Raw genomic sequence first — 143,615 nt, forward strand, 5'->3', positions numbered from 1 at the left:
GTTCCCCTGGTTCAAATCACGGACAAACAGTATCCCACAGCTGTTTATGTTTTTAAACCCATTTTGCACAGAGAGGCATTTTTTGAAAAATGTATTGCTAGCAATGTTGAATTTTATTACACAGGGAAAAAAAACTACACGTAAAATAATCACACCGTGACGCCTCTGCCTTTGTAAATAGAGGGACAGTAACTGCGTGTAAAAACTGCAGATAGTCAGATTAACAGTATTTTGTCTCTATCTGCCATTCTGCAATTCATCTCATGTAAACAATAACGTGGCGCACAGCGTGACATGAAAAAAGGCACATACCTTTGATGTTGTGTGACGAACTCTGTATTCCTCGTCCACATGTAAACGCAAAACAGGAGTTTTTAAAAAATCTCAGTTTTGCTGATTCCAAACGCTGTTTACGTGTGGACGAAACAGCTGCGTTTTCAAAGATACCCGTGTAGGTGCTGACGTAGCGTAAAAGAGTTAGTAGTTTATTTTATTATTACCTGTAATTTATTGCAGATTACTTGTATTTGCTTAATTGTTTACTAAATGTTTGAGGTGTGAAATAAACTGCAATGAAGCAAAATATGGGGGTGTGTGGTTGGAGGATGTGTGAACCACTGAAGTTTATGATAAGAAAAACTATATTCCTCTCCTTAGACGAGGCTGAAGAGTCAGGAGAATAGAAGAGTGCAGAGGTCCTTCCTTGTTACACTGTGAGGCAGAGCCATAGGTGTGAGGTCAGTGAGACTCTGTAGCTGAGAGACAGAAGTGACAGAGTGACTCATGCATCCAAGCACTGTTTTCCAACTACCCTGATGCATGTAGTAGGCCTGTGTATTATTCCAATAGTACACTTGTTTGGCACAGATAACCTACACCTTCCATGTAGTTCCTTTTTTCCCTTCTGGTATTGTAATACATGTGACCAGTGCTAGCTAGCTAGCTAGCTAGCTAGCTATCTATCTATCTATCTATCTATCTATCTATCTATCTATCTATCTATCTATCTATCTATCTATCTATCTAGATGAGAAAAATTCCATCCATGTTAAACATGGAGCTGGTAGATATTTTTAACCTATACTGCAACCAGCCACCAGGGGACGACTGAACAGGACGTGGTCATGTTATCCATCTTTATATACAGTCTATGGTTTCAGCTTTCAAATTCACTTGAATGAAGCGAGGCGATATTTCGAGCTTAAGAGCTGGGTTCTTGCCAAGACAACAACAGCGATGAACTGTCCTGCTTTATGTGAGCTGATATTTTTAGACTTTTAATGTTACACAGCAAGTGGAACTGTATTACATGCAAATTGGTGGACTCTCTTCGCAGTTCGTGCAGAATACGCATGTTGTTACGCAGGACACAATCAAGCTTGAAAACTCTGTCATCATAACTCATACGAAAGCCGACTGCTGCTGTCAGCACGAGGTTTATGTTTCCCCAGTGATTCTACAGTGTTGTCTGTGTGGACTTTATTTCTTGCATGCCTGTCATTTATATTGTCATTCAAGTACAAATAAATTTAAATATAGAGGCTTTGGTGTTCAGTGTAATTTAATTTAACCCTGAACTATTCAAAACCATTAGATTAAATTACACCTAGACCTATTTAATTGTATTTTAAAAAGTTTTCTTTTCTCAGATGTCTGACTTGAATTAAACAAAAAGTTCTCGGGAGCAGGTCCAGATATGTCTGACAACTACAGAGGCGTGACAAACATGAATAACTTGAATAAATGATTTGTGAAGCATAACAAATGCTTCCCTAAAGGGCAAAGAAGCTCACTGAATGGTTTGATGAGTATGAAAGTGATGTGAGTCATGCCTTCGCTGTATATACATTGGTTAGTTCAGACCGAATTATAGGCAGCAAGTGTTCACTTTTCATCTCAGCCTCGAGTCTGTGGAACAAATGAGATGTGCTGGATTCCTGACTACGGTATGAGAGATGATGTCTCCAACTTGGCATGTCAACAAGCTGCATGAAGCACAGCTGCAAAGATCAGAAACGCATAAACCCTACAGTCATTGATCCTTCATCTCAGTAAAGATACAGTATGTGATACCAAAACAAACCAACGCAGTTAAATCATCCAAAGTCAGTTTAACAGAATTAAACAGATCTGCAGCTCTAAAGGGGGACTTTTGCATCCAAATTAGGCTTTTGGATAACTGAGTCAGAAAATTTATAATTAAACTTTTCCAACTTGTCACAAACTAAATGTTTTGCTACTTTCAACTGAAAAGAAAAGCAACATAAAATAATTTGCATTATACAGCGTTCACTTGTATCTAATGCTGTACGGTGTCAAACATAAGGCCTGGTGGCCGTAATCGGCCTGGCAAAGACTCCAAACTGGCCCACTGGACGTCTTTGGAAAATGGTTGGGCCCATGGTAAAGAAACAAAAAAAAGAAAGAAAGAAAAAGAAAACTAATGTTCGTTACTGTTGATTAACAGAAACTATCTGTTACAGCACAGTCTGACAGCACTTTTTCTGCAGTTCTACTCATTTATTTCTTACAGCATAAGCCAAAAGAGTCATGCTGACACATTTCTTTCATTTAGTGCGGCAGAATTTCTTTATCATGTAGAGAAACTAAGAAATACAGCTGAAATAACATCTCCGCTAAATGTGCCGTTAAACTTCTTTTCACTGACAGAAAGGACAGTTTCGCTGGTGTGGCCTACTTAAGATCAAAATGAACTGCATGTGGCCCACGATGTAAAATGAGTTTATAGAGAATATGATCAAAGATCACTGGCATATTCTTGAAGTGGACCATTATCTGTAGATAAAACACGGGCATACCTCTGGAGCACAAAACTGAAGCCAACAGCTGAATATATTTAGTAATGGCAGCAGGGGGCGACCTCTGTGGGTGAAAAATAGTCACAAGTTGATCTATAACAATGGAATATGCCCTTTAAATTTCCTGATCAATAATTGTGCTTAATCACTGGCTTCACATCTTGTTGAAGACAACATGATGCTAATTTTGTAAATTGTATCGCTCATAACTGTTTTGAAGAAGGATAAAGAAACATTTGTTTTACCCCATATGGTGAAACTATATTCCTGGTTTCTTTGCTGAATTTTCTTAATACTTCCAAAAGCAAATGAAACATTTACATGAACAAAGATTTATGTAATGTAAAATTATTATAAAATCAGTTTTTCTTCAGGCTTTGTTGATATATTTCAGCAGAGCATCATTGCTGTTGCCTTATTTATGCAGTTTGGTGTAAACGATCATCCTGTAACCTCAACATCATATAATATTCAGTCATTCCTACAACTCTAATATTAACTATGAATTCAAACCTGGGATTGTGGGATTCTTCTGATTTCTCAAAAACAAAGTAGGTAAATTCTCATGTTGTTGCGGCCTATAACAAGGTGGTGGCTTACATCCTGATCCCGAGGAGCTGAACCTTGGCTGCACCTTGCTTCTTATACTTTTGATATATAATATGCAAAGCTGGAGCGTCTCTGCCTGGATCAATGAAGATATATTTCATGCCCATCTTAGTTGCAGTAGTAGTAGCATTTATTATTTAGCAGCATTTCTTATAGTGACACAAGTGACTGCAGACAACACGCCTCCATGTGTCACAATTTGGCAGCTTCTTCTTAGGTTGCAGTTTTGTGAATGAAACTTCCCCCCACTTTTCCTGGAGAGCAAACACACACCTCCTTATGAACGAATTGTTGTAAACAGACCGAAACAATTCGGAAAGCAACGTCCTTGTGTGCGAACCAAGGACATGATTGTGTGATTGGCAGACAGCCTTGTCTGCCTATCAAAAATAATTGCCTTTTTTCATTAGGCTCTCCTCATTGAAAACCTATACGGTTTGAAGTGTAATCTCCAAACACCATTCAGCATCTAGTGTTTACTGGCTAACGGATATAAATAAAGACATTTTTAGACTAATTGAAAATGAGATGTTGCATTTCAAGGGGATGATCTAGATAAAATAAATTTCCTAGTCTATTGCCTCTGTATAGTAATTATGCTTACACAAAACAAATTCATAGCTTGTGTATCAATTGCTGCAACTCCTAATTTAGATCACCATTACTTTCAAAATTCCCCAAAACCAGCACAGCATCACATAATCAGACCTGTGAATTTCAACCATTTCTTGTGATGTTCCTTCTCACAACACAACCAACCAAACATCGGTGAGGGGACATCATTAGTGTTCTTGGTGGAAAGCTTCCCACGGAGGTCCCTGAAGAGAAGATCCAGGTGACAATAAGTGACAAAGACAACGCAGCTGACATCTCTATGAATGTTCGAGAGAGAGACTGAGTAAGGGGTTTACCGCTGGTACTGGAGCTTGATTCTAATTGGCTGGATTTCCCTCCCCAATGTGCAAGGGCTTCTATTAATAGAACAGCAGACGAGCCCGGGTGGAACCTTATGCCTCTCTTTTCTCTCTCAGACCCCAGCATCCTCTTCATTGCTCATTTACACCCAAGCAGGAAAACTTCCCTGACCTCTTCCTCCCACCAGCCCATGCTTTCCTCTCAGGCTAGTCTTTCAGCCTGTGTCCTTGTTAAATAGGCTGATCTCTCCATTATTAATTAAACATGATCATGTCTCTCTGTGTGCTTTGCTTTGCATCGGTGTGCCCCACTATCTCCCAAATCGGGATTGCGTTTCTCTTCCAAAGGTCTCTCTTTTTGTCTTTCCTTCCTCACTTTAACTCTCCTTATTCTGTTTCCTTCTCTCCCCCTTCTGTTCCCCTCAGGTGGTCTCTTTTTAACAGCACTAAATTATTCAACAGGCTGATTTCCGCCCAGGAGACAAAAAGCCAGGGGATACTTGGACAGATAGAGATGAATAAATAAAAAGATAAAAATGATATATCCACCTGTCTATTCCTTGCGGAGCAGCATTTTGTCCAAGTCGTGATTGTGTGTCTAAATGAACAGTGTGTGTGTGTGTGTGGGCGTGTGAGACTGCATCGCTGTGTGGAATTCGGGCAGGTCTTCCGGAGAGGTGCTTCCACTATGCAGAAAATCTGAGCCAATGATGGTGATAGATGGGGAGAAGGGAACCTTGCAGCAGGGACCATGCCAGACTGACTGGGGCCCTGCCAAAGACAGCAGGGAGGTGGCCAAACAAAGGAGCAAGAGATAGATGGTAAAAGTGAGACATAAAGGTGGAGGTGCACAAAGCAACTGGAGTAAATTTTCCAGGAGTCTGTCTGCCTGCAGTCTATCACTGAGATGTGCATTCAACAATATGTTCACTTGTCTCAGAAAGCGGAATAAAAATGTGTGCCAAGCTGTTATGTAACGTGTCTGCAAGGATAACATCACAACCTGCAATACCAGACAACGACCGTGGTTTACTGCATGCAATAGGCAGCAGTGACACAATACTGACACAAGAATCCACACATATATATGTGTGTGTCTGTGTGTGTGTGTGTGTGTGTGTGTGTGTGTGTGTGTGTGTGTGTGTGTGTGTGTGTGTTTGAAAAACCTCCTGCTACCTGTGTTTTTAAAAAGTGCAACCATTATTGGATGTGAAGATGACACTAAATTATGGGTTGGTAATTTCCTGTGTGGCTGCCAGGAAAGAGCTGCGCAATTTGGTACTAATTATAGGGGAAATAAAAGCAGTGTCCATTAGGTACAGTTACTTGCTAATCTAATTTTACTGGATAGATAAAAGCCTGATATTTCCCTGTTATTAGTGCCAAATTAGTTTTACATGGAAATTCTTGAAAATTAGAACCTTAACCAGCTTTTCTTTGGAGGGTAACATAGGAGCACACAAACATTTTCTGTTAAACTATTTGAGATAATAGCGTCTGCAAAGAAGATGACTCACACCTCACTTATGCTGTTCCCTCTTATTTTCTTAGAAACTTGAATGTAAATGATAAATATAAGAAGGATTCTGACCTTCAGGTCTGAGAAAGGTCTGAAGCCTGGTTGTACATAAATCTGTGGAAAAATAACTATAGGACTCACTTTTTGTAAATAGAAACCTTTTTTCGTGAGTTTAGTGTAATATTCACTAAATGCAACTTAATGTTTGCTTTGTTGGTTAAATTTAAGATCAAATAAATGTTTTAGAGTATACTTAATTTGTGCTTGACAAACATCTGAGAGTCCAGTGTTCTTGGTTCCTCACTCAGATTCATCTCTCACTTGCTATGTCCAGTTTCAAAAAACAAGATAGTAATGGGCAAAAAGGTCAACTCAAGATTTCAGAACTGGTTTGAGGCTATTTTTGCACAAATCATGGTGGTGGCATTCATCTTTAGAAAAAAAGGCTAATTTTAATTCAAATATTCTTAATTCTCAGTTTAAAATGCGGCGTTCCTCAAGACTCTATCCTTGGCCCACTCTTGTTTTTTAATATATATGTTTCCTGATCAGATCAGTCATAATCATGACATTGCCGTTACAGCTATGCAGATGACACATGTCCCTCTCCAATCCCAGTAGCCTTGACAATTTATTTACCTGCACTTTTCCCTGACAGTAAATCCAATGTATTAGTTACCTTTCTAAAAGTTCTACTGCCTGAGCCTACAGGAAAATTAACTCACTGACCAAAATGTCAAGCCTTGCACTCATGACAGGGGAGTGATTTTTGATACTGCGCTCACTTCCGATGCACATGTAAAAAAAAAGAAAAAGTTGTCCAGTCATGCAGCTGTTGGCTTAACCAAATTTCCAAAATTAGATCATTCTTGTCTGTCACAATTTCCAAACCTTATGCATGCTGTTATATATTTTTTCCTTTTATTGACTTGGATATTGCAATGCTCGACAAACAGTGTCAGTCAGACGCCATGTGTAGAAATGTGCTATATACATTTATTACAACTATTATTGTTATTGTTGTTGTTCTATGTGAAAACATAAGATTTAATGCTGCATCAACAGACTGAATGATTGTTCTTCTGATTGCTTATATGATAAATCCACACATCAACCTACAGCTTTATACCGGCTTCCAGGATTGTTTGTGTGTGTGCGCGCGTGTGTGTGTGTGTGTGTGTGTGTGTGTGTGTGTGTGTGTGTGTGTGTGCGTGCGTGCGTGCGTGCGTGTGTGTGTGTGTGTGTGTGATTTTGTTTTTTGTTCTTTTTTAGCCACAAATGACCCTTTGGTTCGCTTATTTCAGAGCCAGCTTTTAAAAAGCAAAAACACTCTAAACTACATGCCCATATCCAAGCACCAGACAAAGCTAATTGGCATTCACATCATGACTCAGTAAAAGCAAACAGGACTTAGTTTGGATATGATGGGAATTTGAAAATCCCCCCCCCCCTCAAACAAAAAAAAGAAAAAAAGAAAAAACAGGACTGGAAAGGCTACCACATTGAATATACATCATTCAAAACAATTAAAAGAACCCTGCCTCTTTTGCTTATCCACATCGTTTGATGGAAATGGAAATGATCGGTGTACAGAGGATTGAATTTAAAGACAACCTGGAAAGTCAAATTAAAAAAATGATGATCCAGGCTAGTTTATTTCATTTCAGTCAGCTAAGTCAAAACAGTACTCTATTCCTTAAGTGACCAGATCAGTATTACAAAGTGTAATTGACTTGATACTGTACTCTGTTTGAAAAGTAGGGAGTAAAACTGCTGAATGGCTCAGTATGGAGTGGGAAGCAGGTGAGCAGGCAGGTGTGGAAGGTCAGGTGACTGAGCTAGAAAGCATAAAGCCTACCGCTGCATAGCAGGTTATCTGTACAGACCTTTTTTATTTATTTATTTTTTCAAAACTGGCCAACAGTAAAATAACAGCATGGTGTGAAGACTGCATACAAAGTATGCAGGTTTATTAAGCACAATCTTCACCAGCACACCACCTGCCTTGTTTTCCAGATGGATGGCGTGCCACACACCTACAAATAGAAGTTCCCTATAGTTATTTCAGAGGCAGTTCCTTACTAATAAATAACATGAAATGACTTTGTTGGAAATATAAAAAAAAGGATATTGGCAGTGCTTCGTGTTTGAAGGCAGAATCTGTGGAATAATACATCCATCTGATAGCAGTATAAATCACCACAGATGCTCGAAGCTTCTGTTTCCATCTGAAAAAGGTGAAGGTTTCTTACAGCCTGCCAGTGGCTCATTTCCAATCTCCACCCTAAGGGCCCAATCAGTAAACCCTCACAGACTTAACTGAAGTCACCTGGTAAATGATTGAGTGCCACAGGCTGCACGAGCTTGAGAAAGTGTAAACAGAGATCAGGCAGTATTTGTTGACATGTACAGTTTTAAGAAAAATCCCGTTGGCTCATATCTGATTAAACAATATATGACTTTCATCATCTTGCCATCACAAGAAAAGCAACTGCACACAATTAAAGCTATAACATTGCTTCATAGTTCCATCTTCCTTTTCCTTGTAATGCAGTGGAGTGGCTGATTATGCCCTTGTTTGTTTACTGTTTAATTCTCCCAGGCTTTCCCTGGTAAACGTTTAAAGTCACAGCGCTATGAACTGTGGGTAATTCCCTCAGGCAAAGTCTGTAGAAACGCAGACTTGTTGAACAGGAAAGTGTGCATAAAGGGCTTAAAACGTCTGCAATAGAGAGTGCTCATGCATTGCCGATTTAACAGTGGGATAGCCCTGAGCTCTCAAGGACTGAAGGGGAATGTGTCTCAAAGTCTGTGAGTGTGGGCATTGAGATTGAGCCAGCATGCTTGCTCCAAAAGACTTAATTAAGAGACACTTTGCATTTGCAAGTGGAAAGTGAATTGGAATTGAGTCACTATATTAAGTCATAAGAGAAAAGTGCAGCAGTAAAATCATATTCTCAGACAACAGGACTTGTCTGCACGTGGCCGGAATTATCGTGATGCTGAATATTTCTGATAGTGTCAATAAAAATGAATTTAACTAAGAAATCACAACTGTTAAATGTGATCAAATATATCATGGTCACATTCCCATGTGTAATGTAAGTAAATCTGTTAATGCAGTTAAACCTCTGTGCGCCATCCTGTCCCTAGAGTAGTTCTAGGAGAACTCCTGTTAGAGTTAAATTGTTAAATGTTTGTCATTTTTATGTTTACCATTTGTACAGTGTTTTAACTCTGATGAAAGGAATTCCACTGTCCTTCCCCCCAGATTCTCGAGGTTCTGGTGGGGGGCTGTAATGTCTTATTGCAGATACATCCTATCTGGAAGATCTGCTTCTTTTGATGTAAGCTTCCTGCGTTTACGACCCTTTGGACAGCAGGAGGTCTGACACACACACACACACACACACACACACACACACACACACACACACACACACACACATTCTCACAGAAGTTCACAAATGTACATAAAATGCTTTGTCTTAGAACCAAGGGGGCGTGGCTTTGTTCTGACGTGTTTTGTGTGAACTGTGTCTCAATAAAAAGGGCAGCAAGGGAGGTCGTCGTCGAGGTCATTTTCGTGGTGGACACAGGCCTCCCTTGCGCAAGTGTTTGATCGATCGACTGTCTTGTTTTCTTCATGATGAATAAGTCTCTAGAATTAGCGGGGCTTGTGGAAACACAGACCCAACAACTCCCACTTAGAGAAAGTCAAACCCCAAACTGCCATGATCCACCAGTGGATGTCCTGGGGTGTGGTGCCTGTTTACCAGTGGTCACCTGATCTTCACACCCACGCACACGCACCTGTGGCTCCTCACGGCTGACAAACACCAACCAAACTTAAGGCCTGGCTGGCGTTCCTCACTGAAGTGTTGTACTTACTAGTGTTAGTGTAGCCCGGTTTAGTCTCTTGTTGTTCTCCCTGTGCTCCTGAGTGTTTCTCTGACGTCTGTCTCCATCTCCCTTGTGTAGACTTTCTGGGATCTGAACCTGTCTTTTCTGGACCCTTCCCAGTTGACCGTGAGTGAGAGTCCACTGTCTGGATTTGGACTGTACATAGTGGAGTGTGAGCGTGTGTTCCCCTTTTCCCAGGTCTGGACCTGCACTTGGAATCCTCTTTTCCCCGCCTCACTTTATATATGTACAAACCCACTTGTTTGATTGCATAGTTCAGAGTTCTGCCTTTTGAGTTCAGCGCCGGAAAACGTGACAAAAACTACAAAGCTTACAATCTGATTGGTCTCCTTTGGGTTTCCTGTATTAGCTGAAAAGAAACCATGATGTCAGAACATCTGGTGAAGCTGATTCATAAAATGTACGCTGCCAACCGTTAACATTTTGGCTGTTTTGCATCTTGGGATCTTTTTCTTATAGTGCAAACATTTGGTATGAAGGGAGAAATTAACAGTTTTTTTTCCAGGCTGTGAACCCCTCTTTTTACCCTCTAAAGAGGAGAATGTTAACATGCGAGTCTGCAAGAATTGACTCACTTCGGTAGCCAGCCTCAAGTGGCCAGCCGAGGAACTGCAGTTTTTCAGCACTCACAGCAGCTTGTTTCTTTTAGTCCTGCTGTTTGCAAATCGAAAGATGGAGCAGTTTTGCTCAACCAAAGACTAATATGATCACATTTTGTTACACATGCTTGTTCAGTTGTTTCAGTTTTGTCACTTGAATTATGCTTCTTGCCATTACAACCTGAATGTAAAAACCTCATTTAGCCCTGTGTATAATTGTTGTAATTAAAAAGCATTGCCTTGGTGATTATAATCAGCTAATTATTGCTGTTGGAAAGGCAGTGAAGGGAGGTGGTAGGATCACACCTGTTCTCTCCAGAGAATGGAAAAAAGCTCAGCCTGTGTAAAAGAAGCCAGTTATGCAGACTCAGTAATGCTGAGTGTTGTCAGCACGGTCTGTAGAATGAATCCACAAATTTTAGATTAGTGTCCATACACAAGAAATTTCATTTGCTTTAATGTCTCTTCATTTTTGTGCTAAAATAAGTGGATGTTTCTGAGCAGTGACCTGAACTCAAAGCAGTTAGACACAATATAATCACAGTCACCATGGCAACAGAATGGCCATTTGTGATGTTTCCACTGTCTTTATTATCCTCCATCGCTTTCTATCAATCCAATATTTTGTTCATCTTGTTATCCATGAGCACGCATGTGACTCATGGATAACATGACTCCTGCCTCGTCTGTACATCTGCTGTGTTACAGTATGCATTTCGTGTACGTGAGCTCATCTGTGCGAATGCGAGTGTGTGTTTCTGTGAGACTGCCGGTTTTAAGAAGCAGCACTGACTAATTTCTGGCTGTGTAATCTCTTCATTTTCAGCCCATAATAGCCACTTAAATTATAATGAGCAGGTTAACCTTTGCAGCTGTGCTTGTCCCAAGCTCGTTCAACTCAAATCCCGTGTAACACGGCTGGGCTCTTTTTGATTTCAAGCTGAGGTCCAACATCGGAAAACAAGTTATCATCAAATCTTTTTTAATTTTTTTTTTTTAATTTGGGGGGGGGGGGGGGGGGGGGTGTGCTTTATACAGCACACAGTGCTATTATTTTCTTCAATCTTTGACTCTACTTTGTATTGTGAAGTTTTCTATTATTATTATTATTATTTTTTAACTGAGCCATCCTGTCATTTCAGATCCTGACATCCTGCCCTTGTGTGTTTTCCTTCTCTGTGATTACCTGCGATACACTAATTTGTATCACATGGATCTTAGTTACAGGTGTACCATCCTATTCCGAGTTGTCCCAGCTGCCTAATTTTTTTTTGGGATAATAAAAAGCGTGATATTTTTTTGTGTGTTTTTGAGTCGTATTTGAATCTGCCTTCCGCATTAACTTGTTATACTCCCTAAAATAATTTTAAAACTAAGAACATTTGCTAAAAATTAGTAAAATGTGCATCAAGTTTTATCTTATCGTACAGCACCAATGTATCATCTGGGAGACCTCATGATGACAGAAACATTAGTATTTAAAGAGACATCCACATACAGTAAGAAGGAAACTGATGCTTGGTAGCTACCAGCTGAAATTTCAAGGCCCAGCTCCTTACAGTACTGTGAAAAAAGTTTTCTCATGACTCTTTGCAGCAATAATTGAAGTAGTCATTTTCTCTATGACTTTATCAGTACCTTGTGTTGTCATGGAAGAAATTTGACCAACTCTTTTGTATATCATTGCCTTCTTTTATTGAGGTTAGCAGGGATTTGTTTATACACATCCACAGTATTTCGATCAGGTTGAGGTCTGAACTTTCACTAGGCAACTGAAACTCTCTGATTCTTTCCTTTTTCAGCCATTCTGTTCGAGATTGTTGATATGTTTGGGATCGATGTTGAGGCGTTCGCAACTGGCTCAGCAGCTACAAAACAAGCCCAAATCATCACCCCTCCACCTCCATGCTTGACAGTTAGTTGGGGTCTTTGTGCCAATATGCTGTGCTTGTTTATTCCTAAACGTGGCGTTACGGCAGACTACACTTACATTCTTTTCAGAATTTGCTAGCTAGTTATCCTTTTAAATTTCAATGCACAGCATAAGAATAAACGTGTAGTTTGACCCATCAAATGAAAAAATAAACTGATTTTTATCACCATCATGAGAGAAATAAAGTGCAGACAAACTGTCCCCTGATATGCTCACCTGGTTACTTACAAAGCTAAACCTCAAAATCAGATGTATAATTGCTGTGAGAGAAGATTACCATCAGCTCGATATTCAAATTTGCCCAAATTAAGAAATATGTGTGTCCAACACATAATCACTCTAGTAAGTGTAGAAACTGAGAAGGAAAAATGGAGACACAGTTTACACTAACCACAATTTACCAAGTTTCCTTTGGTACATGGTGGAAATCATTACTAACATGTCGATCACATAATTTTCCCTTAGAAATGCTCATTTGGGGTTTTTTCTTGCAGAAAAATTCAATTTTTTGACCCTCATTGGGAATGCTAGCACATAAACATAAGAGGCATTTTCCATATATTGTTATTAAGATTGGAGGAACCAGTTGTTTATATGTGGAGTTATGGCTTTTTCAGGTGTTTTTGTAAGCAGCATTTGTATTTTCTGTCACAGCAACATGTGGGAGATGGTCTACTGACTCATGGAAGCCAGCTGCCCAACCACACTGCTGCATGCCTGAGGATAGAGCTGGGCGATATGAGATTTTTTCATATCACGATATGTTTTTTTCATTTCAGGCGATAACGATATCTATCACGATATAAGCCAAATAACTATATTTGTAAGATTTAAATGTGCCGTTGCTCACAAGTAAAATGTGAAATAATCAGCAGCTTGTTTTTATTTAAATATTTATTTCCCATAATAAGTTCAACAGGGTAGATGTACTTAAGGAACATGAGACTTTTTCAGATAAATAAAGGCAAATATTGCAAACTACACAAAAGGCAGCCGCTAAAGCGTTTAAGTTTCAAAATAGAACAAACGAAACAGACTAAATTGTCAATTCCACTTAGAAACAAAATATTAATTCTAAAAATAAATCTTAGTTTGTTTTACAGAAGAACAGACAAAACTGACTAACTTTTGTCAATATCAAAGAAACTGAGAACTAAAAGGAAATTCTCAATCTCTCCTTGTTGTATAGCTTAGCTTTTCAAACAGTTTTAACAGTTACTTTAGTCTGACAAAAGCCGAATGACGAATTAGCGCTTCCAGTCAGAGACTGAGGCTACGTCCACACGTACACGGGTATTTTTGAAAACGGAGATTTTCCGTTTTCGTTTTAAAAAATAATCCCGTCCACACATAAAGGCAGAAATGAAGGAAAACGCTGCTATGAACATGCCAAAGCAGCAGGTGGCGCTAGATTCCTAACCGTGCAGAAATGTTGGCCAATCAGAAGTCTAGAAGCCTCGGTGGGAAAAAGTAAACAAAGCTGGGGCATAGAAGCAGAACAGAGTCGTATGTGTGGACGGACAGTAACTGTGTGTATATGTAAGCATTTAAACACTGCAGAGAGTAGAATTAACAGTATTGTAGAAATTCATTTCACTGAAACAATAACGTGGCGCACAGTGTGACGCATGCACCAGTTTATTGTATTTCCAGACTTGCTTTCGGCACATTTACAGTGCATGCTACTCTGTTTTTTTGTCAGACTTGAAATAGCCGAAATACCTTCACACTACGGAACTTCTATGGCTCTTCCGTTCGACAATCTCTCCGGCGTTGGAACCATCATCTGTTTTCTCTTCGGTCACGCTCGGTTGATTTTTCTAGTCGGCACACTCATTTCCTCCATTACGCGCTGGCTCCATTACCCGCTGGCTGCTTCCCAAACAAACACACGTGCGGCTTGGCACTTGTGCTGTACGTAACAAGTCACGCGACGTGACGCTGCGGCTGTGATTGGTTCGGCTCTGCGCTACTTAATTTGGATTGGCTGACCTTTTTTTTTTTTTTTTAAGAGGACAAGAGCGGCGAGGTCTATCGCGATAGCTTAATTTCTCTATCGAGTAAAAGTTATATCGCGATACATATCGTTATCGTTCTATCGCCCAGCTCTACTTGAGGAGCTAATTGCAATCAGTGCACTGGTTATAGGAATGGCATTCCAGACACTGTGCGATCGTCACTGCCCTTTAGTATCCATTACACTCTTTATTTTTCACTCTGTATTGAGCTCTTCCAAAGCCATGTTAAAAAGTACCTCACACAACATAGCAAGCAGATCCTGAAAAGCTAACGTTAAGAAGGAAAAATTTAGCAGACTGTCACATGATTGGATGCTGCTTTGTTCTGGAAGATGTGCACTGAAGAGCATCTGTGGCTATTTGAATATACTGCTTACACCTGCCATCCCATGAGGACATCTTTGGTTCCCTGTTTGTGTTTTTTAATCCTCTAAATTCATGAGGCTCCATCCAACCAGATGCCCAAGTGGAGAAAGGTAGAAGGAGAGAAAGCACAAAGCCTTTTTTGTTTTGGTGTATTTGTGTATACTATGTTGTGTAGAGATCAGGACAAAGAAGTCTTGGCAAAGTTTGACAGTAAACTTTATTGAATGAACAACCATGCTGACTGAACACGTCCACGATCACATCACAAACCCGGAATATCTCAGTCAGGGCCATCGTCATAGCTCGAGGTTTGAAGCGAGGTGAAATTCAGTTCATGAGCTGTGTGTATATATATATAATTTTTTTTTTCCAACAATGCGACCTCTACTTCCAAAGTCACTTCTTGATATACGAGTGGAATGAAACGTAACAGAATATGGATGAGCTCAAAATGTCTGACTTCCTTCTTTTCTATCAGCGTCCCTGCTGCAGAGGCAGTTAAGCCCATCGTCGCGGTGATGAACACTTCTTGTCTGTGACCTTTAGACTGGTATTTGACAACCATGTACTGTGTCTAGTTATTAGCTCAGCGAGCTCACATCATCTAGAAGTCATTCAAATTCAAACACAGACAGTACTTATTACCTTGTTGAGATGTCAGTCGCTGTTGTGTGCGTGTGTGTGTGCATGCGTGTGTATTTTTGCAAGTTTTGAAGTGTCCTTTAAAAACCTTTCTCCTTCATCTCTACTTTGTTTTTTTCATTTTCATTTTTATTTATATCTTTTAGGTGTAAATCTATCCATCGCTCCTGATAACGTGAAACAGTGTGACATTATAGAGGACCTGGTGACCGTTGTTCCAGGTGTACAGTGCTCTCTCTCTGGGGTTGTAGTCCATCATGCTGATGTGGGAGTACTGGTTGTGGAAGGGGATGTCGGTGTATTCGTACGTGGAGGTGTTGGTGTGGTAGGCAAAGTGGACCTTTGCTCCGGCCAGATGGGAGTTGGTGACGTACAGGGTGCCGCAAATCATGAAAGCCTCCCCAGCACTCCGCTTAGGAAACCCCGTGTCCCAGCTGTGGAGGACTTCAAGCGAATGAGGGTCGAGGCGACTCACCTGGAGGCAGAGAGGACAGGGTTGGCAATGATGCCGTCTCACACGGTTGTGAATAAGCTGAGGTAAATCTGTAGCTGCAGAAATGGTGAAATTTGTTGAAAGCAGCGTGTTTGTCGTAGATTGTACATGAGAGAGGACTTTTATTTTTTGTTTTCTAAAGGGCCTCACAGTATCACAGACCGTCTGCATAAAAGATGGATGCAAACTGTGGGCTTGAAAAGAGAAGCCAAGGAGCCATAAACCGGTCTTCTATCTGATGGAGGTGGATGAGAGAATGACCCTACATTTCAACTGATTCAGAAAACACTCAATCACTAGTTTCTGTCTTCACTGAAAACAGCACAATGTTCATTGGTGCATTATAAAGTAGATGATGGCGAGGATATGATTTAGGGCACAGCTAATTACTAACTGTCTCCCCAAAACACAACTGTTGTGTCTTGTGAAGGGTGTTTTTTGTGAGCGTGTGGCTTTTTTGTCCATCTCTGTCGTTTGTTTTCATTGTATTTGCATTTCATTGTATTTGTATTTGCTTTATTCAAATTCCACTGCATATCGTGTGCTTTTGCTGGATGTTTCTATTTGCTGGTGTTTTCTTAAGATCCAGTACCATACATAAGATCCTGGCTGTCACATGAATTTGATGTACAGCACAGCAGCTTCTTCTCTCTGTTTCAGTGTGCTAGTCATAACACTTAAATCAGTCAAAATTTGCTGTGTGGCAATGTGTCTCATGTGTCTCTGTGAAGGAAAGTTAGAGAAAACGGAGACAGACCATAATGTTTCCAGCGTTTGGGATGGAGGTGTAGACAGCCCAGAGTCCTGTCTCATCTGCCATGAGGTCGATGTCAGAGGATCCTCCCCAGCTGTAGGGGAAGGTGTTGTTGTATCCTGCACCGCTTAGGCTACGCTGGAGTAACACACTGCGAGAGCGGAAATGGTACTGAACCTAGAAAGACACACACACACGCATATGCACGTACATACACGTACAGCATCTCATTTTACTCGACCGTCAATCATCAGCATCAGCTGTTACTGATCGTGACCCAGTCTCGTACCAGGATGTTGCTCTGGTGCTTGTTGTAATAGAGAGACCCGTTGTAGACCACGTGGCCGGTTCCCGCCCAGGGGTGGGGTAAGAGATGCTGCACGAAGTTTTGGCCTTTTGTGAAGTCCCCCATGGTCCTGTACTCTAGCACACGTCTGCCCTTATAGTAGCCATCCATCGACCACACCTGTTGGAGAGAAGGGAAAGGAGCGCAGATGGCTCATCTATAGCCAGCTCGTAAAATGAACTCCTGCTGAGCAATAAATTCTGTTACGCTTTGAGAGTGATCCATCATGCCCCCCCCCTCCTGCTGTCCAAAAAACTGATTAGATCACGACATAATGTACTCAGACTGTCGCAGTTGGATGCTGCAAACCTTGAGTTGGTCAAATAAAATAAAAGCAAAGGCAACAGTTTGGTATCACCCAGACCTTCAGGTGGGGAAGATAACAAACGCAGGTTCAGCAGGCCTGCCAAAGCTCTGGATTTGTCAGCATGCTGAAGTTGTGCGCGTGAGGCCGCAGCAAGAGAGATGCTCAATATACAAAAGGTTATAGGGCTTTTCTTCAGCTGCTTTTCCTGCATCACAAATAGCAAAAAGTGTATGCAAGTCGGTGTTCGGCGAAGGTTGCTCACCAGAAATAACAAAACTGCTTTTTGTCTGCCTCCATCTAGGGAACGCCTGCTCCCCCCTATCATATTCCTATTTCAGGACTAGACAGTGGAAGCAGTTTTGGCTATGCATTTCCACAGTTTATAACATTCCCGGAGATAATTAGCAGCAATAAATTCTGATCTATCCCAGGTATGGATGTTTGATGTCCACCTTTTTCCCACCTCCTCAATCAAGCTGACCTGAATTTAAATCACCGCCCGATGAGAAGTAAAAACCCAATAATCTTAGTGTAATGAGAAGAGCTGTAAATATAGGACAGTGGAAGAAGTTGTGGGGAGGGAGCAGAAGATGAAAAAGATCAGTGGTGAAACAAACGACCAGAGAAGAAATGGGATGGGTGGAAAATTGCGCGTCGGCAGCGTGGAGGATTAATTACCCGGGGAGGGGACGAGAGGTGAAGCAGATGAAAGAAAAGAGCAGAGAGCACTGGGAAGAGAGAGCATTGTTGGTGAAAAAGATGCTCGTTATCCCCCCCCCCGCAAAGACTGAAAAGTACTGAGGCCAGATAAAAAAAAAGGGGGGTGGGGAGGGGGCAGATGAAAAGGAACCTTTTTGTTAAGGGGAAAAAACCCTCTCCTGCAGTAGAACAGCAATTTTTTAAATTACAGTTCATTTGTAGCAGCAATATTTAAAATTCACATTGAATTAGAGACTTTCAGACAAAGGTAACTGATTGCGGTTATTTTGAGGGCCTTCAATAACAGAGTTTAATTGAGACTCGGCTAGTGGTTTGAAAAGACAATGAAGCAGACTGATTGGCCTTTCCCGCTCCTTCCAGTGCGCTCTCTTCTCTCCTCCAAACACTGATGAAGCTTTCTCAGTTTTAATTCGCTTTTAAATAGGTTTCAAAGGAAGACGAGTCCCTTTGTTTATTGGCAGCTGTAATCTTCTCGTGTCTGAATGCACCATTTACCGTAATTGTCGGGCTATAAGCCGCTACTTTTTGCACAAGCTTTGAACCCTGCGGCTTTTAGTCAGGTGCGGCTTTTCTATGGATTGTCCATGAGCGGATTTGTTTTGTTTGTTCCGCTGTTGTACGGCACTACGTTGCCTGGCGGAAGGATCGGAGTTCAAGAGTGGTATGTTAGTCACATGTCCATCCGCCAGGCAACGTAGTGCCGTACGAAGTAGCGCGAAAAACAAACTTCAAAGTAGCACTACGCGTTCAGCTGGAGGCGTGGATGATGAGCGGCGATAAACTTGCAAAAAGCAAGTTATGCCCAACTCCACCACTGGATTCTGACAGCGTGGAAAAGTGTGAAAACATCCACGATCACCAACGGATTTCGAAGGGCTGGACTGCTGCCTGATGGAGAGGAGGCTCTTCAGAGGGTGTTCGACTCTGACACTGACAATGAGGATTTCTTTGGTTTTGAAAGTGACAACGAAAGAAAGGAGCTGAGAGTGGATGATGAAGCCACCCTGAGCCTGTTCGTTTCCGACACTGGAGAAGAGGACTTTGGTGGTTTTAGTGCGCAGGAAGAAGAGAAAGATGGTGGTGAATGACTGACTTTTCTTCTTGTTAAAGCCGTGTCACTGCACCTGAGCCTAAAAGGTAGTCCGAATCTATTTTTCTGGTGTGCTGTAGGTTATTGTTATGTACTACATTTGTTACTCATTTATGAAGCACAGTACATGTTTTGTACTTGTAATTACCGCTACTTGTACATATACCCTAAAAGGTTATGCAAATATGTACCCATAACTTGTTTTTCAAAATATTAATAAAAGTGGTGTGTCTCCAAACAGCCATCTCTTTCCTGACAATTCGATTTGTGCATATTCTCTTACATATGATAAGTCAACATTGAAACACCTGCGGCTTTTAGTCAGGTGCGGCTAATGTATGTACAAAACAGGATTTTCCCCTGATTTTAGCTTGTGCGGCTAATATTCAGGTGCGCTCTGTAGTCCGGGAAATACGGTACTTTAAATAAACAAGCTCCAGATACTGATTATATAGCAAACGGTGCGCACGGAAAGTGACTTGGGATTTTGTTTTCTTCTTCTGCTTCTAGAGCTTACGTCTAAGTTTTACAAATTAGTGAGCTATTTTCTTTCTGCTCCCCTCCCGGCTGGCCTACTCACATACGCCCTTAAAGGATCAGTTGTATCCTATTACAGTATCCACATGCTATGAAGTGATCCCTCCCCATTGTGACTACACTAAGGGGAAAGAATATCCACAGGTCCTGCAAATATTCATTCGGGAGCACGTCTGACATTTCAAGTGGGTCTCTTCATACTGGCAGTCACATGTTGGTTTACATTAGTGGGTTGGACTGCATTTACAGGGCATTTTTAGCATGTAACTGATGTACTGATACACTATTGCCAGTAAAGGCACCGATCTCAGCATCAGGTGCAATTTAGGGATCAGCATCTCTCACAAGGATACTCAAACATGAGGAGCCAGAGGCCGAATAAACACTGCTGTGATCAGTGGACTGATCCTACTCTGAAACTACTGCCAGTTAGCTTAGCTTAGCGGTTTGTAGCTTCATATAGAGTAGGCTCTTGTATTTATATTTTCTTAAGAGGGAAACATACAGTACTGTGCAAAAGTCACTCTCTTTTTAAAAATATTTTTCTAGAGAAATGGGAAATAGATACAGGGATTTATTGAATCACCTGAAAATATACATGGAAATATATATTTTCCATGTAAATTTGCTAGAGCCACTGCCTGAACTTTCATAGACAAAGTCTCTTCTTTAAGTAGTCTTAAAATATTTCTCCAGGCTTGTTAAAGGACATTCAAAGCTCTTTGGTTTTTTGCTGCCTTTTGTTTTGTTCTGTATCAAGATGATCCCACACTGCTTCAATAATGTTGAGGTCTGAGCTCTGGGGAGGCCAATCCATGACTGATAGTGTTATTGCATGATTTGGCATACCTCAACCTTTTCTCCTGTTCCTTTCTTTAAAAACGGCTTCTTGATACTAAACCTTTCACTGAGACCATTTCTGATGAGGCTTCAGTGAACAGTAGATGGATCAACTGAAGCCCCAGATGCATCTCTCAGGTCCTGTGTCAGGTCACTGCTGGATTATTTCCTGTTTCTTAAGGATGTGAGTTCATCTCAATGGTTTTTAAGCCTGCTGATTATTCATTTGTTGCCTGTTATGTTTGGACAGAACTTCACCCCTTGGGTGAAAAAGCATCCAGTGTCCAAAGGCAACCTTTGAAAGACCTTCAGAAAACCTGGAGAACTATTGCTCAAGACCACTTTAAAAAATTACAAGAATGTTTGGCTCCTTGGAGGGAAAATACAAGGAAACGAGGGGTGGCTTGAGACTTTAGCACAGTACTGGAAATACCAATACATTAGTTACACTACTAATACTGATGCATTACTTAAAGTACTTACGCTATTTAAGTGAAAGGTCATTGATGCATTGTATTTATAGGACAACTAGACACAGGTAATTTGCAGAACTTGCCCATTGTTAGGCTCTTTACATCTTACCCTAACAACAATGAGCATATTTGCCAAAATGTCAGACTACTGCTTCACATTCAGCCCTAACTGTCTGACAAAAACGCAGCTCCTATTTAACCTGATCAACCCTGACAAATCAAAGGCCTGCAAGCAGAGGGCTACAGTAAATACCAGAGGGCTGTGAACCTGGCTCATCTTTAACCATATCTCAGTGTAATGTCATGTTAAGCACGCTTGAGCTTTGATGCAAACATAGTATTATATTCTAACCCTGTAATTTAATTCTGGCTTTAACAGGGAGGCAATGAAGAGAAGATAATCCAGGAGAAATGTGATCTCCTACTCTTGTTCCCTGTTAGCTCTCCTGCCGCTGCATTTTCGATCACCAGGAGGCTTTTCGGGGAGCTTTAAAGATAACTGTATAGCATAGAAATACAAAAACGAAGCCTAGAAGTAACAAATGCATTGAATTTCACCATCGCTTACAGAGCATCTTCCTAAAAACCCTCACCAAAAGAGGATCTACTGCAGCATTCACAGTGTAGTTTTCAGCAGGGTGAACCAGATCAACAACTACAATTCGAAGCTAATCGAAGAATTAACCCTGATTTAACCCACTGCAACTGGGGAATTATGCACTAAAATGCTTGACCTTTTCTTTTTCGCTTCTTCTTCTTCTGCTTTCTTTGGTTTCACATTTTTCACCTTCACCATCAGACGGCTCCCCTATTAGTCTCCCTCTACAGTTGCTCTTTTGATCAGCCTTCACTGCCTCTTCTTCTTCTTCTCTTTGTCTCGTCCCCTCCTTCTGTTCGCCCCTTGTTTCACTTCTTCTTTCCCTGCCTAACACCTCTTCAGCAACCGTCCTCATGCCCCCCTCCCACCCCCAGCCCCCTCCATTTGCTATGTCTCTCTCGCCCTTTCGCTCGTTCTCACACTATCAGCTGAGGCATCTTGACAGATCAGGGGATATCCACACCTCAGCAGCTGTTCTCAAATACAGCGACAGGTGTGTCCATGCGTGCGTGCGCGCACGTGTGAGTGTGTGCCGCGTGCATATGCACACACACATACACATGCACATTTGTGCACTGATGAGCTAATGAAGAATTCATAAATGCCAAAGTGGCACCCTGTAGTCATGGATACCAAAGGATGTATGAGAATGACTTTACTCATTTTGACTCACAGTGTGTGTGTGTGTCTTTTTGTTAAAGAGAACAAACTTTTACAAACAAACTAATTTGGTCTGTGATGTTTGTGATGATTCAATATGTGCACTACTACAAACAAAGCCTGAGAAAATATTATCAACATCATTGTTTGGAATTTTTTGTCTGTTTTTGATGAGATGAGAATAAAAAGACGCCGTTTTGGGGGGAAATCGATTCAATAAGATGATTGTCCGTTAGTTGGCTGGTCTAATCATGAAGAATAACAGCTTTAACAACAAGAACACAATGGCTGTCAAAGTCACATCATCTTCTCCGCTACACCCACACCACTCTTTTGTGCCTCGCTTAGGTTTGATTCTTTTTCTCAGAACACAGCAGATGAAATTAATGCCAAAACTGCTGTGTGCTTGGAAAAACGTTTGGAAGGAAAGTAAAGAAAACAGAATTTGCATCATTAGGGTGTTGAATTTGCATTTAAGAATATTAATAAATCACAAATTTGTCAGAGCGTGATTTTTCCTCCTCTGGAGCTTTGTGTTTCACACCTTGTTTTCACTCCCTGATTAGTTTCATTTTCACTCCTTCATAATTTTGCAGTTAGTTTTAGAAGCCAAAAACTACAGAACCTGGTCACATTTACTAAAATTAAGTGGATAAAATTGTTTCTTAAAGAGTAACCAGACAACTTAACAACACACAATATCTTGTTTGTAACTTTTGTTTAACCGAAGGTCTTTTTTATTACTACTTTAAAATCCAGGTTATTGCACAGAGCTTTTTTTTTTCCTTTTTATAAATAGCTACAAAGTTAACTTTTAACTCTGAGGGGGCCTCACCCACCGCTGTCTATCCAGGGCCTTGAAGTGGAGAGGGTGAGCAGCTGTAGGTACCTGGGCGTCTACATCTCTGAGGACCTCACCTGGTCACTGAACACCACACAGCTGGTCAAGAAGGCTCAGCAGCGGCTGTATTTCCTGAGGAGGCTGAGGAAATTTGGTATGCCGGCCAAGATCCTCAGCAGGTTCTACAGCTGCATTGTGGAGAGCACCCTGACCAGCCGCATCACTGCATGGTACGGCAGCACTACTGCTATGGACCGCAAACCCCTGCAGAGAGTGATAACAACCGCGGAGAAGATCACTAGGACCCCGCTGCCCTCTCTGCAGAGCATCTACCATCGCAGAGTCCAGAGGAGAGCTGCCTCCATCCTCAAAGACCCCTCACACCCCAACACGGACTGTTCACACTTCTGCCCTCGAGATGAAGGTTTAGAAGTGTGAAATCCAGAACATCCAGACTCACTAACTTCTTCTTCCCCACTGCCATCAGACTCACTGACACATTTTGAACAGTAATAATATTTTTTTGACCGTCTGGTCATCTTACATATTAAGCTATTGCTCTTTTGCACACATCTGTTTCAAATCTCCATATTTTGTCTCCTTTTCTGTCTTCAGCTATTTATTTATATATTAATCTGTGGGTGGTCAGCAAAGAAAAAATTCCATTGCACAAAGAAATGCCTTTTCTCTTGTGACACATGACAATAAACACTTTGAATCTTGAATTTTTAATCTTTTAACTTTCAATTACCGCAACACAAAAAGAGAGAAGATTAGATCGAGTGGCAGACGAATGGAAACAAGGAAATGGCAGCTGTTCTACTGGCAGATTAATGGCTTCCTTATAAATTACAGTCAGTTATTATGCTAATGTTATTTATCATTACAAGTAAACTAGATTCAGTCACAGCCCATTACGTATTATTATTCTGTTTCATGTGAGAAATGTTTGCCCAAATCAGTATGCTATGTTTACATATTAACCCACTTCCCACTTTATTTGGCACTGCTGTTCAGCTGTTCAGCTTGTTAATTAATCAGCCAATCACATGGCATTCCTTAAGGAATGTCAAAATGGTCAAGACGACCTGCTGAAGTTCAAAGCGAGCTTTAAAATGGACAACAAAGGTGATTTAAGTGGACTGAATGTGGCAAGGCTGGTTTGAATATTTCAAAAGCCGATGAATCGGCTGGGATTTTCACATGTTGGAGGTAGAGTCAGAATTTGTAGTAAACAGCATGAAAGCAGAGAAGGCATGCTTCTAAAGCTGCTTAACATGCACCCATATGTAAAAAGCATCAGTTGGCGTGTCATATAATCAAACTCAGAGGACACTCTGAGGTGCCAGAGACTTCTACAGTACATCAGTATTTGCTGTAGTGGAAATGAGAACAGGCTGAACTTACTCAACAGTTTGAAAGCTCCACTTTTTTGTTCACAACATGGGAGCAAATACTGAAGCTTTTTTGTGCCTGTGAACCAAGTGTGCAATTTTAATCCAAGTGAGTCATCTTGACTCTGGTTTTTAGTTCTCTTTAATGCATCCAAAGGGTGCATATGCAGCGTCACTCAGTAAAATGTATTCACCGTTTTATAGCTGCGCCCTTTCCAGCTGTGTACGGAGCAACTGTTTTGTTTTGTTGTGCCAGTGCAGGAGTGGTTGTAAAATTTTAAATGCATTTTTTAGAGCCTGGCAGACACATGCAGAAATAATTACTTCTGTAAAAGGAAACAGCCCTGCAATAGTCTTGTGAGGGAGGAAATGTAAAGGACTTAATGATAAACATTACTGTCTTTGTTCTACAGGGCTCCATAAGGCTGAGAGGGGGGAATAAGATAAAAGTGATTGAAGCACTTTACAGCATATAATAGCTTTGCTGGCTTATTTAAAAACAATACAAATACAGAAAAAAAACCCCAGTGCATTTATAAAAGTGCACTTCTTGTGCTTTCTCCACGCTCCGATTCAGGAACATCACCTACTGTGCAGCATGAAAAGACCAGAAAAAGCTTCCAATTGTTGGGACAAAGGTGCAAATAGACAGAGAGACTGAGAAAGAGCCGCCACCCATAACTACACCAGTCACACCTGGAACTGGAAAACAGAAAGCAATAAATGGGATACTGCTGCTGTGTATAGCGCCTTCTCATCACCAGGGAGACATTCTAATAGAGAACAGGCAAGGGTCACCATGGCGATATAAATCACACCTGGCAACTGGGAGACAGTCGCCTTGACAACTAGCTTAATATGCACTCCCTGAACAGAATGTGTGTGTGTGTGTGTGTGTGTGTGTGTGTGTGTGTGTGTGTGTGTGTGTGGAGACAGAGTGCACACAGGAGTCATGTTAGAAATGAGGCTGAAAGAAACTGAAAAATACATCAGCGAAAATATAGAAGCGGGCAACTTTATGACCACTTTCACCTGCCGTACTTGTCATGTGCCCACAAGAGCACACAGTCTTATTTTGATGATTACATCAGTTCCCTTTACTCCATCTAAATCCAAACTTACAGTACATCTAAGCTCACACATGACTTCACACTAAAAATTAATTTCTTATGGGTGCATGTGTATTGAAACTTTAATATGACATTCATGTATCCCCTCACAACACGAATACTAACAAGTACATACACATATATTTGCATGGCTATCTTTGTGGGGACCCTTATGAATGGAACACCTAGCAGAGAAAATTTTTGATTTAAAAAAAAAAACTGACCTGCTAAGAACTTAACCTAACATGATTTAACATCTAAATATATCTCCAGAACATTAGCGGGTGACCCGATGCCGCTGCGACAGCTGCATCGAGCGGATCATGTGTGAGTTGGAGCAAATAAACACCAAAATGCAGGTGGTGTGAAAATGTCTCCTTTTTTGAGGTGCAGTAATTTAAGTTAAATCAATGAAGCTCGTAAATTGTTCAGCGGGGCAGTGAAAAGAAGAAACTGCAAATAGTTACATTTGGGAAATACTAGCCACTATGCTTGCATTGGCAATATGAAGGAGGCGAGATAGAGCCAGAGACTATTACATAAATAAACAAGAAGCACTCCAAGAGCACAAACCTCCATCAAGGCAGCTCGTTCTCTGGGCTGTATTTGCTCTTAAAGAAATAGTATTTTATTTTGTATATATTCATTATAAAAACAAAATGTGTGGGAGTAGGCGATGGATAACGAGTGTTGATTTGTCAATAACTTGAGCCTATTATATAATATGATACTACACCATATTTCTAACTAGCAGCTTGTCTCTTTCACTTGATAATACTTTTGTTAGAGATATAACACATCTCAGATCTACCAACTGGCATGATATTTGGATGCAAACTATATGACAGAAGAAACCCCAAATAGCCGTATCATTTCCTAACTGTTGCCAATACAAACAAAAGCAAAAGCATTTTACACACAATTTAAAAATAAAAAAAACAATTTTGTGAAAGTTTGACCGTTTGACCTTAAAAAAGAGGTCAGAGGTCCAAAGTAACATGATATCTAGAATCCAGATATATCATTCCCTATATGTCTATATGCTGTCAATACAAACAACAGCAGTAAGGAATATAGTTTTAATAAACACAGCTCTATATAGCATTATTATCACTTTGACCTTCAGATCAATCTTTTGACCTTGAAGAAGAGGTCAGAGGTCAAATTTGAGATGATATTTTATAATGTATATGTTGACAATACATGCTACACTTTGTTTCTAAGTTTCTAAGAATCATAGTTTCTACAGTATTGAGCTTTTTGTCAGTTTTTGACCAATAAATCATTAAGTTGACCTTGCCGACCTTGGTGGATGTAAGTATGTGTGACCTCACTCTGCATTCCTGCAAAGTTTTATGAGAATTCATTCAAAACTTTTCGAGCTATCATGTTTACAGAAAGAACGGCTCAACACGCACACGCACAGGAGAAGGTAACCAGTCACCAGTCTGAACCTCAGCCAGGAAATTGATTGGTGCATTTCCAACTAAAGAAGAAAGCAGAGGAAGTTTGTACTACCAGAAAAGGTGCTTATATAAACCAGGAAACTATTAGCCAGTCATGTTGCCCACATGTGACAGCAGAGTTTCACTGGTCTTAGTTTGTTCAGCTGCTCTGGTGGGCCGTCAAAGACATCACTCTGGATTGAGTAATAATGACTCTGTAACATCATGAAATTTGCAGAGATTTAAATACCCAGCAGCAAACAAACAAACATTCCTCCAGCTACAACCATAAATAAATAAATGTAATTAATTAAATAATCTCAGAAATAGTGATAAACACTCAATACAAACAGGATACAACAAGATAAATGACAGAAAGAAGTGAAATGCATGAGATAGAGATGATAATTTAAGGGTTGAGGGCAGTCTGCATGGTGGTCAGAGCAAAACCAAGTTATCAGACTTTTTAAAGCTGCACTTTTTATGTTTCAGTGAAATTAAAGCAACATCTCTGTCCACTTACATGTAAGTACGGGGTTCTGTAAGAGTTACAAATAATTACAAATATATGGCTACTGAGTGGCGAGACTTGCTTCTAGAAGGACTTTCCCCGAGCCAGACCACCAAATGCCTCAATCCCAACCTAAACCTTGTTCTAACCCCGACTGTAAACCTTTTTTTTTTTTAAATATATAAATGGAACAAACTGAAGAAGAAGAAAAAACAGAAAAAAGACAAATCACACTGTACACCTACCCTGCTGTCAGAGCTGGGAATCATGGCATCAGTCATCCAAGAGCCAAAGCGGGATCCCGAGGCCCTCACAGTGATGGGGTTGCTAACGGCAGTCAGACGACCACATCCTGTTAACAAATGATAAACGGACCATGTAAACGCTGAGGCGGAGATCCTCCATCCTAGATCTGTTGTTTATGCATAGAGCAGCCACATGGAGAAGATAATGCAGATGGAGCACCAGTTTGTGCTCATGTTATCCGGATTGGTCTGAGTAATGCTCGTCGTCAAGGTGACTTGGCCAGCTGGTTTATGAGCAGCCATCACCTGCCACCAGTCTTAACTCACTTCAGCAATGCTTCATAAAAACTGGAAAATGTGTTGACGCCACAGGCGTGAGCTGTGAAAAAGCAGCTTCTATTTCTCGAAAAGATAACACAGAGGAATACATTTGGGAGTTTTAGTCATTTAGATAATAACTTTAAGACATTTTGTTTTTCAGGTAAATGAAACTGCCCACTCACAGTGATACCGCATTTACATTATTCCAACTATAAAACACCGTTTTTAGGTTTGAAAAGTGTAGTTGGTTATTTCACTGAGAGTTTTAATAGAGCCTTTTCAGCCACCTGAATTAACATCAGTTATAATGGCTCTCAACAGAGACAGCTATTTAGATCAAACCCAATGTCAAAATGCATTTCTACATCAACATCCACTTGTATGCTTTCCACAAACAGGCTTATTGTGTCCCGGCTTTTCAATTTTCCTCAAAATGGGCCTAAATAGGTGCACTTCTGTTTCTGTCCCCATGTTAGACTTTGTTGTTAGAGCACTCTCTGCTGCTCTTAAAGCAATACTTTGACATTTTGTGGAAAATATTTATTCACTGCCCGTTGGAGTGTTAGATGAGAAAATCAATACCACTCTTATGTCTGTCCAGTAAAAATGAAGCGACTGCCAGCAGCCTAGCTTAGCACAAAGAGGAAACTGGGAATGTCCATCTGTTTCCCCATAGCTGTCTCCGCATGTTACTACCCGATGGCTATCCGTCTTTTTTTCTTTTTACTGAAGAAACACCCTCAACTCTTACCAAGTAAATAAAATAAGAATCCTTCCTAAAAATCTCTTTAATCCTAAACCATAGTCGTACTTCACTACAGCTATTCCATGTGCTCCTCTGCAAAAGCTGCACATATTCCAACCCGATATCATGACAAAGCTTGCAACAGACACATCGAGCTTTGCCTCTCTAAAACGTGAATTGTACATGCATGCAGAAGTTGCAGTAACAGCAGAGGAAAATATTTTATTTCAAGCCAACATAAAAATTATCACGGGAAAGTGCTTAAACAGACTTTATTAACACCTTTGCATGTATATACACATTAGCCGCCTAGCTTAATCTGTTCTGCCAATTAAGGACCCTGGAATGTACTTAATACATTTGTTGCTCACTACTGACTTCGTGGCTTAAATATCATCTCCCCCTGTTGGTAATGCAACTTCTGCACGCAGTGAAGTCGATTTCATGTTTTGGAGAGACAAATTGTGGAATGGACACAGTGGACCGGCATGTCTATTATACGTTTTGCGACGATACTGGGTTGTATGTCCACTTTGTACTCCTCTGCTTCCCTTTGTTCCTTTGCCAGTTGGTCCTGTTTGCTTCTAAGTCAGCTAGGCCAACTTCTTAATTTGTATTCCCAATGTCATCTTTTTCAAGCTCAGATTTTCCTTATGTATGTATGCATCTTTCCCTAAATATCCTGTTTAGTGAAGTCTTGACCCACTATTGAGCATCATCGCATGAGCCAAGGTGTTAAAAATGACATCACCAGGGGCTTTGGGTGAAACCACTGTGAGACCTTGACCCACCCTATCATGTGAACTACTGAGGTCACCGGATGCAAAGAAACCCTGCTAGAAGTTAAATTCCTCAGAGTCGCTTCATTTTGGTTTTAGAACTGAGGAAGTCTCTTGGATGAGAGGTGAAACATTTTCAACAAATATAAAGAAGTCCAGTCGCTTTCACAGTCGACTGAGAACCTACACAGATTCATTTAGTGTAAGTGAACTAGTTGGGTATATCCTAGTTTGGTAGGCCTGACTTTGCAAATTGTGTACCAACTTGATGAAACTTGGTCCTATTTTCTGTTACACTCCTTCCTCACTCCCTGTGGTAAATTTGCATGTTTTTAAACTTCACTCCCCTCCTTTATTCTTCCTGAACGTTCTTCTTCTCAGTTTGTTATAGAACTATTTTTGCAGACTGATGAATCGTTGTATAAATAAATCTTTGAGTGTGTAAACCTGCGGAGTGCTCCTTTGCGTGCTTCCACCCCCCGCGCGCTCACGTTCTTCGCTTTCATGTTCAAATTGCAAACGCGTGAGTTACTTTCAAAAGCAGCACAAGTCATATTTTGTTATTGCTTTCTTTCCAGCACGTACCCAGTTTATTCATGCAGCTGTGCAGCCTGGTCTCCAGCAACAGGACCCTCTGCTGAAGCTCCTCGTAGTCGTATGCTCCAATCTCTTCCTGGATGGCTGTCAGGACGATCGACAGGTTAAGCAGCTCCATCCGCAAGGTGGCCAGCGTCTGTAGATCCAGTCTGTACTGCTCCACCACTGACAACAGGGGCCGTAGCTGAGACATCTGACCCTTTAACTCCTGCGAATGAGTTAAAGAAAGTGAGAGAGGCCATTTGCAGTCATTATTTTTCTCTTTCAGTTGCTGTAGTTCGGCGTAGTGCCACCCTTTGAGGCACACTTGAGGCAGTTTATGTGTCCGGACTGGTCAGGGTGCCCCGTAAGGGTGACCTCATCCCAGCATGTGTAACAGGGTTGGTGGTTTGTTTCTCATTCGGCTGATTACTCTCCTTGTCATCCTTAATCTCCCGTTGTGCTGCCTTCCACCTGTGAATGTTTCAAATGAATCTGTTCACCTGTCCCTTTTGTTCACTCGTCGATGCTAAAAACTGAGCACATGTTTGAGACAATCCTTGTGTCACAAGGCAGCCCCCCCGGTCTACCTGTTGCTGATAAACTTGTTGGTAGGAGACAAATGAAATGAACTGAGACACATAAAGCTCTCATTTCCTTTGGGTTTGGTTCAGAAGAATATTTACTTTGCGTCCTTAATTCTTTCTGTGCATTTGGCAGCTGAGATGCTGCACATCATATTTCATTTCTGCCTCTGTCGCCGCATCTCTTTGCTCACCCCGAGGAACAGACGTGAGCGAGGGAAGCGGAGAATCACGTTAACCGAATGGAAAGCGCCCCCAGAACATGCTAGAGGGACTGCGCAATCCATCTGGCCTGAGAACGCTTCACAGTCCCACAGGAGGTGATGGAAGATGTGCTGGAAGAGAGTACGTCTGGGCAAGTCTTTTCTGGCAACGTGACCCAAATAAGCAGCATAAAATGGATGGAGGAAAACTCTCATTTTAAAAAAATGCACTCTGGATCATATCGGGCCAGAAAGGCCCCCTTTCCCCCCTCTAATCAGCTTAAATGGAGATCAATAAAAATATGGATAGCATATGAAACAATTGTGCTTGCAGCAAGAGGGACAATAAATTTTTATTTGCTACTTTTATATCTCTACTTTTAGCCTTGATACTTAGATGTATCTTCTCTTTCAGCTTGCTGAACAAAGAGCTGGATTTGATATGGAAAAGAGAGAAGGATAAAGAGAAGTGTCAAAAGCGAAGACAAAAATGTTATCATCTTCTTATAACATCTCTGCACCCCCGCACACAAACACAACAACATATCCAGGAAACAGTCAGCAGTTGGCAGTCAGTCAAACACTTTATGTATCTAATCCCTCCCCTGCTGTCTTGAAATCACGACCTGAATACTTTTCCAACATCGCTACGACGCATTTTTCCAATTTCTACATGTCACAAGAGCACAGCGTGAAAACTCTGTAATTCCAAGCAGCTTCAGCTCACTACATCATCACCGCTCATTGATATTGGCAGTGTTCTTTGCATATAATTGCAAGTTGATTAAATATTCATTAAAACCCCAATTTTGACAAAATGCCAAAGGTGCCACGGTTTGTTAGATAGCGAACCACTTTACCTGGCTAATCCCTCCCCTGCCACGTCTCCGCCTTCATCTCGATTTCTCTAATCTCTCCCTTCCTGATTCACACTTTTATCTCTCCTCCAGTCTCTGCTTAACCTTTACTTTCCCTCTTACTTCTCCTTGCACAGTCCTCTCATGTCCTCCCTCCCACCAAGAAATATTTAGGTGCAATAAGGCTTACTTTCCTGTCTCTTTCCTCCTCTTTCCTCCACCATCTCTCTCTGTTTATGACTCCCATTTGACATCCCATTCTCCACTCCCGCCCTCCACCCTTGTTTCCTTCCTCCATGGGTTAAAAATACTGTTTAGTTATTGATAAACTTACTGAAGTTCCACATAAATATTCAGGAGTCTTTCCTCTCAGTGCAAAGGCAAATGCTTATGACTGTGAAAACCCCCAGGAGCAACAATCATATGCACACACACACACACACACACACACACACACACACACACACACACACACGCGTATGCATAAACCAACTATATAAAAACTTAAAAACAGACCCCCCCCAGCTGTTAAGATATGCTCGGCAAGAGATGAAAGGCAGAATGGATTTATGGGGAGGCGGTAATATGCCCTATTGGGGTAAGTAAGGGTTAGTGTGTGTGTGTGTGTGTGTGTACTTCTACTGCTTTTTATGAGCAGGCAAAAAAAAATCTGTGTGTACAGTCACAGTGTGGAGCTTGCGTCCCTTTTGTAGACAAAGTCCGCATGAATTAAATATTTTTAATTCTTAATTATTAATGAATTCTAATATGAAGACTTGGTTTGGGGTTATGGTGAGGATTACAGTCGGACAAGATGGTTTGTGGAGGGTTATTTCTTGTACACACTAAAAACAAAACTATTCGTCCTGGGACCACAGAATATTAAATGTATATTTCATAAATCCATGATAAGACAAACTAACCAATGAAGGACTGTGAAGTACTGGATCTTTTGTCCTATTTCCTCCAATCACCCCCAACCAGTCACGACAGACGGATCCCAAAGCCTATTAAAAGGGAGTTTTTCCTTCCCCCTGTCGCCAAGCACTTGTTCATTGAGGGTCGCCTTAATGTTGAGGTTTGTCTGTACTTTACAATATTAAATGCTTTGAGGCAACTGTTGTTGTGATTTGGCATTATAAAAATAAAATTGAACTGAATTTATTGAAAAGATTCACCTGTAAATTTGGAATTACTGACATTGACAAGATGAGCAAGCAAATATTTCACAAATATAACCCGAGATATCAAGCTTCTGAATGAACTGGGATGGCAGTCTTTCGATCAGCTATCACCTACTGAATTTAGGTTATACTTCCTGAGGCTACACATACACACATGTGTGTGAATATTTGTCTAAGTTCACCTCTCAGTTGGAGAGCACGGTGGAAAAGCAATTACCTTTCCAATAGTAGATTATCAGTTTTAATCCGAATTAGCACAGGCCTTACCTCATTAGCCATTCAAACAGGACAATAGAAGTGTTTTCATTTGAATTAGTCACTGAACACACAATTAGATCAGTGATCCTAAACTTGACTGAATCAAGTTGATACAACAGTTCACCGCTTAGTTGAGTCAAAAAGGCTTCCTTCAAATTTACACAGCTTTTCTTTCCTTTTCCAGTGTAAATATGCTGTATTAAAAAAGTTTTCTTTAAATAAACACGAATAAAAATGGATAATAACGTTAAATTCTGCAAACTTAAGCTGAGTGCACATAAATGCCCTTGCAGCTGCTTGCCTCATTGTTCGTTGTTCTTTATTTACATTTTGTTATAAAATCTAAATTTAATAAAATCCAAAAGGTCTCCAAGATTAGAATGTAGGTTAATGCCATTCCCTGTGTTTATTCTGCATTTATTCATCTATTAAGTATACCTTTAAGGTACTATGACTGTGAAAGGCTGTATTTCAGTAGAGTAAAAGTAGATGGTCTAAAGATGGCAACAACTGAGGCCACGAGGTGTGCTCAGTTTTCTGGAACTCCGTCCATAACAAAACAAAAAAACCTGATTTATATTTGGCTGCTATCCTCCATCGGGTTGTCTTTTTTTGTCAACAGCTGTGAGCCTCAGAGCGCTCCCGGGAAGTCCTGCTCTGACTATTTGCGATGGATTCTTTGTCTCCCCCACTGTGTCAAAAAGGTGACATTTTGTTTCATTTTCAGGAAGAGGATGCAGAAGCAAGCCGAATTTGTGCTGCGTGCCAAAGTCAAGGTGTTTGCACGAATGTTGTTTTGCAGACGTTACAGCAGAGCTTGACAGTTTGGCCCCGTGATCTAATTTACTGTGCATAATGTGTGCTGTGTGTGACCCCTCAAAATGACTGTCGAATTACAATGTTTACTTTGGATCTGTATCGTTTTTAACTGAGGTTTAAACATTTTCTATTTGACATTTATGTCACCTTTCTTTTAAGCATTTTTTTCCTCCCATGTTGCCTTTTCAAAGCTGGAAGTGAGGTAATTTGATAGAAAGAGCAAATAATTCAAATGTTTGGCTGTAAAAATACTCATTATTTTTAAGTAGAAATCTACTTCTGTGAATAGTAGCACTGACCAACAATTTTTAAGATTGATTGCTATTATATCAGTTTATTACATTTATATACATGGTCCAATTAACTGAAATAGTAATAACTTCCTGTTGAACTTGTTCTCATTGTGTTTTAAGATAAACCTTTAATGTTATTAACTTATGTACATTTGTTAGTTATTGTTGTTTTCATGCTTGTTGTATTAGTTTATCTCTGTTCACTGTAATATAGGGCTGTTATTTGTGTGTGTGAATATGGGGTTGTGCAGTTTTATGACAGCTTTTTCATTATTTTACACTGCATTTGAGAACTGTGTGAATTGAAATTAGCACTGGATCATGTCAGAGCATGGCCGTGTTTGCAAAGCTGCATCTAGACAAGACTTATGGAACAATGTCTATTGGACAGACAAGAACAAAGTCGAGATGTTTGGCCGTATTGCAGTGTGGTATATGAAGAAAACCACAAAAATAATAAATGACAAATGACAATAAATGACACTTGAGGCATCGAGGTGAAAGTTATCTTCAGTTGCAAGTATCTTGGTGTGACCAATAATAAGCTGGACTGGAAGAACCATATGGAGGCGGGGTACAGTAAGAGACAAAGGCTGAGGCCTTTCCACTCCTGCTGTGCAGTGTGGACAATACGATGGTGGCCAGTGCTTTGTTTATGCTTTGGCCTGCTGGGAGGAAGGAGACCGCACAGCAGACAGGAACAGAGAAAACTTATTAAGAAGGCTCTGTGGTCACGTCTGAATTTGAAACAGTTCAGCACTGTTGTGGCAGAGAGAAGAATGCTCTTAAAGCTAACATGACCACGCCATGCCCAGGAGGTTATCACCAGTAGCACCTTCAGTCAGAGCGCTCCAGGAGGTCCTTTAAACCGACCACTTTACAGCAGCTGTTTAATGCACAATAATATGATTTTTGACCACATTTCCATATTTCAAATGTGTTGGCTGTTTTATTTATTACTTTTATCTGTCTATCTAAAGTCACACAAGAAAATAATTACTTTTTCACATCACTTTCCATTCATAAAATCCATTTACATCCGTTTCTGATCAACTTAATATAGATTAAAAAACCTGTAAAAGCAGCAGATTAACAAACCTTAAATGTGGAAAAATGTCAACCATACTTTACCATATAGTTTTTGCCTATCTTTTCCGTGAGATGAAAGTCCCTAAATCACTGCTTAAAGTTACATCCATGTGTAAACAGTGAGCTGGGTTATGCTAGGCTTCCACTTCAGTGTCATTAAGCTGCCAAATGAAGCTGTTTCACAGCTGATTTAACTGTTTAGATCATTCAACTCTCCCTCCTGAGATCCACGGCCTGTCATTCTCTGTAGCTCTTGAAATAATCTTTCACTACCCCTCCCCATGTTTTGTTGTTGGCACAGACGCCTGCCAGTGGCATCATGGCAGAAAGCACCAAGCCTAATGAGATTAGTACTCCTAATTTAGAAAGTGAAATACATTCAGATTTCCCTCAGTAAAACACAATACTTATCCAGGAAGGCAATCTTATCTTCTCTCCTGCAAATTTAAAGTACCAAGGAACAAACTATAAAAGACAAATGCAGAAAAAATGTTCTGTGCTTTTGTGTTTCAATATTATTCTAATCTGGTCATTAATATTAAAATTCAGACTCTTTCCATACAGATTTTTTTTTTTATGACAGCTTGAAGCCTTAATGTGTGCAGTGATGCTGCAGTTTTACTGGCACCTTCAGAAAAAAGGCTGTGCGACACTTTAACACAGCAGACATGAAGCCAGCAAATTGACAGCTTCAAGACAAGTTTTGTCCTCTTGATGAAAGATGCTCGCGTGTCTGAGAGCAGGCAAGAAACTTCAGCTTGGCATGCGTGAAATCAATGTTTTCACACCAAAGGTTATATGTTCCCTGCAGCGACTGTCTGCATTGTATGCGACTTGATGTGTATGTGTGTGTGTGTCTGTTTGTGTGTGTGTTTCTGTGTGTGTGTTTACCTGCAGGCTCCTAGCTGTCAGACTGCGGGGACTGGCCACATAAGTGTGTAACCGTCCATCCACTCCTCTCAGCAGTGGCTCAGAGTCTCGAACATATTGCAGGTCTCTGGATGTCCGCAGGTCAACCACCTCCATGGACTGACTCACGTTCTGGACCTGATGTACACACACACACACACACACACACACACACACACACACACACACGCATATGCATAATGCTGCTGATACCATCAGTGATTACTGTTTGTCCCTTCCATTAATATTTATGATTGGCTTTGGATGCTGTCTGATTACTGGCACCTGTTATTTGTTTCCAAACACCTGTTGTTTGCCTACAAATATGGCTGTGTGGTGATATGATGACAAACAAAGGGCTAGTTCACTGAATTTTTAACCCCCCATGGTAACTAGTATAGCAAAGACAAAAAAAAGTTGTTGCACGCTGGTTTGAGTGTTAATGTTAAACTAACAAAACAAATGCTGTATTTCAATAATCATTTACTTATTATTTTATGTTATTTTTTATATTTTATAATGTATATGTATATAGGGACTTTTATTGTGAAATGAAAGAGCAGGAAGAACCACGTAGTTGCTGTCTGTAGCACAGACAGCAGAAAAGATTCCAGGTCTGAAAAGTGAAACCAATGTGGAATTCGTCTTTTTAATGGCCAACAGAGGGGACACAAAATCCTATGGAAGTCTATGGAAAACATAATGTATAAAAAATTAGATCAATTTTTAAATGTTGATAATTCTATGTTTCAGAAAGAAGTATTATCTGGAGTATGCTCATTAGCTATCGACTTGTAAATGACAATCAATGAGCGTTTGACCCTTCTACCACACAAAATGATCCCTATGAGCAACGCCTGCTTCAGTCAGAGGAGTTATCAGATGATGATGATAAATTGGTCTCTTTAGAGACCCTAAAAACAACAGCAAATAGAATAACAGATCTTTTCTATAGAAGATCATTAACTTGGTTATTTATGTATTTAGCTAATCATTTAAAATAAACATTTTAATGTGCGTTCATAATTTTACAGCTGAGTGTGCTCTCAGTGCTGCTAGTTATCTCTAAAGTGGTTGCTGCATATTAGAGTTCTGAGACTAGCTTACTGTCCCACAGCCTAATACACTGAGTGGAAAGATGTGATAAAGATGTGGAAATTGCTTCAGTTTACTGGCTGATCAAAGTAAAATTATTTTTATTGATTGAATAGATATACTTAAAGTATGCGCTGTGTTCTCATTGCTGCAATTCTACCCGTGTAAAACTAAGTGAATTTAAATCAAGTATAAAACCATTTATACACTTTTTGCATCACAAAATCAATACATGCCCATTTTAATGACAATGCAGCACACAGTCTGAGCTGCTTTAACCTACACCTTGGCTTCTTTCCTGACATTAGTAAGGTTTACAACTACTTATACAAATACTCCATTTTCTACGCAGATAATATATATTGCTCTGAAAACATGCCGTAAGTGAAAGAACCTGCTCCTGACCAGGTTATGTGTTCAATGTAAGTTACCATGGTGAATTAGCTCGGTAAAAAGTGAGCCACTTTCTTGACAGAGTACACTCTGATGTTAAGCCTGCTAGCCCAGTAATCTTACTTTGTAGTACCCACCCCTGGTGATGCAATGCCATCTAGGTCTACACCTTTATGGATCTAGTAGTGACACGGGCCACCAACCAAGACGGAGGAGGCAGCAGGAGGAAGACAAGCTGTCAGAACTGATAGTGATGCCAGTGTTAGCTAACAGCTGCAGATGTTTTCAGACACTGATGTTACAGGTGTTCAGGGATTCATTGGTGATTGTTTTAAATTTTCATTTTCACTGAAGACGAATATCGTAGCTGCTATTAAGTACTTCACAGCTTGCTGTTTTCAACTTGAGACAACACTACCCTGGCAGAATTCACGCACTATGCTAGAGGTTTCTCGTGTGATGTCATGTGCATATTCCTCAAGAGCCATCCACCATGCTGGACATGATACAACTGCCTGTTGTGAAGTGAAAAAATGTGCATTCACCAACTGGTTGCCAAGTGGTTTCTGGACGTTGCTGACAATCTCTAAGAGAAATCAGTTATAAATAGAGGGTTGCAACACAAACCTCTTTCCGATTGCTCTGGTCGTTAGCAGGCTGCCACAGTCACGTGTTGTTTGCATGGAAGATTGAAATTACTTTCAAGCAGTAGTGAAACTGTGAAAAGTGCAATACAAACTGTAAATGGTCGCTTTAATCTAAAAGTTGTGCCACAGTGCTGTTTCCAACACATTTCAAGGGCAGACTTTTTACTCTGAAGACAACTAGTCTCCATTTACAGTTTGTGTCGCACTTTTCACAGTTTTACTACCTCTCAGAAAGTAGCTAGCAAATGTTTGCTAACATGCCAGCAAGGTCCATACAAACTATTGGTGACCACAGCAATCTGCTGGTGATAAAGGCAATCATTAGAAGGTTTTCACCAACAGACCAGAGTATAAACATTTTGCTAGCAACCGGTGGTTCAAAAAGGGTCACTAACCAGTCTCTGGCACTGTGTGAATGGGGCTTTAGTCACCTGACCCTACCTTTGATATATAAGTGGTTAATAGTGATGGGACTCCAAAACCCCAAAGTATACATAATATACTACATAATGTTTATATGCAACAAAGGGACAGAGTTACAATTAAGCTAGCAACTCTGGATGTAAACTTTGCAGCACTGTACAGTGACACAGTGATCCTTGGAGTTAAATTCTACCAACAAAATTAACAGGCTGGGTTTTTTTTGGCAGATTTAACAGATCTCGAATGTTAAAAGATGAAAACAAAAGGATCACCAAAGTTATCCGAGATAACCTCTGGGGTCCGTGAATATCTGCAGCAAGGGTTACAGCAATTCTTCCAAACTGGTCGAGATATTTGAGTCTAAAGCAGTGACCAACAGGCTGGCAGTGCTAAATACAGTCATTCTGTTCATGTGGTTCAAAATTTAAACTGCAAACAGTATGGTGGGCAGTTTTATTGTTCTGTGGTTTTATGTGTTTATTTTATTTAATTGTTCATTTAAATAATTGATTAATTTTATTTACTAATTTAACTGTGTATATGTTTTTAATTTTCTGTATTAAAGGAAGGTGGTGAGAGTTTTTAAAGTTGTAGTAGTAGTAGAATATATTATTATTAGTAGTATTATTAGTATTATTATTATCATCGTCATCATCATTATCATTATTATTATTATTATTATTGTTGTTTCATAAAAGTTGTAGGCACCACATTAAAAAACATTTTTTACACGTAACACGTAACATTTTTAGCTCCTAACTGAAAATAGAAATAGGTAAATAAATAAAAATGGATAAATAAAAGAGTGTGAGGAAAATATGCTTTGTAAATTAAAAGCAGTTCATGCTTCAGGTTTAACATCCCCCATTCACTGCTCAACAATATGATACAAAGACACAGTTTGCAGACCCCCTGTTCCCCTCTCTTAGATCTCATTAGGTCCATTTAAACAGAAGTCCCTCTCCTTTCGTGTCCTGCTCTAAAAAACAACCCCCACTCACGCCCCGTCTCATTAACCAGGCAGAGGGTGTACCACACACTTGAAATCTCTTTTAATGTTGAATGAAAAACAAGTGTTTAAAAAAATCTACTATAAAAATGACCCAGATATTTCCAGATATTCAGGAGTGATATGCAAACAAACAAACAAACAAACCCGCCCACACATCTCCTGTACAACACGTTCTGTGGAGGCCAGACAAGCAAAAAAAATAGAAAAATAAAAAATAAGCGCTCATACCACCGCACACAAACTCACAGCGGGATCTAGGTGTCACTTCCACAGACATGCTGAGCTGATTAAGATTCATAAATACAAAAGACTCTCAACAAGAGCAGAGCGAGGAGAGAAGAGGGAGTTATTTCTGATAGTGTTCATCTACCTTTTTCTCATTTCTCTCTCGTTTTGTGTGAAGCGAGAACAGGATGTAACAGCACCAGTGTAGGACAAAAAGAGTAGTAATCTTTGTGATATTGCCATTGGTGTGCTCCGGTTTACTACAGCGTTGGTGAGAAAACGTGCCGTCGTGTGCGAGGCTGAGAATAGCGAATGCATTCAGAAATGTTTGCTTACTTGATGCCGTTCAATAATTCATCAATTTCTGTCACAAATCACTTTTATTACCCTCTCTTAGGACACAGGCATGAACTGAATAGCCCCGTACACATGTACACACACACAAGCAGTTACACGCTTGTATGGTCGTATGCTGAGCTGCACCCACAACACAGAACAAAGTGTTTCTTTCCCACCCATCTGTCAGCGTTTCTTTGAGTTTAAACTCTTTTGGCATGCTGAATGACTGGCAGTCTACAGAGGATTTGGCTACTGATGTATCAGGAATACATCTGTCAGCGAAGCCCGTGTGTGTCTGTTCATGTGTGTTTCTGCAAGTGTCAAAACAAAGAGACAGTCCAGTGAATATTTTCATTCCAGTACACCGCCTCTGCCCCGTGCCGCATGTCAATGCTGACCACTGAAACGTCAAGGCGCGAGACGAACACTCACAAATGCACACGCACCTGCTCGGTCAGCGAGCGTAGCTGTCGACTCCGAGGGTCTCGTTTACAGAGGTTCCGTGCCGGGGCGACCACCGTGCACATGCACCTGCCGTCGGGATCCGAGGCCGTGCTGTAAACCTGCCAGCCTTCCTCTGAGCCCGGGTACAGCCCCTGCACACAAACACGCCCGGTGTTAATGAAGTCACTGCGGGATAACACATTACCAGACGAGAGGGTGAGCAGAGGAAAGCACAGAAAGCAAAACAGAACAACAAACAAATTCATCACCTATTAGCAGAGCAGATGATGTACACAACAAGCTGGAGTACAACTATTTCCATTACCAAATAAACACCTCACCATTGCTCCTTGGCTTAACTACTTTATGCTTCTGTGACACGCAGGCCATGGGACTGTTTTTGTCAGTAAAAAGACTCTAAAACGTCTGGCTCAGATTAGATTAACCACAATGGAAACCAAGTTAAAATGTGTAAAACTGACATTTAACAATGCACAGGTTTGACATTTGAAACCATCAAATCAAACTGGGAGGGATTAAATGATTTATGGTTAAAATGCCTTTTTGGTCTGCATGCTACAGCCAGGTAGCAGGAAACAAATGTGTAAATGCACTAATGCAGGAAACTTATTGGTAAAACAATGAACATCCAGAGATGGATGGAGCAACATTGACATTCATTTGAAGTTGTTGATGAATGTAGGGTGATGATGTTCAACATTCACGGTCTTGTGAATGTCGAATATCTTTGAGAGACACATTTTGTTCTTCAACTGTGAAAACAGCAAGAAACGAAGAAGAAAAAGAAAGAAAAAAAGCAGAGGTTCAGGTATTGGTGGTTATTTATTTCTGCTTTGTCAGTTTGATTTAAATTTAGCTTAAAAAGGGTTTTTAGAGGAATCTGAAAACCGGATGCTACATTTAGAGATTAAAGCGAAAAGCTTCAGTGCTATGAACTCACTCGTATGCTTTGACATTGCATAATAATAATACAACAAAACAGAAAGCAAATATCAGTGATTAAAATTTAAGTTGATGATTGAAGTTTTTAGAGATTAAGTGGTTGCTCATAGATGTTTGGTTGTGCACTGGTGTGGACTGTTTGCAGGGTAGAAATCATCTTTTGTGCAGATTTGTGGGAGCTCTGGGGAGTCGGTGACTTTCTGCCAGAGAGAACAGCAGTTCCGTCCGTGGAGGCAGAGTGGAAACTCTCCAGTAATGCTGCTAGCTTTCCTGGACACAGACATGTGGGAGGCGTCACAGCTGATTTTAGCAACAAATGAGAAATTCAGAATTGGACATGGATGTCTCTGGTGAAGTCGAGCCCAATGAAAACACAGAAAGCGCACAATCTCCGTTTGACAAACATAAAAAGACGCTGAAATCACGAGATGCATCATGGTGAGATCACGCAGAGATTTACGTGCTGGCTACGACGATAATGACATAAAAGGAAAATATCTGTTCAGCCCTGATGACTGCAGTCTGACCTGAATAAGACTGAGACGCTGAAAAGAAGTGTGTTGGCTGAAAATAAAAAATACATGAAAAACCCTACAAAGGCTACGAAACGGAGATTTAATAGAGACTACATTCTCCTAAAAAATAGAAAAAGAAAAAAGCACAGAGCGGTAACTCCTCTTATCTTTATTTCTACCTTTACACCAAAATATGAGGGGTTTTTTTTCCAAATGATGAATGCACATCTCCCATGATCTGTTTATATGTATGCCTACTTTTATCTTTCAGCACATACTGTAAATGGGAGGTAGGAAATGTATTCATTCTTAAGCGAAGCCGTTATTGAAGCATGTGATTCAAGGTAAAATCATTCATAACACCCTCAACAGTGATCACAGTGACTGAGGGAAAATGTTTTTGATAGATTTGATAAATCCAATTAAGCCTGACTTTCTTTTAGATAATATTCTGGACACCTTGGAAACAGTAGCTAGTACAAATGATTTTGATAACACAAATCAGAGCCTGATCAATATATTGGTTGGGAGTCGGGACTGATAATGAAAATTTAAAAGGTAAGAAATTGAGGTGGAAAAAATATTTTAACCATGTTACGAGTGTTGAGGCTGCATAGTGTGTCCACCAGAGGGCACTCTGCAACTTCCTTGTTGGCAACACGTAATTGGAAGGTAACAAACACAAGGAGCTTTGTCTTATTATCTCAGTGAGGACTCATAAACAGCTGAACACGTCTAAGATTAAATACACAATTACTGATTTTAGGAAAAGCCCTCCTAAACACAAAGCTACTTTTATTAAAGGTCAGATTGTGGAGTGTGTTTAATGTTAATGCCTTTGAATAGTTGTTGATCCGAAGCTTGATTTTAAAGCAAACTGTGAAGCTGTGTGCAAGAAGGGGCCCCAGCGACTCCCATGTTTGAGAAGGCTTTCTTGTTTCCGCACTGATAAAACCACGATGATTTCATTTTATCCTGCTTTTATTGAATCTGTTTTATCCTTTTCTTTGTTGTCGTGGTTTGGATTCTTATCTGTAAATAACACAAACTCACTCAATCAAACTGTTAAGTGGTCTAACAGGCTGACTGGTTAACCACAGCATCCCTGCACACCAGACAGTTCCAGTTTCTTCCTTCTGGTCGAACGCTTCTGTTCCCAAAATGTAAAACAACAAAAGTTAAAAATAGCTTTGCTGTAGCAGCCATTACTCAAATGAACAAATGAGAGTTTTTGCAGTTTTTTCCCTTAGCGGGGGCGACATGAAGCCCAAGGTATTTTTAGTCATTGTTTTATAGTAGTATGTACAATTGTTGTCTGTTCTGCCTGTATTGAGAGCGTGAATATGACGATGGATGACCCACTGCTGCAGAGCAACGCAGCAGGAAACGTGGTGTTCCAAGTTATTAAGAATGAATCTCATCATAAAAATGGCTGAACCGCTAAATGACATTAGCTCATCCAAGGAAAAGCACCTGTGTGTTCATTCACATGGACAACAAAATGCTCATTTTTTCATCTAAAGTGGTTATCGGCTTTCATTACGTTCACAATTCTTATAAAACTATCAGCTGCAAAAATACGTCGACTCCAGTACTGTCCTTAAGTGCCTATTATAGGTCCTCCTGCTGCAATGGAGTGGGCGTTTTTCACTGAGGTTTCAATTTCTACTTAACAGTCAAACGAAAATATTGCTTTTATAGTGCTTTTTTTTTTTTACCCCACTACATTTATCTAACTATAGTTACAAGTTATTTCTCCTGTTACAATTTTTCATAACCGTCCTGGTGAGTAAAGACTATGTCAGGTTTGTGATAAACTGCAGGATTGAACTTTCTTTTGTGTATGAGGAAAATTCTCTTTTTTACATTAAGAAAACATAAAAATTGAATTAGCTAAACAACGCTGTCACAAAGCTAACAGCAGGGAAACAGGAAACACTGTAGTAGTGTGTGGTTTGGCTGTTGTAGAGGTGGGGGAGAGATCAATGCCATTTTGTTGATTCAGTAGTTTCAGGTAAGCTGATAAAAAAGGAGAAAAGCTGTGTTAGCAGATTTTCTTCCCTATGGATATGAACAAGTACTTTTATCTGCTCTGTGGATCACTTAATAAAGCAAATCTGACTGAAATCAAGACTGGCTTCAACAACAGTTAGTAGTACGAGTTGGCTATTAATAGATAGCACCTCAGTAAGCTAATGTGTGAAACAAGCCTGGTACAAACACACACAGATATAAGGTCATGTTCAGCTCTTGTTTAGCCAGTAAGTATAAACGTATTATTTAACCGTACCACGAGATTCCAGCAAGAAATTATAATATGACAGGATTTGTCCTGTTCTTTAATGTTATTAGGACAGGGGTGTCAAACATGAGGCCTGAGGCCTGCTGAAGACTCCAGTCTGGCCCATGGGACAGCACTGTAAAGTGTAAAGGAAAGCATACATTTGGGGATTTTAACGATATTTTTGTAGATTTTAGAGCTTTTCCTACTAATAAAAATGTCCCTCGTGGCCACTGATACACACCAAAGTAAATAAATGACAGAAAGTTATTGGGTTTTTTTTTTAATCTTTGATAGAAAGACATTCTGTCATTTAACAAAAATGTTCAGTTTTATAATTACAGGAGCTAACAGGACTTTTTCTTTCATTTTACACATGTATGTCTTAAAATCTAAGGCCAAAGATTAGTGACGACAGACTTCAGCATCATTTCTTCATCATGAAGAAAAACTGAGACGCATTGTTTCAACTGCACTTCATTTCCTTATATTAAAGTGTTTCAGGGACTAAATGTGTAATAAAATGTCTTTGCACTGACAGAGAGGAGAGCTTCACGAGTTTGGTCCACTCAAAGTGGGCTGCATGTGGTCCACAGTGTAAAATGAGTTTGACATCTCAGCTTTTAGGATCTGATTTTCATTGATTCCTGAGCTTTCTGAGCATTAAGTACTTGTCATGTTTTACTTCTGGTTAATGTTTCATATTTGCTTCTGTCAAGCTTATACATATCCAGTGTGTTCTTTTGTCTATTCTTCATTTCCTGCTTTACTTTGGTAATCCTTTGCCTCTTGTGTTTTACAGTTGCTTTTACTTCCCATCTGTCCTCATCTAGCTGATTGTACAGCTGATATTACTCCCTGCCTTTATTAGCCTTCTGTGTATAACTTGTCCCGCATCCCCTTGGTCTTTTGTTGAGCTGCCTGTAGTCGTACCTTCTCTCTGTGTTCCCATGTTGTTGCCTTGTTTTTGGAATTCTGCTATTTAGTTTCTTGGCTCTCGCTACAGCCTAAATGAACAGCTCGCCTTTTGTTATTGGAACTCTGCCTCCCTGCATCTTGCATTTGGGTCCTCTCACTACACATCTCACAGTTCTAAACAGTCTATGTTTAACCAGGCCCAAGTTCAATAACTAATCAAATCACTGTGGGTCAGTCTGCATGTTCAACATGAAAGGATTCTGGAGCCTGCATTTATGACATCCTTTAAAAAATCACTTCAAAATCAATATTTATTTTAACATGCACCACTTGAATCTACCCATGAGGATCTAAAATCCAGTTATTAATTGAATATTTGATTAAAGTGAAAAAGAAAAAAAGCACAGGCTCAGAAGATTAGTGTTGATAATCCACAATCAGGTGCTCTTCAAAGACGAGGCCAGCGGTCGAATAGAGATTTTAATGTTCAAAAAGAAAAACAACGTTTGTGCTTATTATTAATGGCAGTCCTTGGTATTGATTTGGGGAGTGGGGGACGAAATCAGAGGGGCTTTGGTTTAAGACAAAAAAGTATTAATTCATGAATCAAACAATGGGTTTCAGATCAGAGAGTCTCCATCGTGATACGAAGAACAAACAAAACAGAGATTTAATTGAAAGGGCTTAAGAGGCACACCGTGTGCGAATTCTAGCATTTAACCCTAGAACACTATCGCTGGGTGATTTACACCCGAGAAAATACATTTACATGATTTCTCCCTCCTGCAGCTGTTTGCGTGTCGAGGAGCCTGTGCCTTCACCAGGGAAGTCTCAAATGTCCCAGGAATGGGTGGACCAAAGACCAGCTTTCCAGAGTCATTATTTTGTTTTAGGAGTTCTATTTTTCATTTTGTTAGACATGGCACAATTAAAAGTAAAAGAAGACCACTCTAATTTGTCATGTGTTGTCATATTTTGATATATTTGATTACTTTTCATTGGTTATATTATATCGGGTAAAAATTACCCGGCATTAGTGATCGTGTTACTATTTATAGCGATAGTGTTCTAGGGTTAAGAGGCATTTCAAGTGGCTCCTTTACAACTCTGTTTGTACGCTGTACATTTGCAGCTATTTAAATGTCAGCACTCCTGCTGGTGTAATAGTATGTACGTTTTGCTTTTTGTTATTCAGACAGTAGGAAAATAAAAAAAAAAGTTATTATTTGCCTCACCACAGGGGAATCCTATTTTTAACCTTTTGTAGCCTAAAGAATGGCACAAATCCAACCTGCTGAGGTGATTTTAAAAACTGCAGCACAGAGGAGTGGACAGGCAATTATTAGCACTTGAAAAATACAGTCTAAGCTGTTATATAATCAGACCCTTTTTTTATGTTTTGGGTTATTTGGGACTCATTAGGTTGAGGCGACACCGATTGTTCCCAGAGGGCTGACCATTTGGAAGCAAGTAACAGCAGAGGAAGTTAAAAACCATAAAGACAAAAACACAGAAGACGCTAAATCACGAGCTCATTACTGTGAGGTTTATCCAGGTCTGCAGCTTGACCTACTTAGTGATAACACTTTAGAACAATGTAAAGGAACGGCTGAGTTTGATCTGACACTCACAGCCTGTCGCACTGAGCTGCCCTAAAAACCCTGAAAAAGAATAATGGCAGAGGGGGAGGATGAGAGAAGGAGGCTGCCGAGAGGATGAAGGCACGAGAGGGAAATATGGAGGGGGGACCGTGGTGGCCTGGAGGGAAACATCTGATAAATCTATCAGCTGGGTTCAGAGGGGTAACCTTCACAATGTTCACAATGGAGCTGATGACGCGAGCGTTGAGGTTTAAAAAGAGGAAGATGTGAATGAGCTGAATGTATGAGCATCGGCTGTGCCTCCTGCTCGATGTAATTAAACAGAGGACATATGGCACCTCGGGGCTCATTTCACACGAGGGAAAAATGATAAAAATCTACACAGGCAGCTCGACTGATTGTGATCAGAGCAAATACAGAGAGCGCAGAGCAAACAGAGCCGCATTTCTGCAGTTGACAAATTGTTGATAAGAGGCTGAGGAGACAGGAGGACGTACGCAACTCAGAAAAATGTGTGTAACATCCTATATAAGAGAAAAATCGGAAAGTCTTACTGACACCATGTAGCTTAGAGTGTGTTTACCCAGACTAGCACTGCAATGAATAGACTGTATAGAAGCCTTCTTTTTTAAAAGTCATATGCTCTTATGACATAAGAAAAATATGCATAGTGAGTCAGCAGTAACACATAAACACTGAATGCTCTGACTGAGCATGGCAAAACAGGTTAGCAACAGAAACGCTGCAACATTAATCTCAATATAATAATATTATGTAGCAAAAAGTAAAAGGCCAACAACTGAAATGTGTTGTGGCAACAGGCTAAATGGGTAAATAAATGAATAGAACAGTTTAAAAATGACCAATAAAAACTCAATCAAGCTTAAACTAAATGCTAAAGAGTCAGAGGATAGTGAATAGTTACAACAGCTGCTTAAAACAATAAAGAATCCATTGAAATGCTTCTGTTACTCAGTATGTAAGCTGAACAAAGCACCAATTCATTAGCAGCCCTTATCTTAAGAAACAAAAAGAAAAACCTTTTAATACAATTTATGTTTTAATTACCATGCAGTTTAAAATTAATTCAGCAAAGTTGAAGCACATTTGGAACCTGACAAGTAGTGCTGATTAAAGAGCATTTGAGTTCATTTGATAAGACTCCAGGGAAGCACAATTGGCAAAAAATAAATAAATAAACACTTTGGCGAAAGTGATGTAGCTAACAATTAAATTTATGTGCAATTAAGCTGGATTACAGAGACACAACAGCCAGATTTCAGACATTTCCCATTTAGAAACTGTCTGTCAACTATTGCAGTAGCAACACTGCCCATCTAACATCTCCATCTGCTTCAGCCACGGTCTCTGTGTGTGTGTGTGTGTGTGTGTGTGTGTGTGTGTGGGCACCTGCTTGCATGAGACTACATGCACTTTGCTGAACTTGCAAAGTGCCACCACGCAGCAGATGCGAGGTGCCAGAAAGGTAAATCATGCAAACCCTGAGTGTGCGCACAAACGCACACAAACTGCAATGCACGGACAGGATACGCATACGGGGTGAAGAAACCAGGGTGCGTGCAGTGATCCCCCATGTCTCGGGTTGCCAGGGGGGTTGCTAGGGCAACAAATCACCGGCTGTCCCATTGGGTGAGTCAGCCTTCCCTAGGAGAAATATCACCCCAGTAAGTCTGAGAAAGAGCAATCCTATTACCGGTCTGTGGGTGTAGCAGTGTGTGTGTGTGCAGCAGTGTGTGCATACTGTACATGTGTTCTTTATGACTCATAAAAGCTTATTTATTTATTCATTAGTGCTATTTATTCTTCAGTTGTGCCACCTGCTGTAGTGTATTTTCTAATTGTGCTCTGACTCTGATCTTGTGAGCGCTTTTTTTTCCTCCTCTACCTTCTTTCATGTCTTTTCTGCACCAGTGAACAGATCAAATATCTGCTGCATGCAGGCTAAAATATCCCCGAAGATCTTGATAATTGAATCTGACTTACTTCCCCCGTCATCGTAGATATCTTAGAAGCTGGGGCTTTTTTTCTTCTACAGTGAATAAGCAGACATTTATCTTGGAATAATTACAGATCATGTCACAAAGGAGAGCTTATGTCATTATATTTACTGAAAGTGGATGTTGCTGTGTAGAAAAGAGAAGTATGTAAAGGTGCTGCTGAAAATCACAACTCAAGTGACAACAAAAATGCGTCTCTATCGTTTGATGAAGACGAAGTTCTGGAAGTGCACAGATGCAGCGTGTATGCGTGCGTGTTTAGTCATATGAATATGAATACGTACGCTGACGATCCGTTCATGCGTGCCCTCTGAGGAGATGATGGTTCCATTGAGTCCAACCAGCGACGGTAAGGTCTGGGACATCCAGTTAGTTACCATAGCCATGGTGCTGAGCACCGCTCCAATTTTCAACATGGGAACACTCATCCTGATGCATACACATTCACACACCGCACACACACACACACACTAACAGAAACTCTGGCCGGCTCTCACACACAGTCCAAACTGTTCACAGCAGTCATTCTAACAAGAGCAGCTGCACAGCATGGTGTTACAGGTTGTGCAGTTGCTCTGTAGTGTTTGTTTAAAAAGAAAAGAAGAGAAAAAATCACGAATGTTCCCTCTGAAGTCTAAGACACTGCCACAGGTTAGTAGATAAATCCAGATGCATCCATGCAAAGACGCATCAAGTCCAAACATCCAGCTCAGGCTGCAGGAGGTGCTCCTGGAAACAGCTGGTCTGAACTGTGCGCGTATGTGTGTGTGCGTGTGTGTATGTGTGTGTTTCCTGGACTCCTTCCTTCGTCTGGCAGTGAGGCGTTGTGGCTGAGCCAGCGCTGCTCTCTCATTTATCCGCTAACTCTCTGCCTCTCCCTCCCTCCCGCCTTTCCTCCACCCTCTCTCGCAGACACACTCCTCCATCTCTCTCCCAGACTCTCACCTATTCCTTCCACTTCTTTATCCAAGCGCCACAGTCTCCTCTCAAACCATATTTCATTCAATGAAAAAAAGCACGCCGCAAAAAAAGTGCTAACGAGAAAAAAAAGAATATTCATCTGACACTTATCCCATTCTCTTGCTTTTTTCACCCTTTTATCATTTCCATACCCATTTTCTTCTTCTTTTACCTGACCTTTAATTTTCCCTTTTCATCCTGACTGCAGTCAACACCTTTCTTTTTCCTTTCTGTCCAATGTTGATATTGATTAAATGCAGACGCCTACAGGAATGCACAATGATCTGGACTGACCTCTCCCTTAAGTGTGTGCGTGCGTGTGTGCATTTGTGCTTCATGTAAATCACACACTGATGCAACACTGCCACCACGTGGCCCTCGGTGCCTGCCGACAACCAAACTGTGTAAGAGATTTTACACTGGATTTGATCAAAACTTCAGAGAAAGTACAAGATGTACAGATGCTTTATTTGATCTGGCTCTGCAGCATTTCCATGGCAGCAACAAACTCCAAAAATAAAGTTCAGCCTGTGTGCCACTTCTGTCACTGTGTTTACAACGTTTGCATCCACCTGCTGGGGACTGCAGATTAAAAGGAGTTGGTACAGCACTTATGCACAAAGCCTAACTGTGTCCCAGTTAAATAATATACTTACTGTATACACGATACACTATACTACCTAAGTCTAAGTCTCTATGTGCATTTTGAAGGCTTTTATTCCTGGTACCCACTCTGTCTATCAGCAGCATTTGCAACACTGCTACTCTTCAGACTATTGTTCTGTTATTGATTGTTTTTGCAATGAAGATGAGTTTTTCTAGCTTGATATGTTTTATTTTCCCAGTGGTTTAACTTACAACCACAGTTTGTCTTAATTTTTGTGAAGCGGTGAGCTGTGTTTCTTTAAAAAAATGTTTTCTGGCACTTTTTTAAACCAAATGACTAACTGCCCTAATCACTGGCTTATTTATTTATATGAATGAATAAATGAAAGCCTTGCAGGCCGTAAAAAAATTAAGTGCCATTATTATGCTAACTAGCACAATTAGTAGTTCAAAACAATCCCATTTGTTAGTCTTACGCTGAGCCATGACATTTTGTTTCCCTTCTCTTCCCTGTGATTGGCTGTGCTTCACAAACACAAGGTTTGCACAACAGATTGGGGGAGGGGGGTACATTACATATTAGACCATGTCATGTATCATCTATTTAATAACATCTAAGCCAGGATGCAGAAGCACTGTAAGATTTAGTAGCTTGTAGAAAAACCTTAAACCTAACCTTAAAAAAAGCTGTGTGACTTTGTCATAGAAAAAATATTGAAGGAATTTTCAGCCCACTCTTCTTGACAGAGTTAATTCAGTTCACTGGTTTTATGCACATCTCTTTTAAAGTCCACAAAAGTATTTCAGTCAGGTTGAGCTCTGGACTTTGACTGGACCATTGCAATGCCTTGATTCTTTTCTTTTTCAGCCATTAATTTGTAGATTGGGATCATTGTCCTGTTGAATTTCCCAATTTGGGCCAAGCTTGAGCTGTCAGACAGACAGCTGACTCCAGAATACTTTGTTAACAGAGGAGTTCATGTTTGAACGAGTGACTTGTCCCGTGGCTTCAAAATAAGCTCAAATAATCAGCCCTCCACCAACAAAGCTGACAGCTGGTATGATGGGCTTGTGCTGATAATCTGTGTTTGGTTTTCTCCAAACAGCTTCTTCTCAGAAAGAAGAGGCTTTCTTCTGGTAACCCGTCCAGCCAGGCAATACTTGTTCAGTCATTTTTAAACTGTATACTGTTGTGAACTTTAATATTTAACATGCCAACTGAGGCCTGGAAATCTCTTGAATTTTTTGCAGTTTCTCTGAGTACTGACCTTGAGGTAAATTTCCTAGAAGCGTCCACTCTTGGGAAAACTGGCAACTGCCTTGAATGTTTTCCACTTATGAATATTCTTTGTCAGTGTTGAACGATGGACTTCAAATTGCTTGGAAATGTCCCTATAACCCTTCTCAGATCGATAGGCAGCAACATTTGCGTCTTTGTGTTTCCTCACTGGCAGTGTGTTAACACACACCTGAATGCTCCAGACCAGCAAACTGACGAAACATCTGTTTTTATAGAGGCGCTCGCACCCGCTCATGATCAGTTAATCACGTGTATTTGATCAGCAGCGCCTGGCTACTCTTAATTGTTATGGAAGCAGTAAGTGTTCTGCATTTTGGCTGATGTTTATAATAACCCATATAAAGTCTTTTTTCTTTTATTTAATATAACCTGACATATAAAACCTTAAATGTGAAAGACGCTGTACTTTTTTTTTTTTAAAGCCTGCATATACATCTTTTTTTTTCTTGCAACAGTGGCTTGAGTTGAGTGTTGTTGTGAGCTGCTGCTAAATGAATCCTTTACCCATGAGACACATTTCACTGTATTTTTTTCTGACCGTATTTAGGACAGCACTTAAGTGGCAATTTTTGATGAAGTCTACAAAATACGGTAATGAATGTAAAGCTTAAAAAAAGAACTAAACACAAACTAAGTATACTGTACTGTAAATTCATCGTGTGTATGAAAATGTAATGCAAGGATCAAACACAATATTGGAATAGTGTCAAATAGGCCTCACGCTAATCACCAGTCAAGAGGAGGATCAAAATCATTGAATGATATACATTTTTAGCAATGGACATTTGCAGTTTGTAATTAGTTGAGTCTAATGAAAATAGGATAATACTGACACATCAGGCTGGTGTTTTTGAGCTGTAAAAGGCCACCCGTGATGCTAAACAGACTGCAGTGCACAACTAGCAGCCCTGTAACAACTTCAAGAGCTATAGAAGGACATGGCTCTTCCCCGTCTCCTGCCTCGAGCAATTATGTGTCAACAATTTAACTAACCAACACTAAATATTTTATAGCGCCTTTGTTCTCATCAGGAGTAACATACTCGTTGTTTTTTTCTAGATAAAGAGTCTGCAGAATACACATGGATTATACATAAAATCTCCTTCAGCAAATATTCTAAACATGAATATTTCAATCAGCTGCACTTAAGGTTACACAGTCATGAGGAGGAGGAGGGCAACAACAGAGCCAACATGACAAGTGAGTGGTGTAAAACACCTTCAGGGTGTTTCTGGTCACTGACTCAGGTGGCTGCCTCTCTGCATTTTTACAAACTAATCATCGCCATCTTTTCAGTAGAGTGGAACGACAAAGTTTCTCAGAACAATACAGTACAACAGATCAAAACAAGAAGAAAACTCAAAACTATAATATAATAAAAAAATAACTCAAACAATGAATATAGATGATCATGATTTCTCTGAGCATAAAACTTGGCAAAACAAATCTATAAAAATATAATTTTTGGGAGGTCGATTTTGATCTAAACTCCTTTGTCAGCAATATTTACTTTATCTAATATGTTTTAAGATGTGGATCTATATAAAGCATTTTATTTCTTTCAGTCAATTTATTTCATTTTATTTTAGTCCTGTTTTTGTGACTTATAAATATGTTTCCCTTAAAAAAAAATGCATGCTCTAACTGTTAGCATGTAGGCAATATGGCTAAACTATTTTGGGGATGTCCAGCAAATACCAGGAGATATAAAAGACACAAGGTTGGTTAACAAAATGATAAATCAGAGTACATCAATTCTTTCCAAGAACCACTTTAAAGTTTAGAAACTTTTAAATTTTGACTCATTTGACACAAAGGTTGAATGGATAAGTTGGGGACACGGTGTCTCCTTACCTTACATGAGCTGACAGTGACCAGCAGCAGCAGCAGCAACCACAGGGCTTCAGGTGGACTCATGGCTGTCCTTTTCTCTCCCTCTGGTAATTCCTGGTCTTGACCCAGCTTTGACACGCACCAGACATGAAAGAAAACTTGGTACTGTACACCTTCCTTGCTTAGCCTTGAGGTTATGACTAATTTGACTAGTCTGGAGTGACTGAATGCCCTCAGGCTGTGGAAGAAGAGCACAGTGCTAGTGTTCTTGCTGTGGAGAGCCACTCAGGAGCTGACTGGAGACAGCAACTGTCTTTGAGGAAGCTTAGAGAGGAGGCGTAGGGAAGGAGGAGTTGGTGAAAAGGATGATTATTTGGTGCTTAACACAGCCAGTGAATATACAGTTAATTAGTGAGTGGGTGCACTTGTTAGTAACAGATTGCATGTGAGATTGTACTGCTGATTCTGGTATCATAAACTTACTCCCTGGAACTCAGGAAAACTTTTTCTATTAATTTGGAAAAAGGGGCGTAATTGTACGGAATCTTAGTTTTTAAAAACTCTCAAATTCTCCCAAATTTGGGAGTTTTTAAAAACTCCTAAATGTAATAATAAAAACTGTTCACTGGTAAGGTTGTCAAAATAAAAAAAATCATTACTCAGATAATTTAATAATCGATACTAAAAATTGGTATAATACCAACAGTGCTGTCTTGGCTCCTGCAGTTGATACACGACTTCAGCCCCTCATGACACAGGAATAGTGATTCATCTCATATCGCATGACTATATAAGAGTGATATATAAAAGAGTTTTTTACACTCATAGTTCACAACACTGAACATTTTCTAAAGTTAAGCAAAGCCCTCACTTTCACAAAACTGGAACATTAAACAGTTGCTAATGCTAATCTAGCTGCCGCGCACATTAACGTTAGCCTTTTAACTGCTAGCAGTTTAGCCCTGTGTTAAGCTATGATTAAGGTAGCAGCATGTTAACCCTAGAACACTATCGCTGGGTGATTTACACCCGAGAAAATACATTTACATGATTTCTCCCTCCTGCAGCTGTTTGCGTGTCGAGGAGCCTGTGCCATCACCAGGGAAGTCTCAAATGTCCCAGGAATGGGTGGACCAAAGACCAGCTTTCCAGAGTCATTATTTTGTTTTAGGAGTTTTATTTTTCATTTTGTTAGACATGGCACAGTTAAAAGTAAAAGAAGACCACTCTAATTTGTCATGTGTTGTCATATTTTGATATATTTGATTACTTTTCATTGGTTATATTATATCGGGTAAAAATCACCCGGCATTAGTGATCGTGTTACTATTTATAGCGATAGTGTTCTAGGGTTAAATCAATATTAGATGTGACTGAACAGCATTTTACAGCATAGTATAAAAGATGGACGTTGTACTGTAACTGTCACGTATGCTGGTGTGGTACAGTAACGTCACCCATTGTTTTCTAATAATAAGTCTAATGACTTGTGATTGACAAGTGTTTACCCAATTAGGGTTTGGGTACATACCACAATTTTAAGAAAACAGACTCAATGTTTTATTCAATAAGAACAAAACGGAGTGACTAAACATATAAACCTAGCAGGAAAGTGTTTACAGAGGCCATGACAGAAAGCCTTTTTCCCATAAACATCTATGGGACCCCAGGTCTTTTTCAACCACAGCTATCGCCATCTGGTGGCCTTTAGGCAGAATGCAGCCTTTTAGGCACTGATGTATTGGGTTAATTTTTTCCACCTATAAGTTATGTCCATGTGTTATAATGTCTATGGTTTTGAGCATTAGGTTAAAGGCTAGGCTAGCCCCAGTTAACGAACATGATACAAGTCAAGGCAAGCTTTGTCATGTTGGTAAGTAAAATGTTAGCATATATTCTGGTAATTATTCCCAGTACACACCTCAGATGGCTTAAAACAAATAAGATAAAGAGAAAAAAACTTCCTTTCCTCTGCATTGTTCTCTCTCTGGACACTGACATCTATCTTCAGTACACAAACCGAACAGGAATAAATTACTAACTTGTGCTGGCTGTCTTCCATGTGAACCTGCCACTCTGGCTTTAAACACAATGTAGGTGACTTTCATGTCACACAATCCATATTTCATTGCTGGAAATTAGCTGTTAAATACTCTTGGATGAGCTCGCTGTGTTCACTCGCTTCCCCTCATTAAAGTTTCAGCGTGATTGTAATGCAGATTTCAAGACGGCACAGCAGGCAGAGAGAGAGAGTAACAGGAAAGGCCAACTGAAGAAGACATGGGTGGCGAGAGAGAAATATAGTGCACGCATGCTCGGCCTGTAGTATAAACCCAATAACAAATAGTCATACACCTTACGCACAACCTCATTACTCCAGCTGTGTGTGAAATTAAAGACAAACTTGACTTCATGCCAACCAAACAACAGGGCCCAGCCAGAAATTCATGAATCACTTTTCACTCAAATGTTCTGGTTAAAGAAATTATTATTATTATTACTTATTTTTGTATTTTTATTATTTTCAGTGAAAGCTTTTGAATGCTGCTGATGTAAACCCAGCAGTGGCTTTATTTTCACCTTCGATATTCTGCACTTTGGAAATGATTCAAAATTTAATTGGGTTTTAAATTCATGTTTAGAGATGACATTTCAAGCATGTTAAGGTCACTGCAATCCAGTTAACGATAGGTTTAACATTTTACACATCAGCCTACACAGTGACCTTTCAAAATAAGGGAGTTCAAACATGTGCTCGTTACACTCACAAAATGTAGTTTTACTATACGTCATGAAGAGCTCCATAAGTATCTCAAGTATTTGGAAAATCGGCTCATTTTTCAGGTCTTTTTTTTCCTGCACTTGTGTTACAATCTTCACTCCTCAGAAGCTGTGTGCAGTGAAGATATGAGCAATGTTGTTTTTGTTTTGTTTTATGAAAGAACAAGAACGTGATGAAAATGCAAACAGCCACAAATGCAGCAGCTAACAGGACATCAACTCTTTGTAAAGACAGCATGCTTATATAAAGCAAATTGTGAGAAACTGACCCATGTGAAAGAGCAAAAGCTTGCTTTTAAACAGGTAACAAAAGCAGTGATGAGCAGTCAGGCTTGTAGGATTAATCTCCATTTCTAGCACTACTTTTTTCTCCAGCAGAGTCAGCCTGGCCACATTTTCCTTCCCAGCTTTGCTCTTGGCTTCGTGGTAGTAATTAATCACTATAAGAAAGTGTGTCTTCTGTGGAGCTGTAGCCTTTGGTTTATGTTAATTCGATGCATTGCTTATTCAGTACATCTCAGGCCATGTTGAAGATTAACTAGAAAGTAATATAACGAATACTGTAACAAATAATTATCTGCTGAGAGAAAGTAACTTAATGTATTTTGTAATTTATTATGTGATTCATTCAATTTTCAGAACAAGTACCCCCACACTACCCCAAAATATGGACACTTCCAGAGACATAACTACCTCAGTGTGATCCTCTGTTTCTTCAAATCCCATTTCAAAGTCTTGAGATGATCGTAATTTACTTTTGCCGTCTTGGCCTCTTGGCAGAGCAAAGGGACTGATCTGAAATGGTAATGATCGGATCACAGATAATCCTCCTTTATGAAACTTGGAATAACCCAAATTTTAAAAATGGAAATAGTATGAACAGAAATGGTAAATGGGCTGATTCCTCTATAGCGCTTTTCTACTTTTCCGCTCTATACAACATGCCACATTCACATTCACCAGACACATGCACTGTCTTCTATGCTTTTAAGTGCTTACTTACCATTCACACTCCAATGGATGCATCAGAGAGCATCCATTGGAGTTGGTTAATATTTTGCCCAAGGATATTTGGCATACAGACTAGGGGAGCCAGGGATTGAACCACCAAACTTCCAATCAGCAGATCACCTGCTCTACCTCCTGAGCTACCCCATGAATGAATGGCTGAGCCCATAAACTCACCAGGAAAATGTCAAGTCCAATGGCTGTCTATGATAATAATAATAATAATGGATTGCATTTATATAGCGCTTTTCTGGGCCCTCAAAGTGCTTTACAGTTCTGCTATTCATTCACTCTCACATTCACACACTGGTGGAGGCAAGCTATAGTTGTAGCCACAGCTGCCCTGGGGCAGACTGACAGATGATGACTTCTATCAGACCACACATCTTTTTGTGACAACTGTAGCCTCACCGGTGGCCATTAAAAAGAATGCTCGTTTAAGACACTTCTGCTTTCACCTGAAACAAGGTTCCCCCTTTTTATACTTTTACTTAGAACATGAAGAGCGAATGTTGCAGAAGCAGGTTTCTGTGCAGCTGTGTATGAATGGCATTTTAGTGCATAAATCAATTTTTGTAACATTTTATACTTTCTACCCTTATGGTCAAGATACTTTATTATAGGTGGATTTCATACCAAGAAACTAAGAATGCGCACAACTAGACGTTTAAAGATTGCTGCTCTTGCTAGTCATCACGAGAAATACTAGCCAATTAAGAATTATTCTCATTTTAGTATCACGCAGCAGTTACCTGTTGTGTCAAAGATAGATTATGACGTCCCACCGACCACCAACTGGAGCTCCAGCCCTGACAGCGGCAGCACCTCTCTTTGTGACAGGAAATTGGAAACAATGAAGTGACTGTAAACAATTGTCAGATATGCTAACTACCATAGCTCTGCAGTACTTGAAGATACAAAATAAATAAATAAATAAATAAGATTTTAAAAACTAAAAATAAAGGTTGAATGTTGGTAAAAGAAGGAATTGGTAATCACTTGTAACGTAACACAACCTAGCAGACCACACACAACTAATCTGATATAGTGTGTTCAACATTGTACATGACAGTGTGCATAATTCAGCTAAATTTCAAATGCAATTTGATTATTAAGGAATGTGATTAGCAATTTTATGCAGCTTTTATGTAGCTAATCTTGTTCATTAGTTTTTATTTATTTATTTATTTTCATGTTCTATCTTTTAAATGTGTCCACGAGTGCGATTTAGTTTAAAGGAAATAAAAAATAAGTTACCAATAAGAAACCATCAACATTTGCTGAGACCGACACACCTGCAGGCTCTAAGAACAGTTTCAAACTGACATGTATTATGAAATTGCAGAACTAAAGCTGCTCCTGGAGTTGTCTTTGTTAAGCAAATGTATTCACTAAAAAAAAAAAACAAATTTCATCATATTAACTTAAATGTACATTGTGTACTTTTATTAAAATATGTTAATCAGTCACTTCCCCACACATATATGCATAGAAAGATCTCGAGGCAATCACACACCACAGTTTGTTAAGCAGAAAAAAATATTAAACATGGCTTCGCAATGTTGAAAAAAAGAAAAAAAATGCACTGCCCCAGTACCCATTTTTTAAAAATATTTACTCCAGAAGGAGCTCCATTATAGCACCATGATGAATTAAACTCCAATATACATGACATAACAGATTGGCATAATTGAAAAATTACAACAACAACAGATAAAAACAACACAACAAATTGAGGTTTGATGACAATGCTGAAGAACGTGGAGAATGAATGTTGCAGAAACATGCTTCTGTGTGACTACATATGGATGAGATTTGAGTGCACAGCTCATTATTTGTAAGAACAGAAGGACACGAATGAAACTGTGAGAGCACCACTTACTCCTTCAAAAAGAAAAGAGGACAAAATGAGTGTCGCTGAGGGGTTTTTAACAATCATTACATGTATGCAGTTCTCTTAATCACAGCATGTAAGCCCACAGTGAGAATGCATGACAGGGCTGTGTGAATGAAGGACAGAGTATGCAAACGAGTGTGTGTACAGAAGAAGGAACACTGTTGTAGGTATATCAACTTATAAATATGTGGTTTTGAATCATTTTTTTTTTCTTTTTATCCCTGCATGTAAAAAATGTCCATGGCTCGTTTTCCCTGTAAATTACTCCCTGACTCTGTTAACCGTTGAAACAAACCGGGCCAACTTCGAAACCAAATTTCTGGTTCTTATTTCCAAAATCGGACACAGCTACATCGATGATGGGAAGCGTGTTGGACAGCGGAGAGTCAAATTCCAAAACTGTCCTCTCCTGCCCTGAGCGTGTCTAGAGCAGACAAAGACAATTGAATAAAGTAAATAAATAATAAAATCATTAATTAATAAGTTATCCTCAAAAGCGTGTCTGAGTTCCTCACCCGACACCCGTCGTATAGTGCAGTGATGTAATGTGTGTTCTCGTATGTCAGCTCCTCGCCGTCGCTGCTTCTAAAGCGCAGTGCGTATTCGTGGTTGTACGTGGCGGTGTGCAGCCAAGCAGCAGAGTTAAGGCAGTGGTAGGTGAATATCTGCTTGGCTGTGGCACTTAGCAGCTTCAGGAAGGTCATCTGGACAATGTGGACTGAAACGCCATCTGACCCGGAGTAGGAAAACTGGAGCACCAAGATCACACTGACTCATTAACAACACCATACAAAGTCAAAACAGTGCAGACAAAGCAAATATAACTGCAAACAGTTTTGGGTGTAACACATTACAAAGTAACACATTACTGCAATCACATTACATTTTTCAGTAGCACGGTATGTAAAGCATTGCTATGTTAAATTCGGTAATCACCTTACGGTTGCAAGTATCTTGTTACTTGCGTTACAAAGGTTCTTCGCTTATCTGAATGCTGGGCAAATAGAGAGAAAAAAAATCAAACAAACATGTTGTTTTCCCTAAGGGAGAGACCAGCAAAGACAAAGCTCAATTCCACCCCTAGTATTTGCGATCTTATTCTTTCGGTCACTATCCAAAGCTCATGACCATAGATGAGAGTAGGGTGGCTTCATAAGGCCACCACCTGATGAAGCCAACAGAACCACATCATGTATGAAAAGCAGACAAGATTCTCAGACCACCCGAATAAATGCCTTCTCCCACTTGGCTACACCTAGAAATTCTGTCCATAAAAATTATGAACAGGATCGATGACAAAGGCAAAGAGCAGCCTTGCCGGGACCAAGTCCGATTTACTGCCACCGGCCCTCTCATCCCCAGACTGCTTCCTCTACGGAAGACATGTCAGAGGGATTAAGGAGGTCCTCGAAGTATTCCTTCCACCGCCCGACTATATCCTCAGTCGAAGTCAACAGCGCTCCACCAACGATACACAGTGCAGGTAAAGCACATCTTTCCCCTCCCAAGTTGCCTCACAGTTTGCCAGAATCTCTCCGAGGCAGTCCAAAAGCCTTTTTCCATGGTCTTGCAGAACTCCTCCCAGTTTTTGCTTCAGCCGCTGCCCACTGGCCTGTCAGTAGCTATCGGCTGCCTCCAAAGTCCCCCAGGCTAACCAAGCCTGATAGGACTCCTTCAGCCTGATTATTCCCTTTACCTCCAGTGTCCACCATCTAGTTTGGGAGTCACCACCACAACGGGCACCAAACACCCTGAAGCCGCAGCTCAGAGTAGCAGCTTCACCAGTGGAGATGCTAAACATGATCTATTTGGACTCAGTGTCCCCAGTCTCCCTTGGAATGCTGCCATAGCTCTGCTAGAGGTTGGAGATGAAGATCTTGCAGACTAGGTCATTATACAGGGTGGGCCATTCATATGGATACACTGTAATAAAATGGGAATGGACAAAGAAGCCATCTATGTCCACTGTGAGCGACCATCTTTGAACAGAGGCGGGGGTTTACGACACCAACTCTCTGCCATCTATAATCCAGTTTTGAGATCCCTTCCCAGACGCCTTAACGCCCACTCACATCCTGGGCCATCTGATCTCAGGAATTCGCATGATAAGGTGGGGCCAGGTTTCACAATGAACACACCCGAAACTCTGGCTGATTGGGACCCACGCCCAGTTTCCCACCTTGGCTCAGGCGATTAGAGGATCATCAGGGGGTCCTTTTGTCCCTCTGTGGGGGGAAACTCCCACTAGGTTTATATCTGGGACTCTCCACCATTTGACCTTAGAACTGAAGAAGCTTCTCGGATGAGAGGTGAAACGTCTTCAAGCAACTTAAAGAAGTCCAGACGCTTTTCTTTGCAATCTCCTTTGACCGCTGGGCATTTAAGTAGGTTACATTGTTGGTTCTACAAATGTTTGCCCTAGAAGTGTAAATCAGAATATGCACACAAAAACTTGTTAACCAAGCTTCCTAGCCTTAAGGCCCTTTCACATCGGACGCAGCACACGCAGCGCTGTGTTCTGAAACCCATTCGTGTCTATAATGGTTTCCTGCTGCGCCGAGCAAAGTGCAGCACAAGTCAGAGAGACACATGTTTTGAAATGACAAGAAACGGGCACATCTAGTACACGTAGAGTACTAGTTTTACAAACCAACTTTCATACCTCTTAGCTTTTTTAAACTGTTATATTATTTTTAAATTTAAATTTACCACACAACTGTTGTTTAACATTAATCTGAAGTTTTCTTTGAGCTTGTTTTTCCAAGTCTACTACCCTTTGCAGAATTCTGAACTCGTAAAGACAAGAATGGAGCAGCACCTGCGTCCCTCCAGGCCACAGCAGTTCATTTGACGGAGCAGCACACATTCAGATTTTTGCCCTCACCTGAATCCTCCCTCACTAAAACTTAAAAAAACAAAAAGCATTTTAATTTCTCCTCTTTAACAGTCTTAGCTGGGCAGCTTTGGCTGCACAATTATTCTCTGTCTTCACCTGCAGACTTCTTCTTCCTCTTGTTGGAGTTAGCAAGTTTTGCAGAACATGCTGCCTATTCCGCTATTAACCGCTGGACTTTCCTTTTACTTGACATGATAAGTACGAAAGTACCATAATTAGCATAAAAATGTATGTTTATTTTGCAGTTGAACATCAAGGACACAAACCTATTCAAGCTTTATTATTATTATTGTTGTTGTTATTATTATTGTTATTATGATATTATTATTATTATTATTATTAGCTTTTAATGCAGCCAATTTTCCCATGAGAATAGCCAGCTAAGGTAAACACATGCAGATGTGAATATGGTTGCTATTACAAATACTATGCACCTGTCTGCAATACAGACAGATAAATATTTTATTATTGACAGGGTTGCTGCCCCTTACATCAAACCAGAAAAAACACATGGTCCCCATGGATGTTCATGAGAGGTTAGCTTTGACTTTTAAATAATTTTAAGTTTCAGGATCTTTGCAGTAGAATGCAGCAGCTATAGTCACAAATTGGCTTGCTGCAACACACCAATGATTCTTTAGGTGAGCCAAGCGATTTTAAAGCCAGAGTGTGTTTCCATCCCATCTCTACAGTACCACAGTAGGCGGACAGGATTTCTGGAGAAGTTGGAACTATTTCTTAGCAGGAGTTTAAAGCCATCTGTGTCTTTGTATTCATTTAAAGCTGAAATCTAAAATTGTGGATAACAAAAAACCTCGTCACATATCCCACAGTATTTATTATTTCCCCACTGGCCCATGCAGTCTGCGCAGTCCACTCAGTCAAATATTTTGGGCTGCACGTCTGCAGAGGAGTATTCATCCACCCACACAGATTTATGTACATGATGAAATGTGCGTCACTCTGACGTTTGCATGCAAAAAGCATGAACTGGCCTTTAGTGAGGGAGACAGTTCCTGGTGTACCCATCACTGATACGATTGCTGCCAAAGTCTAAGTCTAAATCAGATGGTTTGGAATTACTCATGAAATCTGTAAGATGCTTAGACCAGATTTACTTGGTTCGACAAATTAACACGATGTTACAATAGCAAAAAAGCAAAGACAAAGATGCAAAATATTACAAACCTTTCTAAACCTTAAATCTGTGGGTAACAGGTGACCTGTACCACTTGTAAAAGTGTTTACAGTCAGATCCAGAGCCTTGATGAAGATACTGTTAATGTGTGTAAATTCACCCCAGATGTTTTTGTGTGTGTCTTTTTCACTCTGTGGCTGCTGGATCAATGTTTTAATACTACATACAGAACATTCAGACATGAATCTAACAGATATTTCAATATGTTAAAAACAACTAAGAAAAAAGAAATGACATGAAAGTCACTCTTTGTGCGAGTGCTTCTGAGTAAAGGCGTCAAAGACTTTTTCACTGTGTACTGATTTCTGTGTAGAAATGTGACTATAAGTGTGATTTACTATAAGTACCTCTGCTCACTGTAAAAAGTAACTTGACTCTCTGTAAAAGAGGTTTTATTATTGAGGCATCATCCACCGACACTCCGCGTTAACTACAGTTCAATTAAGTTCAGCTCTGTTTGATAAAAACAGTGTTACTGAGAGCCAGAAATATGTGGGGCTTGGGTCTAAACATGCAGGGTGAGGACTGAGTTAGACAGCCAAAGCTTTGGCACAGGACTCACAGCTTTGAGCCATCTGCCTTACTCATTCTTATAACTAACTTGTTCTCTTTGTTATTTAAAATTAATGTTATTTTAAGTAAATTTACTGGTCCTTACATAGGCATTTTGTACCCTACTTTCTAGCTAACATTCAACAATCCAATCAGTGCATCAAGGTTCAATAATTTGCCCAAGAAAACTTTGGCATGAAGACTGGAGGAGCCAGAGATCGAATCACCAACCTTCTAATGAGTAGATAATCTGGTCTAACTCCTAAGCCGGATGAGGTGAAAAAAATAAGACATGCCTTATTTCACTATTAATTTAACTCAATGTGAGGCTACAAACTTTAATAAATCACGTTTAATCATTTAAATCCTATCCTCTCAAAATGTTAAGCTCTGGAAGAGAATCCCAGACAAATATTTATGTGGAGAGGCCAGCTACAAAAACATCCTTCAGTTGCAAACTGACACTGTGTGTCTTTAGTAAATACCAGCAGCAGCTTTTCTTATGCCAAAAGAGGATTTTGTGCTGGCACAGTCTGTTAGTAAATCTGCCCCAAGTGTCTCTAAAATTCAGAGTTTCTTTTAAAGCTTTGCAACTGGCACTCATCCAGATGTGTTAAGCCCAACAAATATGTGCAATAATCATCAAACTATACCTTTTTTCCTTTCCTGAATTGACTGTACCATCTGCCAGGCTTTTCCTCTTTCCAGGATGCTAATTTTACCTAAAAACAGACAAACAAAAGAATCACCTCCAAATTCACACAGTCAGCAAACTGGTGATGACTAAATAGTGTTTACATCATGCAGCTTTTGATACAGCCTCCTGCTTATTTTTAATGTTAATCGTATTGCTCCAAAAAAATAGCACACTGTGTTATTTATGTAAACGAACCGACTGGAACTTCTTGTCGGGGTACAGACACGTCTCTCCCTGTGCGGTGAAGTTACAAAACACCTTGAAGGAGTCTCTATGGCAACCCTGGTTGGGATCTATCCAGTATTCGCCTGGATAGAGAGACAAAGAGAGGACCTCAGGGGGGCCAAGGCCACAGCAGACAGAAGCAGCAGAAAAAATCTACAGATTATCTTGAAATGAGACAGCTGTGCTCAACAGATGGCCAAGAACATAAACTGATGAAGTACCGTTGGGGAGATCTGGGTGGAGAAGCCAAAGCTCTTTGCAGGTGCGGGCGGGGCTGTGGTATGTCCCTTGCGGGGTGCGCAGACCTTCTACTTCGACTTTCATCGAGGATAGAGAGGCAAACACTTCCTCCATGCCTTGGCCCTTCTTTTCGTTTAGCTGGCTGTCCTGCTCCGCCTGATCCCCTTGCATCATTTCCTCCTCTCCCCCACCTATGGCCTCCTCCTCCCCATCCTCTTCATCTTCAAGTGCAGCACCATCCACCCAGGAGTGATTTCTCCTCCTTCTGCCTCGTTGTGGCAGAGGGACCACACCAGCTGCTGGTAGTCCCTGAGACGGAAGTAGATGAAAAGACAGAAAGAAGAATGGATTGAAGTAGACAAAAAAAGAAGAGAAGAGTCCAGATGCACATGGATCAATGGCAAAGTAAACAAAGGTCATACGATTCTTGAATGAACTAAATATTACTCACTGGGAGTCCTGGAGGTCCTGCGGGCCCAGTGTCTCCTCTAGGACCAATTGGACCCTAAATGAGCCACAAAATGATCAGTCTTTCAGTTTCAGTTATGAGTAGTTATGGTGTAATATAACAGCACTGAATAATTCAGTTGTGTGAAATGATGAATCTCAGAGTTACCTGATTTCCTTTAGAGCCCTTCTGACCAATCACACCCTATGAGAGAAATGAGAGAGCAAAAAAGAGGAAACACGGATGCACTGTTTCAGAAATCTCCATGCTTATGTGTTTATAAGTCATGTAGGAAAATAATCGTGCAAACTCACAGACAGACCCGTAGGACCAGGTGGACCGTGAGGACCTGATGAACCAACTGGACCCTAATATTACACAGTGGGGTGAACATAGTCAGCAGATTCCTTTTACGTGCAGTTAATTATCAGAATAATACTGGAAAGCTTGGGATTAATGCCAAATGATATTTGTTTAAACCGATTAAAAGTATATAGACATTAAAAATAATGATCATGTTGTAGTTAATAAACAGATCAGTGTCCGCAATCATCAGTCATACCAACAATTTATCAATGATAAAAAGTGACAGAAATATGTTCTTATGATATTTATGAATTGTTCTTATTGTTAAAGCAAGTTGTTTCTTTGGTTTAGCGCTACACACTTCAAAAGGTGCAGCTTTTACTTTGAAGGTGAACTGTCTCTGTTCACCTTCAACAGGCCGATCCGCGCTAACTCGCTAACGGAGATTTTGCCGCGTTAACGCGGTTGTGGCATTAACGTCATTTTAATGAGATTAACACTGACAGCACTAAATAAAACACTTGTATCTAAGATTTTGTTCAAGGTTGAAAAAGTATACCAAGACACTCTGCCTTAAAATCCTGTCGCTTTAACTACATTTACATAATTATTATGTGGCATTAAACCTTTCATATAGTGTCTAAGTACAGTAAACTTGACTTCATAAGTTAATGTGCCAAACATGTAATTTAATATTTGCTAAATTAGATATTACTGCCATTAAATTAAAATGATGTGATACTTTTATAAGTGGTTATAGTAATTATTATCACTATTATCATAAATAATAACATTTTGTAATTTTATCCCATTGGAAGGTGGTTGCTAGGTAACATCATGACATTATAATATCTGAAATAGATAAGAACCTTCAGGGACTAAATATGCATTTTCTTTACATTTATATAACTGGACAAATTTCAGTTCTTTACTCACTCTATCAAAAACAGATACTAAACCATTGTTTATAGCAAACTTTATACTTTGCATATCATCATAAAGCTAAAACTGTGACAGCAGCATCTAGATGTCTCCATGATTTGATACTGGACTTTCATGATACACCTCTACACATCTTGTGTTATTTGCTTGCTTGGAGAGTGTGTTCAAGCATTTTTTAAGCACCTCATCTCCCTTTGGACCCAGTAATCCCTGGTTTCCTGGTAGTCCTCTGTCACCCTTCTCTCCAATGTCTCCTGGTGGCCCTATCAGACCTATTACACCACCATGACCCTACAAAGATATCAGAGATGAGGTCAAAGAAAAGTCCCAGTAAAGGATAACTTGAATATTTGTGAGTACAGTATGAACACACCTTGTCTCCCTTCTTGCCGGGGTCTCCCTTCAGTCCTGTTATACCCGGTGGACCCTGAGGAGATGAAATGATGAGTCAATTCAATCCACTTCAATTTTATTTATATAGCGCAAATCACAACAACAGTTGCCTCTAGGTGTTTTATATTGCAATGTAATGTTAACCTTTATAGTTCGGTTTTATGTGCTACACACACGTATTTTTTCTTTTAAATTATCTTTAGAATAATATGCAAAAACATCAAACTGTGGTTTTAATGCAAGATGGAAGCGTGATTTTGTTGAAAACTTCTCAGATTTGCTATTTGATGGGTTATCTTACCATGGGACCTGGTGGTCCTGTCTGGCCTGGTGGTCCATTTAAACCCTGCTCACCCTGAAAGAAGACAAAGAAATGATTGAAACATCATGTATTCCGTGCTTTACTCACTCCTTCTGTGCTTTTCCTAAATTAACTCACTGCAGGCCCGGGGATCCCTCTCAGACCCTGGGGACCAGGCTTGCCAGGATGCCCCTGGGCTCCCACAGGGCCCGTCTTCCCAATGGGACCTTCCAATCCCAGAGCACCCTGCAGTGACAGAGAGCAAGTCAGCTTTCAGGCACTGCCAGTATTTAGAAGTTATTATTGAAAGACTTGTTTCAAACTCTCACCTTCGCTCCTTTCAGGCCTGCTTTTCCTTCCTTTCCTGGTTTCCCCATGTGGCCCTGAAGAACAACATTTTAAAACATTTTAACCTGAATCTGTCATAAGGGTGCAGTCATGCACAAACACACACACACATACGCACAGTGAGAATGCATTAAGCAAAAATACTCCCAACCTCTGCCCAACAGCAGAAGTTTTAATCTTCAGATTTAACAGTAAATAGAAAATGAGGTTTCTGCATGCAGACAAAAGAACATCATAAGAAAAACAGACAGACCCTTCGCCCTGGAGGCCCAGGTGGTCCAGGTTCCCCGGGTGCCCCTGGGGGTCCCTGGTACATTTAAAGAAAAAGGTTAGCTGGTCGGTCATTATGTTGCGTTTTCTTTTGTGTTCATACAGCAGTCTACAGCTTACAAGGTTTCCAGGGTCTCCTGTGTCTCCTTTAGATCCAGAGAGGCCATCAACACCCTGATGGGGGAACAAAGATTGTGGGCAGAGGAACACATAACAGCTTTAAAAGCAATAAAATGGGAAAAAAATAAGAAAAAAACTAGCCTGGTAGATGTCTGACTGAGAAAACAACAACTACAAAGATGTTACATAATGAGGATTTTATGTACTTTAGTTTCCAGTGGAAATATAAGAGCTCACGAGGAGCTTTGTTTCTCCACAGATCATCTAAAATATATGTTTGCCTGGTGTTTTCAAATTTAGCTCGGATGTAATTTCAAAGTTTGGTTTATTCCACATCTCCCTCTCTATGGGTCCTCATATATTTTTAACATTTTAGTTTGAATTCATTCAAATTCCAGGAAACTGCAAGTGCAATGCAACCGACAAAGATGAAACATTGAAGTCCTTTAAAAAAATAATGACTTTTTATCCTAGAAAGCTCTTTTTTGGTGAGTCTTTGTTCTGTAAAGTGGATGCATCAAACAGAATGAGGATGATAGATCAAACAGAAGAGAAGGAAGAAGAAGAAAACAAAGAGCAGACACTCACGTTGGGTCCAGCTTCTCCCTGCTGTCCAAGGTCCCCAGTCAGACCTATAGGACCCTGCGGAGAGTGAAGGAGAAGCGCTACTACACCAACATGTTGTACATCATAGAGTGTATTTCATAAATGATTGAAACAGTGCATTCGCTACAAAGTATACAACACTTTTAAGTTTTAAAGTGAGATTATTTCTCTTTCTAATCATGTTCTTTATGAAATACTCCTTGAAATGTTCCGTAACATAATTTTTCTTGCTTAATTGGACTTTACTTTGATTTTCTGACTGTTTATATATTATGGAAATTAAATACAGCACTGCGTTGTGAAGCTTCTGTCTCTAAAGTCTTAAGCTAGTAGTAAAGTCTTTAGCTAATTGCTAAATGCTTTTTTTGCTAGCCTTATTTTTATAGTTCTTTCTGAGGCCCATATTCATCAAGGTTTGATCTGCTGTGCATTAAGAGATGCTCTACTGAATACCTTGATTGTAACAAGTAGTTTTTTGAGTTATTGTTGTCTTCATATGAGCTCTGATTATTCTCTCTTTTTGGCATCAACAAGGCGTTTTCAGAAAACTGCTGCTCACTGGATATTTTCTCTTTTTCAGACCATTCTTTGTCTGGAGATGACTGTGTGTGTAAATCCCAGTAGACTGGCAGTTTCTGAAATGCTCCAGCCTAATACCAGCCTATCTGGAACCATCAACAAATCTACATTCGAAGTCACTTAGATCACTTTTGCTATCCATTCTGATGCTCAGTTCTACATGCCTAAATGCACTTCCCAACAGTTCCCGACATGTGACTGGAGCATTGAATATGTGAAAAGATTGTGTTAATAAGCAATTGAACAGGTTTCCAACAAGTGGTTGGAGTAGGAGTAGGATTTCCTGCTTGTCTAGTACATTAAACAGTATAGGAAGGGAAGAATGTTAGGGTACCACAAACTATATTAAACGTAATCAGGCAATCAAAGATTTTCATAGTGTATTACAGTGGTTTGGGTTGACTAGTATTATAATACTGATAAACACTTAAATAGTATGTTTTTTTTGTCATGAATGTCACTTACAGCATTGCCTTTGGCTCCATCCTCCCCTGGGGTGCCTCTAGCTCCTGGAGGACCAGACATTCCTGGAGGACCCGTATCTCCCTTCTCCCCTTGTTCTCCTTTTGCTCCCTAAAACAACAAAAGAACAGAGTAAGTGATCATCTTGGGTATGTCAAAGGAAAAGAGAAAAAAATTGAGTATTATAAATGGATTAAAGGATGTCCGTGCCTTCCAAATAAGCAAACAAACTCACTGGCTTTCCTGAAACACCAACTGCTCCAGGATCACCTGCCTCACCATCCTCACCCTAAGAGGGAAGGCAAATTAGGTGTAAGATCATCTGGAAAGAGCATCAATATCTAAAAGCTGTTTTATTTGTTATTTTCTTTACCTTCTCTCCAACAACACCTGGCTGCCCAATCATCCCGGGACGACCAGGTGGCCCCTGTTCACCACAGAGACTTTTTAATTTCATCAAAACATAAATCAAGCGCTTGACTAAATGCAGATCCACAAATATGCCTGTGAGACTTACCTGCCCCCCAATAGGTCCTTGAGATCCAGAAGGTCCTTGTTGTCCAGGTGGACCCTAAATTATGTGATGAGACAGAAACAAGTTTACTGATTATAGAAAATGGAGTGGAAAAAATGTGGCAAATAATAAAACAGATTAAGAGCTCACCATCAGTCCCACATGGCCACTCTCGCCTTTTTCTCCTGGTAGGCCAGGCATGCCCTTGGAGAACACATACAGCATTATATGACGAGAGTGCAGACTTTATTGTTTGCCTTCATAAAATAAGAGTCTCACCTGTAATCCTATTGGTCCTGTAGAGCCCTTGAAGCCTCTGGGACCTTCATCTCCTTTGGGGCCATACATGCCCTGTTGGCCCCGAGGACCTGGCAAACCATCTAGACCCTGTTATGCAGGGGAGAGTGAGAAATGTCTTTATGACTGAAATTGTTTATTTAACTTTCTGAAATGATGTAATTCCCACTAAACCTGTTTGACTGAGAGAGACAACAAACTGTGAAGTATCAGTACAAAGTACCAAATGGAAATAATTTATGAAGGGATTGATCTGATGGGTAAATTATTTATACGTCAGATGTTTGGTACCCATACTACTGGTAAGAATACAATACAGTTTCATCATGAAATACACACCACGGTAAATAAAAAACTACAAAGTGAAAAGCTAGCTGAAGAATTGACACTGACAGTGTAAATTGAGACATTTCAATTTTCAAAACCCTCAAAATGAAAAAATGAGAGAAGCAAACTCACCGGAAGTCCAGGCTGACCTATCGGCCCCTGGGGGCCAGTAGGCCCTGGAGGCCCCTGTGAGGAGAGAGGGAAGATGAAACAAACATGTATGATCATGTTTTTGTGCACTATTGAGTATGTACGTCTGCGGCTCCAGACTCACTCCTTCTCCTTTGTCTCCTTTGCTGCCTTTCTGTCCAGGTTTTCCCTGCTCTCCCTGTGGACACATACAGAGGACACAGCTTATAACAACAGTACAGACACATACTCACCCATCCCCTCCGGCTCATACAGGTGCATTTGGTTTTACCTTATCCCCGTCCTCTCCTGCAGGTCCCGCAGTGCCCATTGCCCCAAGCATCCCTACAGGTCCCTGGTCCCCATCCTGACCTGCCGGTCCTATTGGACCCTTCTCTCCCTGGGACACAAATACACACATTTAATTCCTGTTATTCTGTACAAAAACATATCAATAGTAAAAACTAACAATCCAACCAAAGACAGACTACTTTGATGGATCTTTGTTTTTCATCCATGCTGCTTATGAAAATGGACCAAATGGGCAAATATAATATAAGAACATAGAAGATTAGATGTAATTACAGGCTCCCCCTTCTCTCCCATTGGTCCAGGTCCTCCAATTGCTCCGGCCCTACCAGGCTGTCCAATGGCACCAGCTGGTCCTGGAGGGCCCCTCTCACCCGTTGGCCCCTGGAAACAATCAGTACACCATGTTGACACTTGAATGCTTAAAAAACAGGGGTTTTTTTTAGTCATTGTAGGAAAATAATAGCACTTGACATAAATAACATATATGCCAAATACTATTTGAAAAGTGCTTTTGGCTTTTTCTTTTTAGGTTTTACTTCAACCACACATGCACATTGGAGCTACAAACTGTGTTTGCTAAGGCAGCAACATGAATGACTTGATGTTTTCTGGTTTGGCTGTTTTAAAAAAAATGATTAGCTTTTTATTGGGGCAGGAGAGTATTTGTCATACAGTCACCATTTCTCTCAGGACCATTTTAGTTGAGATCGGACTGTTTTATCCATCTGCAGCAAATTATGTTTGTCAGTATATTCTGCCAAAAAGCAGGAAAGCAACAGCAAGAATCCCTGACAGAACAATGGACATTACTTTGATTGTCAGCAAGGGTTGAGCCACAAAGTGGCTTGCACAGGCAGTAGCGACTGTATCTATCAGTGTGCCATGAGTGTGATTTACCAAGAGGAAGCAAAAAAAGGGTAACAGCTGTGCCATTAGCTAATGTAGGACTGCATTAAGATCTGCTGGGATTACTAACCACGCTTGACTCTGATACTTGGGTTTGTATTCAAGATCTCTCAAGTGGTTTCTCTCCATTGTGTCATTTCTGTCTTTGTTTAATTTTTTATAGTGAATATGTGAATCGGAAATCACCTGATCACAGTCTAGCAAAAATGGTTAAAATGTTTGAAATATTCTACTTTATAACTATGCAACAAACAGAAACCCAGAAGACATGCTGTAGACTCACTATGGCTCCTGGTGACCCACGAGGTCCCGATCCACCTTTCAGACCAGGAGGTCCCTGGAAATATCACACATCATTTTGAATTTATATCTTATATTATTCCTAATCTTAAGAAAGTAAGAACTAAATATTAATGTGTGTGTGTGTGTTACCATAATGCCCGGGGCTCCTCTGCTCCCTCTGAACCCTTTCATGCCTGGAGGTCCATTTTTCCCAGATGTCCCATGTAAACCGGGGTCCCCCTGAGAGGAAATGAAAAGCATAGTGAAATTGAAGCATGCGTTGTGTTTCTATCATACACTGTGGACCTGCGAATGTGGACTGACCTTTCCACCTTCCTTCCCAGCAGTCCCAGGTAAACCATGCTCTCCAGGTACACCTGGTGCTCCTGGGTGACCTCGGTCCCCTGGTGGGCCGGGCTCTCCTGATTTGCCCTGAAAAAAATATAACAATGTGACTGGCTCAGTAATACCAATGAAAACATTCAGCACATGAAGGATTCACACTTTCGTGCTTACCTGAGGCCCCACCACACCTGAAGGTCCTGGGGGTCCAGTCTTTCCTTGGAATCCCTGCAGCATAGAAAATATGGAAATAAAGCATGTTCAGATGAGTTTTTGTGTGTGGGGAGACAAAAAGAACATCTTTAACCAACGACCCATGACCTCACTCACCGGCTCTCCTCTTTGGCCTGGGTGACCTGGAAGCCCATCTTTCCCAGCTGGACCCTACACACAGAGACACTTGGTGAGAAATGAAGCTCAGGAAGTTAAATATGAGGTGGTAAAATACCCTTCACCTTCAACCTTTTAAACAAGTCATGAACCTGGTAATAGTTTAGAGTGTAGAATATCAAATAATCACTTAGAGGTCAAATTCATCTTTGTTTTGTTTACTGTACAGAATTTCAGCTTGATCTACAAACTCGGTTTCCTCCTAACTTGGTCTATTTTCTTCTTGCAAGAAGAAGTTGTAAACAGCAATGAATCAGTTCTAAATGTACATCTATGTCAAAAAAAGTCTCCACAGCACCATTTGCAGTCCTGTGAAAAACTAAATGCACTCTTAATGCGTCCACAGGATTTAAGAGGATAAAGAGCAATCAGGAGCAGGTAATCAAATGCACTTGATTAAATGATCATCAACAAGCACAAGCACCTCTATAAAAGCAGATGTTTTGGTAGTTTAATGGTCTGGTGCATTTGGATATGCGTTAACATAATACCACAATCTTCCTGGGAGTGGATGTCCTAGCAGATTCACCCCAAGATTAGACTCTGCAGGCCTCAGTTAACAGGTTACATCTTAACATTCATGACTTTCTAAAAGAACGTTTGCAAAGTTCATCCATCCATCCTCATCCGCTTTGTCCGGGGCTGGGTCGCGGGGGCAGCAGCCTAAGCAAAGAGGCCCAGACCTCCCTCTCCCCAGCCACCTCCTCCAGCTTATCCGGGGGAATACCAAGGCGTTCCCAGGCCAGCCGAGAGATATAATCTCTCCAGCGTGTCCTGGGTCTGCCCCAGGGCCTCCTCCCGGTGCAAAGTTTTATCAGAATAAACCAGAAGACTTCTGGAACCATGTTGAGAACAAAGGGGAGATGTTTGGCTATGACACATGCGCACAGCGCCATGTTTGGGGAAAAACATCTCATACCACCTGTCAAACGCAGTGATGGAGGGCTGGGGATTTGGACTCATTTTGCAGTCACAGGACCTGGGCATCTTGCAGTCAGTGAGTTAAACATGAATGCCTCTGTTTATCAAACTATTCCAGAATTAAATCTGAGAAAATCTGTGACAACTGAAGTTTGGCTGAAACTGGGTCATGTAACATGACCACGATCTAAAGCACAGCAGTAAATCTACAACAGAACGGCTGGAAAACAAAAGAATCAAGGTGTTACAAAGGCCTGGTCAAACAACACGTCTGAATCTAGTTCAAATACTAAATTGGGACCTTAAATAGAGCTGTTCATAAATGAATGCTCGTAAACCTCAATGAGCTAAAGCAAAACTGTAAAGAAAAGTGGACCAAAATTCCTCCACAATCCTATGAGAGACTAATGAAGACATGCAGAAAAGGATTATTTCAAGTTATTGCTGCTGAAAGCGGTTCTGAATCATGTACTTAATTTTTCACAGGACTGCATACACTCCTGAGAAAAAAACTTTTTTTCACATCACTGTATGTGTGAAATTTTGTGAATGTGTCTACATATCTCTGTACTGCACTCACAACTGCTCCTTTAGGTCCCGGCTCTCCATTCCTTCCTTGTAGCCCTTGAGGTCCCTAAAAAACAGAAAATAGCCTATAAACAGCAAAATCTAAAGATAAGATAATATAGGTTAAAAGTATTTTTCTTACCCTTTCTCCAGATGGCCCTGGTGGGCCATCATGTCCTGAAGCACCCTATGAAAATATAAGAGAGAAGAAGAACAAGGAGGCGGTAATGGGTAAAAATATTAAACCATAGCTAATGGTGACAGGATTTTGCCATTGGCTAACAATACAGTCAACAAACCTTTTCTCCTGATTTACCAGTAGGCCCTCTCGCTCCCCTGGCACCTCGTGCACCCTGCCAAAGAAGAAACTTCAAAGTTAGGGCAAACAAACCTGTACAGATCTGAGAAGGAAGATAGTCAGTGCGTCTGCAGAGGCATGTACATTACTGCTGGGCAAGTGGCAACCTGTGAGGCTCAAAAACAAAAAAGTCAATGGGGAAGTGCCAAAATGTAATTTTTTGAACAGCCACTAGAGGCTTCCTGTTAAAGTGGGCCGGTGAATAAATTTAGAGCAGATGTAACCATATTTAAAGCTTCAATTACAGTTTTTTATAGCTAATTTAGTCCTTCGTGACAACAGTAAAGGCCTGGAGTTTTTGATAACTCACCTGTTTAATTCATTTTGAAGGCTTAAAGTTAGAGCCACAGCCTTTCTGCACACTTTTGACAGATGTGCAAATGCAGGGAGCTGTAGCAGCGAGCTTTCTGCCAGCCTTAAACTCCTCTAATCTGAGTCACCAAACTGTCTCTCTCGCCTGTGTTTGTTGTGTCTGATGCTTGTTTGTTACTTTGGCCTAATTAGCAGATACGTGTGGCTATGCTCTTCACCCATAAATTCAGAATTTTGCTAACCAGGCTTGATCGCTGATGAATCGACACTCTTTACACTCTGGAGCATGGGAGTGACAAAACACTGATGTTTTAAAACAGGGCTTCACAAACCGATTGGTGACATCATCACGGCGATGACCATATTTTCTACACAGTATGGCTCAATTTCTTTCAAGAGAGGAGAGGACAGGAGAAGAAACCATTTTGGGAAAGATGTGAAGATGTGCAGATGTGATGGTAAAATTCTTCATGCATCGGATTTTATCTGAATGGAGATGTGCTCCATCTTTCTGAACAGTGTGTCCGTAAATGTGGCAACGGCAATGTGCCAGTTTTACTACACAGGTAGTACTTTCAGATGTTTATATGTCGATCTTTCTGTGGAGAGATTTTGTCACTGCCATAATATCTGTGCAACATACAGCCACAGAAATTTGCAAATGAGGTCAAAATGAGTTCAAAATGAGGGCTGATTCTGATGATTGCTGCTTTGTGAAAACTCAGCCATGTTGCAGCTGATGTGACATGTTGATAAGAGGGTCTCTTCAATGCAGGCTGTAGCTGAAGACGTACAAAAAAAAGGTTACAAAAAAGAACAAAATTATACAGACTATGATCAAATCAGCCAATGTTCTTGTCCCTCTTCAATTTATATTAAAAACATCATAGTATTTTTTTCATTTGTGACTAAGAATTTTGTATAAAGTATTTACATCTTTTACTTTACGGTACTGTGAAATTCAAATACATGCTATTCAGAAATCGCCACTAATTGTCTTTTGCAATATTAAACCTTTTTATTAGTCTATGTTCCAATATAGGACTTTGCAAGAGTGCAGGATTTCTTTTTTGTTTCACTTTTTAACTAGCCAAAACTTTTATGTTTGTTTCAAATCACAGAGTCTGATTCATCTTGATGGTAAGAAAGGCCACTGAAATTTCCAGGCTTTTATCTTTAATAGTTTTTGAGATACTCATGTTCAGACATTGCTGCAGATTTAAATGAGAGAAGAAAAGGCCTGAAAATGGGTCAATTTTTTTTCAAAAAAGCATGCCTTGAAAACTATTTGATATATGACGCAAAAATTTCACCAAAATCATCATATTTATTTTTGCACCATAAAACTTTTATGGAAATGAACGATTCAAGCAGAAAGCCCGTGCTGATTTGAGCCAGAATGACCCCGACATAAAGTGAGACAATGGCATCCTTGACCGTGTCCTTTCTGCCATTACTCAAATATCTGTTTTGAGACGATACTCACATTTGGTCCCCTCTGGCCTGCACTTCCTGGTTGTCCTGCAGGGCCCTGATTTAGAGGACAAAAGAAGAATATTGAAGGAAATAGCATCATCATTTTTCAGAGAAAATATCATCACGATGTCAAACCCTCCACTTACTTTTTTCCCTTTTTCTCCCAAAGCTCCCACTGAACCAGGAAACCCATCAGATCCCTGGGAGGAAAAAGACGCATAGATTTGCTTTGCGTACATTATATCTTCAACATCTGGTTTACTTTCATTCAGTTTAGTTCACCTTTGGCCCCTGTCGCCCTGGAAATCCTGGCAGTCCCGGTACTCCCAGTTTACCCTAAAAAGAGAGGCAGCATGACTCCTAATACATGTTGTGCAATATGAGTTAGGATTATTCACTGATACTTTTACTGATCAGCTATGATTTGCTCTGTACCTTCTCTCCGGGAATACCAATAAGTCCAGCCTCCCCCTGGGGACCCAACTGGCCTTTGGGACCTTCAGGTCCATCTTCGCCTCGAGACCCTGGTGCTCCATTGTCCCCAACATCCCCCTTTGCCCCCATCTCCCCCTTGGCCCCTGGAAAACCATCCTCTCCCTGCAGGCACAGCAAAGGAGAGGAGACAGGAAGACAAAGGAATGTCCAGATAATTTAACAGACAGCCTAAACAGATGGTTCTGGAACAAATACCTTGTATACTGTATTTTAGAACAAATTGCGCTGTTTCTCTGTCTTTGTTACCTTCTCTCCTTTGCTGCCCTTTAAACCTCTGAGCCCATCTGCTCCCTGTCAAACAGGAAGATAGACAACAAAGCTGGAAGTCAACAAGTAAAGAGAGAACACATGATACAATGTCACAGTTGGCTGTTCCTGACTTTAGCTTATGGTGAAATCCAATGTGGAAGAATAATACATTTTGAGTACGCTGACAAATCCTGATCAGTCACAATAGTAAAAACTGATTCCTCTCGCAGCACATGTACAATCTGTTTTTAAAGCTGGTGTGCTGGAAGCAAAAATAGGAGAAAATGGTGAGGACCTGAGTCACTCATAGGGTGAAACTGAGATGACTGGGTCAGAGCATCTCTGTAGCAGCAGGTCTTGTGGCGTGTTCCCAGCATGCACTCCTTTATACCTTCCAAATGTGTTCCAGGAAGGGACAAACTGGGAACCGGCGATTGAGTCATCAGCGCCCATGGCACATAAATGCACACGTAGAGCTACAGTAGTACAAACTGCAACAAAAACACGTTGCTGGCTCTGACAGAAAGGTGACAGAACATGCAGTGCATCACAGCTTACAGAGCTGCATAAACCTTTCAGAGAACCCGTGCTGACCCCTCTCCACTGCTACAATGGGCACTTGAGCGTTGTTCACCTGGGGCAGCGATGGCAGCAGGAAGCAATGTTCTGCTCGGAAACCTTGGCGTTCATGTGGATATTACTTTGGCGAGTACCACTTCCCTGTACATGGTTAGAGACCACATACACACTTTCATGGCAGATGTATTCCCTAATAACAATGGCCTCTTTAAACAGGGTAATGCTTCCTGCTACAGATTATTCAGGAATAGACTGAGGAACATCACAAAGTGTTCACTCTGTGTTTATCATTAGTTATTATTAATCTCTGGCTCTCTTCCACAGAGTGTCTTTTGTCCTGTCTGCCTCCCCATCTGTTGTTACATAGGGCCTGCTCCTGCTGGAGGTTTCTCCCTGTTAAAAGGAAGTTTTTCCTTCCCACTGTCGTTAAGCACGTGCTCGTATCTGATTGGGGTTTTCTGTCATTGTAGGGTCTTTACCTTAAAACAGTGGTTCTTAACCTTGTTGGAGGTACCGAACCCCACCAGATTCATATGCGCATTCACTGAACCCCTCTTTACTGAAAAATAAAATAAGATTTTTTTTTTCAAATTGAAGACATAGATCTGTTTTTTACTGGTGCACAAAATGAGCCGTGCATGTCACGGCGGAAGCTCTGCCGAACCCCTGAGACCGACTCACCGATCCCCTAAGGTTAGATCGAACCCAGGTTAAGAACCTCTGCCTTAAAATATATAACGTGCCTTGACACAACAGTTGGGATCAAGTTGAATTGATTTCAAATTCTTTAGACCTCAGTGGGATTTTTCTCTCTGACAACCCACTCGCAAGTTACAAGACTTAGTGGTCAGAGAAGTCCATGCTTTGGTGAGTCTGATTTGGACCTGCACTATATCAGGCGTGCAGTTTTGATATTGTGGATATTGTATGCTATAAATTCACTGAATTGTAAAAATGTTTTCTTTTTAGAACTTCATATATCTTCACAGAGAAGTTTCCTCTGTCAGTGCTGCTGTAGTGTCAGTTGATACTGGTATCATGTGGTTACATACACATAAGATTAACCCTACTAACTGGAAACCTCACTCTGCCTTTTAACATATCCAGAAATATACAAATTAATGGATTCATATATCCATATATCGCCAAACCAGGTTGCATTTTCTACCTTAACTCCTCGTTGCCCAGGGTATCCAACAGGCCCTTGGACACCTGGAGGACCCTAGAAATGAGCATATTCACATATTATAGTCAGTTGTAATACCATGAAAACAACATAAATCCTCAGAGACAACAAACTTACTGGCAGTCCTTTTTCCCCCGGGGTACCTTCTCGTCCAGGGTGACCCTGTAGACAAGACGATGTGTGAAGTTGAGGGAGTGCATCATGTCACAAGCGATCACAAAAGTAAAGAAATACAAGTGTGCATTTACTGACTGGGGGCCCGTCATTTCCTGGCAAGCCTCTCATCCCCTTCTTCCCTTGAGGACCCTGTGAGACAAAGATGAGTCAGTCAACTGAGATTCTCTTTGCTCTGAGGAAAGAATCCAAGTAAAAGACTCTCACTTTTTCTCCTGGCAGCCCTACTAACCCCTGAGGACCAGGAAAACCCTGGAGCAGAGACAGAGGATTAGTATTTCCTTAGATACATGTATGCAGCTGAGTTACATTTGTGAGTGTATGTTCACTGCTTTTACAATGATTCCAGGGTTGCCCTGCTGTCCGGGTGCTCCTACTTCTCCTGGCGGTCCCTGTCACAGAGGAGACATGATGTCATCAGAACAGATCAACATAGATCTGGGGTCTTCAGCGTTTATATTACTTACTATATTTCCCTTTGAACCCTGAGCCCCATCAATTCCTCGAATGCCCTGTGAGAAGAAAAAGGATGGCGGTTAAAGAAGGAGACTACATTTTTTTTATATCCTCAAATCTACTTATGTGGCCTCTAACCAAAATATTTAAAGCACATGAGGTTTTTGTTCAGAATAATAGGACTCTGGTTAAAGACGTGCATTGTTTTGTGGGCCGACTGTGAGCTGCTACTTCCTGTGTAAGATAATTCCTTTGCATGAGGTGTACTTTCTGCCACCAACTTTCTCTGTCGTATGAACTCTTTACTCCTACAAAAAAAATAATGTCTGAGTAAACAAAGAAGCCATGCAGCTGCCATTGTTTAGATTTCTCTGGAACTATAAGCTGAAACATTATCAGATTAAGTCCTAAGTGAAAAAGAGAACTGAAAAAATGAAACAAACATTTTACATATTTAAATATTTTGATAAATATTTGCTGATTTGTTTCTATTCTTTTTTTCTAATTCATTTGTTGAGGAAAATGAGCAAAAATCACATGTTTGTGTGAGGAAAACATACAATACAGTCCATAAGTATTCGAACAATCGCTTAAAAAAATCAAAAAATCGAGATGGGATTGAAGGTCGGACTTTTAGCTTTAAGCTTTAAAGTATAGCATTAACTGTTCAGGAATAAGGCTTTTTCTTTTTCATAAAATCCCATTTTCAGAGGCTATTTCAGCAAAATTTTGTGTTTCCTCCCTTGAGATGCCCTCAGAGCTGTGCAGACTCTTTTAGATGTTGTGTGTCTCTTACCTGGCTTTCCTCTTCTTGAGTATAACCCCTGGTTTTCACCTTGTAAAGGTGTCTCTGGACTGTAGGCCTTGACAATGATTCATTTACATCCTTGATAATGTTCCTAGTTGGCTTTCTTTACCAAGGAAAGAATTTAGCAATCCACTTCAGTTGTCTTCCATGGTCTCAGGTTTCAAGTCTTTTGATGTCGATGAGGTGGTCAGTGCATTCCTACATTTTAAGAATCTACCAGATTGTTGGTTTGGTTATCTCTGATAGGCTTATTTTGATTTTTCATCCTTCTTGACTTGCATCAACATTTCTTTGGGCCTTATATCGAGAATTCCAGTGAACGACTACCAAGAAAAGATGAACAACGCTGGGAACCCACTCCTGTCATGAGCTTAACTTGTCATGGCTAACTGAGGGAACAGGACTCACGGCCATAAGGCTGCTTGTCACTCAACTGTCCAGTAACTTTTGAGCATGTGAAAATGGTGGACTGTGTATAAAAACAGCTGTTATTCATAAACAGTTGTAACCCCTGAATTAAAGACAAAAGGCTGCACTTCAATCAGATCTCGATTGTTTTTAACATCCACTGTGGTGGTGTGCAGAGGTAAAACTATTGCTTGTGAAGCAATAAGCTACAATTAAACACTTCAGGTAACTTTTGATCAGTCCTGCACATTGTTTTAGAGGCATTTTTGTCCTTTTCTTTGTACAAAACAGCTTCAGACTGGATTTACTCACATAAACTGTGCACGTCAGGTCTGTCGACAGCATTTCTAACACTTTTGCTCTTGCACTGAACTCTGTCGATAGCTGTTCTTAAATTTTGTCCATCTGTATACAGTCTGTTCTTTAGAGATGGTTCTATAACCAATTCCAGCTTGATCAGCATCAACACCTTTCTGTCTGGAGTCCTCCTGCTCACACCTGGTTGTCATCCCATGTGAATCTAATTTCAACTTCCAGTGTACTCGTAATAGTAGAAGTGTCCCTTTCACTGATATGTAATATTCGATGGCGTTATAATCTAATGATATTTCAGGTCATTATTAGAATTTTTAAGTGTCCTTCAGCTGTAAGGAGGAGGGTGTATTTCCCCTACATTTGTTTTTCTAAAGCTTGTTACATAAAACCCCTGGGACTGGAAACAATTTAAAAATGATCAACTGCACCACTGGTTTAGGTATACCACCTTTCCTGCTTGAGGCTTTTAAAGCGTAATGAACCAACATCAATGAATACATTTAAACAAAGCAAAGAGCATTGTCGGATGCCGACAAGCGTGAACGTGTGTTGCTACAAGTGCAAACAGACGTTACACAAAATGAAACGGCTTCAGGCCAGCAAACAGTCTCTTTCTCAGATAAGGGGTGCAACTTTGTGATTAGGTATTATCTCCTGCAATTATCTGATAGTTACACCACAGCTGGATTCATGCAGCTGATGTAAAAGAGGGTTTTTTTCATGGCTAAACACAGAGTTGGCACAGAGCTGTAATCACTCTTATCTTACATTGTCTGTTGTTGTTAGCTGTAGATCTTAATGTGTGAAAAGGTGGTGCATTAAAAAGGATAAGGTTCACACTCACTTGCATGCCTGGGGGACCGGGCCGACCTCTGGGGCCAGTCATACCTCTGGGTCCCTGAAACACAGATCAGTTAATATAAATAAGATAATGTAGCATGCAGTAGAGATTGTGCACCATCCTGCAGCCACATTTTAGCACCGCTTTCTGTTGCAAACTTAAGTCTCAAACTGACTGGTTCTTACATAGCACTCAAAGTGCTTACGTCATTCGTACGAGCCCTTTTTTTTTTATCTAACGTTAATACGCACTCACAACCTAAGGTTAATTTTATTTTAATCACACAAATCGACAAGAGCTGCAATGGTAAAGAGCAAACTGCCTCCCGGACATAAACAATTGCATCATACTACTAACACTATGTCAGTTCTTTGCAAGTATCTGCACAAACAGCATGTTAACACAAAGCTATCCCAGAACCCAAAGTGAAGCTGAGTGTGTGTTCATTTCAGTCCAGCCTAAAGTTCAACAAGTAACAAAGGCAGTGATGAGCAGTCAGGCCTGTAGCCTGTGTTTCTACCTGTTCATGAATCACTGTGGAGATCGCTTTAAAGTGACTTTGGGCTAGTTTTCATCTTTGTTTTCAGTTTTCAGCTTTGTGTTTGTACGTGAACACTAACAGAAAGATCACGTGTGTCTTCATTAGGACGGCGATTTGTGTCGGTGTTGATAATTATGTGACGGTGTGTTCCAGGTCATGTTACCGAGAAAGTAATCTACTTTCTCCAGTGAGTAATTAAGTAGCATACTTTATTACATTTAAGAAAAGTTTAAAAAAATGTGTAATACATCACTCACTGACTCCAAAACTGGCAAATGGTCTAACTGAATATGCTGAATGGCACTAAGGTGTGTTTTTGTAAACACTCACAGCATCACCTGGTTGTCCTCTCGGCCCAAGTGGCCCCTGAGAACCCTGTTTTTAAAAAAAAAGCAAACATGAATAACCATAAATAGAAGCACCTGCACACATAAAATACACCTACAACTGCCACGACCTCTCACCTTTTCTCCCAGCTCTCCAGGAGGACCTACAGGGCCTGGCTTCCCTCTGTCGCCCTGAGAAATTACACACATGGGAGCTGACAAGTGCTATTCAGAGTTATCTACTTAACAGGAACTTTTTCAGCCACATAACTTACGTTATGCCCTTTGTCTCCAGGGAGACCAGGCAAGCCATCAAATCCCCTGTCTCCCTTAAAGAAAGATGAAAAGGAGAAAGTTAATGTCTCAGTTTAAGGAGACGCAAAAGTGAGGTGTGACTGGGACTTTAGCTCACCTTTGCTCCAGTCTCCCCTATTTCACCACGACCCCCGTCTGCACCTGCTCGACCCTAAAAAACACACACAGACCCAGACATGGTAATAGTTTAGTCACAGAAATAACTACTTTAAATCCATGCTTATAACAGTTTCAACAATAAAAACTGTAGTAAGTATTCACACCCGTTTCCCAAGTCGCCCATTCTGACCGGAGATACCTGGCTGTCCTGGAGGGCCCTACAGGAAAAATAAAATCATCAAAGGAACGAGATCCAGGTGATATGTTGCCAGTGGTGAATTGTGTTAACAAACACAGTTTAACTGGTGCTCCAGTGTGTTTAAACTAACTTACTGGTGGTCCCATCTCACCAGTGGCTCCCTTCAGCCCAGAGGGGCCTGGTACACCCTGAGAAAAGAACATATTGATATTATTGACGTATTTATTTAATAGTAAGAATTTTTTTAAAAATTGCAAATTGCAAATATATATTTAAAAAAACAAAAAAAATGGAAATTGGAAGTGTTTTTTTAGGAAGAATACACACAGACAAATGAATGTTTCAGTTACATAAGCAACCACTCAACCTTTTAAATGCACATATGCACATACTACATGAATCAAATCTATGTTTATGCACTCTCGTATACCAGGTTACAGGCGAAAAATGTGAACGATAGGTGCTATCGTATGCTGCAGATATTCACATAAATATATTTAATACATATTACAAGGTCACACAATCGTCACTACATAGGTCATTAATGGTTAAATATAAGAGATGCACTCAGATTCTAGCCCTAAGGGCCTAAACCTGCATTCTTTTTGATGTCCAGCAGAGGGCGACTCAACTGGTTGTAAAGACTTCCAGTTGTATAGACATCTATGGAAAAAACGGCCCCTGATTCTGCTCTAGGTGACTTCAGTAAATGTTTTTCTTGCTTAGTTTATGAGCTCAGTTTCATGATTTTGGTCATAGGGAAGACAACATGGAGTAGATTTTGTGAATTAAGGTCATCTTTAGATTATCCAGGATATGCTCACTGCCCAACGACTTGTCAATCACAAGTCTGCAAACTTTCGTAAATTACTCCCTATGTCCTGCAAATGCTTCATCTGCCAAGTACTGTGTGAGAAATAACTTTTAAAATCCTCTGGGCTGCCAGAGTTTACATAAATAATGAGGGATGCACTCACCAGTGGCCCAGGTCTTCCCCTGAGGCCGAGTGGCCCTGGAGGTCCCTTCATAGCCAGCTAGGAGACAAAGAAGAACCAGTATAGAAGAGATAGTCTGGTTTTAATAATCTTCAGAGCTATATATAAGCTACACTTCTGAGTAAGCTGTATGTGCAGCATGCAACCAGTTGTATACCTTGGTCTGCTGCAGGATGGCCTGAGCTTGTGCTTCTTGTGCAGAAACCACAGAACCGGTCTTTGGATCGCCACCTGAGTGGAACTGCACACAGAGGCAAAGACACACACACAGTTGAGCGGACATGATACTCACAAGTTAAACTAAATACTCCTCCCAGTGGCCACTGCATTGCACTGCTGCTCTGGTCTTGCATAAGAAGGTGCAGATGGAAGGCATTTTGAAGCCAGAATAAATAAGCTGTAAAACGTTTCATTGTTTTATGATTCTGACAGCAACATGAATGCTATGCTGTGCACCTCGCAGCCACCAGATCTCAGCGCAAGTGATTAATTTTTAAAGAGATCAGTAAAATAAATGATCACCCTCAATCACCTGATTTGACACAGAAACTGAACCAAATATATTTTGCTGTAAACAAAAACATGCACTATAAAGCTTTCAGAGGCAAACAGATCGATCATTTCTGTAACTACCTCCAAACAACCCATTCCTCTGGCATTACTGGCATTCAAACATTCCCATTTGCCCTAAGGCTTTGTTGAAGGTTAACAGGACCAAATAACTGCTGCAGCAACATTAATGCAGCTTGTTAGCCTCGGGCAACGCTGTGCTATCTTTGTCTTACCGGTATAAGCATGATGTTTCCTGGGGGACCTGGTATCCCATCAACACCATTAAGGCCTGGCCGCCCCGGAGGACCCTGACAGGAGAGATATGAGAACGTTTATGGAGACTTGTCGATGTGTGGAGCACTCAGCCATTCACTCAGCATACAGAGGGCAGTCCTCACCGGCTCTCCAGCGTCTCCTCGAGGTCCCACCGGTCCCGTGACTCCAGGTGGCCCCGGCTCTCCCTGCAAACACACAGATAAGCAGTCAGCAAGTCACTATGACTGAATCTATTTAATTCAAATAATTAAAACTTTTGTTCTTTTTCTTAAATAGTGAATGAAATTGTGTTTCATGTTATATCTCATGCAGTGAGCATTGCTAACCTCGGGCCCTGGAGGTCCATAGGGTCCTGTGATTTGTGTTCCCTAAAATTTCACATGAAAAAAAGTTTTTACATTCAGGTTATTTTGGTAAAATACAACCACTCAAACCAGTTAAAACAGGATTTGTATGCACGCTATACCTGATACCTGAGCAGATATTAGTTAACAACAGCAAATATATACATATATATATATATATATATATATACATATATATATATATATATATATATATATATATATAAAAACACCCAGCACGCCCCTGCGGGCGGTTTATCCTTCAAGCTCAGGTCCTCTACCAGAGGCCTGGGAGCTTGAGGGTCCAAATCAAATCACTTTTTATTGTCACATCACATGTGCAGGCACACTGGCACAGCACATGCGAGTGAAATTCTTGTGTGCGAGCCCCACAAGCAACAGAGATGTGCAAACACAACAACACAAACGAGCAAAATACAAAATACAAGTCCTGCGCAGTATCTTAGCTGTTCCCAGGACTGCGCTCTTCTGGACAGAGATCTCCGATGTTATTCCCGGGATCTGCTGGAGCCACTCGCCTAGCTTGGGAGTCACCGCACCTAGTGCTCCGATTACCACGGGGACCACCGTTACCTTCACCCTCCACATCCTCTCGAGCTCTTCTCTGAGCCCTTGGTATTTCTCCAGCTTCTCGTGTTCCTTCTTCCTGATATTGCTGTCATTCGGAACCGCTACATCGATCACTACGGCCGTCTTCTTCTGTTTGTCTACCACCACTATGTCCGGTTGGTTAGCCACCACCATTTTGTCCGTCTGTATCTGGAAGTCCCACAGGATCTTAGCTCGGTCATTCTCCACCACCCTTGGGGGCATCTCCCATTTTGACCTCGGGACTTCCAGGTTATACTCGGCACAGATGTTCCTGTACACTATGCCGGCCACTTGGTTATGGCGTTCCATGTATGCCTTGCCTGCTAGCATCTTGCACCCTGCTGTTATGTGCTGGATTGTCTCTGGGGCATCTTTACACAGCCTGCACCTGGGGTCTTGCCTGGTGTGATAGACCCCAGCCTCTATGGATCTTGTACTCAGAGCTTGTTCTTGTGCTGCCATGATTAGTGCCTCTGTGCTGTCTCTCAGTCCAGCTTTGTCCAGCCACTGGTAGGATTTCTGGATATCAGCCACCTCCTCTATCTGCCGGTGGTACATACCGTGCAGGGGCCTGTCCTTCCATGATGGTTCCTCGTCTCCCTCCTCTTTCTTGGGTTTCTGCTGCCTGAGGTATTCACTGAGCACTCGGTCAGTTGGGGCCATCTTCCCAATGTATTCTTGGATGTTCGTTGTCTCATCCTGGACTGTGGTGCTGACACTCACCAGTCCCCGGTCCCCTTCCTTCCGCTTAGCGTACAGCCTCAGGGTGCTGGACTTGGGGTGAAACCCTCCATACATGGTAAGGAGCTTTCTTGTCTTTATGTCAGTGGCTTCTATCTCCTCCTTTGGCCAGCCTATTACCCCAGCAGGGTACCTGATCACGGGCAGGGCGTACGTGTTGATGGCCCGGATCTTGTTCGGGCCATCAACACATATACATTATATATATATATATATATATGTGTTGATGGCCCGATATGTGTTGTTGGCCTGCTTTTATATATATATATATATATATATATATATATATATATAAGCATATATGTATATATATATCAACAAGGTCCGCGTCAGGCGCTGAGGAACCAGGGTACCCTGACGAAAAGTGGGCTACTGGAACAAGAAGGCATCGGTGGGCAAGAGACGAAAAACCAAGGGCTCAGAGAAGAGCTCATGAGGATGTGGAGGGTGAAGGTATCGGTGGTCCCCGTGGTAATTATAAATCTTGCAACGAGCTTAGCTTCTGTCTTGCTAGCTTGCGCTGCGCTCACTGGATCTGCACTCGACAGTGCAGCCTAGGCGGAGTAGTCGAACGCAGATCCACTGAGCTCTCAACACAGACAGCATGTCAGAAGAAAAATTGATAAAAATAAATTAAAAATTTTGTATCATTCGATACATATGCATACCGAACCGAAGGCACTGTACCAAACGGTTCAATACCAATACGAGTATTGTTGCACCCCTAATATATATATATGTATATATACATATATATATATATATATGGCCAAGCGGCTCCTATAGGTGTGCAGGACTCGACTACGGACTTTATTCAGATGCCAGTCTGTCACTGCTCACACACCTGCATCTGATCCAAAACTCTACAGCTCAGCTGTTAAAAGGCACACATGAGACCACATATCACCCACTGACTTTCTTGCATTTGCTCCCAGTTAGTTTTAGAATAGATTTTAAGATTTTATTGTTTAGTTTAAAGAGTTTTCTGTCTCATTCTCTTGTGTCAGTTTCCCCCAGCTTTCCCTGGGTATTGTATCGTATTTGCTGTTTACTTTCTAGTCTCACATCCTGTTTTATCTTGGTAGTTATTTGTCTCTGGTGTCTGATGTCTAATTTTGCTTTCCCCCGCGTATTGTCCTCTGTGACTATTTGTACCTGTGTCTTGTTGCCCTCCTGTGTCCAGTCGTCTACAGTCAGTCTTTGTCTGACCATCTGTTAATCCTTCCAGCATTTTTTAACTTGCCACCGGTCATTTATCTCACCTATTCTTGCATCCCTTCAATGACTTTTAGCGAAATTCAGAATCGACTTTAAAATTCTGCCGTTTCATATAAAGCTCTACATGGACAGGTCGCTGCTTATATAGCAGAGCTTCTGAAACCTTATCACAGCAGCTGGCCTCTCATCTCCTAGCCAGGTCTAAAACATGTAATAGACACGCCAGTCCACTGAGTCGGTTTTACGTTGTGGAGAGGCAAACTGTGAAATGGACACGAATGCAGAAGTTGCAGTACCAGCAAGGGGAGATAATATCTTTAAGGCAAAGAATTCAGTAGTGAACAAAACAAGGTGATTAACAGGGCCGTTAATCACCAGAAATTATCAAGTGCTTTAGAGACAGGTGCATTTGCATTTACAACAAAAAACTGTTTAAAAGTATATGAAATACATGAAAAACTGAGAGGTGTGTTTTATGTTGTTAACTCGTTATTGTGGAAAGTAAAAGTCACAGTGTTTTAATGGTCATTAAAAAGTGTTCAGAATGTGTAAACTGATGAAGTATCATCTCTTATCTTACCGCTCCCAAATACCCTGGCTCTCCTTTCTGTCCTTTCTCTGGTATATCCTGACAAGAAGAGTGAGCATGATTATTGCAGATGACTGCAAGGCAAGTTTTCTGTATGTTTCCATGTAAAATTGGATAAATGTGTTGATGGTACCTGTCCGTTAATGGAGAATTCCCGCTCTCTCTCCGCAGGTCCATAGCGGTCATCATATTCTTCCTCATACTCATACTCGTTCACGTGGTGGTAGTTTGTCGTGTTGTCGTAGTCTTCGTACTCTATGATCTATCCGACAGACACGCGCAGATACAAACGGTGAAGGACAGAAAAAAGCAGATGGAGCACAAAGAGACACAGCAGGTCTGAGCTTGTGATGCTGTTCATGCTGCACAATCTCACCTCGTACTCTGTGACGTTTGGACTGGCAGTCACCGTGGAAACATAGGAGTCATCATAGAGGTCGCTGAAGTCAAACTCTTCGTACTCTTCGACCACGTGTTTCTTTGGCGGTCTCTCCACCTAAAGCGTACAATAGAATCAAAATAGATAAAACATTTGAGGCCTTTTAGGACATAACGGATGTTTAAACTTCCTCTCCCAGCCTGTCACGACAACTCTAAAAAAGGTGCAGCGTACTCCAGTTTTTTAGTGGTGCCCTAATTCCATGTGTTCTATTGGCTTCCTGGTTGCATTTCTAGTGGTGCTACATTAAAAACAAACTGAACCCAGTAAAACAGGATTCTTTCCGTGTGTTTTGAACTTGAAGCCAATGGGAAGAGGAAGAGGATTTGAAGCCTTTCCCAGAAGTGTGGTCCGTTGGCAGACGGACCCTGGCGAGCTACTCTGAACCACAAGAGCCATGTAATGTGCTTCACTACAAGCACAGGAAGAAACAGAGAAGGAGATAAAATGTAAGAGTGGGAGAACTGGTAGCATTTATGACTTTATTTTAAGATACAAGGGAAATAAACAGCCCTGTGGTGCTTCTCAAAATGCAGCTACAATAAGAGGCATGAGTGCGTGTGTGGGAGAAAAAAATTTATTACAGACTGGCAACTAAAACAGTGTGAGCTAATGATCTTTCCCTCCACACAGTGAACATATTTTCATAGCTTTTAATTTATGACACCTAGAGGATTTCAGAGAAGAGAAATATGACCAGCATAGTGTAATTAAACCATTCGTCTTTTTCGTCTAAAATGCCCATAAATACTGGTAAAAGTTTCCCTGCCGCTTGTAACCTTGGGGGGACACCTTTAATTTTAAAATGACAGAGCAGATTTACAGCATTCAACACCTGAGATGCCTCACGGTTGTGTGTGCCTGTGAAACTCGCCGCTCATTTCCCTTCCTTCTCTCTGACTCACCGTTAAGGAGGACTTACCTCTTCGGCCTTTGTTAATATGCTGTTGTAGGGTAAAGGTTTGTCACAGTCTGGGATGTAGTCCTGACAGTACGTCTCCGCTGCTCTGGGGTCGTCGATGATCAGTAGCTGCTGGATGTCTCCCTGTGTCCCAGAAACACACACCAAGCTGAACTCGGAAAAGTCTGTGACTCCACTTTAGCTGTCAGGAATGCACGTTAAGGATGCCATTACTTGTAATCACTGAAAAATATCAGTGGCCCATCCACGTGTCTGTAACATCTCTATCTTCTGTGTTCATTTAGACGGATCAAAGTGACTTAACGGGCTGTTTTTATCGCCGCTCCGCACGTAATCGTCTCCAGAGCTTCAGTCTCAAATGGAGTCAGTTAAGACAGACACAAGCTCTTTCTTCTTCTCTCTGTTTTACACATGTACACACACATTAACGGATGGCGAGTCCAAGCCAAACACGCCTGGGAGTTGTTCACTTAAGCAGCTGGACCACCTGACAAAGCAAAGGTTACAGTTTGCACATTATGCATCTATGTCAAAACGACCGCAGATGCTTTTAAAGTGTGCACAGATTTGTTTATTTTAATGGCTTATTCGTCTTTTGCAATATCCACAAATATTAATAAATACACCAGTAAATAATATTAAGAAAATACGCTGTTCAAGAACTTAAACTGCACTGCATCCACCCACACAACCACTGGAGGGCGATGCAACTGGGAAAAGGCTCGATTCATTTCTCACTATTTGACTGACAAATCAAACAAGCGGCAACAAGCAGAGACACCTCCTCACCGCACACAAAGACCTTATTGTGGGTCCTAATCGTTTGTTTGGGTTTTTTTTGCATGTTTTTATAGTTTTTATCAAAGACAAATGAGCTTCTGGCTTTACTAAATACACTGGAAAAAAACCCAAAAAGACATTTCCATGGTGACCCTGAGAGCTCAAATGCACTGCAACTTGAGAAAAGAAAAATGCTGCAAAAGCACGCAAAACATATCTGAAGATGAATAAAACATAATGGAAGTAGGAAATCTCACTAAACGCAACTGAGTAAGGAATTGATTCAACCTCCACTGTTTCTTGTGCTTTTGCAGCATTTTCCTATTTGTTGGTGGGGGTTTTTAAGTTGCGGTGAGTTTGGCCTCTATGGGCCACCGTACATCACAATTAGCAATGACCTTCGCCACGGCTCACTTGACATGTCACTTGTAACCCCCTCCGTGTCACCGATCTACCTCAAACACATCTTCATCCAGCAGCCGTGTTCCAAACACGGTAACACCCTCAGTGCTGACGTGGGGGTCGTGACCTCTGAGCAGGTCAAGGGTGTTCAGCTTCTCACAGTCCAGGTAGAGAGTCACTGACTGCCCATCCACACTGTAGGCTATTCTGTGCCAACTAGTAACAAAGAGAGAAGAAAGTTACTCTATCCAAAGCTCCTGCTGGTTGAGAAGGTGTGCCTGTAAGCACAGAGAAAGATCTGAGCATATTTTCAATTCAATTCAATTCAATTTTATTTATATAGCACAAAATCACAACAACAGTCACCTCAAGGCGCTTTATATTGTAAGGTAGACCCTGCAATACAGACAAAAAACCCAACAATCATACGACCCCCTATGAGCAAGCACTTTGGCGACAGTGGGAAGGAAAAACTCCCTTTTAACAGGAAGAAACTTCGAGCAGAACCAGGCTCAGGGAGGGGCGGCATCTGCTGTGACCAGTTTGGGTGAGAGAAGGAAGAATGAAGCCTAAACAGTAACAGATTCACATATGATGTTTTTACTAACATTAATAGTCTCTTTTTCCCCCTCATATTAATACTACTAAATGCTTCTTAAAAATTCTACTCCTCTGTTCATTGTTAGGTTCTTCTCTCCTGGGACTAAAGACGAAAAGCACATGCACATGCATGTATTACCACACGTTATCTGCATTAAACAAATGAATAAAGAAAGAAATAAGAACACAGAATCGTCATCATGGGTGGCTGTGTATGTGTGTAGTTACCCACTTGCCATCAGCCAGGTTGACCTTCCTAAAAGTGGGGTAAAGGTCTGGAGGGGGTTGGCCCTCATGGTCCTCATACAGGAATACAGGAGAACGGCCGATCTCTATGCCCAGCTGCTGTGTGCCCTGACAGATGCAGACACAGAGACCAGAAGGAAAACATGTCATGTTCATGAAATGATCATAAGAAAGAAAGACCTCCAAGATTTCCTTATATTTGATATGCACACAGGAATGCATGGATTTGTTTCCTGCAGCCATCATAGGATGCAACCAACCAGAAAAAAGCAGGTTTTAGGTTTGGGGCCTTTTTATTTTTGTAACTGCAGCATAAAAATCTGCTGGAGAGAGCTAATGTGCTCACATTCTTCCAGCTAGCATAAACTCACTTAAATTAGATTAGTCCAAAATTATAATTTTGACAAAAATGATCTTTATCAGAGATGACCAAACTCCCATTCTGATGACAAGCTGTGTTTCAGGTGCAGGTTGCAGTGCCAGTGCAGATCCAGTGTTTCATATATTAGTATGGTGACATAACTTCATTATAAAATGTATCGTGGACACAGTCAAAAATGCAGACAGATGAGGTTCAGTGGTGCATGTGTGATACCTGTGAGTCATACAGGGAAAGGAGAAAGACCTGTGAGCTTTTCAGAGCTCTAACTGTTGTCACCACTGAGAAATTCACAGGGAATGGAGAATCTGGGAAGAAAGCACGAAAAAGAAAATATATATATATAAAAAAAAACCAGATTCATTTTCATTTCTTCTGCCAAGCAAGTCTACAGACTCGTACCAAAACTCACCAGGGAAAAATTGCATGGTGGGAGCACTCAGCTGAATCTTCTTATTGATTTTAAAGGAGAGGTCTGGCTCCTCTCTCCCCTCTCTGCTGATGCACAGCCCTGCCTCTAACGACACGCCCTCCATGTCCTCCGATACCTCCAGGACCTTCAGGACATCGACAGGAGCGACTGCCAAAAGACAAGAGCGCTGAGTGGGTTTGATTATGGCCTGAATTTTCAGGTATTTGTCAAGTCAGCCTAGCCAGCATCTAAATTACAGCTCTTTCAGACTCAAAAGTGACACTCTTATGATGCATGCTTTTTACCATAATCGCACACCGGCATGCACAGCAGTGTGCTCTGCTGCCAGCGTTGAGTGGCAGACGTTTGACACGGTCAAAAGTCATGTGGGAAAACGGGAAAATGTATGCATAGCAACTCCCTCTTTCATTTTCTAAGACTGCAGTTGCTGCCATGCTCATGCAATACATGCTCATCATTGGTGTTCCTTCTCTCATTAACCCCACTGAGCAGACAGACAGTAACCAACCAATTAAAAACAAAGAAGTTCCTCAGCAGTTAATTGAAAATCAAACTGAAAACCTTGTGTTCAATGTGTTCAATTGCTGTTATGTGTGCTGTCTCCTCTAAAGTTTGTGGGGTGATGTTGGCACAACATATAAGCAACCCGATCGAGACGGAGAGAGCACATCCCCCCGTCATCGTTAAACTCTCTCTTGTTTGTTGCAGAGGCTCTGTGCACAAAAAAGTTATACCAGACTGCAACAATGAATACACACGTTTTGATAGTGACCTACTCTGCTGTTGTGCAAAAAAAAAACAACCAAACACTCCATGTAAGAGACAACTGGAATATGCCCAGAGTTGAGGTTTAAGTAAAAATGCGTAACATATGCACTCACAGACATTCAGATTCTTTTGCGTGATGTGCACACAATAGCTGCAGAGCTCTGGGAGGACACTAAGCCAAGAAAGATGTGATATAAAAGACGAGGCTGGGCGGATTGGGCGGGTTGGAGGGAAGGGGGGGTCGGCGGAGAAATGTGCAACATATTGGAAGTAGGGAGATGAGAGGGGAAAATAGGAGAAATAATAGATGGTAGGGGAGAGGAGGGCATGCCTCTACTGGTGTGGCTCCTTTTCACACGTATTCTGAGGCTTACGTAAACCCTCCATCTGCCACGCACCTTAACCCAATCACCCTCCCAACACACACACACACAGGCATGTGCATGCACACAAGAGGTTGGCATAATGTCTGAGTCTGAGTGCCAGATGTATTTGTTGCCTCTCTCTTCTTTTTTCTTTTTTTCTCGGTTTGTCCGTCTGCTTTGTCTGCCAGGCTGCCTGCTAGCACTCTGTCAGCTTGTAATTCAGTCTTCCTGCCTGGCATTGTATCATTTACAGATACAAGTCCATGCTATTAAAACATGCCAGTGATTTTTTTTTGTCCCTTTAACTGGCTGAGGAAATGACATCTTGATTACTTGTTCTGTGTTTAGTCCTCTGACTGGTAACCGAAGCGTCAGAGCTGGTGATATCATGCCTTTTGTTTAAAGTGAGCAGAAAACAAAAACAAACAAGAAAACTACAAAAAAAAACTTCCATGTAAGGGAGTTTACAGTCAGTGTGAGTACTTTGTCACTGTCTTGGTATTTTGTTTTGTTCTGCAACTCTGTGTTTTTAGTTCCCTTATTTCCCCTGTGCTGTGTGTCCCCCTGTGCCCCCTCTTTATGTCAGTCCTCATGCTTTAGTATCTTCATGTTTCAGCATCATATATCTTTTCATTTCTTCCTGTTTTACTATGTTTGTCTTTCCTCACGTCTTGATTTGCTTTTACTTCCTGTTCCAGTTTCCCTCTTGTGTGACTGTCTGCTTTGCCATCCTCGTTTTCACCTGTTGCTGATTACCTTCTCCTGTGCCTTATTCCCCCTCCTGTCACTGCATAGACCGCCTGTTTATGACCCTCAGCTTGACATTGGTTTTTGTTCTTCCTTTGTGACTTTGTTTATCTATGAGATCTTTTTGCCACTATCCATCCATCCATCCATCCATCCATCCATCCATCTTCATCCGTTTTATCCGAGGCCGGGTCGCGGGGGTAGCAGCCTAAGCAAAGAGGCCCAGACCTCCCTCTCCCCAGCCACCTCCTCCAGCTTATCCGGGGGAACTCCAAGGCGTTCCCAGGCCAGCTGAGAGATATAATCTCTCCAGCGTGTCCTGGGTCTGCCCTGGGGCCTCCTCCCGGTGGGACATGCCCGGAACACCTCACCTAGGAGGCACCCAGGAGGCATCCAGGAGGCATCCTTGTCAGATGCCCGAACCACCTCAGCTGGCTCCTTTCAATGTGGAGCAGCAGCAGCTCTACTCTGAGCCCCTCCCGGATGGCCGAACTTCTCACCCTATCTCTAAGGGAGAGGCCAGCCACCCTTCGGAGGAAGCTCATTTCTGCCGCTTGTATCCGCGATCTCGTTCTTTCGGTCACTACCCACAGCTCGTGGCCATAGGTGAGGGTAGGGATGTAGATCGACCGGTAAATTGAGAGCTTCGCTTTTACACTCAGCTCCCTCTTCACCACGATGGACCAGTGCAGCGTCCGCATCACTGCGGCCGCAGCACCAATCCGTCTGTCGATCTCCAGCTCCCTTCTCCCATCACTCGCGAACAAGACCCCGAGATACTTGAACTCCTCCACTTGGGGCAGGAACTCATCCCCGACCCGGAGTGGACACTCCACCCATGGAGAACCATGGCCTCAGATTTGGAGGTGCTGATCCTCATTCCCGCTGCTTCACACTCGGCTGCGAACCGTTCCAGTGCAAGCTGGAGGCCCTCACCCGATGAAGCCAACAGAACCACATCATCCGCAAAAAGCAGAGATGAGATTCTGAGGCCACCAAAGTGAAAGCCCTCTGCCACTTGGCTGCACCTAGAAATCCTGTCCATAAAAATTATGAACAGAACCGGTGACAAAGGGCAGCCCTGGTGGAGCCCATCACCCACCTGGAACGAGTCCAACTTATTGCCGGCAATGCGAACCAAGCTCTTGCAATGGTTGTATAGGGATCGAATGGCCTGTAGCAATGGGCCAGACACCCCATACTCCCGCAACACCTCCCACAGGACACCCCGAGGGACACGGTCGAATGCCTTCTCCAAGTCCACAAAACACATGGTTGGGCAAACTCCTATGCACCCTCAAGTATCCTGGAGAGGATAAAGAGCTGGTCCAGTGTTCCGCGACCAGGACGAAAACCGCATTGTTCCTCCTGTATCCGAGGTTCGACTACCAGACGAACTCTCCTTTCCAGCACCCTGGCATAGACTTTCCCTGGGAGGCTGAGTGTGATCTCCCTGTAGTTGGAACACACCCTCCGGTCCCCCTTCTTAAAGATGGGGACCACCACCCTGGTCTGCCAGTCCAAGGGTACTGCCCCAGATCTCCATGCAACATTGTAGAGGCGTGTCAACCAGGACAGCCTTACAACGTCCAGAGCCTTCAGGAACTCGGGGCGGACCTCATCAACACCAGGGGCTCTGCCACCAAGGAGTTGTTTAACTGCCTCAGTGACCTCGCCCGCGGAAATTGGCGGGTCATTCCCCTCATCCCCAGACTCTTCTTCCTCCTCAGAAGATGTGTCAGTGGGATTAAGGAGGTCCTCGAAGTATTCCTTCCACCGCCTGACAATTTTCTCAGTCGACATCAGCAGCGCTCCGCCAGCACTATACACAGTGCAGGTAGAGCACCGCTTTCCCCTCCTGAGACGCCTGATGGTTTGCCAGAATCTCTTCGAGGCAGTCCGAAAGTCTTTTTCCATGGCCTCTCCAAACTCCTTCCACACCCGAGTTTTTGCTTCAGCCACTGCCCGAGCCGCATTCCGCTTGGCCTGTCGATACCTGTCGGCTGCCTCGGGAGTCCCACAGGCTAACCAAGCCTGATAGGACTCCTTCTTCAGCCTGGTGGCTCCGTTCTCCTCTGGTGTCCACCATTTGGTTTGGGGATTACCACCACGACAGGCACCAACCACCTTATGGCCACAGCTCAATGCAGCAGCTTTGGAAATGCTGAACATGATCCATTCGGACTCAATGTCCCCAGTCTCCCTCGGAATGCTGTTGAAGTTCTGCCGGAGGTGTGCGTTGAAGATCTCGTGGACTGGGGCCTCTGCTAGACGTTCCCAGCACACCCTCACTACGCGTTTAGGTGCACCGGGTCTGTCCAGCGTCCTCCCCCGCCACCTGATCCAACTCACCACCAGGTGGTGATCAGTTGACAGCTCAGCCCCTCTCTTTACCCGAGTGTCCAGAACACGTGCACTTATGGACACTCTTATGTTCGAACAAGGTGTTCGTTATGGCCTAACTGTGATTTGCACAGAATTCCAATAACAAAACACCGCTCGGGTTCAGATCAGGGAGGCCGTTCCTCCCAATCACGCCCCTCCAGGTCGTTACTCACGTGAACCCATTGAAGTCTCCCAGCAGGACAACAGAGTCTCCAGTCTCCTGCGGGAGGATGGGCCCATGTCTCCTCTTTGGGCTGTGCCCGGCCAAGCCCCATGGACTAAGGCCCGGCCACCAGATGCTCGCCCTCGGGCACCCTCCCCAGGCCTGGCTCCAGGGAGGGGCCCCGGTAACCCTATCCCGGCAGGGTAAACTGTTCCCTCGATGTTCTCTTCATAAGGGTCTTCTGAATCGCTCTTTGTCTTTTTGCCACTAATCGAATAAATTGAATGTTATTGTTATTTAATTCCTTGTGTCCTATTTTTGGGTCCTCGCGTCTTCAACATACCTTGCCAATACTAAAATGTTGAGTTTTTGGTTGAGACTACTCATTTGGTTCACTGGTACAATTTGAATTTGAACTGGAAATCTGGTGGTTCCAGATGTGTGCAGATGTGTTGCTCGTTTGCAAACTGAGGTGAGCTGAAATTGCGATCCTTTACTGTTTCTGCCCTCATCTAACCACACGTTGAATCCTAGCATTTACCATTTATGGAAACATCTGTAAAAACTGATAATGCACTGACAGTACAATGACAGTAAATTACATTTTCTGCTTTTTACTGGAATATTTCCATTAAAATGTTTCCAGCATCCAACCAGAAGACTCCACGGCAGATCTTGGATATGCTGAAGAGATTATTTCTGAAGAGATTATCAGCAGAGGGAGGTCTGGATTGCCTTGCTCATGCTGTTGTCCCAGTGGCCAAATGTTAATGTTAGAAAATGGATGGATGATTGCATTTGAAATAAAAACTTATAAACCATCTGCAAAATAAAAATATACCTATAAAACTATCCTCTACCTGTATAGCAGTGGTGTTAAGCTTAGTTTGAATAAAGGTCACCCCATCATATGAGACATACTGTATGAATGTTATTGTCATGCTTTATTGCATAGGCTTGTACACTTGCATGAAAAGCCCTCAACCTGTCAACAAAAAGGTGCTGTGCCATTATACCATTTATCCATAAAGATAATGCATTCTGATTACAGCTCTAAAATGAAACTTCTCCACAGCCAACTCACAAGTCTGTTAGATCATCAAGTTTGAATATGACAGCTGGTAGTTGCATGCTAACAAAACCAAACAAATCCTGATGCAAAAGCAAAGTGATGAATATTTAATCGTGTTTCTGCACACTCTTTTTTTATTGCTCAGCCGTGAAATTGTATTCAAATTTTTCAAATTAATTTTACAGATTCTAACAGCCACTTAGCCTTTTCCTCTGTTTTGATGAAAATTGCTCTTACAGCTCCATCATTTTGGGATCTGGCTTGAAGAAGCGCACTCTGCTGTAGTCGACTGGCACTTTGTGATGCCTTTGTGTGCAGTTTTCAAGTGACGGTGCAAATTATCCTTGAAAACAGTGATTGTCTTGTGGCAAATGAATGCACAGGCCTCTGAAATTGTTCACCTTCAGGATCAACTTCCCTTTGCAGTGTGGATGCGCTTTCTTTTATGTCTGGTGTGTGCACGTGATGCAAAACCATACACACAACACCTAATTTGCAGAGGGCCAGATTTGGCCCACAGGCCCTTAGACTCACATATGTACTAAAAAGGTCAACACTATATAAAACTGTTTTATTACTCTGCTCCAATGTTAGCATGCTTTACTTACAGATAAAGATTGGTTGCAAGGTAGCTCTTGTTGTGCACACAGGCTAGAATGATAGACTTAAGGGATGACACTGACACCTATAAGCAGGCAGAGGGGTTTCAGTCATACATCAGCAGCACTGACATCTGAATGCAGCTGAGGACAAGACACGACATGGAGAGTTTGCTTTTACTCTATATGCACTTAGCTAATGTCAGATAATGTTTCCATATGCTCTTGATGTGTGAGTGTGTATGGGTTCAAAGCAACATCTGCAGATACACACACACACACACACACACACACACACACACACACACAGACAAACAGTCACATCGTACCTATACTGTGCTGTACATACAAAAGGAGATGTTCTGCTCTCCATCGGGTTCTGCTGTTATCCTCAGGCGCTAAGCTGTGGTGTGAGGGGCACCGTGAGCAACAAGCACATACATGCAGAGTATGTCAAGTGTAAGCCTCCACAAAAAGCAAAAAGATTGTGGTTTGAACAGAAAGACAAAACAGCAGAATGCTCTTTACTGTATAAAAATGTTCTTTACTGTACTCAAACTAATCAGGGGATTCAGGTGCCGGAAGTCAAAAACCTTCCAACACAGCTTAGAAATGAAAATCAGTGCTGTGGAGGAGTCAAAGGGTCATATTAATGCTAAATACAGTTAATATTCACTTAAATGTATCTAATTTAATTTATCCAGTTACTTTAAATAAAACAAAAAAGGTCAAAAGGTCAGTGCTAGAAAGCGGCACTTTTGAGTGTACCTCCAACAGGTGCACACGTATATATGCTTTCTGATTCGCTGCCGCTCACAAACAAAAGGTTTAACCAGCTTCTTTGCAAACAGCCAGACCCAGAGATCCCATTTTAATGATGTCACACACGGCCAAGAGTGGAAGTAACAGTCTGAAGTCTGATCTTCTGTCTCACACTGATTCCTTGAACATACAGTAGACCAGCGATGTCAGACTCATTTTATATCACGGAGCAAACACAGCTCACTTTAATCTCAAGAGGGCCAGACCAGTGAAACTCCAACACGCCTACTACACATGTCATTCCTGAGATATCTTGACTATAAGAAGAGGGTACGGTTTCAGCATCATATCTCAGATAAAGAAATCTTTCAGCATGGCTTTTTGAGCTTAAACTGTAAGAAATGAAAAACTTTATCTACACGGGTGGATGACTGGATGAACACAAGTTAGACTGCAGCACTAAAGCCAGACGCAAACAACACACCAACAACTAAATTGGCACCATGTTGGAAAGACTATGGATTTTCTGGTAACCAGATGTTTGAAGACTGGCAACTTTTTTTTTTGCTATCTGTGTGTGTTTCTGATTAGCGTACCATTATCTCAATAATAGCAAAGAATGCAATAGCACACACTTTTCAGTTAAGGTTTCCTACACTGCACCAAAACACACACACACACATAAAAAGAGGGCACTCAAGGGCACAAACCCCCCACAGAGCATGTGCCCTAGGAGCCTGTCATTACTATCCTTTTATTTTTTTGTAGACTCAAACGTCTCATAGCTCCAACGTCCCTCTAAAAGGTTCGTCTCCACAGAGACAAAACCAGGAAATAATAAGAACAGGGAGGATGGAAGCCAGGGGGAAGAGAAAGGGGCAGACTGTAGAAAATAGGATAGGGAGACCATATGTTTTCTTTCCGCCCAGTTCAGCTGGCTTTGATCAAGAAAACACACTGGATTGTCTCTCCTGCTGTCAGACACACACACACACACAAGTCTGTGCATAAATTTACACAAGCGCTTCGATGAATCCGTAATATCAGCGTCAGAGAGAGGGAAGCCTACAAACAGACCTGCGACAAGTGCTTCCGATCTCCTTCGAGGAATCTGCGTCTTATTTGTGATCTTCTCCCTTCTCTTTACCTAAATGAGAGTTTCACTCTCACTGTATGTACAGTGTATGTACAGTACATACAGTCTGACTCTCATGCAGGCTTCCTCTCAAACGCCGATCAAAGACTGCATCAATATTTGTCAGTCGCAGGGCTCCGGCTCTTCTCGGGCCGATACTTGTTGCTTTATGTGGCTCTGGCCCCTATTATTGTTGGCTGTTGCATCATATGGTAGCTTTGATTTTGGAGAACAAAGGGTGAGCATATTTTTAAACATGGAAAAAATTAAAGCTGTGCCAGAGTCATAAAAAAAATATACAAATGGTGAAAAATCTATCAGCACCTTAACATCAAAGCATGATTTTATTAAAAAAAAAACAAAAACAGATAATAGAGAAATAAATATGATTCCTCGTGTCAGATTATAAGTTGAATGCATTCACTGGAGAGCTGCTGTCCCAGAAAAAAGAAGGAATCGATCTCATAATTTTTCTGTATTTTATCACTTGACCACGGCTCGCAGCTGGCTCAAAGGTTAATCCTGTACATGCATCCTTCATTTTAAAGTGCTTTGTCTGATATTTCAAAATAAAAGCCTGAAATCACCAGTGGTTCAACACGTGTTTCTTGGGGTCCTTTTAGAAACTTTTTATACAACCAGTTACCCAGACGGTTTACACAGCCGGGCAGTAAAATACCCAGGCATCAGCTGATTTGAACTAAACGAGTTTAACTAAAAGCTTTTTTTTTTCTTGTATTAATGTAGGGCCTTTAAAGTCTTCATATTTTGAGTGCATGTAAATTCCTGTGTTTCCTTAGCATTGTGTTGTTTGGGACAGTGGTTGCTGCTGTCACCTCACAGAAAGAAAGTCCTGAGTTAGAAAACACAAGCCAGCTGTGGGCTTTCTGTGTGATGTTTGCATGTTCTCCCTGTTCCTGTGTGGGCACCCTCTGGCATCCTCCCACAGTCCAAAGACATGCATGTTAGGTTAACTGGTGGTTCAAAAATTGGTTGTAGGTGTGCACGTGAGTGTGAAAGCTTCCCTGTCTCTCTGTATTGGCGATTCAGTGCACTGATAGGAGTGAGCCCAACCTTTTGTTTTATGACAGCTGGGACAAGCTTTAATTGTATAAGTAGATGAAAATGGTTGAGAATGACTTTTCCATCTGAGTAATTTTTCTGTTTTGACATATCAAGCATACTCATGTGGATTCTTTTGTTTTGCTTTTTGGGGACTGGTTCCCCTTCATGCACTAATTGTAATTACCTTAGTCATGCTAACATTTAGCTAAAGACAAAGCACAGCAGAGACCGATGAAAATGTCTTGGTTTTGTTATTATTAAAGTCATACACATATACATATATCCTTCTTGTTTTGGAGGAAATACTTTTCCTCCAAAACAACTTTTTTCTGTGTAAAACAAGTATTAAAAGTCATTAACCTTTTAAATTAGGGTCTTAATGTGTCTTTCTGTTTGCGTAATACCAGTTTCAACTTTCCACATCAGACGTTGCACACTGGACCAAAATTCAGTTCCAGACTATCTTTGCTGTCACACATCATCCTGAAATCAGCAGTGTTCATTGAATAGAAAATGTCTGTACAGATTTCATGGCAATCCATCCAGACATTTTGCTTTGATCTTAAACAAAGTGAACATAATTTTCTCCTGAGGATATATACGGCATTAACTGAGTACAGATGGAGGAAAACTCTGCATTTAGTTATTGAGAGATTGAGTGAATGTTTTCAGGGATTTCTTCGTGGAGTCTTGCATGGCAGATTCTCTTTAAGGTAAGGCAGAACGATACAGTCAATCCTCATCGTCTTATCCCGATATTTGCCTGTGAGCGCTAAACAACAAGGCATTTAAAAAAACAAAGTTGGATAAATATAAACTCACATCTAGTGCCAGATAAGAAGTTCAGGTATTACCAGTTAGTACAAAGATAATACTCTAACTCTAATTCATCCACTAGTTGCCAAAGTGTTTCAGTCTAACAGGGCAGGCTGACCCCCACACTGACACTCCCAGCCCTTATAAGTATAACATCTTTCACCAGCAGTCATTTTAACATGAAACAGAAGGTAAACCCAGGTGTTGCTCAGTTTATCCAAGGTTTACTTCTGAAAGCAGAGCCTTTACTAAGGTGCTCAGTACCACCTGTGTCTGCCTACTCCTTAATAACTGATGCTGAGAAAAGGGTGAATCTGTTGCATTCCCATAGGTTATGTCAGTGGTGTAAGTCAGTCAGACTGTAACAGCAAAACCTCAAACTGAAAAAATGGCTAAACAGACTGTGTCAGGCTGATAGTTATCAGTTACACAGTGAGGAAGGGTAGGCGTCAGAAACACCTCAGGCCACGCTGCTCTGAGGTCTGAGCTCATAATTTAAACAAAACCTGTTGGACAGCCAGGTGCGTGACCTTTTCCTACCATGAGAAAAATATCAAGAGTGACCAAAGGCTGTTAAAAAATACAAGAGTTTGTTCGTTAATTGGAAAAGAGCTGATGAGGTAAACAAAAGAGTGTTTGTTCATGTGTTTTCACTCTTTGTGAATCTGTGTTTCTCTTCGCTTCAGTGGGATATTTTCTAATAAACTCTTATTTACAAGAACATCTTGAGACACGCTCAAGATGCCTCCAGGTCAGGTTTATAACCTGAGTTTGACCTGAGATGACCTTCTGGTCCAGAGGTTACATTAGTCAGCTTAGAAATGACCTTCACAGATAAGGTATGTGAGTATGTGTGTGTTACTACTTTACACTGCGATGGAGGATAATGAACCTTGAAATATGGCATCGTAAGTTTTTTCTTAATCTCCAACACAAAGGCAGATGCTATTAAAGGTTATTGAGACATAACACAAATAGTTTTATGCTTTCTCAGCATCTTCCCAGACGGAGCACGTGAAGACAACATGGTGGAGTGTTTGCCAAGTCACCTGCTCGCTACTCCTGGGGGGATTTCAAATGAAACCATCATTAAATGAGGAAAACAAGAACAGTTAGAAGATGAAGAACACAGTTCAGCCTGGACTTTTTTAAGCCTATCCTTCATTTTCTGAAGCATTTTATGTCCCTGAGAAGCACTTTAAAGTGTGACTGACTAAATTAGCTCATCTGCAGCTGTTCCCTTAGTTTACATGATCTTTATCCAATATCCAACACTGGACTTGTTTTGTTATAAGTGCCATTTCCAGATTTAAGAATGAAGCTCAAACACAGGTGATGATGTCCTCATGTCTTTAAGCTAAAGTGAACAAAAAGCCGTTCAAGCGCTCAAAGAAAAATGTTCCAAAACACCTAAAGACACACTGAGGTGAATTGTTGGCTAATGACTTAAAGGTCAAAAATTCATTTTGAAGCAGGACTGTGTTACTGAGCAAAAAAACTTGTTTTCACAAGTTTTAAGAAGCCACGGGAAAGTATGTGGCCTCACTTGACTAAGGTTCAGTCAGTCTTGGCTTAGCAGGTTAAAACAAACTATTTCTTTGCACTTCACTGAGTTCCTCAGAGGAGCTGTATGATGTCAGTAACCATAAAATGGACTGTTGGAGGCTTTTCTCATTCTGTAAAATAAAAAGAAGCTCACTTGAGCTTGTGCTGGTGATGAACATCGTCCACCCTGGGCTCTAAAAGCCCTGGACAGTTAAAGTCCTCCACATATGGTTCTGGTGCAGCTCCAGGAGCTGCTGCAAGGATCTCCAGTTTAAGTTCAGTACAGCTCACTTTAATTTGCCTCAGTCTGTTCCTCATTACCCAGCTGTATGGGCTAAACACCCCGTAAGCTGTGCTATGAGAGAACAGACAGATGCAGCAGGTATGGACTAACAAGTCTGGACATATAGGCCGACATCTTACCAATGTCTAGCAAATGTGCAGTGGGATCGAGAAAGGTGATTCAGTTCAATAAGCCTTAGGTCTGCATAACACAGAGGAATGACATCATACCTCAAAAGGAGGCCAAAGAAAATGACTAGAAGACGTATTTATGGATAAGAGTTTTAGGAAGTTTTGAACCAAACAAGTGGCTGACGGTGCATTTTCTGTAAATGCATGAAAACAGGATCGAGGATGGGCTAAAAAGGACACTCAGACTTGGCTCATGAGACTTGGAGGGCAGGCGGTGACAAGTTATGTGACAAGGTTAGAGGAGGAGAGATAAGGAGGGAGGATCCAATTCAACTTTTTTATACATCGTTTAATTGGGTAACTGAAGTTAGAGGATCAGTTATTAACACAAGATAAACTAATAAACAAGCGTGGATGCTTCATCCTACCTGCTCCTGAGGTGTGCAGCGAGGCGACGAGCAGCAACAGCAGCCACGTCAGGCGCACTTGGCTCCATCGATCCATCATGAATTTATTAATGAAACACTTCCGTCGCGGCTGCTCTTCGCTCCTCTGGACACGGCTCTGACTCTGCACCAGAGAGCTTCAACAGTCTGGCAGCGCCCGTGCGTCTTAATGCGCAGCTGTAATTAAGAGCGCGCATGCATAAAAGCGGACTCAGCTGATTACAGGTGATACCCAGGAGCCCGCACACCGCTCTCTTTGCTCTTTGACTTCTGGGTGGACGGATGAAAACGGCAGACCGGTGATGAAGAGCCCCTTGATCTGGGGGAAGGTGTTTCTAACTTCACCCGCAGAGAACTTTCCTCACTTTCTCTCCCCTCCCTCCCCTCTCCTCCTCTGCAGGGCGACCCCTCCCTCCCTGCCTCCCCGGAGACTCCTTCTAGGCTCGTGGGGCTGTGCTCAAACCATAATTACTGCGCGTGTCACTCTTAGCATCAATACTGGATGAGTGATTTAGGGATTATGTGATGTCTCTGTGATTTGGCGCGCCTGTGTGCCCTGCGTGCACGAGCACAGATTGCAATACAGCGATGGCACGCACGAGCACATGCACACTTTTTTGTTATTAGACTTTAATATTAATAATAACCTACGGGGGGGGGGGGGGGGGAACTGCTCTCTTTTACAAACACGAGTGTGCCACTTTGCACTGACTGCTCCCCCCCTCTGAAGGCACACATACACAGCATGCTAGGACAGGACAGCGGTGCTGCCCAACTAATAAAAATATGCCGCTGCAGATTCCAAATTCCAGTGCCTGTCTGTCTTTGCCCACCCCACGCTCTCTTCAGACGCACACCATAGCCTTCTCACATGTGCACGATAAAAGAAAAATAGGCTCCCTGATTTCTGCAGAAACTTATCAAAAGTTAAAGCAGCTCACTGGGAGTACAAGAAGTTTATGAATGAAGAAGTCTAACAGACTGCGAACTCCGCACATGCGCACACACATGCTTCATTTGCATTTGTTATGTCTAAAAGATGTGTATTTTTCCTTTCCTTTTTTTTGTGTATGTGCATGCAAATTTTTGACCAAATTTCAACGGATATTGTCATAAAAAGTGCACAAGGGTGATTTTCTACTATAATTAGTATTATTGTTATTATTGTTATTATTTATGGAGTGATCTGGCTGCAGGTTTTCCACAAATCTGGAATCCCATTACAGTTTTTGTGATTGGGCTTAAAATAAATTCAGTTTTATTCTATTTTATTTCTACAGAAACACTTTTGGCAACATACTGTAAGTTATCTCAGAGAATTACAAAGTATCAGAAGGAAAGAGCAATTATTTCCTTTGTAAGCACAATTTTCGGCACGTTGCTTATGATCAGACTCTCAGAGGGAAATGATCTCATATTTAAAGGCACTTGTGATATTATTAGTCATAATTATTAGGAGCTCTTCAAGTAACAGCACTGTTTTGGCAACAAGACTCAATTGGATTCTGGCACACATGCATGCTGATTTTCTGGAGAAGAGAATAGATTCCAGGCATATTTCCCAAGTCCCTGTACCTCCTGCTTCAGGTAGGTTGTCTTAAATGTATGACTGGAAGCTACTGTCTTGTGTTGAAGTGCGTGTGTGTATATGTTTGTGCTCCAAAATAAAAAAGAATCCACACCATTGTGTTAATGGTCTTATTTCTTTGTCTTAGAACAAAAGCTAAAGTAAATTGATCAGACTCAACAACTTAATGCACAGCTGGAACCTCAACTGAAATCTGGAGTAGTCACAATGAATAACCCATCTCCCCCCACAACTCCTCACTACAGAGGGGGCTGAGCTCCTTCTCCTTCTTTACCCTCTCTGCCATGAAGAACGCATCAGGAAATCATTCATACCATTCTCTAAAAAACACTCCGTGCTCTCCTTTTTGTGACAGGTAAACACACCTGTCAGGCTTCCACAGTTTCCACACACATTTACAAATTTTTGTATCAAACATTTTTGCTGTTCTTCTTAGATTAGTGGTGTACATTTATTAATGCCATTTACACTATTTGCTAGAATTCTCTTTACACTGAAAAAAAGGGATTGGCCAGCTTTTGGATTTACATAAGCATCTTGCGTGTATTTAACACAAGTGCCTCATGCTTTAAAGCTAAGTATATAGTGTAGAAACTACATGATATGCAGAGAGGCTAGATTAAATTGTTCATATCATGTTCGAGTGCAGTCAATAACTTACTACGACACTGCACGGGATTTCAGTCTCACGCGCTTTGGATCATGGTTTCAGGAAGGCATCCATCTCAGTCAAGTTGAGCAGTCGCCTCTACTTTTTTTGGTATACCGTAAAAGGTAAATTGGGTGGTTGTTACATTAAAAAAGTCTAACTTGTAATTTGAACACAATAATTTCATGTTTCTATGAACGTAATTAAATCATGAAGGATCTGTGTGAAATTCAACAACTTAATTTGTTCTTGTTGACATGATACAATCTAGTAAGAGTGCTTAGTTTCTGAACTCATGAAATTCACAAGATCACGCGAGATGTCAAACTGCAGGAAAATCACTGGAGTTATAAGAGGCAGACAACTACACACACACCACGTGCATGCTATTGCTATTTATTGTGGATTAACCTGTCAAGGACAAAAACATACAAAAAAATTCTGCATCAAGCCTTGAAATCATAGCTTTCCTACTTTTGTTAAGTCTGGATTGGTAGCATGGTGGTTAGTGCTGTTGCTTCACAGTAAGAAGGTCCTCGGTTCAAATCCACAATCTGGCTAGTTTGCACTGGGTTCTCTCTGGGTATTCTGGTTTCTTCCCACAGTTAAAAGTCGTGCAGTTGTTAGGGTTAACTGGTGATTCTAAATTACCTGTCAATGTAAGCGCAAATAGTGGTTTGCGATAGACTTGTGAGCTGTCCAGGGTGTACCCTGCCTTGTAACTATCACTTCAGGGTTATTTCCCAACCCCCCTGCAACCAGGATAAAGATAGGAGGAAGTTGTAGATCCATTCAGTTTTCATGGTAACCAGACTCTAGACTTTGTTGAACATTATGTAATATGAAGACAACATGTCGTACTTAAGTGACCAAGTAGTATTGGGGTAAAAGTTATTGAATAGTGTTGAAATAAAATGACAAAATTGTGAAGGATTAAAATATTCCAAGAGCTCAACTTACTTCATTTAAACATGTTTCAATCGCGTTTTATGAACACAAAATGCACAGGTTTACTGAATATGAAAAAGTTGTGTTGATTTAACTCAGTTGTTTAAGTTTCTGCCAAAGCAAAACATTTGTGTGCAACCAATGTCCACTATTGAATCAAATAAATCCAACATGGCCTTTTTTTCAGTTTACTGTATATAACATTTTGCACTGCCTCACATATAAGGCCTTCAGTATGGACAATTGGTACTTTTGTCAAAGTTGTTTTTATTGTAGATTATACTATTTTTATCCTTTGTGCTGCTAGCGCAACACTGCCCTTTATATTTTGATTACATTTCAGTAATTTAAGTTTATCTATTGAAAGTAATCATGTTGACCACTGGGAGTCGCCAAATTTCTTGGTGGAGGTCTACACAAGCTGACATCTAAACTTAACACAAAAAGTACAAAAACTTGTGTTTGGTGGATTATTTCTTTGTTGTAACAATGCTTCTTAGCAACAAAAATTACACCATTGGAAAGTCTTTTTATTTCCCCTAAAATGGTGTCACATTTATTAGAAAAATGCATTTGTGGGTTGAGCAGCAAAGTTGAGTATCTGAGTTGCGCCCATGAAGAACTTGCCAAACTTCTCTGCCAGTACCAAAAAGCTTGTTCTGCTGTTGACTTTTGTTTGAACTTCTGGTACCCCAGGTGCTGACATTCAGGCTCCTGACTGACACCAGCAGCAGAACCCTGCTACAGTTGGTGTCTGCTCCACGCAGACACATGGCACAGACACATGTGACTGATCTGGACATGGCTCATGCCACAGGGTAACCTGAAAATGGTGTTCTGCAAAGCCAAGCTACAGCATTTTTTGAATCTCCAAACTGAAGGCCAGGTTCCATATAATGGATGTGAGACACACGCCACAAAGTGGGCGTGCCAAGAAGACCAATTCCTCAACTTGTCAGCACTTAGGAACTGTAGGCAGTCTTTTACAGATTTGCAGTGAAGGTTTCCAGGACAAAGAGAAAACCAGACAATCCAGAACAGACTGCACACAGCTAATCTCTGGTCTCATAGAGCTGTCAGGAGGCCTGCCATAACTGCCCTTCACTGTCAGGCCCGTTTACACTGGTGTCACCAACATGTGCACTGGAACCTGAAGCTGTGGAGGAACGTTACGTTCAGTGATGAGTCCAGATTCTGCTGGATCATGGGGTCGAAGTGTGGAGAAGACACAGAGAACACTATGCTGATTGCTGCACTGATAGAATAACAGCTTTTGGTGGAGGCAGTGTGACAGTGTGTGGCAGCATCTCCCTCACTGGAAAAATAGGGCTCATCTTTACTGGAAGCAATCTCAGTGCAGAGAAATATCAAGATGAGATGGCAACCAGTGGCAATCCCATATCTCCACAGTCTGAGACTCAACTCTGTCCTCTAAGATGACAAAAACCTGCTCACACACAGTGGGGTTTTTCAGAGACTGCCTCCAGAATTTGGGATTGGAGAGGACGGAACGGAGTGACCTCAACCCCACTGAACACTTATGGGATCACAACCTGTTTGTGCCAGAGTGACCAAAACAACCGTACTGGGTGATGTGACAAATGCTGGTTGAAGAATGAGACAGTAGTAGTTGCAATGATGAGGTGACAGGCTGCTGTGGTTGTGTATGGTTCTTCCACATGCTACTGTCCTTTTTTTCAGTTTTAACAGTTATATTATGCCTGCAAAGCTGTTGGATAATCCCAGTCTTCATGCATTGTGTGGTGTGTGGCCTGTCCATGTGACTCCCTTTCTGAGTTTATCCTCTTATAATGGCTTTCATCTGAAAGTATCACTCATCCTGCTGAGCTGCTTGTCTGCTAGTATCAGTTTGAGCAGAGCCATGGAGAGACATGGGCAGAAAGTGGTGCTGATCACAGGCTGTTCCTCCGGCATCGGCCTGAGGATTGCCGTAATGCTGGCCGAGGATGAAAAGCAGCGCTATCACGGTGGGTACATGAGTGAGGAAGGTAGATGATACCTATATATTAGATTTTAACTGGTCTGGCACGAGAACAGGCTACAGTTGTGTTATAAGACATAGGGAAACAGACAAAGTTCAGTGAAATAATTAAAAACTAATATAATTTATCACAGGAGCTTTATCCTCTACTGTCTTTTTTTAGTGTTGTTAAGTTGTAAAATGATCGTGTTTGTAATGCAACACTCTTAAAAAACAAATAAGTCTCTTACAAAGCTATTGGCTGAAATTTTTACTCAATGTAGAACCTGGAGGTCAAAGTTGACCTTCTTTGGAGCTCTTTGCTTCAGAAATGCAAAAGCGGAGGTGCAAATACCAATGATTTGAGGATATTTAAAGGAAATGGTTCATGTCCTCATATTCTGCCACATATATCATATATATTTCCTGAAGAGAACTGCTGTCATTTTCTCAGGTTATCGCCAAAAAACCTGTTAGCTCTACAAAACAGATCTCCAGTACTTGCACAGCTTGTTACAGACATGTGCGCCAGCATGAGAAGCAATTTTTTGCCAGTCTGCACTGAAATACAGCGCGTCGAGTTTTGCCAGAGAAACTAAGACTCTGCAGCATCAGACCAGATCTAATCCAAATCAAAGCTGCGTGCACTCCTTCAAAGGCTGCCTCCTACGCCCTCTCTGTTACATCCAATACCAAACTGTAGGAACACACGGCCTGTGTTAAAAATCATTACATCACCCAGTCACAGCTAATTATATATGTATGTAATGCTGCCTTTCTACTGTTCCATTTCTCCTGCTAGTCATATTAATGCCTCTCTGTGTCTTTTGATACTATTAAACAGTCATAAACAATGATATCATAGCATGGGAAAAATGCATACTTATACTCTGCTGCTGTAACAAAGCAAATTTCTTAACTGTGGGACTATTAAAGGCTATCTTGTCTTATCTTATGTTAAATGGTAAATGAACTGGTTCGTATATAGCACTTTTCCAATTTGATCGAGCACTTAGAGTGCTTCATACAACATGTCACATTCACTCAATCACACAGTGATTAATGTATTGGGAAACTCAAAAGTAGACTTTGGCATCCAGAGCAGTGAGAGATCAAATCACCAACCTTCAGATTACATGTCCTGCTCTACCTCTAGAACCATAGCCAAGAATTACTTGTTCAGAGGATGAAAAATGTAACTAGAAAGATTATGGACTTCGAAGCGGTCAGTGATTGTCAGTGGTGCTCAGGGTATTGCTCCAACATTAAGGACAGAAACTGCATTTTGCAGTGAAAGGAAACACTCTCCTAGCTCGCTACATGATGCTGTGTAGATGTCTGTGTTGCCAATTTCGACCTTAGTCTCTCTTAAAACATCAGACAACAGGTAAAAAGAGGAAGCCAGCCACAGTTAGTGTAATAATTGCTTTATTCAAGGATCTCACGGACGAGGCTGTGAAGGCTGACCGGGCTATTTTTGGAGCAGGCAGGTGATGTGTCATGGCAAGGCTAATGCCAGTCTGCATACTATGCATCATCACAGAAAGCTACTTAAGGTTTATCATTACTATGGTGGCTATCTATAGCATAGATTCCCCTTCTGCTATTTAGAAAGTGACAACTAATAAATAAGTCATGTTTGAAACATGAAAAGTAGGCATGTGCGCACAGGATGAAGGCCATGTGTGTGGACTTTATCCTGTATGTTTACCTATAGGATATAGCCAACCTCTGTGAGCTTATAGATCTTCCAGCTCCTGAGTTCCAGTGTGATCAGGTGTTTTGTCAGCTAAGATGATGATCATCTCTGATGGCTGGAGTGAAGTCGTGACATTATGTTGCAAAAACTTCAGTTGTTTGTCAAGGGCAACATGCAGTTGCCAATTCAAGTTTGTAGAGAGAAGCCCCGTCCTTGTTTTTGGCTTGAGGCAGGGTTTCTCTCCAGTTTTCACAGAGGAGGTCTTCTTTATAGCACGATGGCTCTAGCTGGATGGGGTGGCAGTGGCTAAACTCAGCAAACCAAAGTTTTTGCCACTTCTCAGCACGACTGCATTTCCATGTCCTTGCGAAATCATCACTGGGAACTTGTTCCTGCTTTTGATATGACTGTGTAAACATTTATTGTTTCTTTCTTTTGTTGTAATTTTAATATGTGTGTCTGAAACAGATGACAGAAACAAATGAGACACTGAGTCTCAGTGGGATTACCTATAAATAATGGTTAAATAAAAATGTCGCGTTTCTGTGGCAATCTTGTTTTTGCAAAGCTGATAGAGATGAAACAAATCACAGAATGAGGCTAAGATAACAAAACATGTGAACATTAATCCCAGCTTATTATTTTTTGTCTTTTTTCTCTTTTCTGTCACCATGTTGTCTGCAGTAATAGCTACGATGCGTGACCTGAAACGTAAAGATAATCTGGTGAAAGCTGCTGGGGATTTGTACGGCAAAACTGTTTTTGTGGCTGAACTGGACGTCTGCAGTGACGAGTCGGTGAAACAGTGTGTCGACAGCATCAAAGATCGACACATAGACATCCTCAGTGAGTACAACGAAGGCATCACTATACTTTGATACTATACTATATCACCTTTTCTTCAATTCATCCTTTTTCTCCAAACCAGTAAGTAATGCAGGCATCAGCCTGGTGGGTCCAGTGGAGAGCATCCCTATGGACGAGATGAACAACGTCTTTGAGACCAACTTCTATGGATTCGTTCGTCTGATCAAGGAGGTGATGCCTGACATGAAGAATAGGAGAGCGGGACGCATCATAGTGATCAGCAGTGTGATGGGACTCCAAGGTGAGCAGACGTAGACGTATGAAGGGAGAGGAGGTGTGGCGGGGGAAGTAACACGTCTGTCAGCTTCAGTTTGACGGTTAGGCGGGTGGACAGCAGGCTAATGGAAGTGCGGACATATGAAGAGACTAATGTGTCATGTGTGACACATTAGTAAAACATGTGTGAACAGCCGATCTGTGAGGTTACATGTACGCTTTGTTTTTCACAGGGGTGGCGTTTAACGAGGTATACGCAGCTTCCAAGTTTGCTCTTGAGGGCTTCTGCGAGGGTCTGGCTGCGCAGCTTTTGAGTTTTAATGTCATGTGAGTACAACTGACTGTTAAAAAGACAGTAATCAGTGGCTGTGAATAAAAGATGAACAAACAAACTTTGAGGTTACCCATTAGTCACTGAATTTCCATTAGTTTGGGAAGCCTCAAGCTGAAAGTTTTTTCACCGTCACACTGTTGACATTTTGAAGGCAAAGCATGGGGTGGAACTGATTTAGGAACATTACATTTCAGTGTAGTAATCTGTCAAGGTAGGCCCGCCTGTAGAGAGTATAAAAGATGGATGTAGACTCTGTGACATTATCCAGGGATTTTGGACTCCACAAAATGCTGCAAAAAAAAAACTTCTTGGATGGCCTGTACCAAACAGCAAATCAAAATATTACTCAGATTATCCATTAAATAAAGCTTCAAAAGGCTCCAATAGCACACACATGGTGCAGAAGTTCGGTTTAATGCACTGAAGTAGTGACCGTCTAGCAGGCTGTAAGTACCTGTGCTGGGATACCTGTCAATCAAAGAGGCCTCCCCCTAATTCCAGCATCAAGTAGGATAAGCTGCAAAAGTAAAAAAAAAATACAAATAACTGCTTCATGTTACTGTTTTGGTTGGTACACTACTACTTTGGTGCAAACTGAAATGTTCAACAAATATTCAACATTATCGTGACATTTTGTCCAAACATTTATGGTCCCAAGAGGATCCGTCTAATAACCTCGAGACATTTCACAAAAAACAATAAATATCAACGTAATGGCCGAGCTAAGGAACATTTCAGGGATCAACAGGCATGTTAGATGACTTACTCTAAAAAAAACTTACATGGCAATCCACTGTCCAAAAATTTTGTTAGTTGAATTTCAATCTGAAAAAAGGGATTAAACAAATAACTGATAAAACCAACAGAACAGCATAAGAATGTTTTGGTTTGGGGGTTTTTTCCCTCCTTTTTTCATTCAAAACAGTTTAACTATCCAGTTGTGTCAAAAATCCGAGCAAACTTGTGTTTAAAACAGTGAAAGCTCATTTTAATCTATTTAACTAAGCCATGTGGTTTAGTTCTTTGTTGTGTGTTTTTCTCTCCGTAGATTATCAATGCTGGAGCCAGGCCCCGTGCACACAGAATTTGAGTTAAAGATGATTCAGGGCATGAAAGAGAAGGAGTGGCCTGGTGTTGATCCCGACACAGTGAATTACTTCAGGAATTTCTATCTCCCTGGTGCTGTGGATATATTTGAGATACTGGGACAAACACCTGATCACATTGCCAAAGTAAGTTCATAAACTGTGTCATTATGACTCACTCAGTCTAATCCATCTGACTCCTTTTGGATTAATCCTTTAAGTCTGACTGCAGATGGTGTCTTTCCATTTGTCTTATCTTTCTTTGTAGCGTACAATGAGCATGATCGAAGCCAGCAATCCATATTTCCACAATCTGACCAGCCCGCTGTACTCACCCATTTTAGCGCTGAAATATGGCGATGAAACTGGACACCTGTCTCTCCAGGCCTTGTACTGCATGCTCTTTACCCTGCGTCCTTTGATGAACGTCGGCATGCCCGTCCTGAAGTGCCTCACCTTTGGGTTCGTGAGGAAATGGAGAATTTCACCAAACTAGTGTGCAACAGTCTGAATAATAACACAAACACTATGAGTGTCTACTTTTGGGCTTTTGCAAAAAAATGCATTTTGCTAATATGAACAACCCAAAGTTGCAAATCAATCGCAAATAAAGAAGACGATAAGAAATCTAATCTTACACTAACATTTTCAATGAGTTTTGTCACTTTTCACATTTCACGCTGTTGATATGCAGTCTGCATTGTAGTGAAGAGAAATACACTATACTCCCAAAAGTATTCACTTATCCTCCTTTGCATTCATATCACATTAAGTGACATCACATTCATAATCCATAGTGTTCAATATGATGCTAGTCCACTCTTTGAAGTTATAACAGCTTCAACTCTTCTGGGGAGGCTTTCCACGAGGCTTAGGAATGTGTTTCTGGGAATTTTGATCATTCTTCCAGAAGCACATTTCTAAGGTCAGACAATGATGTTGGATGAGGAGGCCAGTCAAGGTTTTCTACACCCAACTTCAATGTCTTATCGGACCGAGCTTTCTCCACTAGTGCTCAGAGATGTTAGAACAGTTCCCAAAATCAGCTGGAAGCATGAAATTATCCAAAATATCTTGGTATGCGGAAGGATTAAGAGTATATTTCACTGGAACTAAGGTGCCGAGCCAAACTCCTGAAAAACAAAGCCACACCATAATCCTCCCTCCACCAAACTTTACACTTGGCACAGTGCAGTCAGACAAATACGGTCCAAACTCACATTTTCACCACTGCATCCAACGCTTTGCATTCTGCATTCTGTTAATGTAAAGCTTGGATGGAAACCCTTTCCATGAAGCTCTCTACATACTGCTCTTGAGCTGATCTGAAGGCCACATGAAGTTTGGAGGTCTACACACTCTGCAGAAAGCTGGCGACCTCCGGACACTATACTCCTCAGCATCCACTTTTACATGGCCTCCCACTTCGTGGCTGTCTTGGTTTGGTTCCCAATCACTTCCACTTTGTTATACTACCGCTAGGAGTTGGCTGTGGAATATTTAGTAGTGAGGAAATTTCACAACCTTATTTGTTGCACAGGTGGCATCATGTCACGGTACCATGCTCGAATTCACTGAGCTCCTGAGAGCGAGCCATTCTTTCACAAATGTTTGCATGTGCATGTAGTAATTCAAGAATTTGGATCACTGAGTGAATACTTTTGACAATATAGTGTATCTATGTTCTCCTTTATAGGATGTTATGTTTCTGAATATAAAGAAACTGTAGCCCAGTTCAGTTTAATTGATGCAGATTTTAAAGGATGTTATCCTATGCAGACTGCTAAACGAGCAGGATTCACGCTTACAAGACAACATAGCATTGCTTTACTTCATTGTTTTATCCTCATCAGTCCAAGACACTCTAATTTGTTCAGAGAGAACTCCATCACGTCTGTAGCCTGATCTGTAGCCACTGCATCATTGTTTGATTTCTTTTTCTCATCAGTATATTAAAGTAAACATCTTTGGGATTAAACATGGCAAATTATGTCTTTCAAAACTGTGCTAGCTGCTTCTCGCAGTCTTCAGAAAACACGGCTCTGTACAAAACCCGTCTATCTTTCCACTAATAAAACTGTAATAGTAATCTATTTTAATAAGATTATGCAATAAAATCACCTCGTGTCACCTATTATCATTAAGGATTTTTAATTAATAAATAAATAAAATATTGATTAATTATTAATTTATTAAGTTATTTAAGTCATTCAAAGTTTTTGTTACATTATTTGCATTTTTAGCCCAGTTAAAATACTTTGGCCTCGTTTGGATTTTTTTGTAGGCAGCTTGCTAGTTGGGTAATTTTTTTTACTGCTAATAATTTAAGACGTTCAAAGAATTTCAGCAGGCTGAAAAAAATTAGTTTGGCAGCAATTTGATGCATTTTATTTTTACTGATATAAGCTAAACGTGATTTTGTAAGTTTAACAGTTAGCACGGGCGCTGTGGTAGGCTTGTTGTGAGCTAGTTAGTGATGCTACACACTTGTGTTGCTCTCATTGTCAATATGTTTGACAATATTTTTGAGTCTCCACAGAGGCCCAGAGTTGCTGATAATATCAAAATTAAATCTGGAAATGTAATGTTGTCTTTTGAGATTTTAGCATAAGACTGACAATGATATCAAACTGAAGATTTAAAGTTTTATATCCATTGCAGATTGAGAGCTCTGGAGCCTGAAAACTTTAAATAAAATGTTCGACTTATAAACACAACAGCAAAGGTTTCATAGAAGCACAATTTATTATTTTCATTTTACAGCAGGACCCAGAATCTGCTTTGTTATCAATAGCTATAATTACCCTGGAGGGGGGTAATGGATGAGGGAGATCATCAGGACCAAGCTGGGCCTGGATTCCTGGGTCCAGAGGTTTAGAGCCGCTTTCTCCCTCTCTTTCTTCACCGCTATCCTGTGCCAGATGTTCTGTTGACCAAGTGAGGTAGAAATCATGTCAGAAACATCTTCACCAGCAGCCTCCTCAGAGGGAAATCGTCTTCAGGCGTACACCATAGATCCCCCACTGATGTTGAACAAAAACAGCACTTTTTGAACACTGTAACAGCGACCTTTGCTTTGTGTAATGTTACAAGTACATGATCCTCAGATAATGCACAGAGACTCTGGACTTTTACATACTGATGGTATGTACAGGATGTATGTACAGGACTATTCAGTCCTGTAGAAATGATATCTTTAAAATATTATTCTGTATGGCAAAATGCACTGTAAAAGAATTCCTGATTAAAGTTTTCAGATCAGCATTTAAATACAGAACTTTGACTTTACGCCAGGTTTTATTTAATGCCGTCAAAGAACTTTATTTCTGCAGCTGACAATCAAAGCTGTCATCAAAATGCTGCACCCCAATTTTAATAGTAAAAATAAAACTTATGAGAATGATTATCCCTTAAAGACAAATCAGCGTGATGAGGACTAATAATAATTTTAAAAGGAATCTTTGGGGATAACAGGCGGCGGGGTTTATGACCTGGGACTCTCCACCATCGGGTGTTAGAATTGAAGAAGCTCCTGGAGGTGAAACGTCTTCAAGAAACGTAAAGAAGTCCAGCCGCTTTTCTTTCCAAGCTCCTTCGTTTATGACCTACACTGCAGCCAGACACGAGGGGGCGGCAGCAACGCTTGGGTTCATTTACCTACCGCTGATCGACTCATCGGCGCTCGACTGCTCGTGCCTGGCGATGTGAGTCGCGGGAAATTAGAACTAAATCGATAGCTGCCAAATCGACCGTCAAAACAAACTTGTAGCCCGGTGTAGTCACTGAAGAGCTCACCTTATGAAATAGCATGAACTACAGTAAAAGGCAAGTTGCACATTTAATAAAGTATCGGTGTTTATCAATAGCGGTGTAAGCTTCGGCTGTTGGCTGCTAACGTTTATGTTTCGTGTGGGTTTTTCAGTTAAAGAAAAATCACGTTATTGTCAGGTGAGCTAAAGTTTTAGGGAAATCTATATGGCAAAGGTTACGTCTGCCAGCTGTGCTAGCGCCATAGAAGCCGTGTCATGGCTACATTTAAGTCTTAGTCGTGTGTTGCTGTGACCAGAGAGCAGCATGGAGACCACTGTGGGAGATATTCTGCACTGTGAGGAGCAGCTGAGATCTACGCTGCATTCTGATGATAAGGAGAAGGTAACCTGCATTTGTCCTCACACCTGAGCCACATAAAATGCTGCCATGACCTCTGAGATTAATGTTGTCTTTTCTCAGCTTCGTAGGAAGTTGGCTGAATTACAAAGGGAATATCTCAGGACAGCCCAGAGACTGCAGGTGAGTGTCTTTCATTGTGCTATAAAAAGAAAAATGTAAAGAGCATTTTTGTCTCATATATATATATATGCATACATCTGCAAACAGCGTGCCGAGCGCTTGGAGGCAGTACAGAAACATGTGAGGAGCAGGATCGCTGAACAAAACCACCTGGAGCAAAGAGACACGGAGGCTGCATCAAATCTCCGTCTCAATCCTTCTTCATTGATACTGAACCGCAGCGGTGACACAGCTCAGGGCTTAACTCAGAGCCAGAGACACACTGAAGGTAACACTTGATCATGGGACATTTGCTTTGTCATATGGATGAGACTACACTGTTATTACTGTCAGAGGCACAGCGTGTTTGGCCTGTAATAAAAGCAGAAAGTGAAATTCACAAATCATCTGATTTTTCGCCAGGTCCAGCTGAATCTGACAACTCAAGGAGAAACCAGGTGATCAAGTTCTCACTTCCATCTGATGCTTGCCCGCAAACGCCAGATCTCAGCCATGCTGAACCTACAGGTTATAGAACAGGTTCTTCCCTGCGCCTCAGGTCACGACGCAGCCGCCTACGCTGGGAAAGTAGGAGCACAGAGAACAATGAAAAGGGACAGGAGCAGGGTGAGGGGATGGAAAGTGCCAAAAGAGCAGGAGAGGAGGAGAAACTCACATCAGATGAAGCAGATGCTATAAATGAAAGTGAAGAGCTTTTTTCTGGTACAGATTCTGAGTCTCCCTCTCTGCTGCTTACACACTGGAGCACACATGGATATACTGAACCAGGGGATATTCAGGGAAAAGACATCCCTAGATCCCAAGAACAAAAGGAAAAAGATGCTGAGGAAAAAGGTGAAGGGGAGAAAGAACCTGAGTCATTGTTGCTCACAACACAAACTGAAAACAAGGGGCAGGATGACACACAAAACAAACCGAGAAAAGAAGGGGCGAGAGGAGAGGATGGTGGAAATAGTAGAGGACGGAATGAAGAGAACATTAGTAAAGACACTGAACAAAATGTAGGGGACAAAACAGAAAGTAAAAAATGGCATGATTATAGTGTGGAAGTAAAAGAGGAAAAGAATGAGTTGACTGGAGGTGGAAAAAGTGGGAGCCTTATGGACTCCTGTACATTAGTGGAGGGACTACTTTTCCCAGTGGAATACTACGTTCGAACCACAAGACGGATGACATTTTCACAGAGCCAGCCTGACATGCAGGCTGTAATAGAGTCCCAGCTGAGCAGGGGACGACATCGCAGGAGTCGAAGTCGTGCCAAAGGACAGAACAGGAGCACACAGAGCAGCGACCTTTCTCAGACAGATTTCTTCTCTCTAACAACTGCATCTGGGGACCCTAACAAACCATCACAGGCTGTTGCATCTGTGTGTGCATCTGCTGAACACAGCCAGAACTCTGGTAAGATTTCAGCTTGTCAGATGGACTCTAGTTTTTCTCCCACGTCTGCTCGTCCAGCACGAGGCCGGAAGAGGAAGAGAGGCACGGGGAGAGGGAGATCTCAGACCGGACGAGCCTCTAGTTTGAACACACATCAGTCACCAGGTGAGCAAACCTCAGATGATCCCCAACCTACAGACATTCCAGTCTCTTCCTGTCAGTCTCTCCAAGAAGCTGATGGACCAGAGCCATGCCCAATCCCAGGAGAAACCGACCTAGCAACAAATGAACCACAGCACGTGCCCACACACATCACTGATCCTCCGCTTACTTCTGGAGATAATAGAGCTTCTTCCAGCTCTGCCTCTGGACATCCAGAGGAGGTCTATGAAATCTTTATGAAGAGGAACAACAAGGCTTACAGATCCCCACACATGAACCAAAGTAAGACTTGTATGAGTATGAATCAAATAGAGCCCAGCGTATATTTCGGGTAATATCAGATATTTGCTGATAGATCTGTATCTGCATTTATAATGGCTGATAAATTCAAATTTTAAGAAAGACATGAAATAACTTGTTAGGAGGGCACTCTCCAAGGTCCCAACAACCAGCTAATCTGAGCAGAGTCGGCAGTAAATGAATAATCTCTGATTTGTTGTCCCAGTGAAACAAGTGAACTTTTTAACAGCATTATTACATTACCTCAGTAAGGACTCGTAAATAACCACATACAACAAACGTTAGAATAATCTGTTTTTCATGTGTCTGAAAGAAAGAAATATTGGCTCATATATTGCATGTTTAAATGACAATTGTCTATCATTATTGGTCATATATTTGTTGGGCTCTGGTATCAGTCTTTGTCTATGTGTCTGTGCATCATTATAAAAATACCCTGAGACCTATGTTCACTCTATAAAGTGAATTGTGACGAAAGGGTGAGCGCAAGATCTATTTACACCCATTTCTAAAACAACCTTCCTCCTTAAGGTTATGTTCATGTCTATGTGCTTTATCTGACACATATTCCACGCGTTCAGATTATAAAAACATCACAGAAATTGGAGAGACTCATCTCAAAGACTTTTGGATTCATTTGACTGTTGTGGCCAAAGAGACAGCGTTAAAAACATTATTTGCGTTGCACATTTTGATGCAGCACAATGTTTCGATGCAGTTATGTAGTGGTATAAAGCAATGAGTGCCTCTGCAGTGTAGTGGTTAGCACATTTGCCTTACATGCAAAACATTCTTGGTTTAAGACTGGGAGGAGATGGTTTAAAATCTGGGCCAAATCAAGCGTGCATCCATCTGCTGTGCAGTCCCTTGGGAAATAAGAGATCAGCAGAAATTCCCAAACATGTTGCTGAGACCCACTTGAATGCACAGTTTGCTGCAATATACAGCCGCAATTTTTAATTCAGTGTGTCACACTTTGCATGCACTCTTTTAATTTTTTCCATAATAACCCTTCAAAAAGAACCTTCTGTCTTCAGCGTGAATCCTAACCCTCAGTGCACAGTTGCCATATGGTGGTGATTAAAGGGGTAGAAATGCCAAAGAAATGACGGCATTAGGTTAATTATAAGAATGGAAACTGGAAACTTTTGTTGTGTGAAGGAAACCACAGCCAATGCAGAGAACTGCACTTCTTCTTTTGATACAAGAAGTGCATCTAAGATGACACAGAGGCTATTTTGTGAGGAGATGAATGTAGATGTGCACTGAAAGTCTGGCTTGGTGTCTGGTGTCAGTTTAACTGTTTTAAAGTTCCCTGAACAGACCTACTGACATGATCACTGACAGGTTGTTCCTTCAGTCAGGTCATCACCCAGTATATACATAACAAGTTCTATATACAGTGACGAGCATGTTTTTGACTGAAGCTTTTATTTTCCACTTTGTGTTCTTCAGGTACATCGAGCTGGCGATCTCTCCTCTTGCCCTCCTTGTCACCGGCTCAAACGTCTCTGCTTCGTCTTCCCTCTCTGTTGTCTGGCCCGCTGATGAACTTGGACACCCACCAAGATTTTCATCTCCCAGATGACCAGTTTGCCTCCCTGAAGCTCCTCAAGCTTCGCCAAGTCACTGGAGAATCTGCAGTTGAACCTTTCTCATCCCCATCTTACAACACACGCAGCAGCTGGCGCCGCTTTGACTTTCGATGCACCGGCGCTGATGCAGCGACGCCTCTTCCTCTCCCGCTAAGCCTCACACCCACAATTGCAAGTTCACCAGGTCATAATGCAGAACAGCTGGCTGCTACCCAGTCCATACACATCCAGAGTGTATCAGAAGAACACAGGCTTACAGATAAAGTGATGAAGCACTCCTTCACTGAAGAGCAGCAGAGCTTGGCAGAGACTCACTCTAGCCCAACAGAGCCAGTGGGGCAAAAGTGTGCTAATGTCTGTAAGGAAACTGTGATTGTGAACTCTCATATTGAACTTCAGACTCTCATGAACTCTGCAGACAGACCAGTCTGCACAGAGAATGATGATGTCATCAATCACCCAGAAAAACTTAAATTACCTGAAAAACACACATATTGTGGTGTGGTCCATGCTTCAGAGGATCTGAGGTGTATAAATCACAGTGAAGAAGATAAAGTTACCACTGAGCTGGTTTCCTTTGAGTCACCTGTAGAGGAACTCTCCTCCAGCAGCTGCGCTGATAAACAAGCATGTAATGAAACAAACCCTCCAGGAGAACCTCTGAAGACTCCAAACAGACTTCCTGAAAATCAGACCAAATCTTCACACGGTGTCATCTCTCAGCTCATGTTGAGTTCCCCTCTGGCTTCAGCACCCTCCCTCTTTATAACCCCACACCTGCCTTCATCCACCCTAAGTACCAGCCCAAAACTACCCTCCCTAGGTCTCACCCCCCACCCTGTCACCTGCAGCCTCCCTCTGACCTCCTCCCCCTCTGCCCCTTGTCTCAACCTGCCTCCACCATACAGCCCTTCCAGACAGGTTCTCTCTCCTCCACCCCTGTCTCCCTGTCCCTCCATCACTTACCTCCCTCCTAGCCCCTCTGCTCTCTCTCCATCTGGAGAGATCCACCATTTATCTAAGCCACCAGTTAGGGCCAATCAGCATCACACAGTTGAACTCACTTCTCCCCCGAGTCCCTCCGGCCATCAGCTGGAGGACTCAGCTGGGCAGTTGGACCTGAGAACAGAGGAAACGAAAGAAGAACTTGTAATTAGACACATGCACACGTTGAGGGTAAAAAAACTGTTTTATCTGTTGCTGTATAGTTAAAGATTATTATTTAGCTTAAATATAATTTAAGGGTGTGTGCATCTAAAGCATCCGTGACATTGTTCTTGAGTGAGTTACAGTTTTTTGTGTGTGTTCAGGCTGCAGCAGGAGGCATTCTGGTAGATGCTTGCTGTTTTCCTGGATCCTCAGACACTTTGTGTGTAGCAGCAGCAGGAAAGTGGGCAGTGTGCCTTTGGAGTCAAGCTTCAGCATCTGAATGGAAATTAATACACACCTGGACCTTTAGTGAGGTGAGTTTCTTATGGGCCTGCATATCAGAATGACTCTGTGGAGGTTTGAACATTAGCTAGAACTACTTTTTCTTTTTTACTGTTCCACTGATTAACATCTGGTTTCAGTAATCTGCCAGGAGCCCTAGCTATACAATATAAATACATAGTTAAAGATGAGCGTAAAGAATCCACGTATTAGAATAAGTTTCATCTTTGTTGTAGCTCAGTGTTATTGCACAAACAATATAAATTATACATAAATGTGATTAGTAAACTGCAGTTTGAATGTTTGGGAGATGCATAAAATCACATGGCAGTAATTGGTGTTTATTTGCAGCCAGTGATCAGTGTGTTTCATGTCCCGGATGCTGCTGGGCTGATCTGTGTGACTCTGGGTCAGCTGGAAATCAGAGAAGTGAGGTGAATACTAAACCGTAAATGATTATCTCTACCATGTACTGTCATGTAAAAACTAAGTACACCCCTCCTGCTTCCATAGGTATTAAGAGGGTAAGGACCAGCCAGGTGCTACTGATTAACTGCACTTGATTAACTGATCATCGACAAATCAAATTCTACAGGCCTCGATTAAAATGTTGCAGTTCATGACATTACAATTAGAAAAATACAGAAAATGAGTGGTTTGTTTGGAAGGTTTGCCAATAGAAAGGCTCTCAACAAAAGTGGAGATGTTTGGCAACAATACAGCAACATATTTGGAGAAAACCAAACACAGCACATCAGCACAAACAGCTCATACCAGCTGTAAAGCACGGGTGATGATTCTGACTTGCTTTGCAGTCACAGGACCAGTGTACCTTGCAGTCGTTGAGTTGATTAAAGTATTTAAGAATCAAATGTGAGGGAATCTGTCTGACACCTAAAGTGTGTCCCAAATTGGTTTTAACAGCAGGACAATGATTCCAAGTCTAGCAGCAAATCTATAACACAATATCTGAAAAAGAAAAGGATTCAGGTGCAACGATGCCGTCAAAGTCCAGACCTCAGCTTCAACCAAATGCTGGGGCAGGACCTTAAGAGAGCTGTGCTTGCAGACCTAAATGAACTGAAGCAACACTGTAAAAAAGAGTGGACCAAAATCCCTCCACAACGATGTGAGAGACTGACAAAATCATACAGGAAACCATTATTTCAAGTTATTCCTGCTAAAGGCGGTTCTACAAGCTGCTGAATCACGGGGTGTGTTTTTGCTTCGCCTGTGCAAATGAGCAGTTTTCATTAAGTTCAGTATAGTTTGTAAAATATTTGTATGTTGTCTGTGTGCACAGAGTGCTGTCATGCTCCAGCCTCATGCAAATATTGCTCTGTGAGGGGATTCTTCAGGCAGTGATTGGTGTGTCCCGGTCCAGAGTGGTGACCACCTCCCACTCAGCCACAGGTTCCACTCTGCAGGTGTTTACGCTGTCAGACTACAGGTAACACATCACAGTTTTCCTCTCCGCTGTCGCCTTTCATTGTGTCGATGTCACAGACTACATCTGCATTTGGGGTCCGAAGCTTACATAGAGTTGTCACGATTCGTGTCTCACTTCTCTTTTTTTCTTTTTCTTTTTTTTCTCTCAGCTCACCAAGCTCTCAGACTCTGGTATCTCCAGGTGTTTGCGTGGGAGCGCTTGCACCAGTTGACGGACTTCCTGATGCTCTCATTGGTACAGATGAGGGCGGACACCTTTTTGTCTGGTAAACATAAATGTGATGATAAAAAGTCTAATTTAAAGATCAAGACTGCTGAATTCTGTTTCGGGTTTCTCTTTGGCTCTTCATTCGTTTCTGATGTTGTTAGAATCAGTTATTCAAACAGAGCTAATGACATCAGTAGGCTTGTGCTCCATCGGGACCACCTGACCAGTCAGTGTGTCAACTGACAACAGATGGGACAAGAGGAAGTTTAAAGACTCATCTGTTTGTTTCTGCTGCCCCCTACAGACAGAAAAAACAGCTTAAATAACACAAAACAAAACGTAATCCTCCTGTCGTTTTGTTTTTGATAGAAAGAAATGTGATTTCAGCAGCAGCTTCATCTTTACCTCGAAGCTGCTCCCGCTTACAGTTAAATTGTTTCTGTTTGTTGTAGGAATCTAAAGACTGGACAGCTGCTGTGCAGAGTCCTCTTTGGAGAGGGTTTTTCTCACACAGCCTGCCTCAGAGGATATTCCTCCTGTGTAAGTAAAAGCAGTAAAAACAAAAAAACCATGCCCCTGTAACGCTGTCATTCTTTACATGATATAAGTCCTTTGCGTGTTTGTGCACAGGGAGTGTTGTTTGTCCTGCTGCAGCATCAGTTTCTAAGCTCTTTAGAAAACGAAGAAAAAGAAGGAAAAATAAAAGATCCTAAGACTGCATTTTTCTCCTTGGTCGCCATTAACCCTCTAAGTGGAAAATCCATCCCCGCTACTCAGCTGTACCCACCGGAAACCTGGGCTGGCAGGTGAGATGAGGAATGGAAGACGAGGTTTGTGTTTCTGCGTCACTTTTCAAACACACTGGCATATTTACATCTGTCACTTTGCTCTACAGGCTGTGTGAAGCCGACGTCAGTGGCTCCGGCGTGGTGGGCCTGAGTCAGAACGGCTGCGCCTGTGTGTGGGAGCTCGGGCACCCGGGGGCTTCGAGGATGGTGTGGGCTCCAGAGAGTGAAGGCTGGCAGCTGGCTCGATGGGGGGGATTAAACACGCTGGTGACTGGACATCACAACGGAGACGTGACTTTATACTGCTACAGTCAGAACTCGCGCTGCTGCTAAAAACGGACTTTTAGACGACTTTTTAATCAAATATAAACATCTTTGTTTCAGTCTGCGTTGACATAAAGACATTGGGGGGTTTCAGCATCATGGTGGGGCACGGACACGTTCCCTTCATTTGATTTGGTTACTGCTGTAAACTGTATTGCATTTCAGGAATTTACCTTCAGCTTGAGTAAATTTAACATAAAAATCCAAAAACATGAGCTTTCATGTACTGTAAACTGAGCATGTACCATAAACCAGTCGCTGCTGTACAAGCTTTCTAACACGTCACACCCTAGAGCTCCTTTTAGGTCACTGTAACGTCAGACTGGAAATGTGTGTTTTATTACTGCAGCTGTTTTTGACTTGTTTATGTATGTGTATGTTGTATTTGTTATATAGAAAAGAAATCTTACTAAAGTTGGTTTTAAGATTTACATTAAACATTTGTGAATTCTTTATTTTCTGTACATTTTATCTACTTTAAGCCACAACTGTGGCTCAAAACAACAGACCATGTTTTTAAAAAGTATGCAGCGTTGGAAATACGATTACTCGAGTATATTACTGAAATGGATCCTGTAGTAATAAAATTACTAAAGGCCAGAAGTTTACTTACACTCATCATGGACGTGAACGTCGGCTGTCCGTGTTAAACGTCCCCTAGAAAGATGACCAGATCCTTTTTGATAATCATCAGCAAGCTTTTGTCATAATTCTGTCCTGATATTTAATCGTAATTCTTGTCAGAATTGGTGGTGAATTTAAACAAGTTGATCGGGCATGAACCCGGCTTTAAATGTTTGTCGACAAATATTTAAAAGGGGGTTTGGGAACAAGATTTTAGAGGTTTGGTGTTAGCCTGCTTTATCCAATCCAAAACCAGTTTTGATGTGTCCTTTTAAATAATTATTAAAACAGTGAATATTTTTGAGTTTGAGGTGAAACTTAAGAATTTTAAGGCATTTTTCCATCCTCATAATTTCATCCACTTTCTTCAATGCACCAGTAGCACCGGCAGCAAAATAGTCCCAGAGCATGATGCTACCCCCACTGTGCCTGTCAGTTGGTACAGCTGACTACAGTGTTCTGTAGTTTTACTCCCCCAAACTCCTACTCTTGTCACTGTGACCAAATAGTTCAAGCTTTATCTTGTCTGACCATAAAACACGTGGGCTGTCCGTGAGTTCTTTGGACTTTATTTTGAAAAAATCCAAAATAAACTCAAGCTTGTGCACTCTTACTTTTTAAAAAGTCATAACAGATGTATGTTATGAAATGAAAGTTAGAGAAATCATTAAAAGCCCAAAATAACCGTGAGCTTACCAGGTATAAAAGCTATATAATTTAAATTTCATATTATATTATTTACCAGCTACAGGACAGTTAAAAAATAATGCAATACATCCGGTTTGGGGGGGGTTGTTTCAAATTCTTACCCCAAAATATACACTTTCCGGACACTTTAGCCCCTTCACCTTCAGGGCTGCTTTAATTAATCGTAGCAAAGATTACAAAAGGTGCAGGAAACATTCCTTGGAAATCGTGGCCCATGTTGCCATGATAGCATCACACAGATAGTGTAGATTTGTCCATGATGTGAATTTCACCACATCCCAAAAGTGCTCTATTTATAGATCTGGTGACTGTGGAAATGAGTGCAGTAAACTCATTGTCATCTTCAAAAAAGCAGCCAGAGAAGATTTGAACTTTGTGACATGGTGCATTATCCCACTGGAAGCAGCCATCAGAAGATGGGTACACTGTACTCATGATGGATGAACGTGCACAGCAACAATTTGCCTTCTAAATGTTGCAGCAGAAATCGAGACTCATCAGCCATGAAACATTTTTCCCATCTGTTGTCCAAATGTATTGGTTCTTAGCTGACAGGAGTGGCACATGTGGTGTAGTCTTCTGCTGCTGCAGTCCAAGATTCAATGTGTTGTGCTTTCAGAGATGCTCTTCTGCATATTTTTGTTTGTAACACCTTAGCGATGACTGTGTGGGAAAATCCCAGCAGATCAGCAGTTTCTGAAATACCCCGAGCCGTCTGTCTGTCACCAACAACCATGGAACATTCAAAGTCACTTAAATTACCTTTCTTCCCTATGCTGATGCTCAGGTTTATGCCTAAATGAAGAGGTTTGCTGCTGGTGATTGGCTGAATAGATGTTTGCATTACCAAGAAGTAAAACAGATGTACCTAACAAAGGGGGAGGTGATTGTTTATTTCCCTTTATGTAATAATGCCACCACAATGTTTCTCCTTATAAATATTATTTAACTGTCTCTGTAGTTACTATTCAATAGTTCTCCCCTAATGAAATATTCAGTTTTTCATTTCCCCTGTAGATTGTTTTCCATTTCATCATTAATAGTTTACTGGACCATGGTCACATTTTTTTCTTTAAGCAAATCTTTACGAGCCACAGTCATAAAAATAGGTGAGTTCCCAGTCAGGTCGTTGGTGACCAGCAGGCAACAGTGGGGTTCAGTTATTAATGAGTTCGACCCTACCACGTGGCCATTAATTGCTCATAAATTGCCCATAGGTGTGAATCTGAGTGTGAATGGTTGTTTGTCTCTATGTGTAGCCCTGTGACCCTGATAAGCAGAAGAGAATATATATATATATATATATATATATATATATATATTTAATACAGTACTTTTGTTCCATACACCGCCACGGTATGTTGAAGCAATCAAGATGTGACTGAAGTTACTGATGTTTAGGAATTACTGACAATATTTTCAGATGCTCCATTTCCACAGACAGTAATAATTGCACAATTAAATAATAAGCGATATCGAAGTCACATGGGGTAGGATGCACTGGCCAGCTAAGCAACACCAAAGGCCTGAAAGAGACAAGTGAAGTGGATGATCACATGATCCTTTTTATGGTTCAAACCAGGGGTCTCAAACAGGGGCCAGAATGGGCCCAGTACAGACTCCAATCCACTGGATGGCTTTGGACAATGTGAAGGGCAACAGAAATTTTGGACTTTTAATTGCACTTCCATAGATTTTTTTTTTGCTTTTTCTACTGATCAAGATTTCCCCCATAGCCATTCATACCAAACCACAGTAATTAAGTTCCAGATTTCTGTAATTTTACACATTTACTTCAGTTTAAGTCTCATCCTGACAGATTTATTTCAAATACTGCAGCAGCACTTCATTATAATGTAGAAAAAGACAATCTGTTAAAATAATACTTCAGCATTAAGGCATCTCTAGGATTAATGTGTAGTTAAAGTTCAGTACATTGACAGAAAGGACAGTTTCACTGGTCTGATGCAGATGAGATCAAAATGGGTTCTACATCAATGATTTAAAGCATCTCACCAAGTCAGAAAATGAAATTCAAGAGTGTTTAAGTGTGTAATATCAGAGGACACCTGCATTTATATTAAAGGGGGAAAAAGAGAAAGTAGCTTACCTCAACATGTGACCTGAGAAGGGGTGAATCCTGTGCTGGGTGCATGAAAACAGGATATCCGTCCACGATTTCAGTCATACCATGAGTAGAAGTTCAGCCAGTTCTCAGCTGGTGTGGTATTTATTCGTTTTTCCCCCAGTTAACCACCCTGACTTGTAATACTAATCTTTGTTGCTGACAAATATCCAGATTGTACACTACCCCCCCTGAAGACATGAAGTGCCTTGTACAAGAGAATCTTTATTTAAACACAGGTAAAATTAATCCATCTTTACAACATGTCTTCATATTCATCAGTATGTACATGTTTGTACAACTTGTTGAAAATGCCATCTAAAAATAGAATTATAAAAAGTAAAACTAACAGAGAAAGAATGTACATGATGCAGACGTATTAACATGGTCCATTTCTCTACACACGACACAGAAAAAACAAACTAGAGAAGCAGACCAGAGAAGCTTTCGTCCACCCACACAGCCGGCCCGAGTCTCAACCTCCCACCTCACAGTCTGTCCACTCAGCATCGAGTTTGAAAAGCAGGACTTTATGTACAAACAAAAGATGCAGAGGAAACCTCGGAGGACCGTTCCAACTTTAAGTTCAATGTAAACCAAGGGAACATTCACGTTTTCCCGTCTAGACTCATCTGAACACACACACAGTCTGTGCTGTCAGCGGGAACGCAAGCTTCATCGAGAAAGTTACAAGAACAAGAGAGTTTCTATAAACAGGAAGACAATTTTTTAAAAGAGAAAACAGCGGCTGAAAGATGGGAATTTTCCATGTACAACATATATAAGATGAATTGTCACAGTAGGTGTGAAAGTGTTGGCAATAAAAAAGGATTACAACATGACCCATAAAACAGATGAAGACTGAAAGTTCGAGCCCGTCCTGAACTCACGGAGAAGCAGCCGGTGATTAAAGACACTTGGGGACTAATGTGCGGCGGGAGTTGGCTTGCTGTCCAACAGTTTCTCCACCATGAGCTTGGCGTAACGAATGCGGCTCGCCAGCTCCTTACTGCAACCGAACTCCTCCAGAAGAGACAGCTTGTAGGTGCGGAAGTCTCGTTTCTCATCTATGTAGGTCACTGCAGCCATCAGCGGACACAGGATCAGCTTGGTGTGGTCCTGCCAGAGACAAAGTAACAAAAGCATGAATAAAGGATCTGTATATGCCATCACAAGACAGGTAAACCAGTTAAGGACCGTAGGAAGGTGGTGTGGCGTCCTACCTGGAAGAAATTGATCTGAACCGTGCCGTTAGTGAGGTGCAGCACAATGGCGCTTTTGGTTCTGAACCAGAGGGAAAGGTACGGCAGTCGTGCCAGCTCATCTCCTTCCCGACGTGCTATGTTTGCGCCAGCCTTCAGCAGGTGCTCGCTCATGTAATTGCGGAAGTATTTCAGCAATGTTATCTACAAAGAAGAGAGAAACACTGAGTTGAGTATGAAAACGAGGGCGGAGACCATTTAAAACCTCGTCTCATACACAAAACAAAAGGTCTAACTTCTTACCTTCTTGTTGAGAGTGGAAGGGAAAGAGCGCACGCTCATGTAGGATTCAGTTGCAGTCTTGTCGATGTACTGCAGGCTGTCTCCGTCAGCGTACATGATCAGACGGGTGTAGTCGTTAAACAGAACGCCAACGCTGTTGTCACACAGCTGATATCCTGAAATGAAGATGAGAAACTCTTGTTTGAAATATTCATAAACACAAAATGTACTTAGCACAACGCTCAATACTTAAAATAACCAAATAACCTGCATTTAGACCAAAGTGTAAGACGAGGCACCCTACTTGTTAGTTAAGCAACACCTCAGTCAATCTAAGGCCAATTCCTTACAACAATGCTTGCTCTGTGGTTTCTTTTGAACTAGCAAACACGTCATCTGTGCTCCGAATTACAGTGAGCGTAATTCCTGCAATTGTTTGCAATAGATATTAACCGATGCATAAAGAGTATAAAAACTGGGACATAGATTCTGGGGTTCAAAAGTGAAGTTTAACCACAAGTCCCTTAAACATGTCTTCTATTTATTGACCACCAGGGGGCGAAAGCCCAAGGTTGCAAAAAGAAATCCAGTCGCATGGCAGTCAAATAAATCCATGTGAAAACCTGCAGCTTTGGCATCACTAGCTCCACCTGTCTTATACCATCTGATCACTTTTGACTCCAAAATAAAGGAAATCTATATCTCTCTATATCTATATGCTCGCCCCAGCCCACCGATGGAGGCCAATGACTACCAATTTTCACAGTGAAAGTATAAATTCTCTTTAGGGTTCAATATTACACTATTAGTATTAGACAACTTCATAAATGAGCCAATATCACAGTTGTGTTTCCTTTGTTTTGGGGTTTTGTTCTGAACTAGGTGTTCAAGTGCAGATGGATGGATGTGGAGTCTAAGTGTAATACTTACCCAGTCCATATTTATCAGAGTAGTCCACCCATTTGCTGATCCAGAAGATGGGGATGCATGCAGGATCCTCTGCCTCCTCTGTTTATTAAAAGAATTTACATCTCTGTATGAAGCACTGACACGCAGATTATCCAGCTTAATGAAATATGCAGCACAGTCATAAAAAGACAGCACTCACCTTGGCGGACGAATGCCTTCTCAGAAGGCTTGGCAGCAATGATGCTGTTGAGCTGCTGCAGCATGTCTTTGAGGTGGTTCTCCGACGGTTCAACCTCCCTACACACAGATTACACCAGTCAAAACATCCAAATACATAAATGTGTCACAAAAAGCAAACCTGTACTTTATAAATATTTCCATTATTTCAAATTCAGTGGGACAAACATCTCACCGTGGTGCAGGCTCGTCCTTCATCTCCACCTTCTCTGTCCCTACTGGAAACACAAACCCGTATCATTAACATTCCTGCAAAAACTAAAATAATTCATCTCCAATATTTCAGCCTTGCTTTAAGCGTCTGAAGAGTTGGGGCTTCTTTCAACTCTCTTCCTGCTGGGAGGATTACCTTTGTTATTTATAGCTGTCAACGGGCGTCTCTGGCTGAGCTCGGTGGCTGTGGAAGGGGCAATAGAGAATCGCGGGGGCACTGTGAGACAAGTCGTGGGCAGGCGCAAGGGGATGTAGCCGGACGTGAAGAACTCGTCCGCTTGCAGCTCAGCAATGGTGGGTCTCTGGGTGGGATCGGCATGCAGCATCCTTTTGATGAGGGTGGTCGCTGCTGGGTTGATATGCTGCACGAAGACAATTGCCTTTAAGTTGATACGACTTAAACGAAAAAGCATCTTTGTATACAATTTTTTTTCTTTAAAAAAAAAAAAAAGAGCATCGTGTTAAACTGCCTCACCCAGGGGATTGTGTAGTTGTTTTTCTTGATGCGGTTGTAGGTCTCCTTCAGACAGGAGGTCTCAAATGGAGGCTTGCCCACCAACAAAGTGTACCTAAGAATTCAGACAAGGAGGAGGTAAAAGTGACTGTGCAGATTTTTGTTTTTTAAACAACTTTTAACTTTCTAATACATCATTAGAAGTATGTCTTGGGAAAATATAAAACCATTAGGACTCATAAGGCTGCATTTTGTAAAAAGACAAAAAACCTATATTAAACAAGCAGATGTGCAAAGCTTGGCATTGGCATCAGAATGGACACTACAAGGTGTGAATGACTCAGTGGCCGTAACACCTCCGTTTCCAGGTGTGCTTGTGTATTCAGACTTACAATATACACCCAAGTGACCAGACATCCACTTCGTAGCTGTGGCCTTTCTTGCAGAGCACTTCAGGAGCTATGTAGTTAGGTGTTCCACACAAGGTCTTCTTCCGCTCACCATCAAACTCAATCTTTGTGGCAAGGCCAAAATCCCCTGTTTTAAAAGAAAAAAAGGGGGACATAACTGTAAAGAGGCACACTTGTGTGCAAAAGTTCATTCTTGAAGTATGAGAAATTACTGACGCAAGGACCTGGGTGTGCCTCATCCTTTTCTTCTAAAACCAGCAGGTTGCTGATATACCCAGTTGACATTTAGAGTCCCTGCCATCATGCTGAGTTGAGCAAATTACCTATCTTGACATCCATGTCGTCGTTGAGGAAGATGTTGCCCAGTTTCAGGTCTCTGTGGATCACTTTGTTGTTGTGCAGGTACTGGATACCCTTGAGCAGCTGAGTCATGTAGTATCGGGCCTCGGGCTCTGTGACAGCCTTACGACGCTTGTGCAGCTCCAGCAGGGACTGAATTGGAGAAGAAAATGATTTTAAACTGGGGCACTGAGACAGTAAAGCAGCAACAAATATCAAGTATATCGGATGGTTACCATGTAGTGTAGAAAGAAAGGATTTTAAAAAGTACTAATGCCATCAAAATACTGAGTTTAGGAATAGTGGCTCATTTGAATTATGTTCAGAGCTCCTGTGGTTTTAAACAGGCCAAGCTTCCTGCACTGTGACGGGAAGAGACCGCCAGGGTAACCGTTGGCCGTCCGCAGTTAACAGAAAGGACACTTTCTCTGCACTCACCCTTCTCCTGCAGATTTCCAGGACGACAAACACAAAATCATCGTCCTCGAAGAACCCGTGGAAGCCCACGACGTTGGGGTGGTTGAGGCTTTGGTGAATGGAGATTTCCGAAGTCATCTTCTCCCTCTGGTGCTGCTTCAGGATCAGCGATTTGGGCACGATCTTTCCGGCGAAAACCTGCTTTGTCTCCACGTCTGTGATTTCGTAGCATTTTGCAAAACCACCTTTTCCGAGGAATCTCCCCCTAGTGTATCGTCTCATGGTGCGTGGGTCGACCAGAACATCTGGGATTTCTTTTAGAGTGGCCGATTTTGGGTCGACGTGCGGCATCGGGTTCGCCGGCTTTGCAACACCAGCGCTCATTTTGGATTAAAGTGCTCTTAGCCGGGAGTAAAAAGAAACGTTTTAGAGCCCCTTTGCAATAGAGTTATTAATGATAAACCCCAAGGAAGAGAGTATTGTTAACCCTACCTTAACTGACGTTAGTTTGGCCTTGGAAGCTAGCGTGCTCCCTGCACTTCTGAATTTAAATCAAAACTAGCTATAATACGCTTTAGACGCGGTTGTTACTTAAACATTTCATTGACAATTAAAACACGGTGCAACTAGACTATAATTATTTTTTAAAAACGAAAATATTGAATAAAGTAATCGCCAGAGTTGTCCGTCGATGGCTGCAGCGTTAACCCGTCCTGCCTTTTGACAACAGTTTCTGCTACAAGTTTAAAATGCTGCCTCGGTCGTTACGGTGCTCTCTGATTGGTCCGCTCGATTTGAATTCTAAGGTATTGCAGCAAAGCATCGTGGGAGATTCAGGCAAACATAGCCAATCACTAAACGAGTATGTCACATTCCGCAGTGTTATTGGCTGAATCCCTGTTGTTGGTTTCTCCTTGTTTTCTCTAAGCGAGTACTGATGGGAAATGTAGTCGGGGTGGGCTTTAATCGTGACATACATCCGTTTTTTTCCCTTTCTTCTTTTTTTTTTTTTTACCCAAGTAGATAACGTGGATTTAATGGTCATTTGATTTTTTTTCTTTTTCTTCTTCTTTTTTTAACTAAAAGCCCGGAATAAATAGTCGTCATCGTGGATTGTTGTAACCGATTTAGTTTAGTCGAGGCAGCAGTCTATAGGCTAATTTATATGAGACTACTCACTGCAATAACCTTTGCTTATTTATACGCTGACCTCACTAGTTTTCGATAAGTATTGTTTCGTTATTACTCGTGTAATACTACTTTTCGTAATTATCAGTCGTGAGGTTGTCCAGTTTAATTAACTCTAAAGCATAACCAGCTACAACATGTAGACTGTACATTCATGTAAAACACACAACCTATTGTTATTACTGTTTTTAGCCAGTAGGGGGCACTGTCACTCCTATAACTTCCCGAATGCAATATAAAGCTATAACTTCATAGGGTCCCAATATTAACATATGTTGATATCACTACCATAACAAATTGCTGTTGTTGAAGGCTGTAGTTATACAGTGAACCAAAGGACTGAATTTCTTTGAATGGACTGTTCAAAAAGTGTCACCATATTTCCATTAAAACCTTTTCTGGATCAAGTATGATCGAGTGTTAGTCAGTGCAATGTCTGTGTTTCATTAGTTTCATTAAAAACTTTTGTGTACATTCAGGATATATTATAGTTCCACACAATAATTGATGGGATTGTCATTGCAACACCAACTAGACTTAACTTCAGGCGGAGCATTCATGAAAAAGGTTATGTAAATAATTTTTCACTGGAAGTGTAACTATGGAAAGAAGAATGATTAAGAATTGCGTGGAGTGGAAACAAAATTTGTGGCAAACATGGTCCACCTTGAAAGTCATGATAAACCAACCACCCAGGCCTTTGCTTCACCCCAGTCTTGACTCCATGGCTACAGCCTTGCTCTGCGTCATTGCCTTTAATGCCTTTTACTTCTAGCCTGCTGCTTCTACAATTGCCACTAATGCTAGTTCTGGTAAATGACAATTATTATCACACTCAATAAATAAAAATAAGAAAAACTGTATGTTGGCTTTACAAAAACCTTAATTGCTACGAAAGCTGATACACTTTATATATAGTGCTGTAATATTCTCTGAACCCTCTACCCCTGAGGTGCACTGGTGGATCATTTATGCTGTGTGTGTGTATGTGTGTGTGTGTGGTTACTGTAAATCTATGCTAAGCTATCATGAGTGTTCATCTCAGGCCTGATGAAACATTTCTGTTGTGATGGAAATAGTCTCTTCTAGCATCACAGCCTCCGTCCATAGTGCACTCAGTTGTTTCTCAAGAATGAAAATAATGGGATTCATCTTCATCCAAGACAAACACACATGGCATGTTTCAGAGATTTCTCTTAATCACATCATTGTCACCCATCTGTTTATATGTATTTTGAATCATTGTGCTTTTATTTATTCTGTATTTTTATCATCTTGTTTCATAAGATGTGTATATTGGTTTTCTTTTTTATTGATCTGTTCCTTATCTAAATGACTGAGAAGCCTGTCCAAGAGCACAGGTGTTCTTTTATTCTTGCCACGTGCAGCTGACAAATAAAGTAATTCAAACTTTAATTTTCATGTTGTTCACTCTTCTTGGTAAAAGATAAACAAAAGCTTTTAATCCAACAGTGTGACATTTTTGATGTGTAATGATGCAGATTCATCCTTGTCAGGAGCCTCTGTTCTTTAGCCCTTGTGTGCTGCATGAGCCTCTGCTCCTCATTCATATTAATGCTTTTGTGGCAGACACGATTAATATCTGCTTAGCAACAGATTTTACAACTGACATGGTGATAAAGAGAGGAAAATAAGAGGAGAACAAGTGGATGAAGAGAGGACAGATGATGAGAACAGCGTGTTTGCTTAGCCCCTTTGTTCTACTTCATATAAGTGTCTGTGTGTGTGTCTAAAACGTCACGACACAACTTCAAGCAAAGAAAGGAGCTATTTTTATGATGCACTATCTCACGCTAAGCCGAAAATGGCGCTTGTTGTTCATTATCACTAGAAAAAAATATGCTCATCGGCTTTGTACATCGATTTAATAACTCAGAGGAACGATTTTAAGATGTAAATCTTGGAAAGCTTGGAATGCGAGGATGTTAGGAATAAATGGAAGAGACTCCCATCAGAAATATTTTCTCAGAGGATAAATTTGAATAGTCACAGTAATTTGTAACTGATTTTCAGTGTCCATTTTCTCTAAAAAAAAAAATATCACAGCATCGACAGACTGTGGGTTCAATTGCCAATTGCCATTCTGGTCACGTCCTCAGGGGCCCATGTATATTTGCGGGTACATCCAAGAGAAGAATTTAAAAAGACCAGAACTGTATCATCTCAAACTTTACTCATATTTTAACAAAACATAGATATAGTCTTTTGTTTAGTTTTTTTTTTATATCATAACTGGTAAAATCTAGTAGTTTTATTTGCATTTGACCTGCCTTTTCCTCCCCTACACTGATAAAACTAATGGTATCTCCCAAGGTCAGCTAGCTACTTCCAAAATAAACGAAACAACATGAGAAAAAAAAGGGGGGGGGGGTGTCTAGTTTTTTTTTTTTAGAAAGTTTCCAGAAAGAGCCAGGCTGCCTTCACAAGATCATTTATCCATTACTTTATTCATTCACTTATTTATTGACAAAAAAGAAGTTTATAAATGTTCTAAGTGGGGACCTCACAAAAGTGCTTTTTCTCATAAAAGCTCTCTGGGCTCTATCACTGAAAAAAAAAGGCCATGTTGGATTTACTTGATTCAATAGTGGACATTGGTTGCACACAAATGTTTTGCTTTGGCAGAAACTTAAACAACTGAGTTAAATCAACTTTTTCATAATCAATAAACATCGGCATTTTGTGTTCATAAAACGCGATTGAAACATGTTCAGATGAAGTAAGTTGAGCTCTTGGAATATTTTAATCCTTCACAGTTTTGTCATTTTATTTCAACACTATTCAATAACTTTTATCCCAATACTATTGGTCACTTAAATACTACATGCTGTCTTCATATTACATAATGTTCAACAACGGGCAGGGATAGCTCAGTAGAGTGGTGGCCCCATGATCGGAAGGTCGGGGGTTCGACTCCACTGAGCAAGGTACCATCCCTACACACTGCTCCCCGGGCGCTGCACTGGTGGCTGCCCACTGGGTGAATGGGTTAAATGCAGAGGAACTATTTCCCTATGGGGACTAACACGCACACTTTACTTTTTACAAGGTCTAGATCCTGGTTACCATAAAAATTGAATAGGTCTTCAACAACTACCATCCTTCTATCTTTATCCTGGTTGCAGGGGGGTTGGGAAATAACCCTGAAGTGATAGGTTACAAGGCAGGGTACACCCTGGACAGCTGACTAGTCTATCACATAGAAACAAACAACCATTTACACTTACATTCACAGGTAATTTAGAATCACCAGTTAACCCTAACTCTAACAACTGCATGACTTTTAACTGCGGGAGGAAACCAGAATACCCAGAGAGAAACCTGCAAACTAGCCAGAATGTGGGTTTGAACACAGGACCTTCTTACTGTGAAGCAACAGCACTAACCACCATGCCAACAACCTAGCAAATGTAGGAAAGCTATGATTTCCTGTATTTGATGCAGAATTTTTTTGTTTTTGTAATAATCCACAATAAATAGCAATAGCATGCACGTGGTGTGTGTGTAGTTGTCTGCCTCTTATAACTCCAGTGATTTTCCTGCAGTTTGAAATCTTGTGCGATCTTGTGAATTCCATGAGTTCAGCAACTAAGCACTCTTACTAGATTGTGTCATGTAATGTCAACAAGAACAAATTAAGTTGTTGAATTTCGTACAGATTCTTCATGATTTAATTACGTTCATATAGAAACATGAAATTATTGTGTTTAAATTACAAGTTAGACTTTTTTTAATGTAACAACCACCCAATTTACTTTTTTTGGTATACTAAAAAACAGTAGAGGTGGCTGCTCGACTTGACTGAGATGGATGCCTTCCTGAAACCACGATCTAAAGAGCGCGAGTCTGATATGCCTCTCTGCATATCATGTAGTTTCTACACTATGCAGTTAAAGTTAACTTTAAAGCATGAGGCACTTGTGTTAAATACACGCAAGATGCTTATGTAAATCCAGGAGCTGGCCAATCCCTTTTTTTCAGTGTACTCTATTGTTTCAACACTCATCCGGGAGCGGGACTGTAGCAGTCTACTGGCAAGAGAGGTGCTGAAAGGAGGAAAAAGAGGAGACCACCAAACAGACAAAGGGAATGAGAGGAGAAAAAGAACAGGTGTGTGTGCTTTGATGGTTACTTTAACCATCACATTATGAGATTTCTGATTATTGAAGAAAGAAAAAAGCTCTAGGGCCCATCAGACACTTGTTCACATTGGTGTTTAACTCTATGATCCACGCATAGACAGACTCGTTTGAGATGTGCCAAGACCAGTGGAAGGTTTACAAATGAAGCACCGGACACATTTTACAACAAAGTTATTTTACTGACACCATATAAAAATGTACACACAAAACAGGACTCAAATAAAGTGCATCATCCCGTTTGCTCCCCTTAAACTATGAGCATTACAGGCCCCGCTGGCTTTCAGACACATTAAAGTGACCCGAGGAGCCGTCACCCGTGAACAGGTGTTAAACTGCAACATGCTCCAAAGCGTAACATTTTAGAGTGAGAACGGGCTCGAAACTGAGCAGGCGCAGTCCAGCTGCAGCGGTTTCTACGACAGAACACAGCTGTTGTGCTTCTTCGGCGAGGGTCTCTTCCTAGCTCGGGGCCTAGGCACGGTGTCTCTGCGTGTCCACGCCGCGGGGCTCAGTCGTGGCGGCAGGTTCACCTGTTGCAGCAGCGAGCTGAACACCCCGACCGCGTTTCTGCCCGTGCTCGCGGACGCCTCCACGAAGTCTGCGCCCCACTCAGCCTCCACCGTGGCCATGGCGTCACAGGCAACCGGCGCTCGACCTTCGCTCTCGGTCAGATCCGCTTTGCTGCGGACCACGGTGATGGGCACGCTCCTGCCGCCGCCGCGCAGCTCCAGAATCTCGGCGCGCAGTCGACGCACCTCCTCGAAGGAGTCGGGCTCGTCTGCCGCGTACACCAGGGCGAAGGCGTCGCTGTGTCGGATGCAGAGCTCCCTCATAGCCGGGAACGAGTAGCTGCCGCTCGTGTCCAGTATCTCCAGCCGCATCTTCTCCTCAGAGCCCGCGGTGTCATACTCGAGCACGTGAAGCTCCTCGACAGTGCGCGTGTACTTGTGCTCGAATCCGTCGTGGAGGAATCGGTGGATGAGCGCGGTCTTGCCAACCCCCGCTGCTCCCAGGAATACAAGCCGGACCGTGTTGGGACGCCCTGACGGAGACATCCCGACGATCCCGGCACACGTGCAGCTTTATGCAGCTCCATGCAGCCAGGCTATTTATAGGCTGCTCCACCGATACGACCCCACCCGGTCGTTCTCCGCTCAAAATCGCTCAAGTTCAGACTCTGAAAGCCACGGAGCACACCCGATTTGGCAGCATGGAAACATAAATGATTTATGGATTTAATGTCTTTTCAGCGCTTATGTCAACATGTGTGAAAGAGTCGAACACGTGCGTTTGTTTGCAGCGTTTGTGAGTCATGGAACTCAATGCCAGTGTATTTCACAGGAACCCGGATATCATAAATCATTTCCACAGTTTACAACAGTGTGCATACAATAACAAGCTTCTGTCGAAGCTTTGTAGTTAATTTACAACCCATGGTTAGCCCTTTTACATCCCACCATTGCGTTTGCTTATTTACTGCAATGATCCTAATCCCCCCCCCCCCCCCCCCTTTTTTATTTTTTATTAATGGAACAATGGGGATGCTATACCTTTCTGAATCCTCATCGTAAAATTTAATTCTTGCAGCACTCTACTTCCCACCAGCAGAAATACAGCTCTGGCGGTGAGCAAGAACCCCCACCTGCTGATCAAACCCTGTGTTTGCAAAGGGTGGCCAATCAGAAGAAAGCTGGCTAAAAAAAACAGCTAGGAGGGAGCTGCAACTTGTTACTTGACAGAGGATGAATTAAGGGACTGCTACAAGGCCCAGTATAAAATAAATCATGATTCTGAACTGCGAAGAAGTTATTTTGATTTTCCTATCTAAAAGAAGCATGTAAGTCCCATTTCAGGTTCAGTGGTCAAACTTGAGACTTAACCACAGTGAGTCTGTCACCAGTAAATCTTCCCCTTCCCAACTAAATGTGTGCACCGTCTTCTGCTCTGTGATTACACCTTTGCTTTTGAATTATTGGCTCATTTCTCTCATTCCTTTGACTCAACATTTCCACCCACACCTGAATTTGTTATTGTGGTCACAACCTGAAGTCTGGTGGTAATAAAAAAAAAAAAAAAAAACAGTCATACATGCTCGCAAACAAGGTCCTGTCACGTGCAGTTATGTTTACACCATGTGTGGAAGGTTTCTTTTTTATGACAGTCCTGCCACAAAGACCCATTGTTTGATGCAAATACACATGCTCTATAATCTGATGATTAAAGCGCACTACCTGTAATTAAAAGCGCTGCTGGCCTTCCAAAAGAAATTTGGAAAGCATCAGGCTGCCCAGTGGTAACTGGCTGTGCGGACCTACCAGCACCACCCTGAAGAAGCTGTCAGTGGTGTGATGATGCGAACACATTGACCGCACAGCAGGTGGCTGGCATGAGTAGAATTTATGTGATGCAAGTAATGGGGTTTAGAAAACTGTACTCGCTAAATTTTTCTTATGAAGCGTGTAATTACTGTCACGAAGTCATGGGCGTAACATTGCTGAACATTGCTGAACATTGGGGGGGTCAAGATCTCTGTCTAAATAAATAAAAAAATCTGGGTAAATTCACAGATGATTAAACATGCAACTATTCTGCTGGTAATAACTGAAATGAGTAAAGAAAATCAACAGCCTATTTATGCAAGATAATTCATAATTTTATTGGGGGGTCATAACCCCCCTAACTCCCCCTGGAAATTACGCCCCTGCACGAAGTACAGAACTAAATTCTCTGTGTCTCGCTGACCAACTCTGTCTGGCGGGACGTGGCTATCACTTGGTAAATAGGTACTGTGATAGCTTGTCATTGTGCGCGTGTATTTGGGTGAGTGCATTTGCGTCTCTTATCTGTACCCTTGAAGAAGTGTATGCAGTAATATAAAGGAGCAAATAAGATGGGAACAAACTGTAAAAACAGAACAAGCCAACCTTGAAACTGACCTGAGGCCTGCTGGA

At 41.4% G+C, this 143,615-nt stretch overlaps 6 protein-coding genes across 9 annotated transcripts; 2 read left to right on the forward strand and 4 right to left on the reverse strand.

Annotated features, from left to right (window-relative positions):
* Positions 1–14,825: 14,825 nt before the first annotated feature.
* Positions 14,826–55,248, reverse strand: LOC309708312 (noelin-2-like). Of its 2 annotated transcripts, XM_082536243.1 has the most exons (9): positions 54,944–55,248; positions 53,918–54,220; positions 40,904–41,053; positions 36,306–36,461; positions 30,137–30,356; positions 27,707–27,813; positions 16,880–17,056; positions 16,594–16,767; positions 14,826–15,818 (listed from the first exon to the last, which is right to left on the reverse strand). In XM_082536243.1, exons 2-9 carry the CDS (start codon positions 53,978–53,980, stop codon positions 15,498–15,500), a joined length of 1,368 nt encoding a protein of 455 aa, XP_082392369.1. In that variant the 5' UTR covers positions 53,981–54,220; positions 54,944–55,248; the 3' UTR covers positions 14,826–15,497. The 2 variants fall into 2 exon arrangements, with proteins under 2 accessions (XP_082392369.1, XP_082392368.1); XM_082536242.1 differs by lacking the exons at positions 53,918–54,220; positions 54,944–55,248 and adding an exon at positions 49,482–50,036 and having other exon boundaries at positions 14,829–15,818.
* Positions 55,249–59,104: 3,856 nt separating this feature from the next.
* On the reverse strand, positions 59,105–106,463 carry LOC309709391 (uncharacterized protein). Of its 2 annotated transcripts, none has more exons than XM_082537996.1 (66): positions 106,082–106,463; positions 93,797–93,964; positions 93,601–93,692; positions 92,992–93,113; positions 92,213–92,375; positions 90,978–91,100; positions 89,993–90,112; positions 89,750–89,878; positions 89,608–89,655; positions 86,439–86,480; positions 86,235–86,297; positions 86,070–86,144; positions 85,442–85,525; positions 85,267–85,323; positions 84,424–84,477; positions 84,255–84,308; positions 84,089–84,142; positions 83,952–84,005; positions 83,815–83,868; positions 83,681–83,725; positions 82,813–82,866; positions 80,449–80,493; positions 80,320–80,373; positions 80,189–80,233; positions 80,060–80,113; positions 79,925–79,969; positions 79,790–79,843; positions 78,040–78,084; positions 77,734–77,895; positions 77,581–77,634; positions 77,445–77,498; positions 77,309–77,353; positions 75,452–75,505; positions 75,295–75,339; positions 75,166–75,219; positions 73,605–73,658; positions 73,449–73,502; positions 73,257–73,364; positions 73,083–73,172; positions 72,934–72,987; positions 72,018–72,125; positions 71,725–71,832; positions 71,578–71,631; positions 71,436–71,489; positions 70,959–71,066; positions 70,830–70,883; positions 70,683–70,736; positions 70,539–70,592; positions 70,401–70,454; positions 70,169–70,276; positions 69,107–69,160; positions 68,519–68,572; positions 68,382–68,435; positions 68,110–68,163; positions 67,919–68,026; positions 67,781–67,834; positions 67,460–67,513; positions 67,270–67,377; positions 66,153–66,206; positions 66,007–66,042; positions 65,842–65,895; positions 65,372–65,699; positions 65,121–65,233; positions 64,882–64,950; positions 60,098–60,331; positions 59,105–60,006 (listed from the first exon to the last, which is right to left on the reverse strand). In XM_082537996.1, exons 1-66 carry the CDS (start codon positions 106,158–106,160, stop codon positions 59,860–59,862), a joined length of 5,235 nt encoding a protein of 1,744 aa, XP_082394122.1. In that variant the 5' UTR covers positions 106,161–106,463; the 3' UTR covers positions 59,105–59,859. The 2 variants fall into 2 exon arrangements, with proteins under 2 accessions (XP_082394122.1, XP_082394123.1); XM_082537997.1 differs by lacking the exon at positions 106,082–106,463 and adding an exon at positions 99,926–99,995.
* Positions 106,464–111,139: 4,676 nt separating this feature from the next.
* On the forward strand, positions 111,140–117,444 carry LOC309707800 (retinol dehydrogenase 8-like). Its single transcript, XM_082535341.1, has 6 exons — positions 111,140–111,272; positions 113,649–113,810; positions 113,893–114,072; positions 114,281–114,374; positions 115,430–115,613; positions 115,735–117,444. Exons 1-6 carry the CDS (start codon positions 111,167–111,169, stop codon positions 115,960–115,962), a joined length of 954 nt encoding a protein of 317 aa, XP_082391467.1. The 5' UTR covers positions 111,140–111,166; the 3' UTR covers positions 115,963–117,444.
* A 1,638-nt stretch (positions 117,445–119,082) lies between these two features.
* Positions 119,083–127,846, forward strand: palb2 (partner and localizer of BRCA2). 2 transcript variants are annotated; one of them, XM_082535339.1, is made up of 13 exons: positions 119,083–119,295; positions 119,537–119,618; positions 119,697–119,756; positions 119,844–120,024; positions 120,159–121,580; positions 123,054–124,369; positions 124,504–124,656; positions 124,976–125,058; positions 125,928–126,074; positions 126,223–126,339; positions 126,734–126,821; positions 126,912–127,087; positions 127,177–127,846. In XM_082535339.1, exons 2-13 carry the CDS (start codon positions 119,541–119,543, stop codon positions 127,400–127,402), a joined length of 4,047 nt encoding a protein of 1,348 aa, XP_082391465.1. In that variant the 5' UTR covers positions 119,083–119,295; positions 119,537–119,540; the 3' UTR covers positions 127,403–127,846. The 2 variants fall into 2 exon arrangements, with proteins under 2 accessions (XP_082391465.1, XP_082391466.1); XM_082535340.1 differs by having other exon boundaries at positions 119,098–119,170; positions 119,533–119,618.
* A 3,213-nt stretch (positions 127,847–131,059) lies between these two features.
* Positions 131,060–136,103, reverse strand: plk1 (polo-like kinase 1). The gene is made up of 12 exons (XM_082537048.1): positions 135,806–136,103; positions 135,335–135,713; positions 134,881–135,049; positions 134,540–134,684; positions 134,169–134,262; positions 133,830–134,055; positions 133,656–133,698; positions 133,443–133,540; positions 133,265–133,342; positions 132,356–132,510; positions 132,074–132,256; positions 131,060–131,969 (listed from the first exon to the last, which is right to left on the reverse strand). The coding sequence occupies exons 2-12, from the start codon at positions 135,695–135,697 to the stop codon at positions 131,775–131,777; spliced, it is 1,749 nt and encodes a 582-aa protein (XP_082393174.1). The 5' UTR covers positions 135,698–135,713; positions 135,806–136,103; the 3' UTR covers positions 131,060–131,774.
* A 4,735-nt stretch (positions 136,104–140,838) lies between these two features.
* Positions 140,839–142,718, reverse strand: rasd3 (RASD family member 3). The gene has a single exon (XM_082535171.1). It carries the CDS (start codon positions 141,717–141,719, stop codon positions 141,078–141,080), a length of 642 nt encoding a protein of 213 aa, XP_082391297.1. The 5' UTR covers positions 141,720–142,718; the 3' UTR covers positions 140,839–141,077.
* Between the last annotated feature and the right edge of the window lie 897 nt (positions 142,719–143,615).

This window comes from Aulonocara stuartgranti (assembly GCF_965226115.1).
Source record: "Aulonocara stuartgranti genome assembly, chromosome: 6".
In the NCBI taxonomy this organism is placed as follows: Eukaryota; Metazoa; Chordata; class Actinopteri; order Cichliformes; family Cichlidae; genus Aulonocara; species Aulonocara stuartgranti.

What these genes read in the sequence shown, in the direction of transcription:
- LOC309708312 (XM_082536242.1), bottom strand. Translation starts at nt 49,625, where the DNA reads ATGAGTGTTCCCATGTTGAAAATTGGAGCGGTGCTCAGCACCATGGCT. An exon ending in TGACAGCTAGGAGCCTGCAG is followed by an intron (nt 30,357 to 36,305) that starts GTAAACACACAC and finishes ACTCATTCGCAG; the next exon opens with GAGTTAAAGGGTCAGATGTC. An exon ending in CAAACGCTGGAAACATTATG is followed by an intron (nt 15,819 to 16,593) that starts GTCTGTCTCCGT and finishes CTCTGCCTCCAG; the next exon opens with GTGAGTCGCCTCGACCCTCA.
- LOC309709391 (XM_082537996.1), bottom strand. Translation starts at nt 106,160, where the DNA reads ATGATGGATCGATGGAGCCAAGTGCGCCTGACGTGGCTGCTGTTGCTG. An exon ending in TTTCCCTGTATGACTCACAG is followed by an intron (nt 93,114 to 93,600) that starts GTATCACACATG and finishes TGCATCTGTCAG; the next exon opens with GGCACACAGCAGCTGGGCAT. An exon ending in CAGGACCAATAGGATTACAG is followed by an intron (nt 70,884 to 70,958) that starts GTGAGACTCTTA and finishes GTGTTCTCCAAG; the next exon opens with GGCATGCCTGGCCTACCAGG.
- LOC309707800 (XM_082535341.1), top strand. Translation starts at nt 111,167, where the DNA reads ATGGAGAGACATGGGCAGAAAGTGGTGCTGATCACAGGCTGTTCCTCC. An exon ending in TCGACACATAGACATCCTCA is followed by an intron (nt 113,811 to 113,892) that starts GTGAGTACAACG and finishes TCTCCAAACCAG; the next exon opens with TAAGTAATGCAGGCATCAGC. An exon ending in CACCTGATCACATTGCCAAA is followed by an intron (nt 115,614 to 115,734) that starts GTAAGTTCATAA and finishes CTTTCTTTGTAG; the next exon opens with CGTACAATGAGCATGATCGA.
- palb2 (XM_082535339.1), top strand. Translation starts at nt 119,541, where the DNA reads ATGGAGACCACTGTGGGAGATATTCTGCACTGTGAGGAGCAGCTGAGA. An exon ending in GGACAGCCCAGAGACTGCAG is followed by an intron (nt 119,757 to 119,843) that starts GTGAGTGTCTTT and finishes ATCTGCAAACAG; the next exon opens with CGTGCCGAGCGCTTGGAGGC. An exon ending in TCAGAGGATATTCCTCCTGT is followed by an intron (nt 126,822 to 126,911) that starts GTAAGTAAAAGC and finishes GTTTGTGCACAG; the next exon opens with GGAGTGTTGTTTGTCCTGCT.
- plk1 (XM_082537048.1), bottom strand. Translation starts at nt 135,697, where the DNA reads ATGAGCGCTGGTGTTGCAAAGCCGGCGAACCCGATGCCGCACGTCGAC. An exon ending in GACAGCTATAAATAACAAAG is followed by an intron (nt 133,699 to 133,829) that starts GTAATCCTCCCA and finishes TTGTGTTTCCAG; the next exon opens with TAGGGACAGAGAAGGTGGAG. An exon ending in TTCAGATCAATTTCTTCCAG is followed by an intron (nt 131,970 to 132,073) that starts GTAGGACGCCAC and finishes TGTCTCTGGCAG; the next exon opens with GACCACACCAAGCTGATCCT.
- rasd3 (XM_082535171.1), bottom strand. Translation starts at nt 141,719, where the DNA reads ATGTCTCCGTCAGGGCGTCCCAACACGGTCCGGCTTGTATTCCTGGGA.